The sequence below is a fragment of the Hemibagrus wyckioides genome, linkage group LG09 (genome assembly GCF_019097595.1).
Source record: "Hemibagrus wyckioides isolate EC202008001 linkage group LG09, SWU_Hwy_1.0, whole genome shotgun sequence".
Classification (NCBI taxonomy): domain Eukaryota; kingdom Metazoa; phylum Chordata; class Actinopteri; order Siluriformes; family Bagridae; genus Hemibagrus; species Hemibagrus wyckioides.
In genome coordinates this window covers 19,098,437-19,220,332 of record NC_080718.1, presented here as the reverse complement: position 1 = coordinate 19,220,332, position 121,896 = coordinate 19,098,437, and the positions used below count along the sequence as shown (strand labels likewise).

The 121,896-nt window shown below is 38.2% G+C and overlaps 12 protein-coding genes and 1 non-coding gene across 35 annotated transcripts in view; 6 read left to right on the top strand and 7 right to left on the bottom strand.

Moving 5' to 3' along the window:
- Positions 1–2,091: 2,091 nt before the first annotated feature.
- On the bottom strand, positions 2,092–8,797 carry LOC131359871 (choline transporter-like protein 4). Its single transcript, XM_058400045.1, has 21 exons — positions 8,767–8,797; positions 8,236–8,284; positions 7,951–8,024; positions 7,754–7,832; positions 6,921–7,020; positions 6,572–6,703; positions 6,408–6,468; positions 6,212–6,323; positions 5,806–5,918; positions 5,553–5,675; positions 5,305–5,407; positions 5,072–5,164; positions 4,819–4,921; positions 4,340–4,599; positions 4,167–4,261; positions 3,937–4,046; positions 3,516–3,589; positions 3,288–3,358; positions 3,095–3,189; positions 2,917–3,001; positions 2,092–2,778 (listed from the first exon to the last, which is right to left on the bottom strand). Exons 1-21 carry the CDS (start codon positions 8,795–8,797, stop codon positions 2,681–2,683), a joined length of 2,061 nt encoding a protein of 686 aa, XP_058256028.1. The 3' UTR covers positions 2,092–2,680.
- Positions 8,798–12,846: 4,049 nt separating this feature from the next.
- LOC131359515 (otoferlin) lies at positions 12,847–31,335 on the top strand. Of its 2 annotated transcripts, none has more exons than XM_058399446.1 (42): positions 12,847–12,988; positions 14,679–14,748; positions 14,940–15,057; positions 15,162–15,216; positions 15,459–15,590; positions 15,761–15,823; positions 15,913–15,997; positions 16,142–16,301; positions 16,392–16,578; positions 16,666–16,852; positions 16,952–17,175; positions 17,598–17,706; positions 17,798–17,975; positions 18,057–18,177; positions 18,265–18,365; positions 18,672–18,762; positions 18,871–18,987; positions 19,069–19,221; positions 19,346–19,535; positions 19,812–19,936; positions 20,029–20,163; positions 20,248–20,409; positions 20,508–20,627; positions 20,725–20,886; positions 21,259–21,421; positions 21,705–21,775; positions 21,890–21,919; positions 22,112–22,243; positions 22,371–22,440; positions 22,851–22,975; positions 23,135–23,269; positions 23,359–23,490; positions 23,580–23,707; positions 23,836–24,006; positions 24,158–24,318; positions 25,785–25,927; positions 26,084–26,172; positions 26,291–26,389; positions 26,483–26,724; positions 26,850–27,028; positions 27,168–27,268; positions 31,101–31,335. In XM_058399446.1, exons 2-42 carry the CDS (start codon positions 14,706–14,708, stop codon positions 31,279–31,281), a joined length of 5,370 nt encoding a protein of 1,789 aa, XP_058255429.1. In that variant the 5' UTR covers positions 12,847–12,988; positions 14,679–14,705; the 3' UTR covers positions 31,282–31,335. The 2 variants fall into 2 exon arrangements, with proteins under 2 accessions (XP_058255429.1, XP_058255427.1); XM_058399444.1 differs by lacking the exon at positions 31,101–31,335 and adding an exon at positions 28,354–29,455.
- Positions 31,336–32,305: 970 nt separating this feature from the next.
- Positions 32,306–32,395, bottom strand: trnay-gua (transfer RNA tyrosine (anticodon GUA)). Its single transcript is given in 2 exon segments — positions 32,306–32,341; positions 32,359–32,395. It is a non-coding gene; the product is annotated as a tRNA-Tyr (tRNA).
- Positions 32,396–34,946: 2,551 nt separating this feature from the next.
- LOC131358974 (uncharacterized) lies at positions 34,947–42,604 on the top strand. Of its 2 annotated transcripts, XR_009205715.1 has the most exons (3): positions 34,947–35,253; positions 35,642–40,986; positions 41,375–42,604. XR_009205715.1 is itself a non-coding variant. In XM_058398450.1 (2 exons), the coding sequence occupies exon 2, from the start codon at positions 35,856–35,858 to the stop codon at positions 37,323–37,325; it is 1,470 nt and encodes a 489-aa protein (XP_058254433.1). In that variant the 5' UTR covers positions 34,947–35,253; positions 35,642–35,855; the 3' UTR covers positions 37,326–41,368. The 2 variants fall into 2 exon arrangements, 1 of the variants encoding a protein (XP_058254433.1); XM_058398450.1 differs by lacking the exon at positions 41,375–42,604 and having other exon boundaries at positions 35,642–41,368.
- Positions 42,605–42,953: 349 nt separating this feature from the next.
- On the bottom strand, positions 42,954–58,089 carry LOC131359150 (sorting nexin-14-like). 6 transcript variants are annotated; one of them, XM_058398779.1, is made up of 31 exons: positions 57,809–58,089; positions 57,532–57,671; positions 57,068–57,188; positions 54,987–55,060; positions 54,821–54,899; positions 54,696–54,739; positions 54,537–54,624; positions 54,324–54,408; positions 53,331–53,487; positions 53,176–53,251; positions 53,049–53,093; positions 52,294–52,374; positions 52,025–52,139; positions 51,656–51,811; positions 51,390–51,514; positions 50,839–50,897; positions 50,111–50,137; positions 49,483–49,611; positions 48,742–48,874; positions 47,865–48,051; positions 47,655–47,738; positions 47,450–47,550; positions 47,253–47,364; positions 47,131–47,171; positions 46,916–47,035; positions 46,627–46,750; positions 46,277–46,441; positions 46,002–46,097; positions 43,679–43,770; positions 43,534–43,590; positions 42,954–43,449 (listed from the first exon to the last, which is right to left on the bottom strand). In XM_058398779.1, exons 2-31 carry the CDS (start codon positions 57,660–57,662, stop codon positions 43,411–43,413), a joined length of 2,943 nt encoding a protein of 980 aa, XP_058254762.1. In that variant the 5' UTR covers positions 57,663–57,671; positions 57,809–58,089; the 3' UTR covers positions 42,954–43,410. The 6 variants fall into 6 exon arrangements, with proteins under 6 accessions (XP_058254762.1, XP_058254761.1, XP_058254764.1 ...); XM_058398778.1 differs by having other exon boundaries at positions 42,955–43,449; positions 57,532–57,714; XM_058398781.1 differs by lacking the exon at positions 49,483–49,611 and having other exon boundaries at positions 42,955–43,449; positions 57,532–57,714.
- Positions 58,090–58,338: 249 nt separating this feature from the next.
- Positions 58,339–65,481, bottom strand: syncripl (synaptotagmin binding, cytoplasmic RNA interacting protein, like). Of its 9 annotated transcripts, none has more exons than XM_058398784.1 (13): positions 65,321–65,481; positions 63,809–63,967; positions 63,041–63,159; positions 62,452–62,559; positions 62,258–62,371; positions 61,896–62,072; positions 61,522–61,657; positions 61,170–61,375; positions 60,921–61,070; positions 60,717–60,838; positions 60,223–60,607; positions 60,073–60,099; positions 58,339–59,751 (listed from the first exon to the last, which is right to left on the bottom strand). In XM_058398784.1, exons 2-13 carry the CDS (start codon positions 63,954–63,956, stop codon positions 59,716–59,718), a joined length of 1,728 nt encoding a protein of 575 aa, XP_058254767.1. In that variant the 5' UTR covers positions 63,957–63,967; positions 65,321–65,481; the 3' UTR covers positions 58,339–59,715. The 9 variants fall into 9 exon arrangements, with proteins under 9 accessions (XP_058254767.1, XP_058254768.1, XP_058254769.1 ...); XM_058398785.1 differs by having other exon boundaries at positions 58,339–59,748; XM_058398786.1 differs by having other exon boundaries at positions 60,223–60,586.
- Positions 65,482–68,151: 2,670 nt separating this feature from the next.
- cga (glycoprotein hormones, alpha polypeptide) lies at positions 68,152–69,202 on the top strand. Its single transcript, XM_058399507.1, has 4 exons — positions 68,152–68,283; positions 68,384–68,487; positions 68,619–68,806; positions 68,903–69,202. Exons 2-4 carry the CDS (start codon positions 68,400–68,402, stop codon positions 68,975–68,977), a joined length of 351 nt encoding a protein of 116 aa, XP_058255490.1. The 5' UTR covers positions 68,152–68,283; positions 68,384–68,399; the 3' UTR covers positions 68,978–69,202.
- Positions 69,203–70,240: 1,038 nt separating this feature from the next.
- On the top strand, positions 70,241–82,227 carry znf292a (zinc finger protein 292a). Of its 3 annotated transcripts, none has more exons than XM_058398642.1 (8): positions 70,241–70,428; positions 73,155–73,309; positions 73,402–73,480; positions 73,793–73,928; positions 74,059–74,261; positions 74,575–74,711; positions 75,090–75,228; positions 75,321–82,227. In XM_058398642.1, the coding sequence occupies exons 1-8, from the start codon at positions 70,279–70,281 to the stop codon at positions 81,777–81,779; spliced, it is 7,458 nt and encodes a 2,485-aa protein (XP_058254625.1). In that variant the 5' UTR covers positions 70,241–70,278; the 3' UTR covers positions 81,780–82,227. The 3 variants fall into 3 exon arrangements, with proteins under 3 accessions (XP_058254625.1, XP_058254624.1, XP_058254626.1); XM_058398641.1 differs by having other exon boundaries at positions 73,793–73,934; XM_058398643.1 differs by lacking the exons at positions 70,241–70,428; positions 73,155–73,309; positions 73,402–73,480; ... (1 more) ...; positions 74,059–74,261; positions 74,575–74,711 and adding an exon at positions 74,738–74,943 and having other exon boundaries at positions 75,321–82,226.
- Positions 82,228–83,424: 1,197 nt separating this feature from the next.
- Positions 83,425–94,031, top strand: orc3 (origin recognition complex, subunit 3). Of its 2 annotated transcripts, none has more exons than XM_058398645.1 (20): positions 83,425–83,695; positions 84,425–84,479; positions 84,635–84,729; positions 84,860–85,004; positions 85,105–85,209; positions 85,320–85,474; positions 85,606–85,742; positions 86,866–87,025; positions 87,100–87,213; positions 87,309–87,442; positions 88,611–88,674; positions 88,866–88,982; positions 89,090–89,169; positions 89,543–89,676; positions 90,066–90,154; positions 90,247–90,344; positions 90,955–91,096; positions 91,179–91,295; positions 91,379–91,458; positions 92,350–94,031. In XM_058398645.1, the coding sequence occupies exons 1-20, from the start codon at positions 83,672–83,674 to the stop codon at positions 92,453–92,455; spliced, it is 2,151 nt and encodes a 716-aa protein (XP_058254628.1). In that variant the 5' UTR covers positions 83,425–83,671; the 3' UTR covers positions 92,456–94,031. The 2 variants fall into 2 exon arrangements, with proteins under 2 accessions (XP_058254628.1, XP_058254627.1); XM_058398644.1 differs by having other exon boundaries at positions 83,427–83,695; positions 84,632–84,729.
- Positions 94,032–94,039: 8 nt separating this feature from the next.
- Positions 94,040–98,226, bottom strand: LOC131359086 (akirin-2-like). The gene is made up of 5 exons (XM_058398646.1): positions 97,626–98,226; positions 97,272–97,415; positions 95,576–95,725; positions 94,930–95,001; positions 94,040–94,831 (listed from the first exon to the last, which is right to left on the bottom strand). Exons 1-5 carry the CDS (start codon positions 97,792–97,794, stop codon positions 94,821–94,823), a joined length of 546 nt encoding a protein of 181 aa, XP_058254629.1. The 5' UTR covers positions 97,795–98,226; the 3' UTR covers positions 94,040–94,820.
- Positions 98,227–101,151: 2,925 nt separating this feature from the next.
- Positions 101,152–114,462, bottom strand: ptpn21 (protein tyrosine phosphatase non-receptor type 21). 2 transcript variants are annotated; one of them, XM_058398914.1, is made up of 20 exons: positions 114,255–114,462; positions 112,893–113,185; positions 111,879–112,048; positions 111,645–111,742; positions 110,796–110,863; positions 110,644–110,714; positions 110,101–110,188; positions 109,866–109,954; positions 109,254–109,341; positions 108,886–108,965; positions 108,690–108,797; positions 108,181–108,241; positions 107,921–108,002; positions 106,367–107,826; positions 105,508–105,648; positions 105,086–105,304; positions 104,789–104,917; positions 104,451–104,685; positions 104,052–104,212; positions 101,152–103,884 (listed from the first exon to the last, which is right to left on the bottom strand). In XM_058398914.1, exons 2-20 carry the CDS (start codon positions 113,070–113,072, stop codon positions 103,756–103,758), a joined length of 3,657 nt encoding a protein of 1,218 aa, XP_058254897.1. In that variant the 5' UTR covers positions 113,073–113,185; positions 114,255–114,462; the 3' UTR covers positions 101,152–103,755. The 2 variants fall into 2 exon arrangements, with proteins under 2 accessions (XP_058254897.1, XP_058254898.1); XM_058398915.1 differs by lacking the exon at positions 108,690–108,797 and having other exon boundaries at positions 114,255–114,461.
- A 1,920-nt stretch (positions 114,463–116,382) lies between these two features.
- On the bottom strand, positions 116,383–120,725 carry spata7 (spermatogenesis associated 7). Of its 2 annotated transcripts, none has more exons than XM_058398917.1 (11): positions 120,499–120,725; positions 120,036–120,128; positions 119,877–119,924; positions 119,161–119,282; positions 118,612–119,063; positions 118,035–118,071; positions 117,831–117,937; positions 117,677–117,727; positions 117,361–117,438; positions 117,229–117,286; positions 116,383–116,971 (listed from the first exon to the last, which is right to left on the bottom strand). In XM_058398917.1, exons 1-11 carry the CDS (start codon positions 120,539–120,541, stop codon positions 116,462–116,464), a joined length of 1,599 nt encoding a protein of 532 aa, XP_058254900.1. In that variant the 5' UTR covers positions 120,542–120,725; the 3' UTR covers positions 116,383–116,461. The 2 variants fall into 2 exon arrangements, with proteins under 2 accessions (XP_058254900.1, XP_058254901.1); XM_058398918.1 differs by having other exon boundaries at positions 118,035–118,068.
- A 913-nt stretch (positions 120,726–121,638) lies between these two features.
- Positions 121,639–121,896, top strand: part of kcnk10b (potassium channel, subfamily K, member 10b) — a 10,153-nt gene continuing 9,895 nt past the window's right edge. Inside the window, exon 1 of one of the 3 annotated variants that reach the window (XM_058398638.1) lies at positions 121,639–121,799. In XM_058398638.1, the coding sequence (XP_058254621.1) occupies position 121,799 (1 nt within the window). In that variant the 5' untranslated portion in view covers positions 121,639–121,798. The other 2 variants (XM_058398637.1, XM_058398639.1) reach the window with 2 other exon arrangements.

Sequence of the window (121,896 nt, the reverse complement as noted above, 5' to 3'; positions counted from 1 at the left end):
TTGAAAACATTGCATGGGGAATCTATGCTTCATTACAGCACCAGCATGGACTTGGCCATTTCCTGATCAGTGCATGTGTCTGTCTCTGATCCTGCTGACCCTGTATCTGACTGACCTGAGCCTGTATTTGACCCTGTATCTGACTGACCTGAGCCTGTATTTGACCCTGTATCTGACTGACCTGAGCCTGTGGATGCAGTGATACAGGACTCTGGTTAAGAGTCTGGGTTAATACAGAGATAAGAGTAAACACAAAGTGAATTACATTACTTTAAAGCTATACATTTCATCACGATGAAACTGAACACATGAGCTTAGTGCTGCTAGCGAACTACTCTACTGTTTGAGCAACAGTAACGCTATGCTATGATGCTAAAGATTGTACAATGATACACTTGTCCAATTCATTAAAATACTCTTTAGCATAATACCAGGAGGTTTGACACGATACTACAATAGACACACATATAAGAAACTTTAAACGTATTAATTAAACCATCTCACTTGCTTAAGACAGGTTCAAACACTAACCGGCAGAGTCGCGCGTCAGTGACGTCACTTTACTGATTGGCTAGAGATGGGCAGTAGGTTGAGAAGCAGTGATAAAACTCTGCGTAAAACTCTACGTGTGATTTTTGGAATAACAAACACTAGCATGCTGGAAAGAACAAACTAGCATCCTTGTGATTCACGTGTTTTATTTACTTCACGAGCACGATATTTTCTTTTACGAGTACGATTTTTTTATTTTACGAGTACGATACTTTTTACGACTACGATTTTTTATTTTACGAGTACGATCATTTTTTACGAGTACGATACTTATGGCACGGATTTGACGCCATAAATTATGATCAAAAGATATTCAAGCGTATTTGTGGTAATCAATGTAGTTCTCGGTAGCCGGATACCGTTATTCATTTTTCCCCGCACCTGTATTTCAGCAAACCCCGCCTCCCGCCGCATTGGAATGACCAATAGGAGCGCTTTCTCCTCCTCCTCCTTATCGTCATCTTCTTCTTCTCCTGCTTCTTCTTATCAAATATTGTCCGTCTAAATATGGTATAACGTGCAATACATTAAACTTTATTTACCCACTGTAATTGTTAGAATTTTTTATTATTATTATTATTATTATTATTATTATTATTATTATTATTATTATTTTTATTATACATTCTCCTGTGGGAGACTATGGCTGCCCATAAAAGCCTTTGGTGGGATTTTAGGAAATATGAAATGGATTTATGTTATATGCCATGTCACAAAGTCTAAGATTAATGATCTTAATAAAAAAAATTGTAAACAAATAAAAGACTGGTGACATGGAGGGGGTCAGTATCTGCTTGAAACACTGATATCCCACTAGGCTTAGTACTCATTACTTGGTGAAGTTATATCCTCACATGAGTTCTCATACCAGGGCTATGTGGATGACACTGTGCTTGTCTCCTTCAGACAGCAATTTTCCTTGCACGTTGCTAATTTGGCACGGTCATTATCCACACAGGCCACTCAAACAATATGTAGACTTTTTTTTATGTTTAGTAAGATGCAGCATTTCCTTAGCTTTATCTTCAAGTATGGTTTGTATTAAACACTATCATGTCCCCTCCTTTTCTAGTCACTACAGTAGACAAATGTAACATTTTTCATCCATTTCATTTAGTCTTTCATTGTTTTCACACATTTTTATGTTTATTGATTTAGTTATTTTAAGATCCATATTGTACTTTGACATGTTTTTAAATTTTCTTCCTCCAGTAGCTGTAAGTGATATCAGGATGGAGAGGGTAGAGTCAAGTCACCTTACCATCAGTTAGATTTACAATACACAAGTGAAGGTAGCCAGGAGCTACTCATGTTATATTATTAGTAACATCCATTTACATAGCTTATTGTCATAAACCAAACCAGCTGCATGAGCTAATTTTGTGCGAAATTTTAAAAAACAGAACTTTAATCAGACAGTCAATAAATCACATGTACCCATGCTTTAAAGTGGACTTATGATGATGATGATGCTTTAAGCAATCACAACCTGTTGGTTATCAAACATCTTTATTTAAAAGAACTCTAACAACCTCTGAATCAAACAACATTCACATACACTACCAGTCAAAAGTTTGGACACACCTTCTAATTCCATGGTCTTTCCTGATGTTTATTTCTTTCTACATTGTAAAACAATGCTGAAGGCGGCTGAAACACACAATAATCTTGTTTGAACAGTTGATATTGAGATATGTCTGCTACTGATGCTCTGTAAAGCCGTCATAATTGCTCTAATCTGAGGTGCTGTTAATTGGTGATTTCTGAGGCTGGTAACTCTAAATGAACTTCTCCTCTGCAGCAGAGGTAAGTTTTGGTCTTGCTTTACTGGGATGGCCTTCATGTGAGCCAGTTTCATCATGGTGCTTGATGGGTTTTGCAAATGCACTTAACAATACTGTTCTTGCGGGAACTATTCCAGAGCACCTGACCTTCGTGTCTTAAAATAACAACTGTTTTTTGTTGTCATTACATATGGATTACTTAAGTCCATGTGTGTTATTTCATAGTTTTGAAATCTCCAGTATTGTTCTAGAATGTAGAAAATAAACCCCTAAACAAAGAACACTGAATTAAAAGGGTGTGTCCAAACGTTTGACTAGTAGTGTACATATTCGAATGTTTTTTTTTAAACATCAAATTCTTTTTGCTTTTGAAGGATCTCCATCATGCTCCTTGACATGTAGGGTCTCTGTAGAGTCCCATCATGGCGCTCCAGATCATCCACTAAAGAGAGAACAAACACATAAATTGTAAATAGGATTTTCTAGCCTTTTGCTGTTAGACTGAATCAAACACATTAACTGACAAATATGTGTGTATTCAACGCTCATATGAAGTATGTGTCTTCTACGTGCTACTTACTGACACACAGGGTGAACGTGTCCACACCCATGCTGTACACACTGAAGCAGCCGAGAGCAATGAAGTACGATCCAACCATCAGGACCTTTAACAAACAGAAAAAAGTTTGTACAACTGTAAAATCGAACCTTTATTCTATTATATTTAAACATTTCTTGGTGGTTGTGGTAGAACCTACAAGAATAGGCAGCCAGAAAATGTTTAGCAATTCAGCCTGGAAGATGTCTGCTGACACTCTGATTTCTCCAGAGAAGAAGCAGAAAGACAAAACACCTTAAAGGACAAAGGAACAAAAACTTAGTCTCTTGATCATTTCCAGCACAGGATTGTATTTGTAATATGATGTTGTAATGTGACATTGTGTTTCAAACCTATTGCTCCAACCACCAGTATTCTTGCGAAGAACAGCAGCAAGTCTGTAACTCGGTCCACCACCAGTACTCTGTGAATAACAATGTGTTAAATGCTATGAAAACAAATCAAGTACATGAAAGTCATTGGTCAAAAATGAATTCAAGCTCTGATTTTGCACACAATGCACACACAAACACACAAACACGGTAAATCAAATGAAACATGAAGGATTTGTGACAGCTTACCGGTCCTTATTCCTTCCCCAGAGCATGCAAGCATTCCTAGCCGATATGAAGAAGTTGTCCCCGTAGACCGCAATCTGTACACACATAAATACATATGATTAGTCAAGTTGTACACTTGTTAGTTGCCAAAGCATAATAAGAATTAATAATGTAACATATAGCTATATAAGATTGTCACAAATGCTGGAGGTAACATTAAGGTGACAGAAGAGGTATTGAGTGATCATTGGGGATGTGTGATATGTGATGTGCTGGGGCTGATGGGTAATGTCATTTAGAATTGATTCTGGCCACAACCATGTCAAAGGCATGTTCACCTACTGTATACATCATTTAAATTCATGGTAGTTGTCTGAATTAAACAATAAATTTGCTACAGTGAAATACTTAGTAACTACATTTTTGTGAATTAATTACAGACCATTATGTATGTGTTCCTGTTGAAGTATTTGATGACGGTATCCAAGGCGGAGAAGCATGATCTCAGGATGATAATCAGAGGACAACAGCACCAACTGCATCTCTGTCCACCTGGGAGAACCACAGAGCATTAATTATTAGTGTCATAAATCAGCAACATTAAATACACATACACTAAGAATAAAGTGGGATAAAGTAGTAGGGTGAAGAGGATTGTAAATATTTTTTTACCTTTTGTGACATTCTTAAGATACTGCAGCACAATCCGGATGCCCTGGAACATATTAACAAAGACAGCACCAAACGCCAAGGAGCCAGTATGGTACCTTCAGAAAGCAAAGTTACAGGGATTAGTACAGGATGTGAGCAAATTAGAAATGAGACCAGAGAGGAATGTACCATACCGTAATGTCTGGAACAATGCTCTGCAGAGAGTAGAACGCCTAATGGTCTGTGGTTTACTCAAAGACCAGTAGTAGGTACTGAAGGTTCTGGCAAGTGTGCACTGGCTCAATGCGATGATAAAATGAAGACACCAGAAACATGCCAGGAAATTATAAATCTGAAAGTATTTGGCATATCTCTGGAGAAACCCGCCTTCCTCATCATATTGAGCAAAGACACAGCGCACAGGACAGTTGGGGTAGTCCGAAGCCTTGAAAGACTAAACAGAAAAATAAAACGAGAGGGGAAAAAAGAGGAAGACAAAAAAGGGTGCACAATGTGAGCAGGAAATCCAAATTAATCACTAGTACAACTTAGCACCTATAACTGTACTGTGAATCTCATACTGTTATGCTTGAAATGGCATTTTACTTTTTCTGTGTATGAACCTATTCATTTGACTGGTGTGTGTGTGTGTGTGTGTGTGTGTGTCACTGACCTCTGGGACACATGGTTGGTTGCCTGTGATGACAGCACATTCTGGATTTGATGAATTCAGTGCAACTTTATAGTACACTGGCAGTCCAGAAGTAGCCAGATTTCTAAGGTAAAATAGTCAAGGGCACAGCTCTCATAGATTAGTGATGCAAACATATTTTGGGGTATTTTTATAGTTTTAATTGTATTACTTATTCACTGTTCAGTACTGAATTACAGGAGGTGCAGGAATGAAGTGTGGGCAGAAAGGATACATGCTAGTCACTGCGCAGAAGCTCGCACAGAGTGTGACCAACAGAAATGTGACCAAAGGAAACACCATCACAGAGAACATGGCACCCATTGCCCTGCACACAACACAAAGCACAAAAGTCAACAACAGCCTAAAGCCATATCTTAAACACAAAAAATACTTCTTGATTGATTAGTTAAATGCCAATAACAGAATAGTTGGTTTGTATTATTTTCTGTGCTGAAAAGTACTTACTTGCTACACTGCCTCATCATTGCCAAAGCTTTCAAAAATCCTTTTCTTAAACATGAAACAAACAGCACCAACAGGATGAACTCCAGCAGGGACACAATCACCACTGTAACATATACATCAGATCAAACATTATTTTCAATGCAGTAAAGGCAGAATTTGTTTCTAATTTGAATTAAGTGTCATTAACTGTTGCATGTTTGACTCCATGTAACTTTACAGTTTGGGATAAAGAAGCAGGAAGTACTCACAGAAAGCCAGCCAGATCTCCTTCACTTGAAGGATGTCTGACATCTTGGACTGAAGGCTGAGCTCACTCAGTGTGTGCTGTGAGTTTATGATTGCCTGATAACCCTGGTAGCACTGGTAAATGCCTAAGACAGAGAGCGCAGACACTTTAGTCACTCAGTTATTGATTCTCTCACATGCAGGACTTGCAAGCATGTGAGTAAATCAGCATTAGCACTATGCCAGAATCAGTGTTTAGGAAAATCAGAAACCTACCATATGCTCCCACTGATAGGACACCGACGAGAAGCACCACGACCACCAATGACACGCAGAATCGCATCAGCAGAATAAGCACCATACTTACCACCAAAGTGATCACCAAACCTCTGAGATAGACAGAGAAATTTATACATTTTTAAAATTTATAAAATGTTTTACATTTTTAAATTATTTTTTAATGCATGAGATCATTGCCACTGATATGAAATTTGCTTACATTAATATCCAATACCATGTAAAGGCAAGGTCTTCAATGATCCTGACTTTCATGGATTTCGCATTAAATCCTGAACGGAGAGCGCTGCAAACGCAAGTCATTTATATCAATCAGTACAAGATATTTATTTAAAAAAAAAAAAGCAACAGATATCATGTGTGTGTGTGTGTGTGTCCGTATTACCTTGTAGCATCCATTATGTTCTTCAGTGTTTTTTCATCCAAAGTTAATCCAGGGACACTGAAATCTGATGGAATGTCCTTTGGGTCAAAATTTGGCAAACATTTTCCCTGAACTAGAGAAAGAGAGAAATCATTAAAGAACAAAACACACAAAGGGTGAGTGATCATCATCTGTTTGGCATGTATATGGTCCATACCTTGTTTGGTTGGCATATAATATGCTGGGCACAGATCTTTGTTTAGGATCTCTTGCACTGTCTGTGGAAGAAATTGTATTAAAATCTGCAGCAGAACAATTTCATGCAGAATATTACTAAGAATTAAATACAGAGATTTATAAAGAGCTAACTGTCCAGCTTACAAGTGTGGTCTGAGCAAGGTCCAAACTGGGGTCACACAACTCCTGTTGGAAGAATTCTTTAGGTTTTGCCCCTGCAATGAATGCCTCAGGGGGCAAAAACCAAAATGCTGAGGGGCACTTCTTAACGCACACCTACACACACAGAGAGCAAAAGAAATGGTTACAGACCCTATAAAGGAATAATTATAGTGGTTATATATTCCAATATCTACAGCAACTTCACAGCATCACAGGACATAAGAAAGATTCAAACTGCACAACCTTGTGATAAACGCTAGTTTGCATACATATAGCATATTAAACCTTTGTCGTGATCTAGGTAAAAATATGTGAAAGTGTGTAAACGTACTTGAGTCGTTGGACATTGAAGGCCCTTGAATGTTGCAGCTGTTACATTGGCTGCAGAGGCACACTTCAGCACATCAAAATAAAATACGTTGGGTTTGTCACTGAGAAGGAAGAGATACAGAAATACAAATGAGGCTTAGCACCCACACATAAATCTGATTATCATGTTTTAATTATTTTGTGTTTAAATTGTTTTGTTTTAATAGGAAATACACCAATTGTTCACTTTATTAGGAACATCGGTACACCTCTTTTTTCACACATAACAGTCTCTAGAGTTTACATAGAATGATGTGAAAAGCAAAAATAACTTCTGCTGTTGTAGCTTATCCACCTCAATGTCTGCTGTGTGTTCTGAGATGCTTTTCTGATCGCCAAATTTATAAAGAATACTTATTTGAGTCACTATAGTTTCAAACCAGTCTGGTCATTCTCCTCTGATCTCTCTTATCAGAAAGGCGTTTCACCCACAAATCTTCCACTCACAAAAAGTTTTTTTTTTATTTTTCACACCATTCCAAGTATCCTCTAGAAACAGTCGTTTGAGAAATTCCCAGGAGATAATCAGTTTCTGAAACACTCAAACCAGTCAATTTGGCACTAAAAAGCATGCCATGGTTAAAATCACAGAGAACACACTTCTTCCCCATTCTGCTATTTGATGTGAACATTAAGTGAAACTCTTGACCTCTATCTGCATGATTTTATGCATTGGGCCGTTGCTACATGATTGGCTGATTAGAGATTTGCATGAATGTGCAGGTGTGGAGGTGTTCCTAAATAAAAGTATAGCTGTAAATATCTACAGGTTACTCGTGTATCCCAGAGACTTACACGTTGGGTCCAATTCCGCAGAATCCTCCAGCAGAGTTCTGCTGATAGATAATATATTGGGGGTTTCCATAAAGCCAAGCTGTAGAACAAAATTAGTCAAGATAAAAGATTACAAATCATGAACAGTTTAATACACATAAAGCATTTCAGGCTCTGTGTTGATAGAAAGCAATAGTAAATTCATTATTTCATCTTACCAGCTCCCCCGAGAATAACATATCCAACCATTGCAGCAAAGAAAATAATGCAGCACAAGACATCAGTACATGCCCTAAAAGAAAAAAAAAATGCATTAGTGTTCACAACTCCATCTGTTCATGAGGCAAAGTTACAGTTACCGATTATTAAAATTATTATTATTATTGTCTTAATTTAACATTTTTTTACAGGTCCTGACATCAGCGAAAAGCATGATGTGGTTTGATGATTGAATTTTGTTCTCTAAAGTAAACAGTATGTAAAATGGTGAGTTCAGGCTTTACCTTTTTTTAACAGGGCCACTGAATGTCGGATCATATGGGGCAGGTTCCCCTGAAAGAGAAAAATTCAATGATTTATTTAACAGCGTTTCACATTGTGAGACAGTTGAATTATCATGAGCTACTGGGACAGTTCCCTGCCAGACCAGCAGGTGGCAGGCGTTTCACTATAGTCTGCTTGATGTTATTTTTCCCTCGTGTGCTTCATATTGTTCCCATTTCCCGTTCCCCATTTCCCCTAATGTGCTACCTGTTATATATCAGCCATTTTGTGACTGTCTTCGCTGTTATCTATTCCAGGTATCTATGTGATGATCATGTTTTCGTTACCCGTGTTCTATTTGTTTATGTTCAAGTTTGTTGTCGCGTTATAGTTTTGTTTTATGTTCATAAAGCAGTGCCTGGTTTTTCTCCTGCCTATGGGTCTGACTACCGAGCAGATCCTGGTTCAAGCCCCGCTTCAGGCGGCGTCTCCGGACCGTTACATAGATTTTTCTTTCAGGCTCAAAAAATAAATAAATAATCAACACTTACCGTACTCGTTATCTTTCTCTTTTCTGTACATCGTCATTTTTTTATATATATATCTCCTCAGTATTTGAAAACTGAAACTGAAAGAAAAAGATGTGTAAGACTTATGTCTTAACATAAATCACTTACAACGTTTTAATGCAGAATAATCAATATAAATAACGTGAAATAACGTTTCAGTGTCTAATAATAATAATAATAATAATAGCAACAATAACAACAATAATCCTAATAGTCCTGACCTACCAGTAAATGCTCTTCAGTAAGTCACTATCGCACTGTCAAGTATCGCACTGTCAAGTATCGCACTATGGCAACGGAATTAGAATCGGAATTAGAATCAGAATCATACATCACACGTCACACGTCACAGGTTTTGTGTGTGTGTGTGTGTGTGTGTGTGTGCGCGCGCGTGCGTGCGTGTGTGTGTGTGTGTGTGTTAACCTTACATTAAATATAAACAGAGCAAATGATAAAAATGGTACTCAGGAGGCATATACAATACACTTAATATTAGGACACCTGACCATCATATATGTTTTGAAACATCCTATACCACATTTAGTTTCTCTCTTATAACCTTTAGAAAAACGCTGTGGTCACTGAGTATTTAGGGAGTAAACCACCTTCATCTGTTGCATTCACACACACACACACAAAACCTGTGACAGATCCCTAGGCAAATCTAAACTCATGAATCTCTGCAATGCTTTTCATTCACTGACAGTGCACCTGTACATGCACAAGCTTACCATAAGGCCCAGGGCCGGAGTGGGACCCATTTTCATCCCGGGAGACTAAGGCTTAAGACCAGTCCACCCCCTCAACTCATCATGGCAATAATGCTGTTAATTTGTTATTAATACATAACTGGTACCAATAGTACACCAGTGGATACATTGTGCAATATGTCCAGTGTGTCAGAAAGGTATGGTTTATGTCTGCTTTGTGTTATCTTAAATAAATGCTCAGTGTAAATAACCAAAAGGCTAGAGCAGTTTGTATTATTATAAGACGTGTGACTGGTTAATATAGGAGATTGATCTACTCCTAAAAACACAGAACCATTATTGGTCAAAATTCTACTTTTATGATATAGCTACAGATTATTAAAATGATTTCTATTGTCTTAATTTAACAATTTTATAAAGGTCTGTGTCTGACATGGATTGATCATTGAATTTTGTTTTCTAAAGTAAACAGTATGTAAAATGGTGAGTTCAGGCTTTTCCTTTTATAAATAGGGCCACTGAATGTCCGGTCATATGGGGCAGGTTCCCATGAAAGAGAAAGCAGTAAGAGCAGTATGGCTTCAGTATTATAAGATTTTAATCTATAAACTATAACCAAGTTTCAAATTATGAGATTGAATTGTCAGGAGCTACTGGGATAGTTCCCTGTCAGACCAGCAGGTGGCAGGCGTTTCACTATAGTCTACTTTATAAAGCATAATGCTCAGTGTACATAACCAAAAGGCTAGAGCAATTTGTATTTTTATATGGGGTGTCACTGTTTAATATTGAGATTGATCTACTTGAACCTTACCCACAATTGGTCTTATTCCATCAAAAGGAATAAAGACACTATCCTTCTGTTCCCAATTGAGATGTAACCTCTTGTTGAGATTTTGAATGAAGTTTATACTTTTTTGAATATCTGTTTCCGTTTTATGAGATATTAAAAAGTTTTATTTATCAGTTTTAGATTATACTTTTTTAAAGACTGAGTTATGGGCACCAATATTGGAAACAATACTCATTCTTTTTTTTTTACTGTTAACTGATGCAAACAATGTTGATGCTGTAAATTTTGTATCTAGATCATAGTGGTATGCATTATTTAAAGCAAGTTACTGAAAGCTGAATACCAAAATACTGTAGAAGACAGCAACCAAAAATACATTTACCTCATATACATTTGCATTTAGCTCATTTGGCTGATACTTTTAATTGAGACAGAATACAACTGGAATGATGGACTTTCTGCTGGTCAGCAGACCATGCAGAAACTCCCAGTACTGAGGTGCCATATTGCATTACAGTCAGATGAAACAGCCAAAGAGACACTGGAGCACAAAGAGAGCAGGATTACGTGTCTACAGCCAAGAAAAGGGCTTTTGACAGTGCCCTGATAAGATTGCAAAGGCGGTATCAAGTCATGCTCTGCTTCACCCTGGATGACACTGCAAAAGGTGCCATTCTGTAGAATTGTTGTTCATGCAGTCATCATTTAACCCCTTACTAAGGGTAGGACTGACGAAAACCAAATATGTTTGGCAAGTTTCAAATTCAGCATGCAGATGATGATACTTTATCTAATTTGTCATACCACATTAATGATTGGTCCACATAAAGTATGAGAGCTGTACCATATTCTGGATATGTCATGAACACACACATACATGACGCCTGAAATACAAATTAGTAGAGAATCTGCTGAGAAGATTTTTTACATAAATAATGTCCAGAGTACAAATGTAACATGAGAAATATAGGGAGATTAGCTAAAGAATCTCTCCTGGCCATAAATACACAAAGTAAGAGACTGGAGGTTTTAACTTTGCTTGGCTGGCAACAGCAAAGAGTTGCAAAAAGAGTGACCCTCATTAGGCAGTACAGGGGACTACAGTAGAGTGCTTCTGTCCATGCATTGCTCGCAATCTGGTAATTAAAGGCAGGATCTCTCAGCTAGGTTGTCGATGTTGTGTCAGCAGGAGTATCAGGCGTACAAACCTAGCTCTAACTAGAAACTAGATTCATCACCAAAGAAACCAAATGAACATAGAAAAAGGAAACCTCAGCTTTTCGAATAAAGTTAAACATGATCTAGAGACAGTTTTGTTACTCCGTAATTCAGTGTAGAAGCTTTAAAATGATCTTGTATTCATGTTGAGTTTGATTTTAGATGTGTTTACTCATATAAGTCATTGTAAAGGACATGTCAAATAAGCTCCAAATAACCTTAGCACCTTTTACTATGTTCTTCATTTTAATGCATTATTGTCTCCCAGTTAATGTGACTATTACGCTGGTCTAATGAAGATAAAACATGCAGCAATGATGAGCGTTCATTAAAAATTAAAGGCAACACTTAATTGGATACAGGCAACATTAGACCACAGCATCTACTTTACAAATAGTATGGTTTATTCATGAGACATGCAGTAGCTAGATTTAAAAAAATAATAATAATAATTTGCATTGAATACTATTTTCTAAAAGTGAATCAAATCCAGAGGAGCTATGAATAATTCACATACATTTGTACAGCATTTTAAACATGAGGAGCTCAATGTGAAGACTGTCAGCCCTTTATTCTTAACCTTCAGCCATGAAAGAGGATTTCTTTCAAAATATTTTGGGAGATGGCATGCAGTCCATGTTTTCAATTATGACATTAGTCTACCAAAGAGCTGAATAGAAGCTAATAATCTTGCATTGCTGAGTAACACGACACCAATTTGGGTGGACAAAGGTCCCAAATCCCAACTGGAACAATGCATGCTGAATAATTAAAGTAGGAGACAGTTTGCCTTTGTTCTGAAAAAAAGAAAATGTGAACACTGTTTTCCATTACAATAAACCAACCATTTATTGTTGTGCAGATGTATTTCACCTGATAGACACATTTTAAAGAGTTTAGGTTTTAACTAACACAAAGTTTGGCTAGCTGCTGGATTATTTTGTCCACAAAAATAGTACAGTGAATGCAAAAACCGGTCTATTATAGTTTTGTAACATGTAGCTCATTTTTACATATCTGATTTGAGACAATAAGCAGGTCATGGTATATGATAAAAGCTGAACTTCATTGAAAACGTCCATTTAAATTCATTTTAAATTTTACACTTACAATTAGAATGAACTGAAACTGTAAATAGTAAAATGTGTTTGAAATTTTGTTCTGTGTTATGTTACATTTTTTAGCATACCTAGTCATTGGTAACCCAGAGTGATGACTCTCAATAGGAGCTAGTTCTAGTTACTAGTGTCTCAGGTTCAGCTCTCATACACTATTAATTGGTGTATCACATCTCTCTTGCCCAACTCCAGCCTTGAACCAAACCAAACTCTTTTGGCTTACTTTGCTTTTGGGGCCTTTCTGTTTCTGTCAAGTGATTGTCGGTTTTGACTATGTAAAACAACTTGTTTGGAGCCACATTAAACACTGGAGTTTCTTCTGCATGCAGAAGCTCTGAAGAACTGAAGATCTGGTCTATTTTATGGTATGTAAACTTTTAAAAACTGTACTATTTTTTTGCATAAAGCTCTGCAAGTCATATCACACTGTTTACCTTTGTTCTAATCCTAATCTCTTGCCAAGTCTGTATGTACCAGAGTCTTTAAAGTGGGACATTACACAGACAGGGCAGGTTGTCGTTGCAACATCGTAAAATAGTTACATGTGAAATCAACATATCTCTGTTTAGCCCTGTATTTATATATATATATATATATATATATATATATATATATATATATATATATATATATATATATATATATATATATATATACATATGTAATTCATATTAAACCATCTTTATTTTTTTAACCAGCTTTTGAGATTATATCACAGTCTCTCAAAGTTTACCATTGAATTTGACCTTTATATGTGTAAATTAGAAGTGCTAACAGATTGCTCTGTATTTATAATCCTGAGGAAAGACATAATCACCTTTGTTTATGTAGATACAGAACAACTACAAATGAACTTTTATGACAATTGGCAGTTATATTAGATAGCTGTGTCTGGGATTTGTTTTCCATTAAAATTGCAAAATGCTTCTGCCAAAGTTTACATAAAAGTTTCTTTGTTTGTTTGTTTTTTCCATTTTAATTGCTTTGCTTGGTCTACCTCATTTTTAGTTACTGACTGATTGATGTAATTGTAATTGATGCCATTTAGCTATAGTCATTTGATGTAGACCAATGTACTATTAATTAATGTAATAATCTATATTATTACAATGTCAGGCTTTGAAATGCATCCCCACCTTGCTGATGGAATTAGGTCATCCATTTTAAATATTAATACCCTCCTTGAGGCCAAATTATCACAAGATAACCTTACTAGGTTTGCTGTGCAACAATACCTGAGATGGCTGGGTGGAAAACTAAGTGTAAATTAAATATGGAATAAAAAGCTAAAGTACAGTTCGTGCTCTACACATGTATTGATTAATGTTAATGTGTAAACAAGTGAGGACATTGTAAAATGTATTTTTTTTACATATTCAGGTAAATAACATAGTAACCAATTACAAGATTGTGTGCACATTTCATGCACTGTTTTAGAAACTAAACTCTTAGATCCTTAAAAGTTAGAGAAACCTTTTTAAGGGTTCTTTAAGGGTTCTTTGGGTAGTTAATGGTTCTTAGCTTTTGAAAATGATCTTCCTCCCAGGAAATCCAGTCTAAAAGGATCTTTTTTATTGTTCTACACAGAACAATAAAACTTACAGTAAGACCTAAAAGATCTGCTAACTTTATTCAAATGCATTCATATGTATGTTCAAAGGGCAACATGATTACTAACATCACCAGGGTCCTGGGTTTGACCATAACCTTGGATTACTGTCTGTGCTGAGTTCTCTTCATGTTAACATGAGTTTTCTACAGGTTTTTGGTTTCCTTTTACTGTCCATAAATACACAGTTGTATTGTTTATTGTAGATAGGATGAAGGTGTGTGAATGGCCTGTGAGGGATTGGTGTCTCATCTGCCATGAATTCTTTTGCCTTGTGCCCAGTGTTTCTGAACCCATGACAGTCCTAACCAGGATAATGTGGTTACTGAAGATGAATAAATAAAATAAATGATCTTCATTGTACATTGTGTACTTTATCATAGTATATTGACAATAAGGAGTAATTAATGGTGCAACTTTCACATTTCTCCTTTTCTGGCTTACAGAAGTGAAAAATAACATATTTCTCAAACATGAAGCGTGGAAAGTCCCGTGGCTCTAAGGATGATGGGAAAGGTAGGAGCTATATTGTTCCATTTAAATTCATTCCATCAGTCATTATAGATTTCTTCTTTTGTCTTGTTTTACTTCACATTACAAATGCCAGTGTAACCTTGCAAGTAAACCAAATGCAGTAAACTAAAAATATTAATGTTAAAAAAAAGGGATTATTACTATAACTCTTCACTGTCTGCTGGTATTCTCAGATGAGCCAGCCATCCTGGAGACAGAAGACCTGGACAGAAGGTTTGGCAGAGGACCAGACCCTGACACCATTTCACTGGCCTCTGTCACTGCTGTAACAACTAATGTATCTAACAAAAGGTGAGGATGCATCTAAACACAAAATGTTATACATTTCATGGTGAAGTGTACGCACTTGATGGTGTAAGCATATATTATATTTTACATTTTTTATTTTACTTCAGATCAAAACCTGATATCAAAATTGAACCAAGCTGTGGAAGACTGATGGATTTCCAAGTATGTTAAATAACAAACATATCTATCAATATTTCTGTTCCCAATTACATCATTTAATTTTACAATTAAATTATTTAATTATTTAATTACAAAATAAATGTGTAAACAAATGTCAACGGAAGTTGAACTTTACTACATCTTCTGAATTATTTTAAAATTGAACTGTAGGACTCCCTGAATCCTAAATCCTTAATCCTTACAATCATGTATGGAAGTTTCACCTTTACAATAATGCACCTTAGGTCAGCATTACAGTTATTGAGGCGCGACAGCTAGTGGGCTTGAACATGGATCCAGTGGTCTGTGTTGAAATTGGTGATGAGAAAAAGTACACTTCAATGAAGGAGTCAACTAACTGCCCTTACTACAATGAGGTAATGTTCTACATACCATACAGCATTTAAGGGTATATATATATATATATATATATATATATATATATATATATATATATATATATATATATATACATATATATTAATATACTGAATATGTGTATATTTCGATATTTTTGCAAAATTTTTGCAATTCTCACATTTTTTAGTACTTCGTCTTCGAGTTCCATGTTCCTCCTGATGTCATGTTTGACAAAATCCTGAGGGTGTCAGTAAGTTCTCTTTTACTCAAGAAAGTGTTTAACCTTTTTTCACACATAGAAATATAGCCTTTCTTCACCATGACATAAATTTTTTATAGGTTATCCACTCTAAAAATCTTCTGCGTAGTGGAACAGTGGTTGGTGCCTTCAAGATGGATGTGGGGACGGTTTATTCACAGCCTGGTAACAAGCAAATGCCTCTTCTCTTCTGCCTACATTGAATATTTTAGTCTACAGTGAGAGTAAAAGCATTTCTTATAGTGTACTTCTGCAGCTGAACAATCTTTGCAAGAGAACAAAGTTAATAAAAAGCTTCCTCTCTCACAGACCACCAGTTCTACCACAAATGGGCCATTTTATGTGATCCGGATGACATCACTGCAGGGTGTAAAGGCTATGTTAAATGTGATATTGCTGTGGTTACAAAAGGTGACAACATCAAAACTCCACACAAGGCCAATGAAACTGACGAGGATGACATTGAGGGGTACAAGAAAAATCTACATTGTTATACAAAAACTGCCTACATTAGTGAAAAACAAACTGACATTTAACTTATATGTAATCCATTCTGTAGAAATCTTCTGTTGCCAGAAGGTGTTCCGGCTGACCGTCAGTGGGCTCGATTCTATGTAAAAATCTACAGAGCTGAAGGTTTACCTAAGATGAACACCAGCATTATGGCAAATGTGAAAAAGGCATTTATCGGTGAGAATAAAGACCTAGTGGACCCATATGTTCAGGTGCAGTTTGCTGGTCAAAGGGTGAGTTTTTTTTATCTAGTTAACACTCATTTGTCTACACTTACAAGTATGACATTTTAAATATGGCCTCTCTTTTGTGATGTGTAGGGGAAAACCGCTATCCAGAAAAGCTGCTATGAACCAATCTGGAATGAGCAGATCATATTTACAGAACAGTTTCCACCACTGTGTAAACGCATGAAGGTTCAAATCCGTGATGCAGACAAAGTGAATGATGTGGCTATTGGAACACATTTCATTGACCTACGAAAAATCTCAAATGATGGAGATAAAGGTGAATATTACAGGTCATGTTTTGTTGCTATATTCTGATATTGTGTTCTTTTATTTAATGGGTTCAAATTTATGGGATCATCCTTTGATTTCTTACCAGGCTTTCTCCCAACTCTGGGGCCGGCCTGGGTGAACATGTATGGTTCACCGCGGAGCTACACCCTCATGGATGAGTATCAGGATCTGAATGAGGGACTGGGAGAGGGAGTTTCATTTCGGGCCCGTCTGCTGATCAGCATGGCTGTGGAGATTCTGGACACGTCCTCTCCAGAGATAATGTGCTCTCCTGAGGTCCAATTGGAAGGAATACCCAACATTTCAGAGGTAACTGATTCAAAGATTGGAAAGAACATTACTGGGCATTTCTTTTGTTAATTAGTATTGTACATTATTCATTTAGAACATCTTTGTTACTAAGACAATATCCACCATAGTAGGATAGAGACACTTTGCTTGCCTTGCTTAACTCATTGAAAATGTGCTTTTCAGAAAATTGCTAGTAAAATTTGCTTAATTTTATTAAAACATTTGTTTCCAAATGGTATTGTAAATGTAATTCTGTTCAAAGCCTACATATGAATGTATTTTTTCATAAGGTTGGGTATGGCATATTCAAATTGTATCTAGTTAAGTGTGTACTTTTATTATGTGCTCAGTTTTATAATAGTATAGAATGAATATTGGAAGTTTAAAAATACCAAAAGACCAGGTATATTTATGTGTTTCGTCTGTGTCCCTAAATCTAGAATGCCACTGGAAAAATCGATGAATTTTTCTTGTTTGGAGCATTTCTAGAAGCAACAATGGTTGACAGAAAGATTGGTGACAAGCCCATTAACTTTGAAGTTACAATAGGTAAAGGAAAAAACACCATTTGCCATCTTATATTTATGCAAAACTAATGATAAAATGTCCTAAAGTTAATACACTGTCTACTTTATACTAGGAAATTATGGCAGTGATGTCGATACGCCAACCAAACCAAGGTCAAAGAGGTCAAAGAAAGGAGATGGTGATGAAGAGTCTGAACTCATCCAAGCCTCCAGTGATGAAGAGGTGGCTGACGATGGAGAACTGGCATCAGTGTCCACCACTCCACCAATGAAACCAGTCATCACTGACAGGTATGTGAACATCTCTATCGAAGTACATCACACTACACTGACTGTTATTGTTTCTATTCATTCTCTGCATTCATTCCACAGGAACTACTTTCACCTTCCATATTTTGAGAGAAAGCCCTGTATTTATATTAAGAGCTGGTGGCAAGACCAGAGAAGAAGATTATACAATGCCAACATAATAGACCACATTGCAGATAAGTTGGTAGGTCATATGAATGACATTTTTAAATATTGTATCACTATTCATGATTAGAGGTCTAAAACTGATTCTGTTATTATTACCTAAAAGGAAGAAGGACTGAATGATGTTCAGGAGATCATTAAAACGGAGAAGGCTTTTCCTGAGCGCAGGCTCAGAGGAGTTCTAGAAGAACTGAGTAATAGCTGCAGGTTTGAAAAAAATCTCCTCACACAAACACTCTAGGGCTGGATTTCCCAAATCTGGTCCCGGATGGCTGGAGTAGAAAACAGTCTGGATATTTCCCTCCACAAAGAACTGATTTAATGCAATATTTAAATATCAGGCTTAGAATGTATATTAGAGCACCGAAATCAGCTAATTGTACCAGCCATCCCTGACCACTATTTGGTACCCCTGATTTAACAGAACATACAGAATACTCAAAACATAATTTTCTCATCATTACATGGTGTTAAATTGAGAAACTAAAATAACTTTTAAAATAACTCTTTTAGCAAATTTCTTGAACTGGCAAACAAGGACCAAAACCAGACAGGGATCACAAAGTTGGACCGAGAAAGGCTGAAATTATGCATGTGGGAGCTGGTATGTTACTCAAAGGACCCACAAAATGTCAAATATGGTTAATATTTAATTTTTGTATGTTGTGATTTTTTAGTTTTTCTTTACTAAACTGTTGAATTATATCTTTAGGAAACTATGGCACAACAAGCAAAGGCAATGCGATCTCAAGTGAAAAAGAAAACTGTCAAGGATAAAGTCAAATTGGCACAAAACTTTCTCCAGAAACTGAGATTCTTGTCTGATGAGGTAATACAGACAAATTATGAATGTTATTTGATAGTCTTTAAGAGGAAAACAATACAATATATTAAATCATTTTTATTCCAGCCTCAACACAGTGTTCCAGATGTTTACATATGGATGGTCAGCAATGGAAAACGCATTGCATATGCTAGAGTACCCTCCAAAGACCTCCTTTTCTCTAATGTGGAGGAAGAGGTTGGGAAAGACTGTGCAAAAGTCAAGACCATTTTTTTCAAGGTGAGATTAAATTCAGTAAACAATTAATTTCTCGCCTACTAAAGAACTCAGACTTTGAATAAACCATTCTATAGCCCACTATTATAAATATTTATATCTAATAATTCCCTGTCAATTTCTCTAGCTCCCAGGTAAAAAGGGCTTTGGACCAGCAGGCTGGACTGTCCAAGCAAAGACTGAAATTTACCTTTGGCTGGGTTTGAACAAGCAGCGCAAAGACTTCCTGAATGGACTACCAAATGGATTTGAGGAGAACAAGGCTGTTAAAGGCCCAGGAATGCACTCATCACCACCAATCAGCTTGATCTACACCAGTAAACAGAATTTATTTGGTTAACAATATAGATTAAAGTTTAATCAAATGTAACTTTGTGTGTAACTGATATATTCTGAATATATCTTGGCACACAATGTCCTGGGCTGACTCTGGCCTTTGGCTGACTGTGTGATACTATTTGTTTCTGACCTCTTCTTATGACCATGATATACTTTGCTTTGAAATTCCTGTTCTGTTTTGATAAACATGTGCCGAACACAGACACTCGCTGACAATTTCTTCTTCTCTAACTGTTTGAAATTGTTTCTAACAGTGAAGCAAATCTTCCAGCTGAGAGTACACATGTACCAGGCAAGGAGCCTGTTTGCTGCAGATAGCACAGGTCTTTCAGACCCCTTTGCCAGAGTCTTTTTTTCAACACACAGCCAGGTCACAGAGGTAAGACTCTCCTCTTTATAATAACACATTTTTATCTTCAACTTAAATAAGTAATCTATAGAAATTCTATCATGTGAACGATCTTCTCTCAGATTGTGAATGAGACCCTCTGCCCCACATGGGATCAACTTCTAGTATTTGACAATGTTGAATTATATGGTGAGGCTAGTGAGCTGAGGGATGACCCTCCAATTATCGTCATTGAGATCTATGACCAAGACAGTATGGTAAGCAAGGATATGCTTTAGCATTCTGTTAGCATGCTCAAGATCAAGTCAGTGCTGACAAGGTACATTTTGATACATTTGTAGGGTAAAGCTGATTTCATGGGGAGGATATTTGCAAAGCCAATAACTAAGATGTCAGATGAGCATTACGGGCCACCAAGATTCCCTCCTCAGCTAGAGTACTACCAGGTGTACCGTGGAAATTGCACTGCTGGTGAACTTCTTGCAGCTTTTGAACTACTGCAGGTGATAAGACTGTATTGCTATATTGATTTACCTGACAGATTCATAAGATTCTATTACAATACAAATAAAGGTAATTAAAATTTCAACAAATATTTTAGATTGGACCAGGTGGAAAGGCTGATCTCCCGCCCATAGATGGACCCACAGATATGGACCGTGGTCCAATTCTGCCTGTTCCCATTGGCATCAGGCCAGTCCTGAGCAAATACCGTATTGAGGTAACAAGCTCTTTTCTACATGCAAGCAAACGTGATGCTATAAAAACATTATAGTTCAAAGTCAACACACTAATAATACAAATTCTTTTTTCTGCAGATTTTATTCTGGGGCCTGAGGGACCTGAAGAGAGTAAATCTTGCCCAAGTTGACAGACCACGGGTAGACATAGAATGTGCTGGAAAGGGGATACAGTCAGCTCTCATCCCTAACTACAACAAAAATCCCAATTTTAGCACGCTGGTCAAATGGTTTGAAGTGGTAGGTTTCAACTGTCATTCCAAACTGGATCAAACTTTATTAGTTAAAATTTGACTAGTTAAAGGATTTGCTTACATGAGAAGGTACTCCAATCCTGGGGGCTAGACTCCTAAAAAACATTGATGGGTGCTTATTCCCAATGCACCTATCCAACCCATTAGTTCAAGTGTGTAGGATGAAGTGTTTTAGAGGAAGTTGCAGAGCAATGTCTCCAGCACTAGATTTGAGAACCCCTCTCTGTTTCATTCCAATTCATGAAATAACATTTAATATTACCAGAAAAATAACATTAATATGACCATAATAATCCCATAACCAGAAAAATAAGAATATAATTTAGTACTATTTAGTTTATCATTTATTTATTACTAGGACCTGCCAGAGAATGAGCTTCTTCATCCTCCTCTGAATATTCGAGTTGTGGACTGCAGAGCTTTTGGCCGTTATACATTGGTTGGCTCCCACGCAGTCACCACACTGCGCAAATTTATCTACAGACCGCCAGACAAGAGTGTCAACAATTGGTCTGCTATGGGTGGGTATACGATCAACGTTTAATTAAAACTGTATTGTTATTGTCGATTCCTTGACTAAGGAATGAAGGAAAAAAGCCAAGACTATGACATTTGTTCTAGACATAAAAATAATCTCATTATATTAGATGGAAAGCTGGTAAGAAACATTTTCACCTTAATGCCAAGAAATGGCAAAAGATCAACAATTAGCATTCTGTATCACTGAGTATGTTAGAATGCTTGAAAATGCCATATAGATCAAAATAAATACATATATATATATATAATGTTTTTGGCCTGCAGAGGAAATTGTGATCCACACTGAACCTGAACCTGCTGTGAAGAAGATGGAGACAATGGTCAAACTCGACTCAGTATGTACCCCATACATGCATTTCTGCTTGTAATTTCTCCCAAACATGTCTTTTCTGAAAGCAGGAGGATTTTACCTTGCAAAAAATGCAATCAGTTTTGTTTTACCCTAACAGGCATCCGATGCAGTTGTTAAGGTTGATATGGTAAGTATGTATCACTTTATATGTGGTTGGTTTCAGGCCTTGATCAGACAACATGCTTTTCCATAGTGTTCTATAAAGACATCTAGACACTGAAAGAACCTTGAACTTGATTTAAAAGGAAAACTTGGAACTCATATTAATGATATTGCCTTCTTCTAAAATGGAAAGTAAATCGTTTCCTCTTAAATATAGCCTGATGATGACAAGGATGGAAAGGGAAAAAAGAAGAGGAAGAAAGGGGAAGAGCCTGAGGAAGAGCAACTAGATGAGAGTATGTTGGATTGGTGGTCCAAATACTTTGCATCTATTGAAACCCTCATGGAAGTAAGAGACAAATTTAATACTCTCATAAACAAATGATAGATCTACCTAGGATCTTTACTGTCTTGATAAATTGACATGAATTTATGGTTATAATGTTAATATAAGTAACATGTTTCATACTGTGAAGATCCTAAGAGCACAAGAGGCTGAAAAGGCAGAAGCAGAGGACAGAGAGGACATGGATGCAGATGGGGCAGGTAAAGACAGCAATGTGCCTCCTGGCACAGATAGCAAAAAAAATAAACCTGTTCAACACTGAAACCTACAGAGACGTGCGTGCGAAACTATGAAACTTCATCTGCTGTTATGATCCTATATGAATTAGCATGAACAGCTAAAATGTTGTTTCTTTATTATTTTAACGTTAATTTTAACATCAAATGCACTTTAATTTAAATATAAAACAGGCTTGGCATATAAACTTATAGATCACTGGTTTTACCAGTACTACAAATACAATGTCCAGTTTAGCCTTTTATTGTCAGACATTTGGAATCATGTGCTTGCTAGTAAATTGTTGAGGAAAAATGCTATAGTATTGCATTAAGAATTCATATCTTAAGTGACGTGTCCTCTGGTCTCCTTTCCCTTGCTCATGCATAAACAGATATCAAAACTGAATCGAATGTTAAAGGAAATAAGAAGAAAAAAGGAAAAGCCAAAGATAAGAACAAAGCCGCACCAGGGGAGGGCTCACCTGACAAGAAAAAGCCTAAAATTGAGGAAATGAAGGTAAATGTTGTCATTAGCTTTTATCGTTTAGGTTTGCTTTTTGTTTCTTTTGTTTTTCTTTATAGTAGCAAAATTATTTCCTTGAGAGTTATGAGTAATTTGCTCTCACGGTTATCATGAATAATTGTGGACTGTATATTTGTTTGTTCTTTCCAACAGGTGTTCAACAGAGAGTTAGAGGGTGAATTTGATAGCTTTGAAGACTGGCTGCACACTTTTAACCTTTATCGAGGAAAGAGTGGCGATGATGATGAAACTGTAATGGATGAGGACAGACTTGTTGGCAAATTCAAGGTAAATTCAATCAAACAAATAACAGGAAATTCATTTCTATTAGATCTATGTGTCAGGTGTTTTTTTTTTGTTTTGTATTATTTTTGCAGGGCTCTTTGTGTATGTACAAAGTGTCAGATGAGTTGTACAGAGAAATGGGGATTGATTCCAACATGAGCACTTTTCAGAACATTCCAAACAATGACCCAGTCAATGTTTTAGTTCGGGTCTATGTCATAAGGGTATGTACAGCCAGATATAAGAGTACATATGTATATTAATATATGTCTTATGTTTGTGTAAAGTCCTAACTAAACAAAATTTTTCACAGGCTACTGATCTACACCCTGCAGATATAAATGGGAAAGCAGATCCATACATTGCAATTAAGCTAGGAAAGTCAGAGGTTAAAGACAAAGAAAACTACATCTCTAAACAACTTAATCCTGTCTTTGGAAAGTATGTCTAGTAATGAAGTTAATGTTGATAGAGAATAACCAAACTTCTTTTTTTTTAAAGTGATTTTTATATGTATTTCTGTATTTATGCTAGAATATGCTGTTAACAAAAATCCCTTATCCTTCTAGATCATTTGACATTGAGGCTACATTCCCAATGGATTCCACTCTCACTGTGTCCATCTATGACTGGGATTTGGTTGGCACTGATGACTTGATTGGGGAGACAAAAATTGATTTGGAGAACCGCTATTACAGCAAGCACAGGGCTACATGTGGAATCTCTTCAAGCTATGCAATGTATGTGCTTTTCTGCCAGGAAATATCTGTACAAATGACTTTGCACCCTAGTCTAACATTGTGCATATAATAGGGATAATATTTAGTCGATCATCCAACAAAACTCTACAGTTTTTTGTCTTTATTAATTTTATCCATTTGTGTTTGGCAGCCATGGCTACAATGTTTGGAGAGACCCAATGAAGCCAACACATATTCTAGCAAAACTTTGCAAGGATGGCAAATTAGATTCCCCCCAGTATGGCCCTGGAGGAAGAGTGAAGGTGGCAAACAGAGTTTATACAGGCCCAACTGAAATTGAGGATGAAAATGGTATTCACTCATACAGCTATCTTACCATTTCTTCACCTTACCTCATATACATGTCAGTTCTAATGTACACATTATATAGCTGTGTATCATATTTTGACTACAGTCAGAGGTACAAGTATTTTCCCTCCAACTCTCAACAAGAGTAGCTTGTTGTCTAGCTTCCTTTAAACACAAGGCTTTCCTCCCAAAAATTGTATGCTTCAAAGCATTGCCCTAGAACAAAGTCACCACAGACTCTCATCTCAGTGGCTGAGGGTTATTGTGGTGCCACAAGGGCACAGAGGGTGTGTTGAGCCCTGGTTTTCGATTAGGATATATCAACCAACTGGAACTGAGGGCAGTCTTTGCCAAGCATTGGTCCAGTAAAAGCTACACTTTGGAAGTCAGATGCGTCAATCACCAGGAAAACACAAACACACTGATGGATGGCTCAGCTTTGTACAGAAATTCCTCACTGTAAGACATTTCAAGATGGTTAAACTTAGTAATGAAAGTTCTACTACTACCCTAAAAACTTCAGTAAACACAAAGATATCCCTTGTTTCAACTCACAAGTAGTCAGGACACTGGATCACTTTAAGTTTCATTTTTGAAAAAAATATTGATAAATTAATCAATTAACTTATCAGTAAAATTGTAGTTAAAGAGAATTTTCGGAGAATGGTTAGCTCAATGACAGGAGCTCAAGACAGCACATACACCCAGGAAGGTTGTATCTGCAACCAGAAGTGGTGTCTTAGATATAGGAACAGTGAATGTGACAGCCATTACAAAGCACTACAGCTTCATACCTTGCATCTCACTCAGGCTCAAACATAGTACAACATTTCTGAATTCCAGTGAGTCCTATGGGTTTTTTTTTTTTTGACAAATGCTATCCAGGTGATAATCACAGCCACTGACAGGTAGGGAGATAAAACAGGGCTAGTTACATACATAACTGTGTTTCTATAAACAGGAGTTAACCCTTGAGAGTATCTTGTCGTTTGGGAACCACTGCTGATCCTGCAGAAGCTTGTTGAAATGGTTCTGGGGAAGACGCGACTTTGTGACTTTCTTGGCAGCTTTGCAGTATTCATAGAACATTGTATAACAAGTGTTCTATCTAATTCTGTGTGAACAGTGAACAAATTACCAAAGAATAAATGCATTGCCACAACATTGAATTTGGGATCTTATATTTAGCGATCCAGAAATTACAAGTTGGCAACACATTAACCATATCACTAGTCTTAAATGTAACCAGGTTCAGTCAAGCAGAAGTAATACTTATTTCAACACAAAAGTTGAAAATAAGAACAGATGCTGAAATTTACAAAGTTTGCTCTGCATCCAGTAGCAACGCCCACTTATCAAATTGTGAAATTATGAACTCACAAACCAAGTGTCTTCTTACATTGTAATTGTGTATTTAGGTGACATGAAAACACTCTTTAATGTTGCATAATGAGGATGATTTCTGACAGGGCTCAAGAAGCAGACAGATGAGCACCTTGCTCTAGCAGTTCTTAATCATTGGGAGGACATTCCACGAGTGGGATGCAAACTTGTACCTGAGCATGTAGAAACAAGGCCTCTTCTGAACCCTGATAAACCCGGGATTGAGCAGGTCAGTGGCATAAATCTAATTCAGTGATAATTAATGCCTGAAATTCTAGAACAATGATTCTGTAAATGAATTGCATCAGAGCACTTGGTTGACTTAACCTTATACTTAAGGTTAAGTCTTTCTCCACTATTCTATTTGACTTATTTTCTTGTGTAGGGGAGAATCGAAATGTGGGTGGACTTGTTTCCAAAAGACATGCCTGCACCTGGACCTGCTGTTGATATTTCCCCACGCAAACCAAAGAAGTAGGGTCCTTACATAAACATTAATTTAGGCTCCTGTAATCCATGTTTGAAAGTTATAAATGAATGTCAACTAATATGTGATTGAAGCATGATTTAGGCGTCATTTTCTTATTGGTAGGTTTGAACTAAGGGTAATCGTTTGGAATACAGATGAGGTTGTCCTGGAAGACGATGATATATTCACAGGAGAAAAGTCCAGTGATATTTTTGTGAGAGGGTAAAATGGCTTTGTTTTCAATTATGATCACCATTTAACATGAGCATTTTTGCTGGTTATGTCCATGTGAAGTTCAACTTTTGCGCTTCTCAGATGGCTTAAAGGTCAACAAGAAGACAAGCAAGACACAGATGTCCATTACCACTCACTAACAGGGGAAGGAAACTTCAACTGGCGCTTCATTTACCCCTTTGACTACTTAATGGCTGAAGAGAAAATTGTCATCTCAAAGAAGGAATCCATGTTTTCCTGGGACGAGACTGAGTACAAGATCCCTGCCCGTCTAAATCTGCAAGTTTGGGATGCAGATCACTTTTCTGCAGATGACTTCCTGGGTGAGATATTTAATTGTTTTGCTTATTCACTTTCTGACTAAAACAAGCACATTTAAAGACTCAAGGTTTTCATCATAACTGAATGACAGTTACGTATTTACATGAGTATTTCGGTTCCCATTCAGGTGCAATTGAGCTAGACTTGAACAGATTTCCTCGTGGTGCAAAAACTGCAAAACAGTGTACTCTTGACATGGTTCTTAATGAACAAGATATGCCAATGGTCAACATCTTCAAGCAGAAAAGGATCAAGGGCTGGTGGCCGTTTATAGCCAGGGATGAAAATGATGAGATGGAAATCACGGTACCTAAAGCCAAAACAATAATTCATAAACTATAATTAATAATCATAATAAATAATCACTCAAGAAGTGTAAAAGCACATACTTGATGGCATATTGTTTTCCTCATGAACACTCAGTGACACTTTATCAATCTTTTAGGGGAAAGTAGAGGCAGAGCTCCACCTTATGACAGGTGAAGAAGCTGAAAAAAGTCCCGTTGGTGAAGGACGGAATGAACCAGAGCCTCTAGAGAAACCCAAGTAAGAGCTGATAAAACTGTCACAAATGCATATTTCTGTATCTTTTTCTCTGATTATAGTGAAAAGATTATAGTGAAAGATTTCAATATGTGTTTTTCATGTACAGACGATTTATAAATGTATAAAGGTTTTGATTGTTATAGGAAATATCAAGCCAGTGAATAACATCTCTTAGTGCATCTCAAATGCTTTTTACATTACAAAAAAAAATATTAAAACAATAACAGCATTTTAACTACAAAAACGTCACTGTTCAATGACAGAGAACATTTTCTGAGGTTATGCACAATATATGAAGCCTTATAAAACATTAAGACACAGATGCTGCCTGGATAAAGGCAATGTATACAGGACCTAAAATGTAGGAGGCTGAAGATCTTGTTTTTTTCCACTGATAATCATTTGTGATAAAAAAAAAAAGGCATATAAATGCACAGAAACAATGTTCACAGACACAGACAGTCACATTCCCCTACAAAATATAAAGTATTCGTTTAAAAATAATACATAAAAATAGAAAATGTAATCTTTTTAACACGGGAAACGGATACAAGCAACTTCAGAGACACTGAGTCCGGATTTGTATCAACCTCCTTTATATGGTAAGTAGTGCTTTAAAAATAATGGTTATAGTGCAATACTATAACCATAGTATGAAACTTGATATTTTGCTGATTTTCTGTCCCACAGAAAATAATACGCCATAAATGCTTTGTATATTTTCTGTTACTTTAGTGCAAATGAAAAATCCATTACTAATTTGACAATACCTGCTATCATCAAATATTGCAGTAATCAATTTTATTAGACTTTAAATACATGTAGGTGAGGTTTCTTTTTTTTTTGCACAAATTCCATGCTGTACTATCAAATATTTTTTAAAAATAAATAAATAAATAATGCAAATGCAAATGAATGCAAATAGAGAAAATGACCATACCAAATAGGACCTATATTGCTAAACAGCTGTTGCCATTATACTGCAGAATTTTACTAAAACTTTAGTTTTTACACTGCGTTTCTTTTCTTAAGAATGTTTCTTAAGAGTCCTGAACATTTGCTGACTAATCTTTTTTGTTCTACAGCCGCCCTGACACAACATTCCTGTGGTTCATCAGTCCACTCAAAGCAATCCGATATCTCATCTGCAACAACTACAAATGGCTGATCATCAAAATAGTGGTGGCTTTACTGGTGTTAGCAATGCTGGGCTTATTCCTGTACAGCATGCCTGGGTATATGGTGAAAAAGCTCCTTGGTGCCTAAATGGCAGTTCTGTTATTCAAAACAACTTATTTTACTCGTGCATCATCCTAGATGCAGTAAACTTCCGTCTTTTTGAGTAGTAGTGAAGAGATAAAGAACTCTCTTTAAACACAAAGGTGTTTGCATATTGTTTGATCGAATTTCCACACTTCAGTAATAATTCTCAATAATTCAGTAACAAAATCCTCATGCGATTTAAAACATTTATTACATTTCTGTGATTGCTTTCAAGAGGTTTTCTGTGCTTTAACATTCTTTTGCTAATGTAATGGCATAATTCTTTTATATGTATGTGTATTTGGAGAATTGGTGTCCCCAAGACATGAATCTTTAGTGCAATGTTAGTAAATGTTTTTTGGCAAATGTCTGCAGTGACTATATGTTAAAAGATTTAAGATACAGAGGAAGATTTTAAAGCGACTCACAGAAGGACTTTAAAAGGCTGGTTCCAACCGTTCAGTCTACGCTAACATCATTAATAAAACTTGTTGAGATTTAAAATACATATAATATATTTAAAATGTTAAGGCACATACTATTTAAACTCAACCATATTTTTCCATATTTAATGTGTTTCAATGCTCAAAATTTGGGGCTGTATAGAAAGTGGGTGCAACATACAGGACAGGACTTTAATTAAAATATAAACAAATATAGCTTGTTTTATCATATAATTCGAATATATAATATAAATCGCATCTTAAAACAGTTGCAATAAATCATAGGTTTGCATTATTGCCTAGGCTTTATAGAAGAAATCAAAAATGAGAAGAATTCATGCTTTGTTTTTGCTGGAAACAAACAATTTCAGGTCATCAGTATGACTGCAAGCTATATTGTCTTTGTGGAAAAATAATATATTTCTTAGCTATCGCTGGTTTGCACCACTTGGGTTGATGTTACATGAGGTTTTGTAATGACTCCACATTAGCACTCTATCTTGATTGTTTATAGTTCAATGCAATTTGTATTTCCTCATGTGTAAGGTAATATATCTATGCTTTGTGTGACAAACATAAATAAATAAACTCTACCCATGTAGTTTTTTCTGGACCTTTTCTTTCAAGACCAAACATCTGTCTTCCAGAAATTAGCTCTTATTTTGTATGTTTTCCTTCTACAATGTGAAAATAAGCCACATGTTAACATTTACAGTCTCATCTGCAATCATAGACAGATTTTTGAATCTAGCCAGGCCAGGTCAAGCTTTGCATGTGCTATAAATGGTATGCCCTACAACGTAATGTAATATTAGTTCATATTCTGTGCCTGAACACAGATTAGACATGGAATACTATAACAATGCATAATTCACAACAATGCACAAAACCTGATGATTAGCTTTACTTGCAAACTACCTGCACTGTGTACAAAATGTCAAAGTATCCAAGTGCACTTAACCTGTGTACATAAATGGGACAGGCCCTTAGTAGTCATGTAGTCAAAAATTTCACTCATAGGTTCAATGAAGTATCTATCTATCTATCTATCTATCTATCTATCTATCTATCTATCTATCTATCTATCTATCTGTCTATCTATCTATCTATCTATCTATTTGTCTATTTGTGTGTTGAAAGGAGTCTGGTGTACGTATTGGGCATCACAACTGATGTCAAATACCCTGACATGCATATTTGTGTTATATAAAACACCCACTTACTATGAATAGCCAACATTTTCATCTGAATTTAAACCAACCTATACTCTATTCCAGACCTTCTGGTTATACCTAGGCTGCAAAAGTAGCCATGCCTCAGCTGTGGGCTCAGAATAGGCTATACTGCTTCAGAAGATCAGCAAGATGGGCCATTACTAAACTACTTTGAACTTTAGAAATCATTTAAATAACATTAAAACAGATAGGACTTTGCAGTCAATGCAGAAAATTACAGGCAGACAATTTTGTTTGAGTAAGTCTGGGGTAACATACTCTGACTTGATTTTAGCTGATAACACTGCAGACTGCAGCATGCTGCTACAGACCAATCTAGAGATCCAATATTACAGAAAACTCTCTGCATCATGTAGTGTTTATATACATTTTTATGTTTCCTGAATGCACACTGTTCCACAGAAATGTCCCATGTAACCAAAATAGGCTGAGTTTCAGCTACAACAGGTGGTTACAGTTCCAAATACTGGTGTTTCTATTTTAATAGATTTTTGAAGAAGGTCAGATTCTGCTAAATCTGGTGGAATAAATTAACAGAATTGTGTATCATTAGGGCAGAAGACAAGACTGTGTCTGTGAATATGTTCCACACTAAGACTGTGTACCAGTTACTGCTATTTAAGTATATATTACAAGGAAATGTTTCTGAACAAACTTTGAGTTGGCTTTTCAGAACATATTAACATGCCACTCTTTACATTAAGAAGAGAAGATGTTTATAGCCTGACCATTTGGCTTTTTGTTTGCTATCAGTTTGTAGAGCAGGTATGTGGTTTGGGTCAAAAGATTTCTTGCTAACATGATCGCTGTTTGTTTATTAAATGAGTAGCACTTTAACTCTAACTAATATAACTCTAATATAACACTTATGCTACTCCTTTGTCTCAACAGCCGTCCAGACACTACATTCCTCTGGTTCATTACCCCACTGAAAGCAATCCGCTATTTTATCTGCAATCAGTACAAGTGGCTTGTGATCAAAATTATCCTGGCTCTGCTCCTGCTTGCCATTGTGGCCCTCTTCCTCTACAGTATGCCTGGTTACATGGCCAAGAAACTTCTTGGAGTCTAAGTAAGGAAAATTACAGGTTTTATATCTCATCTCTAAAATCCACCTAGTGAAATGCTGTGCTGAAAATAAGTATTTTGATTTAGTTTTGGGAAAAAAATATATTATATATAAATGTTGCAGTCAATATGTTTTGTGTTTTCTCTATGATTTAAAGTTTGACAATAAAACTTTGCCCTGTCTACATTTATTTTGAGCTGATTCATTTAATTTAGGCACTGGTTGCTAGATTTAACTAATGCATATTACTTAGTTTCCAAAAATGGATGAAACTTCAACTGGTACCTAAACTTTATAGTCAAAAGTAAATGATTATGAAATTTAGCAAGTGTTAACTGCCTTGGTGTATACCCTCACTTAGTCCACTCATGTCAGTTTGCTATTTATGATATCTGTACAAGTAGCTTGCTAAGACATCAAATAACACAACATACCAGACATAATGCGAAAAATACTGCAACATACCATACATACTGCACTCTCCCCACCGAGGGTGCTACAACAGTTTACAGCAGACCAAGACATGTTTTTGCTACTGAATTGCCACAAGATTTAGCTGCACAGGGCTCAGTATTCATAAAGCTTGACTGACATGTATAAACCAGTCCATCATTTCATCACGCCTTCCTGTGTATCACCAAATAACTCATATAAGACTTATTTTAGCATAAGAAAGGACGATGTGAGATAACATTTGATTTTTGAATATTTCAACAATTTGATTTGAGGGAAAGAAAGGTTGACACCAGTGTCACTGAATAACATAGGAATGGGTTGGGTTGAAAACTGTACTGCAGCCAAACACTAGAGGGCGTCAGAAACATGTGGCTTTACAGGAACCACCCATACAGCCCATGTACAGTTCAAACGTTTAAAAACGCGGCTGGTGTTTAGTATCCTTTAGTACTAAAAAGTAAATTGATGTAATTTTTGTTTTGATACAACACAAAAGCTTCATTTCCACCATATCTTTTATGAGACAGAGGTCATTAAAAAGCGCCATGTGCTGCACCTGATCAAAAAGGGTTCCTTCGAGCCGGATTCGAACCAGCGACCTAAGGATCTCTATGAGTAAATCCGCTACAGTCCTCCGCTCTACCAACTGAGCTATCGAAGGCCACGAGCGCCATGTTTCTACGGAATGTAGTTATACCTACAGTCATTTTGCTTTGACGAGGCTCTATGAAAGTGTTGAGTTTGTTAAAAAAAAACCTTTACGATTGTATGAAACAGAGGACACAGTGACATCTAGTGGCCTCCACGAGTTATTACTGAATTTATAAACTGATTATAAATTGATTCGGTTTTTAAAAATCAGGATACAGGACAAGATACCAGTGCTCTAGAAAATCTTTAATAAAAGTTATTGATTGAACTTTTACCGTTTGGGTTATCTGTGCAGTATGCATTTACCACAGAAAGGAAAAATGTCCCCCAACATTCATTCAAAGTTCTCCTAACAGAGCCGGTTCATCAGTACCGACATAGCACTAGAAAGGAGGTAAAAAGGAGAGAAAGAGTGCTAAGAGTGATTTATAAGTATCTCTACTGTTATTATTATTATTACTATTATTAATTCAGAAAAACGAGGTTATAAGCTATATTTGCGCAAAATGGAAGCCCCCTTGCCAGCAATATTGAGTTTGAGTGGGTTCGAGTCCCACCTCGGACAAAGAATAAACCTTTTTAATTCAATATTGAAGTAACAACTGTTAGACCGCAGAAACGTTTCTGCTCTTAAAATCAGCAAAATGTTCACTCCTGTGTTGTTCGAGAATGATATTCTTGATTTAATTCAATGCAAGATAAGGAGTTTCTCTATGTATGTAATGTTATGAATACTGTAATTTCTACAAAATATACTTTGTTGATGTTATTGCATTTTTATTCTGTATATGTATTGTTTTTCATTTGAGTTATTAGAAATCCAAGTTAATTTTACACATTATTACTCATTATTACCGGCACTGAGAGTTAACTGGTCAGTGGCTGGGTTAGCGCCCTGCCCGAGAATCGAACCTGCACCCCGGCATGCATCAGCACAATACAAAGTATAAGACCATAAAGTATGATTAGTCGAAGAACACAATTGAATATTAAACAGGAAATTACAATACTTCAACAGTTATATAAAAAAGGACTGAAATTTATCAATAAGCAATATTATCTTAGGCCGCTGCTCTTCTATAAACAAGGAGAGAAATAGCAGCAGCTGCAACTTAAAGTGAGTTTTAAATTTATAAATATCTGACTCCAATACATCTAATTAATTATCTGACTTCAAAAGATAATAAGCTTCTAGTCAGTGTCAGGAGGGTAATGATACTTACAAAACACAAATACTTTTGTGTTTTGTAAGTAACTTTTATCTTCCTCTGAAACAGAGGGATAAACTTTAACTTTAACACCACTTTAACACTTTAACACCACTTTTGGAATGCCTAGAGGATGTAAAAGCTTGGATGGCAGTAAATTTTCTGAGTCTTAATGAGACTAAAACTGAAGTGCTGGTATTTGGACCTAGTGGAGCCTGTGTTGACCCTTTCCCTGAGACGTGTTCCCTTAAATTTTATGTAAAACCAACTGCTAGAAACCTGGGTGTTTTGTTGGACAGTGATTTTAAACTGGATAAGCAAATTAACTCTGTTGTCAAAGTTAGCTTTTTTCAACTCAGGCTCTTGTCCAAGGTCAAGCCGATTTTAACAAAAAAAGATCTTGAAAAGGTTATACACACTTTTATTTCAAGTCGGCTTGATTATTCTAATGCCCTCTATGTTGGTGTTGGCCAGGCCTCGATTGCAAGGTTGCAACTGGTCCAAAATGCTGCTGCACGTTTTTTAACGGGAACACGTAAACGGGAACACATAACTCCTGTCTTAGCATCCTTACACTGGCTCCCTGTACAGTTCAGGGTCAAATTTAAAGTATTGTTAATGGCCTCCAAAGCCCAGAATAATTTAGCACCTCAATACATTTCTGACCTTTTAAAGCCATATAGTCCAGCATGGTCTCTCAGGTCTGGTGAGCAGCTTTTACTTACATTACCTAAATCTAGGGTGAAGAGACGGGGCGATCGTGCCTTTTCAGTAGCAGCCCCTAAACTTTGGAATGAGTTGCCCCTGAACATCAGGCAGGCCCCGACTCTTCCTATTTTTAAATCTCACCTTAAGACCTTTTTATACACATTGGCATTTAATACTGAGTGATGAGGTATTCTTCTCCCTGTTTTTATTATTTTATTATTATTGTCTGTTTTTATTGTCTGTTTCTATGTCTGCAGCTACACTATATTGCCAAAAGTATTCGCTCACCTGCCTTGACTCGCATATGAACTTAAATGAAATCCCATTCCTAATCCACAGGGTTCAATATGACGTCGGTCCACCCTTTGCAGCTATAACAGCTTCAACTCTTCTGGGAAGGCTGTCCACAAGGTTTAGGAGTGTGTTTATGGGAATTTTTGACCATTCTTCCAGAAGCACATTTGTGAGGTCACACACTGATGTTGGACGAGAAGGCCTGGCTCTCAGTCTCCGCTCTAATTCATCCCAAAGGTGTTCTATCTGGACTCTGTGCAGGCCAGTCAAGTTCCTCCACACCAGACTCTGTCATCCATGTCTTTATGGACCTTGCTTTGTGCACTGGTGCACTGTTACGTGCCACGACACGTATTTCGGTTATTATGATGGCTTTGTTTACAGCGTAACCGATTGGGAGGAACGTGATGCAGTTGGCCGCATGCCATATACCTGCCGCTGACGGGAGGAGCCGAGTCGCGCTATCGCCGCCCCGGAAGATTAACCGGAAGAAGAGTCGGGCTATAAAAGCGAGACACTGACACCGCATCGGGCGCGGTTTGTTTCTGCTTGTGTGTGCAATCGCGTGGTTTGTTTGTCTATCTAAGTACTTGGTGTATTGAGGTGTATGTACAGCTGTGTGTGTTTGTGTAGTGTTGTGCTGACGGGGCTCGGACAGGTAAGAAAGAGCGCGCTCATACACTGTGTAACACGTAGGACGTCACACTGTCTAGACACCTTAGGAAAGGGGCGGGGCCACCCCCTGTATTTAAGTTTGTAAGGGAAGCGCAGTATAGGCAGGTTTTTGGTTTCACTTTTGTTTGTAGTCCAGGATGTATTAAAAATAAAGCAGCGTTAGGGAAGTATCATTTTGTTTTACTTGGTTTTCTTTTCTTCAGCACCGCCGTTGTCCAGCCCCGTGTTTGGCTTGTTTGTGAAATTTGTAAATATTGTAAATACGTGTTTTCTGTTGTACAGCACAGTAAACTGATTAAGCACTACAGGTTGTGTCGCGAAACCTTGTTTTTTTTTCATTCAGCCAATTTACACTGTGTGTCATTGTTTAGACCCGGTTGGACTCTTTCACCCACTATCAGCTTGATAAACCACCGGTTGCTGACCCTGAGTCTCCCCTAGGCCTACTTCGGGGTCGTAACAATTGGGGGCTCGTCCGGGATATCCTTATTTTTTTGTCTATCCCGTGTATTTGGTGGTTGTCGTGCTTGGTGTGTGGTTAGGTTATCTGGGTAACGTGGACTTGTAGTTGCTACCGCTTTAAACATGGCTACATTTGATCTGCAGGCCTTCGTGAGTGCTCCCTCTCTTGAGTGTTTGGATAATTGTAGAAAGGACAATTTGTTAGAAATTGCAGCCCATTTTGAACTTCCTGTGCCAAGACAACTCGTAAAGAAAGAGATTAAAAGGCTTATATTGGAAAAATTGGTGGAGTTGCATCTGTTAGGTCCTTCAGTTGACCCTGAAGTTGTTGTTGGCTTAAGTACTCCTGTTGAGGCTGTTGAACGGGAGTCTACATTGCACCTCCCCAAGACTAAGGCAACTTTACCTAGGTTCGAACCATTTTCTCCACAGACCTCTGGGTCCCGAGAGGGTGCCCGTGTAAAGGTGCGCGTAAGGCGCATGGAACTGGAAAAGGAGGAGCGTGCGGAGCAAAGGAGGGCTGAATATGAATTAAAGCTTGCGATCCGTCGTATGGAGCTGGATTTGGAGAGGGAAATTCGGTTCAGGGAATTAGATCTGAGGGTAAAGGCGTTTACTCCCATGTCTTCTACCCAGCCGAGTCTGCCTTCTCTCTCCATTCCTAAGCCTGAGCCTCCAGCTCCCCCTCCAGTTGTACCCGTTCCAGAAGGGGTTGTGGATTCGAGCCCTTCTTTTGCCATTACAAAACACATTGCACTCATGCCGCCTTTTAGAGAGACTGAAATTGACACATACTTTAGTGTGTTTGAGAGAATTGCTAATTCTCTAAAGTGGCCAAAAGAGTTGTGGACATTATTACTCCAATGTAAGCTGGTTGGAAAAGCTCAGGAGGTCTGTTCTTCACTGTCTGTACCCGATAGTATGGATTATGACACGGTAAAAGCTGCAATTCTTCGAGCATATGAGCTTGTACCTGAAGCTTATCGTCAGAGGTTTCAGAACTTCAGAAAGACACAGACACAAACTTATGTGGAGTTTGCTAGGGAGAAAGCTTTCCTTTTTGATAAGTGGACTGCAGCAAGTAAGGTTAACAGTCAGGAGACAATGAGGGAACTAATGCTTCTAGAGGATTTTAAAAATTGTCTGCCTGAACGAGTTTCAGTTTATTTGAATGAGTGCAAGGTTAACACTCTGTCCCAAGCTGCTATGTTGGCTGATGAATTTATCCTAACACACAAAACATTGTTCTTATCTAAACCTAAGCAACCAATTCCAGGTGAACAGAAGCCAAAACCAGAACAGCCAGGACCAGTGAGTTCCCCTGGTCGCAACAGGACAAGATCATTAAATGTTGATTGTTTTTATTGTCACAGGCCTGGTCATGTGGCTGCTGATTGTTTTGCCTTGAAACGAAAGCAGGAGAGACAGGAAAAGAGTTCTGGTCTTGATGTCAAACAACCAAAAGGTGTGGGGTTTGTGAAAACCATTTCTCAACAGTCTGTGGTAAGTGCAGATGAATGCTACAAACCATTTCTTTCTCGTGGTAGTGTGTCTATTTTAGAAGGTAAGGAACAAGAGATTGTAATTCTGTGACACTGGAGCAGCTCAGTCTTTTATTCGTGAAGGCTTACTTGCCCTATCAGAACACACATTTACTGGATCTTATGCTCTTTGCCAGGGCTTAGAGATGGGGTATGTTTGTGTTCCCTTGCATTATGTGTCTTTGAAATCTGGTGTTGTGACTGGTACTGTTAAAGTTGGAGTTCGGCCGGTTTTACCAGTTACTGGTGTAGATTTTATTCTAGGTAATGACCTAGCTGGTGGGAAAGTTGTTCCAGTAGTGGAAGTGTCTGAGGTTTGTGCTGATTGCCAATCTGATGATCTGGCAGAGAAACTTCCAGAGGTTTTTTCTTCATGTGTGGTAACACGGTCCCAAGCAAAATATTCTGGTGATGTTTTGGATCTTTCTGACTCATTTTTCACACAAGAAAACTCTGGGGAATTAGTTCAGCCAGATGTTAAAACCCAGCTGCTTACAGGCCCCTTGTCTAGTAAGTGTTACTAGAAATGAATTAATTTCGGAACAACATTGTGATGAAAGTTTACACTCCTTCTTTACTGCGATACCTGACATTAATGATGTGGACAAGAAACAAGTGGCTTTCTTTCTAGATGAAGGTTTGTTGATGCGCAAGTGGACTTCTAGAGTAGATGAAACTAAAGATGCTGGTTTTCAGATTGTGGTTCCTTTAAAGTATCGACACTTGGTTTTGAGTGTAGCCCATGATCATCCCTGGTCTGGACATTTGGGGGTTACCAAGACATACAACCGAGTGTTGAAACATTTTTTCTGGCCACGGCTACACCAAGACGTAGTTAAGTATTGACATGTCTCACATAAAGCACAGAAGGTAGGAAAACCAAACCAGGTGATTCCTCCTGCTCCCTTGCACCCTATTCCTGTGATGGGAGAACCTTTTGAAAAGGTGTTGGTTGACTGTGTAGGTCCTTTGCCCAAAACAAAAGCAGGAAATCAGTTTTTACTCACTATTATGTGTACTGCTACAAGATTTCCAGAGGCAATTCCACTACGCCGAATTACAGCACAGACTGTAGTTAAAGCACTTACAAAGTTCTTTACTACATTTGGCCTTCTAAGGGTAGTGCAGACAGACAGAGGAACTAACTTTACGTCCACTTTGTTTTCACAGATCATTCAAATGCTAGGGGTACAACATCAAATGTCAAGTCCGTACCATCCAGAGTCACAAGGCGCATTAGCACGATTTCATCAGTCCTTAAAATCTATGTTGAGGAAGTTTTGCATGGACAGTGGAAAAGACTGGGACGAGGGTGTGCCATTGGTTTTGTTTGCTGCTCGAGAGGCAGTTCAGGAATCTTTGGGGTTCAGTCCAGCGGAACTAGTTTTTGGACATTCTGTAAGAGACCCATTGAAGGTATTAAAAGAGATATTCATGTCTAATAAAGTAGAGCCACGCAAGAATGTTTTGGATTATACCAGTGCTTTTCGTGAACGGTGGCACAGAGCTTGTCAGCTAGCAAAGAAAATGCTAGATAAGTCGCAGGCTAAGATGAAGCGGTGTTTTGACCAAAGATCAGTGTCCCATGAATTTTAAAACGAGTGACAAAGTGCTGGTTCTTTTACCCATTCTTGGGTCTGCACTGTCTTCAAAGTTTCTAGGGCCGTATATAATCAAGGAGAAGTTAAGTCAAACTGATTATGTCATTGATACGCCAGACACGTAAGAGTCGAGTGTGTCATATAAATATGTTGAAGCCATTTCTAGATCGGGAAATGCCTGTGGAGGGTCTTCCGGTTCCTGAACTTGTGCAAGGTGGACAGAAAGCTGCTGTAGCAGTAGTGTCTATTGCTGCGTCTTGAGAGTCTGATGAGCACTTAGTTAAGCAGTCTTCAACCCAGTTGGGGGCTAGACTCATGAACTCCCAGATTTTAAAAACTCTTGAGTCTTATAGTCTCTCGCTGGTTGCTCATTTACCTGACCTTCAGCGTAGAGATATTGTGGCTTTAATTAAGGAGTTTCCCTCCATATTTATTGACGTGCCCACACAGACATCTGTCTTACAACATGACATTAAAGTGATAAAGGATACACCATTAAAACAACATCCTTATCGTCTCAATTCCACCAAACGTGAAATCTTGCGTAAGGAAGTGGAATACTTGTTGGAACATGGTTTAGCAGTCCCTAGCTGTAGTCCGTGGAGCTCACCATGTGTGTTGGTGCCAAAACCTGACGGTACTTTTAGACTCTGTACAGACTATAGAAAACTCAATGCCATAACTGTGACTGATTCATTTCCTCTGCCGCGAATTGACGACTGCATTGATACGGTAGGTAAGGCCAGTTTGTTACAAAGTTGGCTCTTCTTAAAGGATACTGGCAGGTCCCACTAACCCCAAGGGCTTCCGAGCTGTCTGCGTTTGTGATGCCAGATGCTTTTTTACAGTATACAGTGATGCCTTTTGGGTTGAAAAACTCACCTGCTACGTTCCAAAGACTTGTTAATACAGTTCTTGCTGGTGTACCAAATTGCATAGCCTATTTGGATGATTTGGTCATACATTCTTGTGATTGGCAAAGTCATGTGAAGTCTCTTCGAACTGTGTTTACCAAGTTAAAAGAGGCTAATTTGACACTAAACTTGGCAAAATGTGAATTTGCACAAGCTACTGTGGTTTATCTTGGGATGAGGGTTGGTCATGGAATTGTTTGTCCACTGGAAGCTAAAATTAAGGCCATTATTGATTTTTCTGTGCCCACAACCCGACGTGAATTGCGTAGATTTTTAGGAATGGTTGGCTATTATTGTGGGTTTTGCAAAAACTTTTCTTCTGTTGCAGAACCTCTAACTTCATTGCTGAGCCCTGCTGCTACCTTCAGGTGGTCTCATGATTGTCAACTTGCTTTTAATAATGTGAAAGCTTTGTTGTGTTCTGCTCCGGTTCTAGCTGCCCCTGACTTTGCTAAACCTTTTAAGTTGGAAATTGATGCGAGTGGTGTGGGGATCGGCGCAGTATTACTTCAGGAAGGTAAAAATGAAGTAAATCATCCAGTCTGCTACTACTCACGTAAGTTAAATAAACATCAGGTAAAATATTCTACTATTGAGAGAGAAGCACTGGCGTTACTTCTGGCTCTGCAGCACTTTGAGGTGTACGTAGGCTCAAGCCTATGGCCTGTAGTTGTGTACACAGATCATAATCCCCTTGTGTTTTTATCTAGGATGTACAACCACAATCAACGGCTAATGAGGTGGTTTCTGGTTATACAAGAATAAAATTTGGAGATGAGACACAAAAAGGGTGTTGAAAATAAAATACCTGATGCTCTTTCTAGAGTGTAAAATATCCTAGTAGGATAATTTTTTTTTTTTTGAGGAAGGGCGTGTTACGTGCCACGACACGTATTTTGGTTATTATGATGGCTTTGTTTACAGCGTAACCGATTGGGAGGAACGTGATGCAGTTGGCCGCATGCCATATACCTGCCGCTGACGGGAGGAGCCGAGTCGCGCTATCGCCGCCCCGGAAGATTAACCGGAAGAAGAGTCAGGCTATAAAAGCGAGACACTGACACCGCATCGGGCGCGGTTTGTTTCTGCTTGTGTGTGCAATCGCGTGGTTTGTTTGTCTATCTAAGTACTTGGTGTATTGAGGTGTATGTACAGCTGTGTGTGTTTGTGTAGTGTTGTGCTGACGGGGCTCGGACAGGTAAGAAAGAGCGCGCTCATACACTGTGTAACACGTAGGACGTCACACTGTCTAGACACCTTAGGAAAGGGGCGGGGCCACCCCCTGTATTTAAGTTTGTAAGGGAAGCGCAGTATAGGCAGGTTTTTGGTTTCACTTTTGTTTGTAGTCCAGGATGTATTAAAAATAAAGCAGCGTTAGGGAAGTATCATTTTGTTTTACTTGGTTTTCTTTTCTTCAGCACCGCCGTTGTCCAGCCCCGTGTTTGGCTTATTTGTGAAATTTGTAAATATTGTAAATACGTGTTTTCTGTTGTACAGCACAGTAAACTGATTAAGCACTACAGGTTGTGTCGCGAAACCTTGTTTTTTTTTCATTCAGCCAGTTTACATTGTGTGTCATTGTTTAGACCCGGTTGGACTCTTTCACCCACTATCAGCTTGATAAACCACCGGTTGCTGACCCTGAGTCTCCCCTAGGCCTACTTCGGTTTCTTAACATGCACAGTCATGTTGGAAGAGGAAGGGGCCAGCTCCAAACTGTTCCCACAAAGTTGGGAGCATGGAATTGTCCAAAATGTCTTGGTATGCTGAAGCATTCAGAGTTCCTTTCACTGGAACTAAGGGGCCAAGCCCAGCTCCTGAAAAACAACCCCACACCATAATCCCCCCCTCCACCAAACTTTACACTTGGCACAATGCAGTCAGACAAGTACCGTTCTCCTGACAACCGCCAAACCCAGACTCGTCCATCAGACTGCCAGATGGAGAAGCGCGATTCGTCACTCCAGAGAACGCGTCTCCACTGCTCTAGAGTCCAGTGGCGGCGTGCTTTACACCACTGCATCCGATGCTTTGCATTGCACTTGGTGATGTATGGCTTGGATGCAGCTGCTCGGCCATGGAAACCCATTCCATGAAGCTCTCTGCGCACTGTTCTTGAGCTAATCTGAAGGCCATAAGAAGTTTGGAGGTCTGTAGCGATTGACTGCAGAAAGTTGAATGAATGCAATACACAAATGTTTCTGACCACTGCACGCGCACCTTTTGCAGTCCCTCGCGTGTCTCGTGTTCAAATGATTTCAACTTTTCCAAGCAGCTCATCAATGTCAGAAGATTGGACCAATCAGAAGGCTCCAGAGGCATCATGGCACATCCTGAGAGCTTGGCGTTCAGTACTGCGCTTTTTAAACTATTCCCAAACACAGAGTCTTGTATTTGTAGACACAAACATGCCTTCTGTGTGAATGTGTTATTCTGTGTGAATGCTTTATCTGCAGGCTTACAGTGTCCGGTGTTTTATTGTGTAAAGAGTGCTGCGTTACTCCTCATTCACAATGTAGATGATAAACAGCGCTAATAGTTGTAGTGCAAGTGTTAAGTACTGTCAAAGTAAAACAGTTTGATCAAAATAAACAAACAATATTTCTTTTTAATCAGTATTTGTTACCAATTAAAAATAATGCAATGCAAAATTTCTGGAAGACTGAATGGATCATAACTCGGTAGTCTAGTAGTTCTGCCTCTTTAAGAAACACAAACAGTTTGTGGTGTAAGTTTTAAAAGGTCAAAAGTTTCCTGCTTAAAAGCTAAAAAAAACATTGTGGCAGTGTAAAGGTTTCGTTTTACGTTCATATTTGTAAAACCCAATGTGTAAATTTTAAATAAAAATAAAAAGGTATTTTAAAATGTGGTGTTTTTATCCGATTCATCGATTAAAAAAAAAATCACCAAAAAATGTTAGTTACAGCCTACCAAGTGTTGATTTTAAAAATGACAATAAAAATAGAAATATGAACATATGCAAAAGATTTTTTCAAGTGTTATAACACTAATTCAGTTATATGGAAGCAGTGAAAGACAGGAAATAGACATCCAGCTTTGAGGTGTACAGGACTGGTGGAGAACAATGGATAGGGCGAGAGTGGACGTGTGTGTGTGTGTACATTTTGGAAAATTCAGACAGGTGAGTTATATAAAATATTTTATTCTGGTGCATGCAAACACACCCCTGCATCATAAAACTGAGTGTTATGTCAATATGGACAATAGTACTCACTACCTACATGTCTAGTCCATAGTTTTTTATTTACTGACAGTTTGATTAGGCAACATGAAATTTCTTCCTTATTTGGGGTCTAATAAATACACAATTAAGAATGTGTTTAATATTTGTTGTAATGTAGTGCATTGCAACATATCCAGTATTTTAGAAATGTCAGTCATATGTTGTAAATTTTGAAAAAGAAAAAAAAAAGACCATTTATCATTTCCTGTTTTAATGGCCACAGTGTAAATCATCCTTTATGTAATGCATTATAAGGCAGTTCAGTACAACCATTCCATATAGCCTATAGCTTTATACAGTTGTTTCAGAAATTCACTACTGTACATGGTTCTTTTGATTCTTAGGTAGGATGTTGCACACGAAGAGATCTTCTATTTTCTACATCCATGGAGCCATTACAGAAGTTTCTCTCTGTACCTAAATTTCAGCAAAATAGGAATATTACTATTTCTGTTGTGCTTGTACTTTAAATAACATTTACATGCTTTTAATATAACTTACTTTGTTCAATTCAGGGAAAAGCTCCAGAATTACTACATCAAGCAGGATGTATGTCAGCTGCAAGGAGATGTAAAAAAAAAGTCCTGAATTATTATAATTTGTATGGCAGACTTCACAATAGAGGCAAATATGTATTACAACTTACCTGCTTGTTAAGAATTGGCTGCTGAAGTCCATCAAAGAGAAGCTTTATCCCTTCATATTTTGCTTCCTCTCCGATACATTTTCCAAGCAAATCTAACGGCAAAGCACCAATTTCACTTTATGTAATAAAGTTATCAAATACGAGAAATAATGGGGCTTATTCATGCAAACTGGGTAGACGTTTGAGCTTAATTCATTATGCTCTCAAATGAGTGGTAATTTGAGTGCAATTGACAAATCTGCTTCAATGGCAAGCTCCTGGCCTCTACTCCTGTATTTACATATCAGACCCTGATGACACACATGATTTACACTCATATACAAGTCATTTTCCTAATCAAAAGGTTCACGGGTGATTATCTGGGTTATTTTCCATCATTATTATAATCATCATGCTATTTACACTAATTTTAATCATTATTAATATAAAATTTGATGATTTAACTATAAAATTCAGCATTGTATGGTTGTAAAAATACACACAAATTTACAGAGTGACCAGATGTAATTTTGTTGGGAAAGATATACCAAAGATTAAACTAATGATTAATAAATCTGTCAGTGGTGTTTGCATAAATTTTACACTCTTTCACAACCTCATAAAAAGGCACTTCATACTGTATATTCATCAGCATTAAAGGTGCTACTAATTAATAATCAATCATAATAGTGAAGATATTTGGAACAATCAACTATCACAGGGTGTAAATACACTACTCACAAAAAGTTTGGGTGAAATTTATGGAAGATGTAAAAAGTTCACCCTACAGTGATGATATATCATGAAAGTAAGGCATTTAAGTAGAAGCATGCAATGGTGATTTCCTCATCTCAAACAATTTATTGAAACAAAAGCCAACAACAGTGGTGGGTATACCACAACAAAAAATGTCAATGTCTCAATAATTTGTCATGTGCCCTTGACCATCAATTACACCTTGACAGCGATGTCTCATGCTGTTCACGAGTCAACTTATTGTCTGCTGAGGCATGGCATTCCACTCTTCTTGAAGGGCGGCCCTCAGGTCATTGAGGATCTGGGGTGCAGGGTTACGACCCTCTACACTGCGACTCAGCTGATCCCATAGATTTCTATAGGATTCAGGTCTGAAGAAAGTGCAGGCCACTCCATTTGAGGTACCCCAGCCTCCAGCAGTCGTTCCCTAATGATGAGACCTCGATGAGCTGGAGCATTGTCGTCCATGAAGATGAACAATGACTGGATTAATGATGTTATTCAGGTAGTATTGGCTTGTCACTGTACCATTCACAAGATGTAGGGCAGTTCTGTATTGAGTAGACACACCTGCCCAGACTGTAACACCACCACCACCACCACCAAAGGCTCGTCTGGTGACAACAGTGGCTGATGCATAGCGCTCTCCTTGACGTCTCCAACACTGTTGGCGGCCATCATTTCTGCTCAACGTGAGTTGACATTCATCAGAGAACAGCAATGAGGCCCACTGGTCCCTTGTCCAGCGTAAATGCTCCCTGGCCTGATGGTGTGGTCAGGTACCCTTGCAGGTCGTCTACCACGCAGACTATGCTGATATAAACGGTTTCAAATGGTCTGATGTGACACTTGGGTGCCTCTCACCTCCCTTAAATGTGCCTAGAGTTGAGTGGCATTCATCATCCGGTTCCGCAGGGCACTGTTCACAATGAAGCGGTCATCAACGTGGGATGTGGCCAAAGGACGTCCACTTCTATGCCTTTCTATGACTCTTCCAGTCTCTCTGTCACAACCTGCTGATGACACTCTGTGACACTCTAAGCTCAGTGGCCACTTCCCTTTGAGAACATCCTGTTTGAAGCCTCGCAATGGTGAGGTACTGTTGATCAATAGTGTCGTCTTGGTTTCATGATGTCAAAATGTGAACAGCATGATGAAGAGCACTGTTTAAATACCAATTCTAATTGAACCAGAAAATGTATTGGTCGATTCATGGATCAAACACCAGTTGTGAATTTTGCCGTTAAGCACCTTGTTAGAGAACAGCAAGTTATGCAAAAAGTACTGAAACACTGAACAGTTGGACATGTGCATTCAAAACTGTAGAGAAGGTCAAATTAAGTTCACCTGTAAAGGTTATAGTACATTTTAGGTGCATCCTGAAATTTCACCCGAAAGCCGAATATCCTTAACTTTTTGTGAGTAGTGTGTGTATATATATATATATATATATATATATATATATATATATATATATATATATATATATATATATATATATATAACTATAACTATAACTATAACTATATATATATATATATACTATATATTACTGTGATTTTAACATTTTAAAAAGCAGCTTCTTAACCTGGAATGTAGTTCTTCATTTCATTAAATGTTTTCCAGGCTCTTTTTTGCTTGTCTTCTAAAGAGCGTGGTTCACTGTTCTCACAGAATACAGCATCTTTGGAAAAGTACAGAGTGTCAAACAATAATAATATTAAAATATACATTGTAAGTGGCTAGACATTTAAAAAAAATAAAAAAATCAACATCATGTTAAATTAATGACAAAATCGAAAGGTATGAATTTTTGATATTTTATAGCAGATGACAGCACTTTTTGTGTATAGTACTTGTTACCTCTAAGCAGAGTGATAAGGGAAACCACACGATGTTCCTGAAACACCTGGTCTAGTTTGTTCTGTAAGTAGTAGTCAGTGTATGCCTCCAGTGTGTTTTTAAACAGGATGCGCCCACCCATTAAGAGATGATGTAACCAATCAGGTATATGAAATACCACTCGTCCTGCCAAAATTGTGGAACCAAAATTAGCTTAAGTTGTAGTAACATAAAAAGGCTTCTTAATTGTACATGCAATTGTTCAGCATTCTAAATGCTAAATATATAGTGTAATTTGAACTACTATGGACCAATATAATAATGACAAATAAGTAGGGTTCAGGATGTGGGTATTTTATTTACACACTTACCTAGAAACATTAAGTAGTCATAAATTCCTTCTACAGTGATCATCTCCATAAAGTAATTCTGGTTGTGCCTCTTCTCTGTGACCTCAGAGCGATTTGCATTGTTTTTGAATAGTTCATTGAAAAGCTAAAGAATACCAAAGGAGTATTCAAAGTTTAAGATACCACTGAGATTCAGACACTATTCTAACAGACACAAAGCACATATCAAACTACAGTTTGATATCTGATGTAAAGTAACAACTAAAAAATTAACTTTAATTAAAATTAATTTCAAACTGAAAAAGCTTGCCTTTTTGTCGTTTTCCGATGTGGGGCTGAGGATCGTGAGTTCTGGCCGGCTGGGTTTAGGCTTCGGTGACTCGCATGAATTGAAGAAAGCCTGTATAAATGGTTCTAGGTGCTGGCCTTTCTGCAGAAAAGTAAATAAACTAAGTAAGTCCTTGGAATTATTTGAAAGCTGTATCATCTAATAGACTAGTAACATCTAATACAAAAAGAACTAACCTCTTTGATTAGTTTGCTAGGTACAGATTTAATTATCTTCCCTGTAAGATGAAAATATGAATACAATGTTAACAAAGAGTCTATTCATTCTAGTCATAACTACAATTATGCACACTAAGTACCAAGATTGACATCAGGTAACATCTTGTCATGAAACTGTGACTCCACACTGTGAGGGGAGAGGAAGTCAGCCAGCAGTTGGCTATTGCTCAGCTCAGGGTGTTGCAGGAGGTTCTATATAAACACACACGCACATGTCAGTTATTACATACAAGACATGTTGCTCAAACTGAAATAATAATTTCTCCATCATTAATACCTGTAAGTATTCCTGAAATTCCTCACGCTTTGATGTTAGAAATTCATAGTTTTTAGGTCCAATTATCCGCTTGGATGGAAGCTGTGCATCAGGGAATGAGCCTGTTTAACACATATATTTGTAAAATCGTGATTGAGAGATAAATCAACAACTGGAAGTATCAAAATAAATTTCACCTACTGCCTATAAATCAAACTGTACATACCATGAAACTCTGTAAGTTTTGACTCAAGCACGTAAAATTCCACATATCTTCGGTAAACAGACCAATGTTCTGTCTCGTGACCAACTGAAAAGCAAATAAAGTATATATTGTAGGACATATCAGTGTAACACAGAACAACCAGTGTCTCTTTAATTGGATAACAGTTAAACAGTTTTAAATGGTTTGTGACTGAAGCATTGCAGGCTTTACCTGCTCTCCTGTCATTTCTCTCCACATCTATACAATACACAGGAATCCTCTCCTTCTTCACCTCATCATCAAAAAAGTCCACATATGGGATAGTGATGCTCCAGGCTGTCAGGTTACGAGGTGTACTTGGAGTACTGATAGCTTCCACGGGCAAGTCATCCTCCATAACCATGATGGCCTCCTCCACCTAAGATCAAATATTGGGGATAGAGAATAATCATTAGAAACCATTTCAGCATGCATTACATTAAGATTCATACAGTATATGATAGGGATAGCATCAATTACACAAGCCGTAATAAGCAGTAATATTAACTATGCTGTTTTTAATGGTTATATCATATACATCTGGGATAAAATTCACAGCAAAACTAGAATGTAACTATATAACACTATTACAGTATGCACAGGGAAATTAATTTCTAATATGAGGTCCATGTATGATGTTTTAGGATAACACCCCAAATTATTTAACATGCCCAAAATTGTTTTATTTTTTATTTTTACTAGATGTTCAGCATAGTCTACATTTATTTAAGGTCAGCCCGGTGAAAAACATCCTATTTTTAAACTTGTCCACTACATGAGTTAAGGATGAGCTAGAGCTTGACAACAGTAACTCCATTTGGCAAACACTCTGAGCTAACAGAATGAGAAAGAGTGCCAAACCCATTTTGAGATTCAAATGTCAGAGGTGGTGCAGCTAGGAAGCAAAGGCAAATAATCAAACAGTTACTGTAAATTACAAAAAGTAAATTAGGCTGTTTCCATAAGCCAAAAATAGTGCCTGAACACTCCATCACAGTTCCATAGACATACAGTATGGTATACCTAACATATCTTTTCTTAGGCAAAAATTAAAGCAGAGCTCACTAACCAAATCATCCTCTCCCTCTGCTAGTCCATAAGAGGGCAGCATGGCCCCTTCCATGGTGGTACTCTTGAAAACCCCCTTAATCTTATTGCCGATGCGGCTGATGCCAAATGATTCTCCTCGCTTTGATGTGTTCCTAAACAGAATACATATCCACACAATCACAAAAACATACCCGAAGCCCTTGGTAAAGTTGTTTAAGACAGGAACAGCATGTGCAATTGTCATGCATTTCTAAGAGGAAATAACTCAAACTTCAAATAAACACTGCCTCATTTGAGGCAGACAATTTGAGGCAGACAAAAATTAACTAAATTCAAGCAACTTCATTCTGCTCACACCATCCATCAGTTGCAACAGCACTATGAGAGCATATACAATATATGTTTCCACATGTATTTAACACTGACAAGTGCCTGCACATTCACATACACACCCGCACACACACACAGACGCTTATTTGTGTCTTAAACATGAAATGTTAGCATTCGTGTGTAGTGAAGTCCCTCACTTAAACAAAAGTCCCTGTAAAGGATCAGCATGTTATTCCAAAACCAGTTCAGATTTCTGATGGAGAACTATATTACACTGGGTTATATCTACATCTAGATAAATTTACAGTTACAATACAGATACCTTTCAACATACTGAGATTCCCCACACACAAACACATGGGGAAGGGGTTATCAAAAAAAAAAATCCATGCAAACAGGGCTGCAGGACTTGCAATGGATCCTGACTTACTTAAGCGCTACGGTGCGCCAGGCATTAGAGCCAGATGGGTGGGTAAGAATGGATGAAACATTGGGGGAGACAGATGCTGATGAGCTGGATGGAGACTCTAGGTTCATGGTATAGTCCCACTCAGAAAAGCTAAAGCCCATGGATAAAATGGAGGGTCAAAGGATGGACACAGATACACAGTTTAGTCCGTGGTATGAGAGAGACAAACAGAATCTGCTAAGGTGCTCAAGCTAAATGTGTAATTTGTTGCAAAAGAACATGTTCTTAAGAAATTGCATATAGCAGTTAGGTAACAAGCTCCACTGTCTGTCTCCTATATTGTCTCAAGGCATGTAATTACCAGATTCTGTGTGACAGGTCTACAGAGTAGACATCACACAATTTTAATATACATAAGCAATGTAGCTTCTGCATAAAATGGTCTCAATTTAGAAAAAAAAACATCTAAATTAAAGAACTCTGAGTTTTTATATGCGAGTCACACAAATCCACAGCAGTGTTGTAGCTTTCACAAAGACAGCCGATAAAGTAAGCAGTTTTTCCCTGCATTCCAGCATGTATATCACATGCAGCATTATGTGGAGAATGGAGAGCTACAGGTTGAGCATGAAGCCGACAGCATACTCACCGGATGTCATCCAAACTCACGCTATTTCTGAAATAATGGGCAAAGGAATTACAACTGTCCTCTGCAAACGCTAAACCTCATGATAAAAGCACCAAAAAACACATATGGATATAAAGAAAAGAAAGAAAAAAACATTCAGAGTACACATATGCTAAATAAATGAGCAAAACATCTTATAAACCATAAAATACGATGACTGAGTAAAGTGAGTAAATATAATATAAAATGTTCCATTTTATAAAAACAAGTATTTAATAAGCACACAGATTCTGGTGGATGCTAAGAGGCTTCTCTTTGGTAGAAATAAATAGCAAACTCTCCATCATTTCTCTGTGTGTTTTCTATGACAAAGCAATCCTGACTTTTCTACACAAATGAATATTTGTGGCCAAGGCCAAAAGCTGAATTACCATTGCAAAAAATCAATATACATTTTTAAGAATTCAAATCAATATTCCCTTGGCCCTAAAAGTTTTTTTTTTATCTAAACTGTCCATTAAGCAACATGCTGTGGCTAGTGTAGTGTCTATTTTGGCATAGAATTTGATAGATTTGTTAGATTACCACTTTGAGCAAGCAAACACACAATACTCAGGAAGAACATTATGAATTTTTTTTTGCTCGGGTCTATCATTATTCATTTGGTTAAATACCAAATGTTTTCTGTTTCTAACTTTTCTGGCCCTATTTTCAACTACTACCTATTCTACAGATTGGTGACCACCCACCTGCCAAGTCGGGAGCTCCTGGTTGGGGATTCTGCGCCCCTCAACAGCTGTCTAAAATACTGAAATACAATATAAGTGTAAGTTCTCCATTCAGACTTGCTAAGCAAATCAGTAATGTGGAAACTGATTTTATAGGCTATCTATCAAATCTTTCATACTACCTGATATACATTTATACATCTATAGTATAGCACTATACTCTATACTATATTTTTACATTTTTCCTTTTCTACCAGTATAGTTGTAAATTCTGGTTTATGTAACATTCTGTTTTTATTTTATGGGTGATTGTAATAAGCATTTCACTCCATGGTAGTGTGTGTGGCTTTGAATTTGAAATTGGAGTTTATAGAGCAAGGGTGCCCACTACCAGTCACATAGAATGCTGGTTCCCCTAACTGAAAACTGAAAACACTAAACTGTGCTCCATAGCTGGATTAGAGCACCCCTGTTAGGGAGGTAGGCTCAGTGTTAAATGTTACGCTCAGTAGAGTAGTCATGTGTAAGTAATTGATGCCACTAGGGTCTAGTGTGCATAGAAGTGGCATTACCTCATCACTATGGCAGAACATGGGAGTAAAAACATTCTCCAATAAGGAAAGAACATGTTCATAGGCCTCAAACAGACAGCGCATAGTCTGCAGTTTTACAACATCCGAATAGGCACCCTCTGCAACTGTAGGGGGTAGAGAAGCAATAATGCATATGATGAAAACAAGCCTATGTATTGCCATTTATGCACATTTATCTATATTCATTTATCTATATTTATATATGTTACACTCAGTTAAAGAACTGAATGTACAGGATAACTTACTATTTCTGATCTCCTCAACAATGAAAGGGTCAAAACGAATTTTGTCAACGCTTTCATCAAGGCAGTATGTCTCATATATCTTTTTCACCTCCTCGTGTAGCATCAGTTTTTCAGCATCAGAAAGTTCTGGGCGAAGTATTTTATCATTAAACTCTTCTGAAATATGGAGAAAAAATACTGAGATTAAACACATTTTAACTGCTTGAAATAAACATTTGGTTGAAGCAACCAAGTAGTCCTAGTATCGTTGAGGGATTGGCCTCTCAAGCTCACTGCTTAGCTGCCCTAGGGACATCCAGGCCCCAAGACTAAGAGACGGACACAATACACTTCTTTACGTTTTCTGAGGGCTGAGTTTGTAAACCTTACCAACAGTGAGGCAGAACTGCAGCACATGAACTGCTCCTTCTTGCTTAAGGAAGTTCATGAAGCGAAACAGCAGGTCCTGCTGCTCTCGGATCTCCTTAAGTTCTAGCTTTAACACCTGATTTGAAGATTAATACAACAAACACATGCTATTTTTCCACTTCAGAAACTCTGCACATTATACATTATGTATGTGTTCGGATGAATGTTTTGAGTCAATGTAGCGATGAATCAATGCATCAAAGAATCAGGTATGAACAGAAAAGACTTACTGAAGACTTCTTATTGCGTATGTCTGCATACTTCTGCAGGAATGGGACAAGTGCAGAAGCCGGTTCAGTGGCAGCTTCAGGCTACAATAAAATATCCAACAGGAAAAGTGGATTACTAAATACAATTTTTTAATAATGCATCTAATTTTTACTAAACTCTCAAGGATTAAAAGTTTCTTTACTATTTTAATCACTGGGTAGGCATCCTGACACTACTTCTACTCCCTCTATCCTGAGTCTTTAAGCTTCTTCTCCATTTGTTCTGTGATCCATCACCTTCATGTCCTACAAGCCCCTGCTCTCTCTACACAGACTGACTACTATCAATAGTAGTCAGTTATCATTACTGACAATATAAAGATAATGAGTGACTGGTATCCTTACCCCTAGATATTAATTTGCATTTTATACAAAATAGAATGGTTGAGGTCACTCGTAAATTTATTTCATGTTACATCTTCCTATAGATTTCCTTTGTCACTGGGCCTCTGTATTGGAAATTAAAGCATTGGTTTAAAAAAGACTTTTGTTTGAGGTTGTTTTATCTTTGTAAATTAATCTGTGCAACTGTTTTGTAAAACACAGTAAATTTACTTTAAATTATTCTTGTGCATGTGAAATTTGTATTAAATTAAGTTCTTATTATTTGCTATACTGCTTCATTGCTGTATGTCCTTTTTATAACATCTGGTTCAAAAGAAATCTTTCATCATTCAAGACCACTAACAGCAACAGAACAACTAATTAAAACATACCGGAGAGTTGTCAATGAAAATATGTAGCAAGTGGTTCACAGTATCCTAAAAGAGAAAAAGGAAAGAATATTTTTTACAGAAAAAAATGCCCATCTTTTAAACAGGTTTCTTTCCAACTAAAACTCACAGGATCAGCCAAGTAATCCATGGAGGGAAGGAATACAGAGCCAGCAAGAACCTCTCTTATCAGAAGAGTAAGAGATCTGGAAAATACACAGGCATGCAACAGAAGAGGGAAAAGCAGAGAAATGTTGCTAACACGCATAATGACAGCTTCATTACCTGCAGTCAGTAGATTTTGGAGGCAAAATATATGGAAATAGCATCTCAGTGAGCTTGCGTAGGTACAGCAGCTCATCCCTCCTGCTGCGCAAGGCCACATGCAGATCAGGACCATACTCTTCTAAAGCAGCCTGCTGTAGATGCTCTGAGTTCTTAACTAAAGCATAAAGAAAACAGAGATAGAGTTAACTCCAAAGTTTATAGGTGTGCTCTCTAGTTCAGTAGTCAGGTAATTTATCAGAGAATCAGCCATTTTAAGGGCTCTCTCAATGACAAAATCCTTCCATATCATTGCACTGGAACTTTTGCTCACAGAAAATAACAGTTTATATTTTTCCAAAGGCTATCAGCTTGAAAAATTGGCATACAAACTTTTATCTACAGATGTAAGCAGAATGTTATCATTGTTGTACCTCTCTTACTACTTATTACTTTTGTTAGTGATTGTAAATGTATTTGACATTCTCTTTATGGTTTGTTTGAGTCTAACGACTTTTAAGTGTGTAATGATTTGAAAAAAAATCTCTAGCTAGCCCTCAGTCCTACTTGAAGTATCATGAGAGAAATGTGTGATTAAAAAGAAACGTGATTAACAAAGCTTGGGTATTTACAGTGACTGATGAAATGTCACAGGAAATTGAGTTATCAGTGTTTCCAATGTATAGTGAGTCAGAGTCTTTACCAGACCTGAACTCTCACACACAATATACTGATTCACAACCTTGGGAGCTGATTGAGACACACCCAAGTAAAACAGGAAAGTTTCTTAAAACAACATACCTGTTTCATATGTTTAAAAATAGAGCCAGTCACTGCAACGTACTGACTATGTGTTTGCTTATAAATATTTCTGGGTTGATGTGAGTGTAAGTATGGTTTTATAATCACTTAAAGATTGAGCTAGCAGGTTTTTGGCTAAAACATCCTGTTGATGCAATCTTCACTATTGCCCCCTTTTGAAGCCCTAACAAATAAGTGTGCATGATGAAATACCTTTTTGTCTTGCTATGGCAATTATTTCAATGTGTTTCATGGCAACTTTAAGTAGTTTTAGTGTTATGAGAGATGGAATATCAACCTGTCAAGAAAAAAAGAGAATTTCCCATTAGCAATGCAAAAAGCATGCATTTGATAAGAGAATAACTATCAATAGCGAAATCCTACAGTACATAAAGAAAAACTTAAAACGATGAAATTGTACATTACTCTCTGTGTCCTGCGGACCAGCACGGCAGCTACAAAGCGCAAGGTCACTCTGAGATCATCCACAAATGCCTCATCATCTGTAATATCCCTATCAACAAAGATTCATTTTAATTGCCATGTCTTAATATACAAAGACCTGAATAGACGTAATAAACATACCTGTACCATGGGTACACAAAGTTTTCAAGGACAAGCTCAAGAATCTGAGGACAGAAGATTCTCGATTAGCCATTGAAACCTCCAAAGAAAGTCTTAAGAATCTTAAACAGACTTGATTCTCAAACCTCTGAAAGAGACGCGTCCACCTTGGAGTGCACTTTAAGATCTAGCCATGGCCGATAGTTTTCAAGAAGCAATGTTGGTCTATCAGGAAAACAATACAAATTAATCATTCAAGCAATTTATTCTGTTAGGTTTACATGACAATGAAACATTAGCAGTTACATTTACCTGTGTTTTGTGCATTTGATTTTCCCACAGACAGCACAGCTGTGAGCAGAAGGAAACAGCTCTTGGTGCTCTGGCTATTAACACAGAACAAAAGTTGACTGAAATACTGAAAGGTGTCTAGCAAAGTAATGTTGTACAGAAAGGGGAATTATATATTCAGTATTAGACTCCCTTTTCATATGTCTTCAAATTCAGACACATAACGTCTTTTGACTTTGTATTTATAAAAATGAGGAATGTAACAAAATACGTTCATTGTATAGAAAAAATACTGCATCCTAAATGAATATGAATACAAATACAAAGAACAAATGTTATTGGGAGGTTGTTTGTTTTAAATAGACAGCTTGCCAAAAATCAACAGACAAGGTGTGTGCAATGGGATCCCATAAGATGGAACAAAAAATGTTTTTACTTTCTTTTGAAGCTATAAATATCTGAAAATTTTGGAAAGGGACTTGAAACTAGCCTAACCTGTTAAGGAGGTATTTCTTTATCTCCTGGGAAACAAGTTAACAGTGGTGCAAATGTCTGGTTTTCAGTATATCTCTGCAATTATACACTATACCTAGCAACCTGACTCACATAAACAAATTCATTAACATGGATATAAATAGAGGTGCTATTCTTTTCCCTTTTCTTTTCTAATGATTTGCTCCAGTAGCCTGACCTAAACACTGCTTTAATGATCTCCAAACTAAACCCATATTTTTACTATATTTATATACTTACAAAATTAATATGCTTTCATATCTGTTGGAACAGCTGTGTCTTATAGCACAAACAGACCACACATTGTGCACAGGGAAGCATTGATTGTTCTCATTTATTGAAAGAAAATTATCAGCAGACGTTTCTGATATATCTGGAATCTATCTAAAATTGAAGAAAATCTAACCAGATATTATTTGATGGCCACTGTTGCCAATTGTAAACTTGATTTAGGAAAGACTGTAGCTTTGAAACATAGTCACATGTTCTCCAAATTGCTATTTATAACAGCAATGTGTGAATGAAAAGTGACTTCTTTTCAAGCAGCCTGTTGTTTCAGAGTTCCAGCAAATAGTGGAGGGGATAAAATAACTGTTGGTGTGGACCACAAACACTTCTTAAAATGTTCTCATGCAAACTGCACCTGATGCCGTTATGAAAGATGTTGCCATTATTTGCAATCATGGTTTTGGTGAACTGCTCAGGGACATTATTAAACACCTGAATTGCGAAAAGGAAAGGACCAAAACTGAATAATAATAATAATAATAATGCAAAAACAAATTAGTCCCTAGCATACACTATATTGACAAAAGTTTTGGGACACCCCTCTAAATCACTGAGCTCAGGTCTTGTTTTTCAGGGGTTGGGCTTGGCCCCTTAGGTCCAGTGAAAGGAACTCTTAATGCTGCGGGACAGGCCAAAACTGTGACGTCTGTCTTTACATGCACATGAATTTAATATGGAGTTGCCCCCCCCCCCTTTACAGCTATAACAGCTTCAACTATTCTGGGAAGGCTTTCTGCAAGGTTTAGGAGTGTGTTTATGGGAATTTTTGACCATTTCTCTAGCTAGCACATTTGTGAGGTCAGGCACTGATGTTGGAAAATTCATCCCAAAGGTGTTCTATCGGGTTGAGGTCAGGACTCCACACAAAACTCACTCATCCATGTCTTTATGGACCTTGCTTTGTATGCTGGTGCACAGTCATGTTGGAACAGGAAGGGGTCATCCCCAAACTGTTCCCACAAAATTGGGAGCATGAAATTGTCCAAAATGTCTTGGTATGCTGAAGCATTCAGAGTTCCTTTCACTGGAAAACAACACCTCAATTCACTGATTTAAAGGGGTGTCCTAAAATTTTCGGCAATATAGTGTAGCTGCTGCAGTGTTGTACCTAGAAAGTACAGCTTTGCCTTTTATTATTATTATTATATGATTATTAATACCTTTTTTTTCTTTTTCAAATTTGTAAATACAAAGTCATAATACGATATGTGTAAATTTTAAGTGGGTTTTTTTAAACCGTACATTAAATAAAAATTGAATACTAGTGAATAATGGATAAATTACTTTTAAAAACAGTATACCTTTTTCCTAGGTTTAATTGTCATAAGGATGTTGGGAAGAAGTGTTTCAGGCCCCAAGGAGCAATAAAAGGTAACCACTCCCGCTAAGAATGACCAAAAAATGACAATAATGTGAAGATATCTGAAACACAAACAGGACACGTGTCAGTGCTGTGCGCCATATACTGCATATGGGTAGCATATTGTACTTTTCCATGCACCTTTTGTGTGCATATTTTACCTGAAAATAAGGATGTGGTGTGCCTTTAATTATAGTGTAAAGCATTCAATGTACATAAGCGGTCCTTAAGGACCATGGGACACGCCTTCCATTATTCTTATGCATACTATATTTTTCCAGATAGAAAAATACATCTCAAGATGTACTTCTTCATAATAAAATTCAAGCAACATTTAGTTTATTTCTGGGTGTTAGGATAGCACTGATTTGAATGGCGTATAACACATTTATTAAGAGCTATTACCTATTCAGTACGACAGTAGACAGAAGCAGGAGTACGAGCAGAAAGCAGAAGACGGGATACTGGCGGCCCAGCTCTCTGCACAGCTCCAGCCTCCGCCTCACCTTCCACACATACACTCCGAGTAGCGACATTTCTCAGAGCTGTACGGGCGAAAATCAAGGTAAAAGAGCCTTGCGTTCCTTTCTGGAGTTGGTCCCAATGGTAAAAAGAAAATAACAAAAAATGATGACAGCTGCAGCTGTGCTCACCAACCTAAAACCACCATCATTGTACTTACCATAAAAAGGCAATTCTAACACTACATAACAGCATTAGCTAATTGTTTGTTTTGACAGACGGACAGCGCCGCTACATCACTTTCCACTACACAAGCCCTCGGAAATAACGAGCGTGTGAAGCGCATTCGCAGGTTTATGACGCGTTACTCATCACCGTGCATCGCTTCTTCCTTCATATCAATTGTTCGACTTGCTTTCGCCTGAAATGCGCTTCATAACGGTTCCACACGTTGTTCAGTTGGGGTTTGGCCCCCAACTTGCGTCATATCCGGGCAGAGGCGCGCCTGTGAACACGTGTTCTTCCACTGGAGCAGTTTGGCACTGAAGCACATGGTGTGACTCCTTCGTTTCAAGGAATGGCGACGTGAATTCGGAAACCATATGAAATGCTTCATTGTTTCTGAATTACACTGCAACTGAAACATCGTGACTATCCAGAATTAAATACAAAACTATCACATTTCTAAAAAAAAAAAAAGAAAGATATTAACATCTAAGGCTATTGCAGTAAACAATTTTAGGCCACAGATAGAAATCCAAAACTTTATTACAAAAATAAGTTACACTCACCTCATTTTACAGTATAAAACAATTTATTTGCGGGAATGCAAAAACGTTGTTGGCCACCAACAATAGTTTAAAACTGCTAACATGTCAAAAGGTTGATACAGTTTCATCAAGAGGGAGTTAACTGTGTACAAAACCGGTTGAATGGTTCAGTCAACTGTTTGCTATATAATGGAATATAAACCAAAGCTGCAGCATCCCTTTTTCCACTGAATGATCCCATCCCTTCCCATCGAACACAGGTCAGATACGCAAATTGAACAAGAGAGCCTAGATTTTCTTCCGTCTGGTCCTGGGTGGAAATGCGATCATTCATTCAAAATGGTGAATGATTCAATAAAACAAAAGGCAAGATGATACATGATCTAAAGAGGACTGTCGTTTTCTAAAAACATATTTCAACTGTTAGAAAAAGGGACACTGCAGGGCTTACCAAAAGCAGTTGACACCTTTATGATGTTCAAGACTTTACAAAAGTAACATTTTATTCCAAAACTATCATACAATCATACAACCAGTAACTACATAGTCTGAAGAAGCAAGGAAGCTAATTCAGTTCAAAATACGATAAAAGCAGGGCTTGTTCAGGCTCATCATATGAGATTATTTTGCATGCCCAGTTTGACTGTTTGCAGTGTCAGAGCAGCAGCAAAATGATTATATTACATTAAGTACATCTTTTGAGCAGCTGCTCTAATGCATATTTCATAGAAAACAAGCCCTGCTTTCATCAATATAAGTTTCCCTATTTACAGTACAGGCAGGGTAGTTCAATCCTCTGTACTGAGGTAGTTAACCAACCCTTTAAAGACAAGTTCTGAAAAGAACCACTTTCCTGGAATGCCTGACTTATCCATGCAAGGTGGTTACACCAAAAACCTGCAGATGTCATGTCCTTTTCATCCAAATAATTAATTTAGATAAACATGGATATTCCGACAATAAAATTGCAATTAGCACAAAAATATACATTATCATCAAGCTCCACTGAGCCACTTCAAACTCAGAGACTTTAAAAGTGCAAAAACAAACAAAAAAATATCAATGTTTAGTATTCTTTAGGAAGTCTGAACCATAATTTTTTTCAAACTGGCATACTTTGTAATATTTGGAGCATGTTTCAGGGGGAGTAGGATATGACAATTTAAATGCATGATTTATATGACTACTACAAGTCCAAAGGTACAAGCGAACAGAATTTCCACTGGTTTTCAAGGGTGGCAGTATGGGAGATCTGCTTCTGTAAGGCTGTAACATCATTGGGGCATTGCTTCAACCTTACCATCATCTTCACTGGCAGCTTATGGTGTAACCCCAAGTAGCAAGTCAGTCTTCACTGTCACTGGTCAGGACCAGCCTCGACCCCCTTTCCCTGCTAAGAAAAATAAAACGGATTTAACTAGAAATGTCAAGCAAAAGTGACCAACAAAAAAAGAAAGAAAAAAAAAAGGCATGTGAGACAAATCTATAAAAGCAATGCATGTGTGAGGCAGTTTTGCAATCAAGTATCTTTTATATGCTGGTGAAAGTTTTCAAACCAACTTGTGCAAAAATATTTAGAAATAAAGTACTAAAACACTGCAACAAAAAAAAAGAAAAGAAAAGAAAATTGCCTTTGCAAAAACACCTAAAACAATATTGTTGCTTAGCTCTGCATACTCATAGCAGTTTTACAGAAATAGAGAAGCATGCAAACCTTTGGTCCATTTCTTCCACAAGGTGCCTTTTATGTGTTAGCAATTTGAAAGAAAAAAAATAATATACAATAAAAGATCAGTATTAATGAATGGCAATAGGTTATTGAAAGGCCTTGCTTGTCCTGACTCTCTCACTCATGCTCACGTACCACACGGCCTCTTTGTTGAGCTCCCCCTCTGGAGCCACGTGCCCCTCTGCTGGATCCTGGGCCTCCACGCTGGGAGAAACCACCTCTTCCTCGAGTTGCAGTAGCACCTCGGCCCCGGGACAGAGTGGATCCACGGGCTCCTCGACCCCCTCGTCCTCTACCTTGAACTTGAAAGTCTTCATAGCCGTAGTACGGATCTTCATAGCCACCTCGATAATTGTGATAGTCATAGCCATAGTATTCATAATAGTCATCATAGCCGTAGTAGTCGTGGGGATAAGAGAAGCCTCCCCTGTTTCCTCGTCCTCTTCCTCTTGTGGGAGGCGGCATATGTGGTGGGCCATAATAATAATAATCATCATACCTGGAGGAGGCCCAGAAATGCCTTGTTGAAAACACAAGTAATGGAATTTAAGCAACACACACACAATATAGATTACCAACTAAGCACTATACAATATTACTTACATTGCAATACAGCTTAATAAACTTACATTTGAGTTTTAGCTGCTTGCCTCTGTGCCTTCCTCTCTTTCCTCTTCTGATCGGGTGGTTTTGCAAAGACTATTTCAATTTGTTCTCCTTCCAAATCTTTCTCATTCATTTCAGTTAAAGCCTGTTAAAAATATGCATTTAAACAAATCAGCTATTTTCCACAAACACTACAAGTGTGATAATTAAAGAAAACTAAGAAATACCTTAACAGCACCATCTCTGTCCTCAAAGTGAATAAAGGCATAATCCTTAAGCTTCTTCACTCTCTCGAGCTTGCCAAACTGGCTGAATGTCTTTTCTAAGAGCTCTTCTGATACAGTGCTTGCGAGGTTTCTTACAAACAACACCTTAACCTAAAAGGGACAGGACAAAAATGTATTTTTCCCCCACCATAAGAAATTCCACAAAAAGAGTAAGAAAAGTTGCCTTTAGCACATATTCTGCTCATTTACCTTTGCCATAACCTCTGGGTCAGGGTCTTCAATGGGATCAGCCCATTCCACAGTTACCACATTTCCCCACACCTTCACCTTGCCACTCATCAACCTGCGCCGTGCTTGTGCTGCCGTTTTGTGATCCTCATACTCCAAAAAGCAGAAGCCTCTATTTTTCTTCTTGTCATCTGGCTGATGATATAAAATTACATCGTTCAGCCCCTCTGAAAGGAAAAAAAGGGGATTAAATATGGATCCAGGTTTCATTCACATTCTACATATACTGAATGCTCAATATGGACAACTAACCCTTGGGCAACAGACAGAACCTTAAGCTAGAAGGTTAACAGCTTTGCATTTTTTTACCGACCTGTGACTTTAGAGAATTCCTCCACTATCTGCTCCTTGGTTTTGCTCTTGGGGATGGATCCAACAAACAGTCTATTATTGGCCACAGAGATACAAACACCAATGTGTTTGCCAGGGCGGATCTCGCTGTTGTTACACTGAAAAAGATATAGACTGTCAGTTTTTTGGATGGGTAAAAATATCTGATGGGTAACCGATAGCATCCTTGATGTGTTTCACAGCAAGGAATACAAACTCAGCCTTCAGAAAGTGAGTCAACTGGGTTTTGGAAATGTACTTTATAATCTATACTGCTTTGTACGCTTAACTTTGGATCAAGTTTCGTTGGACGATAATATTGGCTAATACTGGTATCAGGGACGCTGATTCCCTTACCTGTTTAACAGCCTCCTGAGCAGCCTCTTTAGTGCAAAAAGTGACAAAGGCATAGCCTCTGTTCAGGCCACTAAGGGGATCCATCATCAGACGCAGGTCCCATATGGGCCCAGCTTTTTCAAACAGGGGGACCAGCTCATCTTCAAAGAGATCTCGTGGAATTTTTCCTACAAATATCTAAGGAAAAGAATGAACACTATTTATGCAAGTATAAAACTTATTTACTTTTTTTTATTATTAGTAATTCAGTAAAAAAATTTCCTCAATTTGAATGAATCTGTAGCAGTTACATCTTAAAATTATTTGACAATGAATTTCTCTCCAGAACCTTACAAGACTTGTCTGGATGTAACTGAACTTACCTCTGTCCCGACTGTGGGTTGTGCACCTGAGTGGGTTGACTCAGGAGGAGGGCCGCCATATTTCCTCTGACCTGTTGTTACATCAAGCGTGTAACCGGTCCTCTCAAGCAAAGCCTGGAAAATTAGAAAGATGAACATGCATGTCTGCCATACAAAAAGGGATTTAAAAAATTATCAAGTAAAACAAAACTTACTTTGATTTTTGCCTCATCTGGTCCTTTATTAGAATCTGACACTTTGGTCCCCTGCTTCTCCCTTTGCCTGTATGTCTTCATAACTCCACAGAGAAAGGCACTTTTGTTCTATGGACAAAGTAAAAAGAGGAAGAAAATCTATAGTGGCGTATGCACATTCTGAATAATTTCCGGCTACTTTTCTGTTAAAACAAAACCCAACACTTTGACCATGTGTGTAAGTAAAGTGTTAACCAGAACACAAACTGGCCTAGCTCCATAGTGGCTGACTGACCTAGCTTCATAAACTATAACAAGCACCCCTGCTACTACGGTTTTTCCAGGGCTGATTGCAGTCATTCTGCACAGCAGACAAATATAAAGCTTTGTGCTTTTTATCTCTGACTCTAATCAACAAATCACTCCATAATTCAGCAACCCTTTACCTAGGCTTTGCATCCCTCACTATATGTTCTGATAAAATAAACAATGAAATATTTAACTTGAAACAGATTTCTTTCGCTCATTTTGAAAACCACATAAGTGTGAAACAGGCAGACAGTATTACTTTTAATAACATTAATGTCTGGGCTTTTCAATACCAACCTACCTGAACATGTGAGAGGTCACTGTCTTTAAATTGGAGGAGGACTTGCAGAGCACCTTCTTCGTTAAATTCCTTTAGAGCTTCAATTGCCCGATCATCAAGATCACTGTGAGAAACCAGACCTGAGCAAGAGACGCAAACAAAAGAATAATGCAATAAAGATTAACTGTTGGGTCTTTTTTTTTAGTTCACTCCGCACTGTGCTATTCAAATATTGCTGGTGTCACAGCACAAATATACAGGACTATCACAACAGATGTCATGGTGTAATTTGAAACCGCCATCCAGAAACCCTCTGCATATCAAGCTTGCTCACAGTGATTTATGAGGACCCGTCACCTGTCTTAACCACTGCCAGCTGCTCCATTGTTCCTGCATATGTCCATCTGGCAACACACTTGCCCTGACACTGTATGAGGAGACCTCCTCAGGACTGCTTAATACTCAGCTTTAAGGGTCTACACATGAAATTTTCTGAAACTGCCACCCAGGATACTCTGTTTCCTTCAAACTGCTAAGGGAGGCACAGAGAAAAATAAAAAAAAATAATAATAATAAAAAAAAATCACTGGCCAATTTTATTTTAGGCAAAAAAATGTATTTATTTATTTTTATTATTAAGCACCTTATGACTGCAGTACCCATTTTGGAAGGAAACCACAAAAAGTTGCTTTGGTTTTCCAATTCCCACATTATTATCTAAAAAGCACATGCAGCTGGATTGAAACCTGAAAATGGGTGCGAATATGCTGAAAGTTCAAGGGGCCTTACCTGCTATGTAAATTTCATCTAGTTTGACAGCAACTTTTCTAGGTAACCCAGCGTCTAATAATGTCTGGAAGTGTTCTGAATGGGTAACTGCAGCCGAAGTCTCCATTGGTTCTTCAGTACCGTTTCCATTTATATGCTCTGTGGCCATGTCTCCGTTATCTGCGCAGATGCAATGAGCCAAATTAATTCAAACTGGGCAGAGGTCAAGGAACCTGTTGCCTGACCCTGTGTTTATGTTCTCTTATGTCCTCTACACAAAGTGCACAGCACTAATAGAGGGACAATATAACTGGGCCCCAATTTTACTGCTTAAACACATCAACAGGCACATCAACCCTAAAACCACTTTTAATGGACACTTTCCACACCCACTTTTGAGTTTTGCGAAATATTAATTTGCGAAGTGGTCACTTCTCAATTAACAGAAACCGCATGCAAATGTATGTACACAAACATATCTAACTCGATCTAAACTTGAACTCCCAGCCTAGGTGTGCTTTTCCACGTGTTCTTTCGGAAGCTAATTTGCGCTCATCTAAGGCTACCTAGCAAGCATGTGACCAAGCAGATCACAATTTGGCAAATCCACTACTTAGGTCAAACATGAGCTCGCCAGTTTATATACAAATCCGCTGAAGACTTGACATCTCAACGCCCAGTAATAGTGAGCATTTGCAGCCGTGTCGTTTCGGTTAACATTTGCCTTAATAACAATAGATCAGTGGATTTAACTTAATATCGCTTATCTGACATACAGGAAAAGTTACCTGGGGACTACTCGTGGTCTGAATGAAGATCGCTTTGTTTCATTGTACCCGATGAGTTTATGCAGCTTCAAATGAGGCGGTCAAACTGCAATGTGGCGCGCTAATGACGGGAGCAGATTTAGCTAACCAGTAAGCTACCGCGCTAGCTAGCTACCCCATTTAGGCCAGGACACAAGAGCAACGTGGACACCTACAACTCCCTATAGCTACCATGCGTTATTTGACAGCTAGCGTGAAGCACGCTGTCAAACGACTCGTATCTCAACTGACACAGACCTGGTTTATAATCAGCAACCACAATAACGTGCATTGTTCACAGCGATTAAGAGAAACTCTTTGATAACTTTGCCTGCTTGTTGTTAGCCAGCTTGCTATGAGGCTAAGTGAATAGCTAGCTAGCTGGATAACTTGGCCGGGAAATAACGTCTATCCTTTTTGTTTATGTTAACGATCACTTTCAAAGCATAAATATTTCTCCCAAGGTCAACAAAACGAGTCACGTGTAACTAGAAGAATTATACAAAATGGTTAAACGTCGAACCGAGGCCTGTTAGAGTTAAGCTAGCTATATTAGCCAGATGTAAGTCAACGTGCCAACGTGCCGCCACACATGGGAGTCCATTTTCAAAAAGCCGGTCTGAGACGTCCCGACCAGTTTCTAGCTACTTTTGTTTGAAAACAAAAGAACATCAGATCACATTTTATGCCATACATTTCTCTGCCAAGCTTAAGACGTTTGTCGTACCTGTAGATTAATAATTGTTGGGTGTGGATGACTCCGGAGGGAAAACGGGAGAAAATGAAAAAAGTGACCAAAACCCCTGCCGTTGGTCCGGCGCCGCTCTTGCACTTAGCTAGGACGATGCAAAATGGCGGCTAGCATCACGCCGCGAGATTTTTTCTAAAGCACGGGGTTTCTCACGCACCCATTCAGGGGATCGCTCATGGCGCGTTTGTAAGGCCACTGGTGCCCATATACGCTAAATAAGCATTCTGTAGGAAAACAAAACCCTAACCAGCAGAGAGCAGCATTGTGTCTCAGGATTTGAGGATCAAGCTTTTTACAGATTGGCTCATGATGTTCCTAGGCACTGCACAGTTTAATTTTCTCCTTGTTCTCACACAAAGGTTATGAGCTATCAGCTCCGGTCTGCCCATACATTCCTGCTACATGCTGTTTTCTTTACTCTAAACAAGCCTGGTCAACTGTTTCATTATTTAATGATTATTTAACATGTAATAATGATAATAATAATGTAATAATTGATTGGATGGTGTTTTGAAAGGGGAAAACCTTTGGCGGGCAAAAATCAGTAGAGAAATAAATCCTAATTGTCTAGTACATAGTCGTAATTATGAAACATGAATACTATATTGCCAAAAGTTTTGGGACACCCCTCCAAATCATTGAATTCGGGGGTTGGTCTTATCCTCTTAGTTCTAGTGAAAGGAACTCTTAATGCTAGCCAAGCCTTCTTGTCCAATATCAGTGCCTGACCTCACAAATGTGCTTCTAAAGGAATGGTCAAAATTTCCCATAAACACACTCCTAAACCTTGTGGAAAGCCTTCCCAGAAAACTTGAATCTGTTTTAGCTGCACAGGGTGGGCTAACTACATATTAAATTCATGTGAATGTGAAGACAGACGTTCCAGTTTTGACCTGACCTGCAGTCTCCGCTCTAATTCGCCCCAAAGGTGTTCTGTCGGGTTGAGGTGCAGGCCAGTCAAGTTCCTCCACACCAAACTCGCTCATCCATGTCTTTATGGACCTTGCTTTGTGCACTGGTCTGCAGTCATGTTGTAACAGGAAGGGGTCATCCCCAAACTGTTCCCACAAAGTTGGTAGCATGAAATTGTCCAAAATGTCTTGGTATGCTGAAGCATTAAGAGATCCTTTCACTGGAACTAATGGCCAAGCCCAACCCCTGAAAAACACCACCTGAATTCAATGATTTGGAGGGGTGTCCCAAAACTATTGGCAATATAGTGTATAATGTTTAATTTCTGTAATTAAAAGGAAAAAAAACAGCATTCTGGTGTATTGGTACAGATCAGATGCAGACCTGAAGCATTATTTTTGCTCAATACAGCCATCATGTGGACAAAATTGGTAATAACTTTTGTGCATGAACAGACTGTTCTGTGCATTCTGACTTCTTACAGGCTCATCTTTTTCAGCAGAAAGTCCTTAGAAAGATAGTCTTTCATCTTTATCTGGCTTCCAAACCAAGATCCATTCCAGGTGTGATGTTTACCTACAAAGTTTGTCTAGATCGCATGTAGTAAAATGTACTTTTTGTATTGTCTTCCACATTGTGTTTTACTGATATTCCTTGATATTTCAGCCTGCTCTCAATATATACTTTTCATCCACTTTAATAGGAAACATGTATACCTGCTATTCATGAAATTAGCAAATCAGACTGCAGTGCATACATGTGCAATGAAACTGAAGAATGGAAAAGGATAAGGTGATCTCAGATTCTTGTTCTTGGCTGATAGGAGTAGGATATGATGTGGTCTGCCAATCTCCCATAATGTTTGTTCAGAGATCCGCCATTTCTGAAATTCAAACCAGCTTGTCGGCCACCAACAACAGTGCTGTTGTTAGTCACCGAGCTTACAATTTCTGCATGTTTAATGTGAACATTACATAAAGCTCCTGACCTGTACCTGTACGATTTATGTGCATTGCTTTGCTGCCAAAAGAGTGATTAGATATTTCCATGAATAAGCAGCTGTACAGATTGTCCTACTAAAGTGACCAGTGAGTGTATGTGTTTATGGATGGAGTATTAATAGAAATCCACTTAACTAAAGTGAATTCACAATTATATTTTTTTGTAGTTACCTAACAAAAGTATAATTTTTGTAGTTACATAAATTGTAGTTACATAAAATGTATAATTTTTGTAGTTACATAAATCGTTTAACCCTAGATACAGTGTTCCATCTGCCACACAATGTATTAGGTTACATTTATCTGAGGTCAGATTCTGGTTTCCAACACAACCAAGGATAAATGGATTAGCAAACGGAAAGATCAAAAGATAGTAGCGCAAGCAAATTTTTATATTTGATTTGAAATACTGTGAACTGAATAGTTGCATAGAAGTGGAATATCCAAGGGAAAAGAAACTTGAAAAATAAATGATGGCTACTGTATCTTCTGCAACATTTCGTACTGAAAACCACTTGAACTGTTCTTATTCAGCAGCAGAAAAAATGGCTGTTAAAATCTAACATTTGTAGTTTTCTAGATACATTATCACTAATAGGTCTAGTAAAAATGTATAATGAGCTCATAGTATAACATTATTTTATTAGCATGTGTGGTTAAAGAATGACCACATATAATGTCACAGACAACAGGAGCACGCAGTATGATAGTGTGGAGCAGATCAGGAAAAATAGCTGCTTGCATACACTGCTGCATTTTACAAGATTATTTAAAAATGTTTATTACAATCCACACCTGTATTATCAAACCCAAACATTGTTTACAAAAGTGCATACTCAGTTTTTCCTTTCATTCATTTAATGGACTATAAGGTCACTTAAAGGCCAGTGAGTCATGCCAAGAATTAACTCTTTTGGAGTTTTAATCAGTAGGTGTGGTTAGGAGAGACTATAAAAAGGGATGAGGTGTGTTTAGGTGAGGTGTGACAGATACATTGGTGACGTTTTACTGTGAAGAAGAACAAAGGTAGTATTTCAAATTATTAACATTCATTAGAATTTTATAATGATAAATAGCTAATTGTGTCTGTGAACGTAGATTGTAATGTGTATATTTTGTTTTTCAGACTGTCCATTGCTAGGATGATTCTTATTCTCAAATATACTGGAGCAACAATCTTTCTACTGTCTGTTCTAATTGAAATTGGACAGCTTTATCCAAACAATGACTGTAAGTTTATTCCTTTAATTTGCAGCACCATTACAAAAATAATAGAAGAGCAAATGGAGATACAATATTAATGATGAACTAAAATCCATTTTTTTATGATCCTACTGTTTCTGCTCATTGTCCAAAAAAAGTTGGCTGTGAGGAGTGCAAACTCAAGGAGAACAATATTTTCTCAAAACCTGGCGCTCCTGTGTATCAGTGCATGGGATGCTGCTTTTCCAGAGCTTACCCGACTCCTTTGAGGTCCAAGAAAACTATGCTGGTCCCAAAGAATATCACATCTGAAGCCACATGCTGTGTTGCTAAAGAAGTTAAACGGGTAAGATAATTAAAATCAGAATACTATACTTGATACCAACACTTGTAATAAAATATTGCAGGTTTCTCTGATATTCTTCTTTTTCTGGTCCCACAGGTTATTGTTAATGATGTAAAGCTAGTGAATCACACAGACTGCCACTGCAGCACTTGCTACTATCATAAATTTTAAAAAAAAAAACATGACTTTGAAACAAGCATATTTCACTAGTATGTTCAAGAAATCTCTTGAATGCAAGTTACACAACACCTTTGCCCATGTGTATGCTAAATACTCTAGGCTTAATGTTTGTTATTAAGCTGTAATTGCTCATCTTATTATTTTAGAAATCTGTTTAATTGTAATTGTGTTTAAGTGTCAAATGTGCCTTTAAAATAAAAGCATATTCTGCAACTATGTAAGAATGTGTGTATTTATGTATGTCTCTATCTATCTATCTATCTATCTATCTATCTATCTATCTATCTATCTATCTATCTATCTATCTGTTTGTCTGTCTCACTAGATATATTACCATCTAGCAAGCAGGTTATTTCTTATTTATTTTAACTAACAAACTAAGTAGCAAAAAATATACTAAAAAGAAATCTGCCACTCATATCGACTCAGGTGGCTTAGCATGTGGTTTGCACATTTGCCTTGGACCTCCAAGGACGAGGGTTTTATTCCTGTCTCTACCGTGTGTGCATGGAGTTTGCTTATTCTCCCTGTTCTAAAGACATGTGATTTAAGCTGATTGATGTAACTAAATTGTCCATAGTATGTGAATGGCTGTGAGTGTGTGTCTGTGCTTGTGCCATGCGATGGGTTGGCACCCCATACAGGATGTCCACTGCCTTATGCTTTGAGTCTCCAGGGATAGGCTCCCAATGACCCTGGGTAGGATAAGTGGCAGAGAAAATTTATGAATGCCTTTTAACTTCATACATATGAAAGAAGGGACCTAACAAAGTAGAATTTTAAGGCATTCAGGACACGAAATTGACCAAATCGGTCTACTGTGTAGATTTTAAGATTACAGTCTTAGTGCAATGTTCTGTGTTTAACCCCCCTGGTTCAATCAGGCTAACACTGATGGGCCATTGAAAAAGGCTCTTTGTTTGTTCAAGGAGTGTTTTATAATGACTGACCTTGCACACTGACCACAACTTCCTAACAAAACTTGATAAAGAACGTGAAGAAATATGTGAAGAAAATAATTTCGCTATACCAGCATAGGCTGTACATGATAAAAGACTTCTTTCTCTTGTCAGCTAACACTTTGCATGCTGTATGGATTTACTGACTTTTCATACTACAGCCAACAGAAAAACCTATTTCCAAACATATTCATTCACTAGATCTGTCACACCTAAAAGCAGTACACGCGCTCACGTTAAAAAAAAAAAGGCGTCGAGCACGCAGTGCGCGCGCGCGGCACGGACCGCGAGAGCAGGGCCTAACGGGCGCGCGCAGCCGTGATTGTTGTGAAGATGGCGGAGGAGGAGGCTGAGAAAGAATACAACAGAAGAGAAGAAACCGTGGCCCTGAGAAAACGGTTCCAGGAATTAACCACGGTGTTACGAGACAGCGCAGACTCGGCGTTAGACGCCTCCGCTAGCTTCTGCCACGGATTTTGCCAGGTTTGGGTTTTCCTGTGATTTTGCCAGCTCGGTTTGAGGCAGATTGGTGGTGGAGTTGCACGTCTCCATCATCGCAGAGAACGGGTTAGCTTGGATGGCTAATTCCGTTAGCGCTGTCCTGCAGACTATCGGTCCGTTGACCGGCTAAGGGAAAATGCCTAGGCTGTTGAATACACTAGAGCGTGCTTCTTTAATAAAATCTAGCAAATAGCGCACGTATTCAAAGTGGTTGGTTTATTAGTTGTCTAGACTCGCACATTGCTGTATTTCTGTTGCAAAAGTAGCAGGTATGTTGTAGTCTGCCAAATTCCCCCCTCCCTCCGCCCCCCCTTGATAGCTGCTCGGCTAAGTGGCTAGCTGGCTAGCTTTTTGTGGCACCTTAACGCTTAATTGCATTGATAATAAGGGAGGGTCTCGACCTAAAATACGGTCATCCATACAAACATCTGTATTGCGACAGCAGTTCGAAACGATCCGATGTTATTTGCCCCAACAATGATTAGAATTTACAATCGAATGATGAAATCAGTTCATAAATGCTACTTCTGCAGTTTCAAGACCTGCCACTGAGCCCGTGCATGAAATTAATGGCAAACGTTGTAGTTGCATGTTTTTCCCCCTGCATTTTGCTCGATTTGATGTGCCTTTTTCCTAGACGTAATTGGGCATAAACAGATAGAAATGCTGCCTCTGTTAAGGGATGCAACGAGCAGTTTGTTTAAAATTAAGATGGCAGGAGCTAACTAGCTGATCAATGCTGACTTGCAGTGAAGACAAATTTTATTGGAATTGGGTCGAGCTGGTCAGAGATTTGGGGCTGGGCAACATGGAGGCACAGAACTAGTGTTAGAAGCCAGCAAATAAATACAAACTCGTATATCCTTGAGTGAGCTTAAAAGATATTACTGGAATTTATGAAATATACACAAACAGGCAGGGGCACTATGAAAAATCCACGGTATGATAATTTGACAACCCCGTATAACCCAAGAGCCCCACCCCAGCCCTGTAAAAATGTGAAAATAAATAAATAATTGAATAAACTGTGCAGGCTTAGTAGTCCCATGTGTGTTGACCTAAACCTCTCTGATGATCATTGTCAATTACGTACTATATCCATGATGATATCTGTGGAATGTTTCTTTTGTTTTTTTTCCTTCCAACATTAAGTAGCTATCTTTTGTGGATTTTTATGAATTTCAGGATTTTTACTAACATTAGATACCTGGCTTTATTTCAGGATGAACTTTTAACTAATAGCTGACTATCTAGCTAGTAAACATAGTGGGATCTGTGGAATCATACTACCTTAAGATAACCTTTCTTTCTTTTTTTTCTTTTTTTCTTTTTTTACTTAAAAAAATAAAAATTATAAATTTGTGCTTTTGCCCAATCCAAAATTCTCGGTTTTCTTTTTCAATTCACATGAAACTTGTTTCCAAATACTTTCATCTGTGAGTGATCAGGTAACACTGTAATTAACAGTAGGAAAACCAGACATATATATATATATTTTCTCCTGCATTATAGCCCACCATTTTGAACTTTGGCTTTTAGTAAATAGGTCTAGGTATCTGCTAGTTTATCTGGCTAAAAAAAAGTTAACTGATCTGTTTAACCCCCTACATGAAAACATATATGTTTGGATTCATGGTTGTTGAGGTTGGTGATCTTAAGTGCCACAGGTTTCACATATGAAATAAAATTTCCACAAAATTCTATGAACAAATACAAAATTAAATAAAGAAAAAAAACTATGAATGCTTTAACATCATTTTCTGCATTTTGCTTACATCACATCTTCAAACCAGATGGATGACACTGTAATGACAATTAAATTGCAACTCCGTTCAGTTGGGGTAATGCTCAGGCTTCACTATTGCAGTGCAATCGTACAATTTTTTTCCTGAAAAAGGAGCTTTACAGCACTTTTGAAATTCTTGCAACATTTAAACGACATGCACAACTAAAACTACAATTTTTGTAATGTCACCAGAAAGTAACAGGTTACCTTTATTTCAGGTTTTCTCATCAATCACATCATTTTAATGTCATACAGCATAGTCTGTAAGTGATTGGTCAGTGAGCCACTTTTACTTTTTGTACTCCAGCTCACTGGCTTTTGAGCTAAGGTGAAGATTTAGAATATCATTTGTAATTTGTTGAGTGAATCTACTAGGAACATGTTTTTATACATGGATGTAAAGACGGAAGTGACAGGGTTTTTTTTTTTCCGAATTATATAGGAATTTTTCATTTCAGCATGCTTTATTGTGTTCACATTCCTATGCTATCAAATGACTGGGTAATGTGTGCAAAGAATCTTTTTCCTGTACATGTTCTCAGATCTAAATCCATTAGGGTTATATGTAGCTGTTACATCATTTACAAAGCACATGGCACATCTGCCTTTTTAAGTTAATTTCAGTTCATCTGTTTTGTTTGTTATGATGCCCAGCAGACACAACAGAGCAAATACTTCCAAACAAAGTGATTAAATTGGTGTCTGTTCCCCTTTTATGAAACAAACTGAAGCAGAATTTTGGCGATTTCAGTGGAGTGTTTATCTTTAAAACATTTTCATTAACCATGAAAAAAGGAATATTACACAAATGACCAGCAAATCTTTCCAGCAAAATGACTGATACTGTACCAGATTGTGACAAACTGAAGATTTTATTTATAGGATGCAGCAATACAGTACATTTATTCCACTCTGTTAACAGATACTTGTGGAACATGGGGGCCAATGGAAGTCAGAGGAAGATCCACTGCCTTTGCTGGAGATGTATACAGTGGCTATACTATGCTTTGCAGAGGCCACCCCACTTCTTTTTCCCGAATGTGAACATGTCACGGTTGTCCTTGAGAAGTTAGCTTTGTGAGTAGAAGTAACCTAAATATGATAAGTGTATTACTGTACATGACTTTAGTCCATTCATTCGGTTAATTTGAAATTTTAATATATTTTAGGACTTGTCTGGATTTTCTGCTCTCACTTTCGGTGAAAGTACCAGATGCCCTATGGGAAGAATTTCAGTCTTCTGTCAAGGTTAGACAATATTTATTTATGTCACTTGAAATGTACATTTTGGAGCAGTTGTCTATCTGAGGCAATCCATGTCAGTACTCTGAAGAAACGGATGTTAGATTCAGAACTAAAGCATTAATCTGAATTTTAAGGAATTTATTAATGCGGGTAAAAATGTTATAAACTAACATAATCTGTGCTTTAGCCAAAGTTGGTAGAATTTGTTGTGGAAGTGATAAACAATTTTCCTTAGTTACACTTGCAAAATCTTGTTATATGGCAAGAATTTACTAACAGATGCAAATGTTCTCACGTTTATCATCATTCTCCCAGGTGGCACATGGTATCCTTCAGGGCAATGGAAATTTGCAGCTTAGTACACTGATGGCTGTAGCTAATGAAAGTGGGGTTTGGACCAACACCACTCTGTGTCACATTCTATCAAACAACATACCTGATGTTGAAAAAGGTAAAGGTGTGTGCTCTTGTTGTAATGACTTTGTGGGTCAGTAAGAAGAATGAATGGTTCGGTCAGCATTTAAGAGTTATTTTACATGTTCACCTGATGTTTTTGTACTTTGCGATTTGTTCGTTCACAGTTCATGAGCTCCTAGCTAAGGAAGGACCTACACTGCTTGATATGCGTATAAAGCATCTTATCAAACAGAAATGTGTGGAAAAAGCAGCGGTTCTTGCAAAAACATGTGCAGAGTTTCCTGAATTTGGTGGAAAGAAGAATTTCAAGCAGATTTACCTTGTATGTCTGTGTGAGACAATGTCACAACAAGAACTCATGCAAGAGGCAAGTGTTTATGAACTGTTGTCTGCTATGAACTTTTATATATATATTTTTTTTAGCTGGGGAACAAAGTTAGTAATTGTTTTCCTTATTCCAGACTAAGGCTGAACTTTAAGTTTTGTATAGATCATGTGTATATGATATAGACATAGACCATTGGGCCATTTTTGTCCTTAAATTGAAGTAATATTTTTATATAATCATGTGAAGGAAGATATAGTGAAATATGAATTAGTTTTTGTTGTTGTCGCCACAATTCTGCATTTCCAAAGTGCGATTTTTAAGCCGAGAAACGTTTTCCAAATGTCTGTTTCAGATAAAGGAGATTGACTGCAAAGATGCTTTGGATATGATTTGTAACTTAGAATCTGAAGAAAATGAAAAAGGTGCCCTGAGCCTTTGCACTGCTTTTTTCAAGCGCCAACTTCTCCAAGGGGATGTGTATTGTGCTTGGTATGACCCTTTTTAAGTTTTAATAAAAGTATTGTGCCTGTGGGTGGCATGCTTTACACAACCATTCTGTGTGTGAAGTATATTTATGGGTCTTTCTATTCCTACACCCTATTCTTAGCAGTGTGAAGATATTCAGTAGTTGAATCATTCAAATTTATTTAGATTTTATGTTTTACAAATAATATTTGAGGTCAAGTTTAAGAAGATGTCGATGTCACAAAGATCTTGAAAGGTACATTTTATTGCTTACCTGATTGGATACTATTTAGTGATATATTGTGATTAACATGCATACTTTTTTTGTGTGTTTTTTGACCATTCCTTTGCCTGTATTTCACAAAGCCAAGTTGAGTTCAACAATTTTAATTAAATTTGCAGGGAACTGACCCTGTTTTGGAGTAAGCTCCTGATACGTCTTGAATCAGCACAGGCCTTTTTGGATCAATGCCGTCTATTAGCACAACTCTCTGGCAGTGTTTACCATATTCTTCTACTCATCAAAGTTATCCAAGCAGAGGTAAGGTTTCATTTTAAGCACACTGAATCAGGAATATTCACATGGTTGTAATAACAAATCAAAGTAAGGTTATACATATGTCTCTTTTTAAGGTTCAGAATGAAGGACTTCCAGTGTGCATTGAAATGTGCATTCAAGCTCTGAAAATAGGATTGAGTGACAATGAAGACTGCAACACAACCATCTGCAAAACTATCTCCTGCTTGTTGCCCTTAGACTTGGAAGTGAAGCGGGCATGCCAGTTAACTGAGTTTCTTGTTAAACCCACTGTGGATTCCTACTATGCGGTTGAAACGCTCTTCAACGAACCTGACCAGAAACTTGAGGAGGAAAGTCTCCCGATTCCGAATTCACTACGCTGTGATTTGTTACTGGCCTTGAAGACACAGTGGCCTTTTGACCCTGAATTCTGGGACTGGAAAACTCTGAAGCGCCATTGCCTTGCTCTGATGGGGGAGGAAGCATCTATTGTGTCTTCCATTGACAAATTAAATGACAGTGAGGAAAATGAAGGGCTGCTAGATGCTGATGAGAATGATTTCAAACATCTGGAATTCTCCCTTAGTCCAACAAGTGAGTCTAGTGGCCTTGAAGCTGAGAGAAAGAAAAAAAGGGAAATGAAAAAGCTGAGGGAAAAGGGATTTGTGTCTGCAAGATTTCGCAACTGGCAAGCTTATATGCAGTATTGTGTATTGTGCGATAAGGAGTTCCTTGGGCACAGGATAGTGAAGCATGCACTGAAGCATGTCCAAGATGGTATTTTCCGTTGTCCAATATGTACCAAGACATTTGAGACAAGAGCAGTTCTTGAGCCTCATGTAGCATCACACGTGAAACAGTCGTGCAAAGAGCGGCTTGCTGCTATGAATGCGAAAGACAAAAAATTGAGTTCTCCCGAACCGCTGTTGATTAATAGTAAACCAGAATACAGCAAGTCGCCTGTAAAGGTTGACCAGACTGTGTGCACTACCGTTGTAGGACCTTCAAACACTAATTCTAGCACTGCTGGAAACGTTAAACCTAAAATATCCTCTCCAAAACGAGGGAACCCTGTACGTGATGTTGAAAACACTGAAGATTGCTCTTGTCCTGTTACAAGCTGTCAGAAAGTATTCAAGTACTTCAGAAATTTGGTTGCACATGTTAAGGCTCACAAAAATGAAGAGGAGGCTACACATTTTCTTGAAGTACAAAGCCAGAAAGCAATTTGCCAGTATTGCCGTCGACAGTTCGTTAATATGACTCATTTAAATGATCACTTACAAATGCATTGTGGTGAGAAACCGTACTTCTGCATTCAGCTGGGATGCAAATGCAGCTTTAGCTCACATGCCGAACTTCTCATGCACAGAAAGGTGCATTCAGAATTCCAGGCACAGTGTATGTTTCCAAACTGTGGGAGAGTATTCAGTGAAGCTTACTTACTCTATGATCATGAAGCACAGCACTACATCACGTTCACTTGCAAAAGTGACAATTGTGGCAAGATATTTTACTCTCTGTCTCAACTGAATTTACATCAGAAAGAGCACTCGAAGCCAGAGTTCGCTGAAGTTGAGGGTGTAAGGCTAGAAAGTGAGACAGAAACCCAGGAATCTTTAAACATAGAACAGACGTCAAACCAAGTCGCTGATGTTCTGCAAGATTCTAGTCTACAGAACACAAAACAGTCTGTTGACAACATGTTAAACTCTACTCATGGTGGTGTAGAGGAGCCTGATCACTCTTTATCTTACACAAGTGAATCATCAGTCACACATGACCAGTCACCAGCTAGGGGCCCTTCTGTTGCACAGACTAATGAGGCAACTAAGACACCAAACACAGCTTGCGTGATGCAGTCTGGCGTTGAGTCTGCAAACCAGATTAATCTTCGGTCATGTTATGTGAAAGTGATGCCCATTCCAATCAAGTATGATGATTCTGTTTTCTTAAATGCTCTTAAGAGCTCCGATGCTACGTCTCAGTCAATTTTGAATGATAAGAAGCTATTTTGCTTTACTTGTAAACAGCTCACAACTGTTCAAAAGACACCTGATTTACAAAATGGAACTTCGGCTAATGCGTATGTACAGCCGTTGTCACAAAATAATGTGGAAAATGGAGTAGATAATCTTACTCACATCTGTCCATTTGAGACTTGCACACGAAAATATAGCACTTCAAAAAGTTTGTCAAGACACGTTAAAAACGTGCATATTGAAGCCTTTGAAGAGTGGAAACTGTCGAGGAAGTACAAGAGGATTGCGGAAATTGCTGCAAGAAAATCTGACCATGCACACTCAAATTTTCAGACTTCCAAAAAAAGGATAAAGTCTTCTGCTAAAGCAATACCCCATCAGTATCCAAAAGTCCAGCAGATTAAGCCAGACTCTACAGCTGCAAATCCCATTCCAAGTCTTTCTGGTCCTATAGATTCACAAACCTTTGGTGCCAAATTTTGCCCTCAATTTGAAGGTGCTCAGAATGAAACTCCACTAACCGAGACTCCGATAATGCAGTCACAGATGGCGCAGTCATGGACTCCAACTTCCTTTGATGGCTACAATTCTGATTACTCTCTCCAGAATCACTTCCCGCCAATGATCATGCCTGATGGCTTACAGCAGACTTATCCATTATACCTGTCACACACTGATCTACTTTCAGAAAGAGACATGGATTATGCTCCTTCCTTATCTGATGACAGTAACACATTATCAACAGGAAACATGCATTCGCACTCAAGTGTAATGAATGAAGCTTCTAAATATGTTTCAAGCTCTTTGAGGGTTTTGCACGCTCTTAATGGCGATCAGACATGTGAGATAACACAAATGCCACCAAGTGAAGAACTCGGATACATGCCGATCAGACAAAACCAAAACAGTGGTGTTCCAGCCGATGTTAGTGATCTGCATTCTGTGTCAGAACAGAATTTCAATCCATATTTTCCATCTTATCAGTCAGAGACGTGTACCCCTGCAGTACAGACCCTGTTAAAGCCAGAAAAAGAATACACAGTTAGTGATGCTAATCCACTGTTCTCGTCAGATGTTAAAAATCAAAACCATTTTGCATTGCCTATTTGCAAAGAAGAACCTGAATGTTTTTCTGTTTCAAATCCCAGTTCTACAGCAATGGAAAATGAACAGAATAATGATTTACTCTCACAAGAAATGTCACCAGTGACAAGTGAAGACATTTCTTGTGGCGACAATAGTGTTACGAGTCCTGGCGAAATCATGAAAACGAAGAAGATCAGACCGTCAAAGAGGACTAAGTGGCCTGCCATAATAAAAGACGGAAAAGTTATTTGCTGCAGGTGCTACAGGGAGTTTAGCAGCACCAAGTCTCTTGGAGGACACTTATCTAAGCGCTCTCAGTGCAAACCATTAGATGAAGTTGATCTAACTGCTGATTTGCCTACATCATTTCTTGATTTTCTGAACGATCCAGATATTTCAACCATCCCAATATCTCTTCAGAGAAACGACATGCTTGGCCAAGATCCTCAATCACTTATACAGCAGTCGGAATCAGATGTCCTTAACAGTAGCAGCTTTACAGAAATCCATAGCCCAAATTACAGTCTTCAGAATGGCCATCTGTCATCTGGAGAGACATCTGAAAGTCCTTTTATATCCCCTCCTAATCAGAGTGGCAGTTCATCTACTGCGCCATCTTTGAAAATTCTCGATTTGCCAGAAACCGTTACCGAAAGTAACTCGAAAGCTGAAATGTCTTCTACATCTCCCGTTGAAGATGGCAACATTTTAGAAATTGAACGGGCATTACAACGCTTAGATTTAGTAGATGGACTCACCCAAGACACCTTAAAAGTTAGAACACCTGCCTTGCAAAATCTTATGACGGTCACCGAAACAACAACTAAGAGCTGTAATAAAATGAAAAGTCAGGTGGAAACTCATGATCTGAAGAATAATCTCAAACCATTTAAATGTACTGAACATGGCTGTGTCTATGGTGCAATGACAAAGGAAGCTTTATTTAAACATCTTGTCCGTGTACACGAATTCACTGAGGACAAAGTAAATGAACTGAAGAGAAACCCAGACAGATTATCACCATACATTTGTCACTTGTGCTCAAAGACATTTACTAGAACCACAGGCCTTAAAATCCACTATAAAAATGTACATCATTTGTCAAGGGAGGAAATATCTAAATTAAAAATTGGCAGACAAAGCAGAAAGACAAAAGCATCTAACCCTGCATCAAAAGATGCAACAAAGGACTTTGCCATGTCTCCGACAAAAAGTGCTCCTGTGCAGTGTGCTACAACTGTAGCTACTGGCATGGCAAGTACTCATATAAAGAGTGAACCAGGAGATATTGCAGGAAAAATGCAATGTCTTAATCAAGTTGACCTAATAAGCAGTGTTATTATTCCAGCTCCTGATATGTTACAGCAAAATCCCTGTCCTGTTTTAATATCAGAAAAGGATTTAAAACCACCTCAAGTTTCATGTCACACTGCAGATAACCCGAGTGTGCAGAGTTCAACAGCAGGTGTTAGTCAAGAACCAGCAGCTGGAAACTCTGTTCCTCTTGACAAACATTGTGTTTTGGAGCAAGCTGCAAATGCCTCATCCACACATGTTGGAGAAAGTGTAGCAGAAGACATGGACAAGTCAAAAAAGTTAAAGCCTAAGGAGAGGTTTGAACCCATTAAAAAAGAGAAACCACACAAGAAGCTTGTGGCCAAAGTTGAATCTGTTGATGCAAATGATGAAGTTAGTTTGTACAGGCCATACCGATGTGTGCATGAAGGATGTGTAGCAGCTTTTTCTATACAGCAAAATCTCATCTTGCATTACAAGGCAATGCATCAGTCAGAGTTTTTAGATGAAGCAAATGAAAACCTCACTGGTGATCATGGTGATGGGTCTGCTCGTGTCCATGAATTCAAATGTCAAGTTAAAGAATGTTCAAAGGTCGTCTCTAAAGTTACAAGCTTACTCAAACATTATCTTTTGCTCCACAGATGCACCATAGAAAAAGCTAGTGCTTTGCTGTCTGGTATTGAAGTAGGGAAATTTCAATGTGACCAGTCAAAATGTTCTGCATATTTCACATGTCATCTGAAATACATTGATCACATTAAGAATGACCACAAAGCAATAAGAGTTTCTGCAGATGGAGACTTTGAAAGTGTCGACCTCACGTTCAGGTGTGAATATGAGGGTTGTGACCGGGTCTATACCACAAAGTCTAACCTTCTACGACATTTCATGAAAAAACATCAAACGACTTTTGAAACCATTAAACAGAAACAAAAAAAATGTGACGCAGAAACCGAATCGGCAAAAACACTTGCCGCAAAGCCTAATGACGGAAAGGAGAATATTTCAAGTAACAAGATTAAACTGAAAAAGAAAAGTTTAAAGAAAAAGGAGGAAAAAGCCCGTAACCACTGGACAAGCTTTGGAAAGCCCTCTTTGAAATCAATGGATGAGGCATCTGCCATGTGCACTGGGCAATTTCTTCTACAATACCCATGTATGATTAAGGGCTGTGACTCGGTCTCCAGTACAGAGCGGAACGTAGTTAAGCATTACACCACTCATGGTCTCACAGAACGCTACATCGAGAATCAGAGGAGTCATTTCATTTTCTGTAAGAAGACCTCAAGATTACGGAACAAGGAAGGAGGTAAATCAGATGACATTTCATCAGACACCACTGAACTTGGAAAGGCTGATTTGTATGAAAATACTGATCCTGCTGAAAAAGCTGATCGTCAGCAACAGGTGGATCTCTTGGAAGCAGTTGATTTCACCCAAAATACTGATTCCTCACAAAGGGCAGATCATCAGCAAAATGCTGACCCCACACGAAAGACTGATCCTCAGCAAAATGCTGAACCCTCACAAAAGACTGATCCTCAGCAAAATACTGAACCTCAGCAGAAGGCTGATCCTTCTAACTCCATGCTTATCTCTCAGGATCTAGAGCCTGAAAATGGAACACCTCCTAAAACTGAACAACTGGCTTTTGTGAACTGTACATCCGAACTAATACCAGTAAAGCGCAAAAGGGGGCGGCCGCGAAAGTCAGAACAGACACTAAAAATCCATCCAGAACGGAAACAAAGTCTTAGACACACCACTACAGATAACGACCTTGTACCAAAAGTTTCCGAATCGACATCAAATCCTGCTGCCCATCACCAGGAGCAGACAGAGAGTGGAGTTGCACAAAAGCTTTTTAGTCCTTTAGGATTTAAGGCATCAATACTTAAGTTATTTGAAGAGCCTCCACCTACAAATACTTTCAAGCGGAAATCATCTGAAAGTGATTGGACTGACAAGCCGTTAAAGCGAAAACAAAAGAATCTAAATGCTAATAGTATCTATAATAATGCTATGTTCCTGAAGAAAGGTGAGGACCAAAATATGGTTCATTTCAGAAATCCTCTCAAGCTAGAGTCTGTCAATAATGTTAAGATTGTTATGGATGGAAGTTTTTCCAATGGTGCTGATCTTTTGCTGAAACAACTTCAGGACATGCGGCCTACGGTCATCCTGAAAAAGTGGCTGTGCAGTTGATGACTGGCTTTGAGACTGATGTCTCTGTCTCTTTTCAGAGCTTTGCACTCAGGATTAGATAACGTTACATGCTGCAGACAGGTACATCAGCTAACAGGTTGTCTGAGGTTTTTCAAGTGTTTCATTTGATTTGGGAAGACTGAAAAAGACAGATTCTTATACAAAATATTGATTTTACATTTTGAGATACCATTATGTACATTAGGGTTTAAATGTTATGTAGAAACATATTTGTATTTATGAAGTCAGTTCTCTTTTAAAGCTTAGCATTTGCTAAATGTAATATTTTACACACATGCTGAAAAAATGTTTTGATATATCCCTATGGGATCTGTTTCTTTTTTAAGTATATATTTATTTTTTACTTCACTGTAGTGTATAGTAATGTATATGTCTTCCACACAATATTCAATAAAAGTAACCTGAATGCTTTCTGTAAACAACAGTTGATTTATTTATTTAGTTATTAAAGATGCATCACCACGGATACATTTTTATTGCATTGGTACTCTTTTGCTGCAAGGCCACTTCAAATATATGTTGAAGCTTTTATATATTCCCTTGGTGGATGTAGTTTGCATATACTCAAGTTAAATTTTCCCCACATTGTTTTTGAACAAAGAAAGCCATAATAATAAGTAAACAAATAGAAGCACATACACTCCTCCTTTCAGTATGTTAGTAACCATATGGTGGCCATTGTGTCATCACATTGCATCATTACACATGTTTATTCATTTATGTTAGCCAATCCATTTACAAGACATGTTTTGGGAAACTCGTGGACAAAGGGAGAACATGAGAAGCTCTAGACAGATACAATATGTTGCCAACGGTTTTGGGACATCCCTTCAAATAATTTAATTCAGGGGTCGTACTTGGCCGCTTAGTTCCAGTGAAAGGAACTTTTAATGCTTCAGCATACCAAGACCTTTTGGACAATTTCATGCTCCTAACTTTGTGAGAACAGTTCGGGGATGGCCCCCATGTTATAGCTGCAAAAGGCAGGCCAACTCCATTTTAAATTCATGTGCATGTAAAGGCAGACATCCCAAATCATGATTTGGAGGGGTGTCCCAAAACTTTTGGCAATATAGTGTATTAACCCAAACCCAAAGGATTGAAGTGGGGCCTGGAGCTGTAAGACGTCAGTGCTAAAAACTGCACCAGCATCAGAAAACAATATAATTTTGGGTTCTCACAAAAGCAACCTATGTCTGAAAGTCTTTCATGATTAGAATTCATTTTTTTAGTACACAAATATGTGGTCACACTTCATATAATTTGTTGAAAGACGAGGAAAAACCTACAGTATACGTAAAAACAAAATGCATCAGATCTGACATGGCAGCTGAAGTGTGATGTAAATGCAAATAAATCTTAAAAGGCCTCTGCATATTTTAAGGAGAAAACAGCTTCATAATGTCAAGATTAAGAGCTGTTGTTTATAATGTTGGTCTTGGTCAATTGGGACTTGAAAAGCAACAATTGTTGATATGACCTTGACAGCTGAATGAACTGCTGCATATCGTTTCTAAAGGCCAGAACTGTTCAAGAGGCTGAATATCCCCTCAGCCAATGAAAAAGAGGAATATCCCATCTAAAGCACACAGCCAATCACAAGCCTGTATTCCACCCCTATGACTTCATACCGCCTGTAATGAAGCCTTACCGCCTTCAAAAAGCAGAAACCCATCGGCACGTCTGGCTTTTCTAGATATATTCGCATAAAAACTACATATATTTTCATAAAAAGCTATGCGCATTTCTGGCCATTCATCATCCACAGGCGTCCTCTTTTTATGTCCCACGTCATAGCAATTACGTCAGAAGCGCGGGAAAAATAACAGGAAGTGGTGTCGTGTTCTCTTGGCTCATGAGGCTGATAAACCATGGCTACTTCATCAGTATCAAAGGTAAAGTTTTATTTCTGTGCGCCTCGATAGTTTTGAAATACTACACGAATAGTGGTTTAGTTAACAGTAACTTAGTCATATCACGGCTGCAGACAAGGTCGTGGTCTTCAAAACACTGAAGGCAAAAATAAAGAGCTTTTAATTCGTCTTTCCACCTTAAATGACTACCGAGGCTGTATAGCTCCTGTAGAGGGAAAAGGTTCATTTTTAAATCCATGAAATACTGTGAAACTGCATTGTTAATTTGTAGTACTTGTCAGTGTATTTTAGGTACTTGTCACTAGCACTAAATCGGAAATAATATTTGTCTTATACAATATTCACCTTTAATGTTATCATGTTGTTTAAAAGTATTTAAGGTGGAACGGCGAATTCACTAGAACAATCAGCTTCTTTTTAATGCCATTTTGTTTACAAACCATACTGGTGAAACTGATACCGCACGCAATAATGCCATGAACAAGCTTAAGATGACTGAGAACCCTTTACTTTTTACTTTGCCCTTTACCCTAATACATTTGCAGTCATTTATATCTAATGTGTCTGCATGTCAAGGCAATGTTACCTATTACTTAAATAGATGTATTTTACTTGGACATGAGCTGGTGGTCAGCACCTGTGTCTTTATCTTCATTCAGTGTCAAGAGGACATAGTCCTAGTTACTACTTTTTGTAATCACACAGAAATATAAGCTCTTGATCCTGATCTTTCATTTCCTACATGGTTAGGGTTGCTTTGTCTTCAAGCCAGGTTCTAAGAAGAGAAAGCGTATTGCAGATGCAGGTAAGTAGAACACCAAGCGTTTATTTCTATACATTAACCATGTGGGGACATTTGTCCCCCAAAGCTGTCCCTTGCAGTATTTTTACTGGTTTGTCAAATTTTTACTGGCAGAACTTTTTACTTTTTTTTGTCATTTTTATGACTGCGATCAGAAGACTACTTTGTTGACGGAAATGCTGATTGTGCATATGGCAAAGAACGTTTTATTACTTGTCAGAGACTTTGGGAGAAGATTAAAACAGACACAGAGGTTTGTGGCTTTTTTTTTTTTTTTTTTAAAGTACGATCTTGCTGTAATTAAGGCGGGGAAACGTCTTTGCTTTCCTTTTGATAGTGATCTTTTAATTCCAAGTTAAAGTGACTTGTTCTCTCTTAAACAGTTATTGCAGGATGACCTGAATAAGAAAATATTGGATAGTCTCTTAGAATTCATCAAAAAATGTAGTTTAAGCTTCCAGTCCAGAGCTGATGATTGGGCATCTCTAATGAGAGAAAATGAAATACCTACAGCTGCCCTGGTGCTTGGTATGTTCATAATTTATATTCATTATTTCAAATATATCATATGCTCTATAGATTATAATAATTAACACTTGTTAATTATCTGCTAACATGTTTCCATTAGGTGTGAACGTACCAGATCATGATGTGACATTTCAGAGCCTATCTGACCTCTTACAGGAGTCTATAACCCCCTTTGCTGTTTCTGTACAGGCCCAAGAGTGTGCAGGTGTGCTGTTTTCCCTGTTGTGAAATAATGCCAATAATGTCTCTTTTTATATCAAATTTAATAAAGTTAGGATTAGGTGCTGAAATGCCTTTTGTCTTGTGTTCACACAGCTCTGAAGAATCTGATGCAGAGAGTATTAGAAAGACTGATGGGTGCTGGGGTGTCAGTGGAGGATGAAGAAGATGACACTAGTATGTCTTTACCAAAAAAGAGGGTATCCTGCTCAATGAGTGCGCTTTGTCAGTGGTATAAGACAGTAACAAAGGTAAGGCAATGTTTCAAATAGTTTGTCTGGAGATCTGCTGTGTCCACCGAATATTTTTAAATAAATAAAGCCATAAATTATTTGGCAACTGGGCATATTGAACTCCTTGTGCTTGTGGCTGCTTCTTGTAGAAACAGAGTGTGAAGTCCCCAGGGAAGAAATGCAGTTCAGTGAACGTCTTCTCAGAGAATCCACCAATTTTGGTGATTTTCAAAGACTTTGAAGCTTTTAATCCACGTGTTCTTCAGGACTTTATACTTATCTGCAGGTAAATGTATTTGTTAATTCTTGTGCTATTTGTTACTTGGGCTTTGTTTTATTTTGATATACTAGAAATGTATATAAATGTTTTTTTAAACCATGTGGACACCCAATCAGTAGGTGAGGCTCTGTACAAAATATTGGTAAACACTATCAGAGCACCAGATATCTACATTTGAATGTTGAATATACGCTTAATTAGTTACAGGTACATTATCTGTAGTTGTTATGTAGGCTAAGGAGTGCATATTGTTATGTTGTTGATATGTTTATGTAGGTTACATAAATAACTGAGTTTGTACCAGTATATAGTTAGTATAGTAGTTTTTTTCCCCACTGGATAAAAAACTCTAGACATGAAGAACGTAATACAGATGTCACCAATGTCATTTTTGTTGCTCTGCGATTTATAAAGAATGTATTTTGACAACAAAGATAACATGCTGCCCCTATATAGTAGAACTATTTTTGTATTATTATGCAGTAAATAACAATGCAACTTTATTATAAGATTAGGTGTTACAGTTTATTTTCAGATAGTTAGTTTTAGTGTTTTTTGTTTATTGGTTGAACATAATAGTACAAGTGGCAGGTATACTCTAGATAATGATTTGAAATGTTTGACATTTTTATAAATTCCAGTTCATTTTTCCTGGTATTACCCAACTAATCTTTAGAGCTGTTTCCGTTAGCAGTGAAGTTAAACAATATACACCACATTATATGCCTTGGTTCCTGTTTTAGAACACAGGAGATGCCCAGAGGTCTGTAAATGTCACTATGGCTTTCAGAAACTGACTGTTTTCCCAGTGTTGAAATGTGTATAGACTAGAGATGCAAGGCACTTTACAAGCACAGAGTGACTCCTACTTTCAGCGTTGTAGAATACCTTGCCCTCTATCAGAACTTTATAAATGCCGCTGTGGCATTTCTCTTCCTAGAAAGATTTAGAAGATGAATCCATTTCTAACGTCCTGTCAGATCCCATACCAGTGACATTTACACAGTCTATGGCAGTCTGGCAAATCTAGACTTTCATGATCTGATTACTTTTATGTAATATTAAATGCAAAATGATGTCTTGCATTTCATCAGATAATTGATATTAAAAAATGACTTTTTTTGAACAGTCGCTACATCCAGGAGCTTCCACTGATCTTCATCTTTGGCATCGCCACCTCACCCAGCACCATTCAGCACATGTTACCACACTCTGTGTCGTCTCTGCTGTGCATTGAACTTTTTCAATCACTCTCCTGTACCCAGCACCTTGCAACTGTTATTGACAAGGTATTCATTTCTGACAGTTTTCAATGTATTTGTTTATTATGATTGATTCTTATTAGAATTATTTTGTTTTGCAGCTGATTCTGACCTCACAGTATCCATTCAAGCTCAGTGGGAAGGTTCTACAGGTGCTGGTGAGCATCTTTCTGTACCATGATTTCTCAGTCCGCAACTTTGTTAAAGGCCTGCAGGTGAGCAGATGCAACAGCACGATTGTATATTGCTTTCTGATTTCTGTACATATGGTGAATAGTCATCTTGAGAAAGTATGCTTATTTTTGTACAGTTGGCCCTGTTGGAGCACTACCACTCACAGCCTCTCAGTGTGCTCTGCTGTGAGAAAGAGGAGTTTCTGGCCTATGCACAGAAGTTGAGCCACCATGATGTGGAGATGGTCCGCCAGCTGCCCTCGTTCATGAGGTGACCCATTTATTATAGCCCCTGGAAAGCTGCAACAAAATAGTAGTACCACGCATAAAATGTTCACTGTCAGTTGAGTTACTCACTGTAACTGACAGGATACCATATGTTATCTGTGGCTAATCTAGTTGTTTGTCTGTATAAAGTCTCACTTTACTGCTGAAAGAAACAAAGCTACTTGCTTAGCTTCTCATTTCCCATTTCTCAGAGAAGTAAAACATTTGTCCTTGTTCTCAGAGATGAAGGGTCACCTCTGTGCTAGCCTAGTTTGCCTGGTGAGAGTCAGGTGCTCAGCAGAAAGTGGAATTTCACATGAACTAGCAACCTAGAATAACTTTGGCAGATCGGGTGTGTGTTCTCAGCAAGCTAGAGTGTGAGAATTTGGGGGAGGCATTGTTAAAGAGGGGCATATGGCTGATGTGACCCCATATATCACCACACTTCATCTACACTGTATTGCCAAAAGTTTTGGGACATCTGCCTTTACATGCATATGGATTTGACCTGCCCTTTGCAGCTATAACAGCTTCAACTCTTCTGTTTAGAAATGTGTTTATGGGAATTTTTGACCATTCCTCTAGAAGTGCATTTGTGAGGTCAGGCACTGATGATGGACGAGAAGGTGTGGTCTCCGCTCTAACACCTCTCAAAGGTGTTCTATCGGGTTGAGGTCAGGACTCTGTGCAGGCCAGTCAAATTCCTCCACACCAAACTCGCCCATCCATGTCTTTATGGACCTTGCTTTCTGCACTGGTGCACAGTCATGTTGGAACAGGAAGGGGTCATCCCCAAACTGTTCCCACAATGTTGGGAGCATGAAATTGTCCAAAATGTCTTGGTATGCTGAAAGATTAAGTGTTCCTTTCACTGGAACTAAGGGGCCAAGCCCAACTCCTGAAAAACAACACCTGAATTCAATAATTTGGAGAGGTGTCCCGAAAATTTTTGCAATATAAGTGTACCTTACTATCTTTCCTGGGAGCTGAAGCAGCATGGGTGTCAATCGTTGCTTTTACCCACCTTAGTAAAAAACCTGTGTACCCATAAATGAGCTTGTATGGTTTGGTGCAGACATCCTAGTAGCTTGTTTGCTAGAAGAAAGCATTCCAGTTCTGCTACTAAATTTCCTAAATGTAGAATTTTATCTGACTCTCAAATTTCATTTCAGATATGTAGAGGCACAAGATGCACAGGAACAGGTCCAGCTTCTCACTAGTGATGAACATGTTAAGGTAAGCTTTTCCTGTTACTCCTTACAGAATCAGCAGTGTATCCATTTACTTTAGATCTTAATCATTACTGTTGTAAATGTGCCCATTACATATATGTACATTTTAAAATAAATAATTTCATCGTTTTTATTCTTGTTCTTTAAATTTAGTTAAAGTAAAGTAATAAGTAAGCATGATTTGTGTTTTTGTAGGTGGTGTGTCGGAGGTTACTGAAGGATCTGAGAAAATACCATAAAAATTACTATCCCATCCTCCGCTGTCTGCACACACTGACATCTTCTCTGCCAAAGTATCCTCTGGGGAAGCAAGTAAGATCATGAAGAATATTTAATACGTACTTGTGAATTTGTTTTAGGAAATGTTACTTCTCATGTGGTAGAAATACTGAACATTTATTATACGCTTGCTCGTTTAGATACGAGAACTGCATATATCCTGCCTTGAGAAGAATATATGGGAGACGAATGAATATGAATCTGCTATGCAGCTTCTGAGGTAACAGATTATATCATGTGTTTGAGGAATTTATCTAGCAATGAAATTCTGTTTCAGAAGATAAGTGGTCAAGCAGTTTTTTGTAATGAACAAAAATACAACCATTTCTAAGCAATGAGTCAAACGATGCCAGAAAACAGGTTTTTGTCTGTAGACAAGTAGAGATTTTTGTGCCTACTCTATGTATCCCTCTGTTACTGTCATTTCAATCAGTCAATGTTAAAATGAAAATGGTGGTTGGAGCATGTAGTGCGTTTTCAGTTTGAATTCCATAGACACTGCATTTAATGTGTTTAGCATTACAGGACATATTTAGTGTGATTGTCGCATCAAATCACATGAATCTAATTAATCAATTTTCACACCATTATAGGTTGCTTGCAAAAGATGAGCTTGTAGCAACACTGAAAAAGTGTGTGGACATTCTTAAATCTGGGAAGACAAAGAAAATGCGAAGTGCATTGCAGCAGCTGGAGGACTACGTTGTCAAATTTGAGCAGTTGGGCAGTAGGTTTTTACACAATGTGGCTACACTCTGACTCAGATGTAACTACCAAGTAGGTGCACAGTTTCTGAGTCCACAGCTTCTATGTTGCTACACATAAGTATACCCCATTACCTCATCCATTAGTAGAAATAGACAACCATGAGACTACCACTGATTCTCAGTGTCACTGGTGTATCAGGTACTGCAGTGTTGTTGGGAATTTTAAACTGTATACTGGCCACACTTGGAAACACCTTTCAATGTTCACTTTATAGATGCTAGACACTCTGTTTTTCTGTAACACAAAATGCTAATTTGTAACCCTTTAACCCATTATCAGTGGTCAGTAACTTCACGATATTCCACTGAGATTTGGTTTTGAATAAAGTCCCGTTGTACTCTCTGTTAGACGTGTCTGTAGAAGATCTTAATGAAGAGGAAGTTACTTCACCAGGAAAGGATCTCCAAAAGAAAACTGATCTCTTCCAACTTCAAAAAGTAAGGGTTTCTCTGGCTTGCTTGGGATTTCCTGGAACAGTATAATACTACTACTTCTTGCTGGATATTTGGTAATATGTTTTTCCTTCTAGACTCTCTTAGAGATGAAAGGCAGTAGAAGATCGAAGAAAATGAGTCCGTTTGAGCTGCTGAGGAACGAGACACTAGGTGTTATCGATGGTCTTGTGAGGTTAGTTACACTTTTTTTGGCATTTAAAAGAATAGCTTTTGTAAGAAAATATGTCTATTATAGAATGAATGCATATATGATGAAATAGCATTTTTTCTGCCAGTTAAATACATAGAATTCATGTATTTCATATCTGACCACTAAACAATGTCTAAGCATTTTTTTTTTACTGTGAAACTGTGATTTAGTTTAAATAACAATAGAAGGCTATTACCATCTGTAAAGACTTAAATCACTATGAGAACGTGTGTCACTATCTCCTTGCTGTTAAGCAGTATGTATAGCTCTGTAATTTTATAATTGATGTAATATAACAATACAGGCCATTTCTTTTCTAGTTGTGACAGAAATATTATGAATGAAATCAAAAGTGCAGTGGCTTTACTTGGCTGAAACTAAGCAATAATAATTGAATGTTAAGCATCACTACAATGTATACCTATGAGGATATGTCGAGTAGTTTTAAAGAGGGACCACAAATATTACATAAAATTCCTGAAGATTGATTTAATATGATCTAATATTGAATAGAATGGATAAAATATATTATCCAAAAAAATATTATAATATTATACAAAAAATATTATCCCCCCCCTTTCTCCCCTCCCAGGAGCCACTTGACACCACCAGAGTTGCAGCCACTACATGAAGTATGCTACTACAGCTCTTCTGGGATACTTCGGCGCCACCTCAATGCAGCTCCACGTACCTCCATCCAGACTGCCCTCAGCCACCCTTTCTACTACCTGCAGGTAATTAGCCTCTAATTTCTTTTTAGGTCTGCTGATATGCTCCACAGAATACAGTTGATATGTGGTGGTGTCATTTTTGCAGAATGTAAGCCTGAAAACAGATGCAGGAACAGTGTCCAACGCGGCTCCAGATATCTGTATTGCCTACAAGCTCCATCTGGAGTGTGGGAGGCTCATCAACTTGTATGACTGGTTGGAGGTGAGCCCATCAAGACACAATATTTTGGATAGTATTAAATATTTGGATATTGAGTTTTCCATGGTGAAAAATGTGTGTTTCAGGCATATGCTACAGTAGCCTCCGCTGCAGAGGGCAAGGACCCTGACTCTGAAGAGTATGGCAAAGTTGATGAACTCAAGCAGTATCCTTTATTTACGAATGAGCTACTTAAATATTTGGTTTAGGGTTTGGTTGCAAGCTAATGAGATTTGGTCAAACCATGTGATTGCATACTATGGACTGGAATTTTAATACATTATTGATGCTCTGAAGTGAAATGAAAATACTGTAATTATACATCAAAATCTCTTATGATAAAAAAAATTCCCATACAGTCAAATTCTACAATTCGTATTGAATTAAATTATTTATTATAGTATTAAATTAGCATCAGTGTACAACTGATTGAACAGTTTTATAAATTAATAAAACCATAACTGTGGACCATAATTCAGTTGGCAGATTAAATGAAAATAAAAGTTCCACTTTTCCCAGAATTCTACTACAAAGCAAAATAGACATGGGGCCATAAACTCGCTTACAGGCTAACTGTGTCTTTCCAAAAGAACAAGTGTTAATGCCCATCTGATCACAACTTTACATTTTTTTCATCTAGTCCAGCCCCTTTGACATTAGACCACAGTTGTCCATCCTTATCCAGAATAGGCTTGATTCCCTTGGTGTGCAAGGCTTGGGTACAAGGTTTCATTCCATTCAAGCAGGAGCCATACCTGATTCCACCTGTTTAATCAGTTTCTTTTGGCTAATCAGCTGGGACTTATGCTTGAATAAATGAAAACTTGCACCCATTCTGGCCAATTTTTGGTACAATTGGACAGCCCTGCATTAATCCTGCATAATATTGCCCGTTAATAAAATGTTTGATTCCCCTGTCTTTGGTTTTGTTTCCATTTGATGCAAATATGTCATGGCTTATGGTGTATTTAATTAATGCTGTCCCAGTGATATAACCAGCTTGTAATGCTACTGTGCAATGTTTGTGATGATTAGTAGTTTGTCCTTAACTAAACAGTGCCCGTTTCATCCAAGCGGTGTCTGAGCTGGAGTTCCTGGGATTTGTGAAATCAACAAAGCAGAAAACTGACCATGTGGCACGATTGACCTGGGGAGGTTGTTAATGGTGATCCATTTTGTTGATAATTGTGTATTTGAATAAAACTATTTTTGATATGTCTATTGTCTTTCATCTTTCATGTTTTAGAGAAAGATGATTATATTAAGTGACCATGACTGAAATGTTATTGCACCTGTATTAATTCATTCAATTTCAGTAACCCCTTTATCCTGGTCATATTGGATCTGAAGTCTGCCACAGGAAACATGGCTAATACACAGAAATAATGTAATGTAAAGTGAAATTTTTTCATAGCAGAACTGACTTGCAGAGATTGTGTGGTTATCAATGTGGGTTTCTAAAATTGTCTCCATTTCATGTTTGGGCTGAAATCTTTACATTACTGTCTCTACATATAGCCACATAACAGGGCTTGATAGGAAAAATAATTGGGTTTATTACTAGTTCTTTTTGATGCAATAATTAAACTAATTCACACAAAACCAGCTACGAAAAAGGTCTGTGTCTGCCTTTGTGAGGCTGAAAACACAGGACTTGTAGATGGATATGTTGTGATTCTTGATGATTAAAGAAAAGTACAATTCCTGACATCTGGCATTCCTATCAACTCCCTCATTGCTTGGTCATGAATTGCAGACACCAGTTTGGAGTTTGCATAATTATAGTTCCTATAAAATCATGCTTGATTAAAGTTTTTAGTGCCATTTGATCTTTGATCAGTAGATTACTGCATCAGATAAGTGGCATGGCAGTACAGCAGCGAGCAGAGCTCTAGGGTCCCTGCTTTGCTTGTGTTCAGGTTACACTCTGTGAGGAGTTTCATGTTTCACTCCAACCAACAGATCTGCTGGCTATGCTAAATTGACCCTAGCTCTAATTGAGTGTAAGAAGGTGTGTATGCATGAACTGGCATCTCATCTGGGGTGTATTCCCACCTCCTGTCTTGTGTTCTAAACATGGCTTCACTTTCTCCCTGACTAAAATATAGCAGATGAATATCAGACTAGACGACTGAATCTAATCTCACCTTGTGATAAATCTAGAACCAGACAAATTAGCTCTCAAATACGCTATTTTAAGAGCCTCACTAAAATATATATATATATCCAACACTCATAGCTGTGCCCCTCTGAAGACGTGTTTAACTAGTTTAACTCCAAAGTAGCTGCTTTTTAGTCATGTCTCTGCATCCCTGTGAGAGTTTGTACCATTTCACAGTACTATCAATCACACACTGATACTGATGTTTAGATACAGCTCCCATCTCTGTAAACATGTTTATTTAATCAAAAATAGCAGGACCTCTCATCACTGTGTATTGTATGTTGGTTTCTTTATCAGTTGTCAGGTAAACATTCCCATGAGGGACTAATTAGGAGAAAAATGATCAGATTTAACAACGAACCTATTCAGTTGGCCGTACTCAATCCGGCCAGTTCTATATATTTCATCTACAGAAGCTGATATGGTTCATTCTGGCTGAAATTGTTTTATTACTGTATTCAGAATAAATGTATATTCTCATGCACTTATGTGCACTGATAAGCAACAGATTTCTAGAGAATCAACATGGACAATCCACATGCTATTTAAAAGTGCACTACACAAAAGATTATGTACACACAAGTCTTTATTAATAAAATGCTTTAATGTACACCAGGGTGTCAATTTCGAGTCCTTCATACCAGATTCAACCCATGAAGTCTCTGGTAATGAGATAATGAGTTAAATCATGTGTCGTAACTGAGGTAAACTCTAAACACTGAACTCTGCGACCCTCCACGACTGAAGCATAACACGCCCGGTCTATACAAGTACAAAGGAAAGCAAACGAAACAAAAAGCTCTAACTGATTGATGTAATACATCATGGGCTCAATGTATAGTACAGAACAGCTTTATCGAGTCCCAGTCAAACTTCCACAATGATGTGAATTTTACTCTTCTGGATGCACTTGGTTTGGCTAGTGAAAACATGTTCTATCAAGCTTTTTATAGGAAGGATAAACTGTAAGCTGTGCAGCACTCTGGGAATACTTGCAAAGAGGTATTCAACATTTTGGACTTCCATTCATACTAACGTCTATGCACATGTGAAATGACCAGAAAATAAAGCATTGCAGTATCTGTATGGATACATTGTGGAATGCAAGAAAAGGCTTATGATACAGATTATAAGTAGGCCACTGGTAGAATAAAACAGACATAAAAGGTCCGTATACATTTACGAGAGGAAGCACCCAGGTTCACAAGGAACAATAATATGTACTGACAAATTCTAAAGACAGCCGCTGTCAGCATGAGTGACACTGGAGCAGTTTTCCTTTAAAACCAGGTCTGTGGTGGAATCAGCGGACGTTCAGCTCAGTAAACTGCAGCATACCGCATCTTGGCATTGCGCTGGTGATCTCAAGATACATCTTGAATTAAAGAAGAAAGAGAAAGCATGTCGATCTTAAGTAATACCGAAAGAGATTTATGTGAACGTGTGTGGGGATTATTTAGGTAAGATACTTACAGCTAGCAGGCTGTTCCTCAAATCGCCGCATTAACTGATCATGTGTGAACTTCACAAAGGTGTCGTATTGTTCTGCATCAGAAATAAATCAATCCATGATCAACAATATTACTCTATAGTATACAGATAAAATTCAATAAAATACACCCCACTGTTCCATAATATCAGTAGATGAGTAACTTAAGATTTTCCTTAATTTGATTACAAGTGAATCCTAATTACAACAAAAACCCCTGTTCTTCCTAATGGAGTGTAGTTCTAGTTACAGTTCACTGAATACTGTTTAACATATCTAAAAATGTTTAGAATTATAGAATTTAAATTCTATACACATTCGACAAAGCTGTTTTGACTGAAGTCCAGGACATGCTGATCCCAAATCTGTTTTTTAAATCAATCCAACTGCATTTTCAAAAAAGAATGTGCTTACAAACAATATCTGACAATGTTGCATGACCAACAAAATACTGGATCAATATGAGTTCAGTGAAGAGAGTCTAGACTCTGGCTTTTACTATAGATCCTGTCAAATACTACATTCTATAGACTCAAAAACACTGTTATTAGCACACGTGTAGCACAAACTTTGGAACAATCCATCAGGCTCTGAAAAGCCGATCAATCCTTTCACAATCTCAAAACAAACCTGCCAACTTGGATGTCATGATCTCCTCATATTCTTCTCGGACTTTATCTTCACGTTCCTTCAAAAGGCGCTCACACAGCATGCCGACCTGCTTTAAAGTGAACAGCGGCTGTTCTCTCCGTGTGGGTGAAACAGCTCCAGAGGACGTCTCTGTAAAATAAGGTGTTCTGTAGTGAGTGTGGTTGCTGAAGTTAATCTGTTCTCATTACACTGGTGAATGAGGATTTAAAATATTTAGCCCAATTTCATTGCAACCCTTCAAGTTACAGTTGATTGCATCCTAGGTTCATATTCAGTGTTGCAAACTTGGTGACTTTCACTCAATTTGGTAATCAATCACTGATCACCGTTGTTTCCCCATGAACAATTACATTTATGGCATATGGCAGATGCTCTTATCCAGAGCGACAATGATCTATTTTTATACAACTGAGCAGTTGATGGTTAAGGGCCTTGCTCAGAAGTCCAGCAGTGGCAGCTTGGTGGACCTGGGATTTGAACTCACAACCTTCAGATCAACACCTTTACCACTAAGCTACCACATCCACAATTACTGATCACCGTTGTTTCCCCAATATCAATCACTGATTAGGTACCCCTGCCTTTCCCCCAATATGTGCTGGGATAGGCTCCAGCAAATCCCTGTGTCCCTAATTAGGAATAAAGCAGAAATAAACAATGGATGGATGGATGATCACCATTGTTTCTCCATTATCAATCACTGATCACCGTTGTTTCTCCATTATCAATCCCTGATCACCATTGTTTCTCCATTATCAATCCCTGATCACCGTTGTTTCTCCATTATCAATCCCTGATCACCGTTGTTTCTCCATTATCAATCCCTGATCACCATTGTTTCTCCATTATCAATCCCTGATCACCGTTGTTTCTCCATTATCAATCCCTGATCACCGTTGTTTCTCCATTATCAATCCCTGATCACCGTTGTTTCTCCATTATCAATCCCTGATCACCATTGTTTCATTTATCATAATTGTTTTCCTGCAATTAACCCTGATCACCGTTGTTTACAAATGACCAATCACTGATCAACATTACTTGTCTAGAAACAATCACTCATCACCATTGTCTCCTGGTGACCATTCACTGATAACTGTTGTTTCCTAATGACCACTTAGCACCATTTACACACATCTTTATTCTTCATTCTAAACTCTCTTCTTGGCTTTATTTACAAGAAACCAAAAGTAAGATACGCCTTCCAGAATAATTTTCTTTGGGTCCATTTCTCCACTATTTACCATCATTGTGTGTTCATCACAGAAATTATAGCATTGTGCAAATATAGAAATACTAGGTCTGACACTCAACTTTAAATGGTTAACGTGATCAAAGACAACATGTTTCTATAATAACCTTTCCTATCGAAGGTGTCTTCAGAACATTACTTCTTAATGTAACACGCTTTAATATAGAAAACGATCAAGAGGATTTCATGAATATGTAAATTAGTGCATGGCGCTATTTGGTCAGTCACTTGTAGTGACTTTCTGGACATTCCTTAACTACTTCTCCCCTGAAGAGAGTTACTACAGTGATAATATTACTCTCCCCCCCCACCCCACCAGACAGCACTGTTAGTACAAAGCAAAATATCAGAATATGTAGTGATAATGGGCATAACCCAGCTCACTGAGAGACATTTTAACACGGCAGCTGATGATCAACTCACCTTGAAAACTGGATCCAGTCAGAAGAGAGGCGTGAGACTGGGACATGAAAGATGAGCAAGCCTCAGGCTGATGAAAGCTTCCATCTAAATGCTTTCGCTTCTGCATGCGCTTGTATTCTTGCTTTATGTTATGAAGAATTTGTTCTGTTTAAGAAAGAAAAAGAGAGAGGGGGGAGGGGTTAATAAAACGCATGCAACACTAAATGATGCGTTTAAGCGTGCGCAATGCATTATACCAAAGGCCAGTTTATTCACTGACCATAACTAAATGGATCATTCCTAATAATAAAAACATATATCACTTTCTTAGTAATAAAGGTGTAAAAAGTGTAAAGCATGAACAGGAGAGCAGACCTGCTGTGAGTGTGACTGAGAGCTGGCTGAAAGGACTCGGCTCTTGACGCAGGTAATTTCTCGGGGCTGATGACTGCGAGACCGGGGCGCATCTTCTCCTTTTCGACGATCCGGGACTCAGTAAAGGGTCGAAATCCATCGTCCTCTTCAACGTAGCTCCACAAGCCATTGCTGATAGTCTTAGATACGTTTACACTACACCCCTCAAAAAAAAAAACCCGAACAGAATAAACCAATTTTCGGCTCGGCTCCTGGAAAAGCCGATCGAGCGTCTGCTTAGCAAATCTGTAGCTAGCTAGCTAACTTCCCGCTAGCGATGCTAGCTATTCAAAGGCCGTTCAATTGCTTTCCCTGGTTAGATTGTCGACGTTATTTAAACAAAATTCTCGGTTAAAAAAAATATATATATATCAAGCAAATGTCTAGAAATCTTGTTTTTCTTCCTTCTTCGATCTCTCTTGTGGTCATCGACTTCCGTTAGAAAGGAATATAGCGTTTTTTTTGTCTACAGCGCTCTTCCACCACATACACAGTTGAGGAAATTCTACTTCACTGCTTGTTTATCTTTCACCACCATTTTTTAGGCTAGATGTCGTTAATTATTGGTTCTTTTTTCTTCTTTGTCGCTTTCAGAAAAACTAAACATAAAGGTGTTTACTGACGCCTTGTGGTACATGTCATATCGACCCTCCATGATTCAAGATGGGGGTTTTCTTTGTGTGCAGGCGTTGAAGCTGTTCCAGTATCAGGACTGACACCGGTATCAGCAGTAGAGACTGGAGTAGTACAAACAGTTATAATGAAAAGCACCCTGGTTTTGCCTGTTGTGTTGTTTTCTGCTGGCAGGAGGAGATACTTCCTTTCTGAAGCATGCTACTTTTGCCAGAATGAAATATGAGGTGTGCTGGATGGGTATGGAATGTAGACTTGGGTTTTCTTAATGATGGTGGTGTTCAGGTCACTTAAGCAAACTGCTGATATGAGTGGTTGCAGATATTATCAGGTTCTGTGTAATTTGGCGGGGTTTATGGAAATCTATAATCAGTTTTTGGAGGTGGAGAAGGATGGGGTCAGTGTCTTCTATGCAAGTAATTACACCGATCAGGCATAACATTATGACCACTGACAGGCGAAGTCTCCTCATCATGGCACCTGTTAGTGGGTGGGATATATTAGGCAGCAAGTGTACATTGTGTCCTCAAAGTTGATGGGTTAGAAGCAGGAAAAATGGGCAAGCGTAAGGATTTGAGCGAGTTTGCCAAGGGCCAAATTGTGATGGCTAGACCACTGGATCAGAGCATCTCCAAAACTGCAGCTCTTGTGGGGTGTTCCAGGTCTGCAGAGGTCAGTATCTATCAAAAGTGGTCCAAGGAAAGAACAGTGGTGAACCGGTGACAGGGTCATGGGTAGCCAAGGCTCATTGATGCACGTGGGGAGCGAAGAAGTTAATCTGATAGAAAGGTGTCAGAATACACAGTGCATGACGGGTCAGGGCTGTTTTGGCAGCAAAAGGGGGACCAACACAATATTAGGCAGGTGGTCATAATGTTATGCCTGATCGGTGTACACATTAGCTATAAAGAAAATTGTTGATTGTCTAATTAACATTAATGACTTAATTACACCGTGAATAAAGACTAATAGAACGGTGTGAAATATGCCTGGGAAATATCTTCACACAATAAATACATGCATTGTGAACATGACAACAATTGAAATGTGAAAAATAAAATCAATTATGCCCTCTAGTGGCAGTCTGCAGTATAATGTTTAAACAATCGCAAAATGATCAACATTAATAAATGTTTCACCATATTTCTATTTGTACTTTCTTCACTTCTGTTGCTTCTGCCATATTCTCCTCCACGAATAGTTTTGTCGTGTCCAAACTTCTTGTCTTTCACAACAGTGAGTTTCACTGTGCTCCTGGGAACATCCACAAAAATAGAAATAGCTTCATACCTTTGCCCAGTTTTATGCCCTGACACAATTTGATCATGGAGCTAACAGCATTCCTTGGACTTCATTGCTTGAAATGAAGGACACACTCCTTTCTAAATCATGTCCAAAGAATGTATTTGCCACAGGTAAACTCCTGTCATGTTTTAGAGACACTGAAAGATACTCAAGGCAAAAAAGAGGCACCTGAGCTCCGAATACTTATTTAAATAGGATATTTCAGTATTTGCCCAGTTTGCTTTGTCATTATGTGTGTAGATCAAGTGTAGAAAAAAGAAGTCAATAAATAAATAAATAAATAAATGTGAATCAAGCAACTGTATTTGGAGTAACAACCCCTTGTTTGGACTCCAACCTTAACCCACAGTAGGTTTAAACAATAACCATAATCCCAGGATTAATCTAATTCAAGTCTAATCCTAACCCAAGTGTAATTTAAGACAAGACAAAAAAGTAACCCAATCCAACATAATCCAAATCACAGAAAAACAAAGAAATAATACACCTATAATCAATACCTTTAAAAGACAGGATATTGAAGTTAATAATTAAGTATAAATTTTTTTATTAATTATACATTTTGACACATTTGCTGTAAACTGTGTGTGAGAAGTATTACAAGAGCAAGAACATCTGACAAAATTGCAAGGTTTCACGGCAGAAAAAAAGAAAAAGTTAAAGACCTAGCTGCTTTGAGAACTGTTCTGCTAACTTTCTGTTAAACCTCTTGGTCACACATGTGGAACAATGTATTGAACCACTGCCATATCAAACTCATCCTCTAAACCGAGTAACGTGTTTCAAGCGTTGAAGTGATTCAACCTTTTGATAGATCAGGGGTATATAGAAATAGATTATAGATTTAACATTAATATCTTCAACAGGCTGACCCGTGTGGTCCGATCCAACAGACAAGCTACTGTTGCTCAAATCGCTGAAGTTGTTAATGCTGGTTCTGATAGAAAGATGTCAGAATACACAGTGCATGACGGGTCAGGGCTGTTTTGGCAGCAAAAGGGGATCAACACAATATTAGGCAGGTGGTCATAATGTTATGCCTGGTTGGTGTATAATCATGTCTGGTCTGATGTTCTGCCTCATACCTGTGTATTACATTGGGGTAAAATAAGGAAACAGCTGGTTAAGTAAGAAGTCAGATAGGGACACTAAAACTGGAGTAGGAGTCAGATATTAATGGCAAACAAAAACCCACTTTATTTAAAATATTTATTAGCTGCATGAAAGCTTTTCTCTGGACAAGTAATTTACATTATTTGATATGAACTGTAATGACTTACAGGATACATCCTCAACCCATGAGTCAAAATGGACAGATATTAGGACAAAGATATTGCCATTGCAAAGAAAACTAACATTGAATCAACAGTACAGCAATTTAAACAGTATGACATTTCTAAACATATATTAAAACAAAACTGCCCTAACAATAGCTGTCAGCGTTGTCTTTTGTTCATAAAATTTACTTCAATCTCTAACACTGTATTCTAGGAATACAAGTAGGAAAAGTAGGTACTGTAAATAATAACTCATAAATCCAGCTTAGAAGATTTTACATTCGGAAAAAAACAAAGCACAAATTTGTAGGCAATCTGGTCTTCTATTTCAATTCAGAGATTCTTAATATTTAAAACATGTCAGTAAGATGCTCTTCACCAAATCCAACAAGTATAGACTGCAGACAATAACAGGACAGTTTTGTAATATTCTCATTTTTCCTAAGAATTTTAGCAGAGCTGTGTATATTAGGTGTCGATGTGCAAAAGAGCAAGCCGCAAGTAATTCTATGATATAAATAGTAATGGTGTAGATAATGTCTCATAACTACTTTGAAACCCTTAAATCTATGGTAGGGATGATGAAACCAAACCAATCCTGATCACATAAATTCAAGTCTATAATAAATGGACAAAGCCACCTTTAAACATAATAGATATGCAAAACAAAGGGTACAGAATTTCAGCATTTAGGGTATGCTCATTTAGCTCTCTGATAAATGAAAAATTATCTGCCATTTTAGGGGGGAAAAAAGCAGAGTAAATGAGACTGTAAACACACGACACATTCAAAGAGTAGCCTATTTGTATTCAAATACATATCTGTTGTAATGATTAAAAATAGCAAAAATAGTTGTCAAAATTGCTGGGATACCCTCAAGTTTTTTGGAGCTTTAGCACCATTTCTGCTGCTGAAATACTACATACAAGCCTCACAAGCCCTCATCTCAATAATAAACAAACCATTTGACTGAGGTAATATGTTGAGTCAAAAACGATCTCACTGCAGTGCTGATGATATATAATATATATATCATTCAGATTCATCAAAATGTTGCAAAATCACTGCATCATCAAAATCATTGCACTGCAAAATCATTGCAATCACTGTTAAGTCAACATATTTTTTCCCCCCTATTCCTAAGTAAGAAAAAACCTTCAATTTATCTTGATGTTATTTGTGGAAAAACTACGGATTTCAACAGAAATAGGAATTCCCATTACCTTCACCCAATTGCTACCCCTAATCTAAATCCAACTCTCCCTGTGACTTAATACAGGCTTGACAATATGAAAGGTTTCAATTTTGCAATAATTGTTTGGCACAACTCCGAGTCAAATGTATTCTGGAGCCAGACGGACACCAAACTGTTTTAGACTAATGATGACTAATTTAACTTGCATGCACTTGTGATCCAAAGCCAATCCAATTTCATGCACGAGATGCTGTATGCAGTAGCACTCGCATTTTAAACAATGTGTGAAAACAGCAGAAATGTGATGGTTTTGGAGTCTCGCTTCTGATGTTCTTTTCAGTGAAGCTTGTTGAGGCTTGTAATTCCTGATTCAACAGATTCAGGCAAGTCCTTGTCTTGACTCAAATTGTAGACAAAGTTATGATTTGTGCTTTAACCACTTATCGGTTTTGTGGTGAAATGTAGGTAATAGACGAGAAGGCTGCGATCACTTGCCTCACTTGCTGATCTCCAAACTTGGCAAGAACGGTAAAAGCTTCCACTGTATGTACACACATGGGTTAAACTAACATGGCAAATGACCTCAATTTCACTATTCTGTGTCTTCTATCAGAGCTTAAAATGTACATGGTTTAAAAACATCTGTAACATACTAAGCTAGATAAATGCAGCTTCTTTGGTACATTATCATTTGTTGTTTGGATAAGGAACTAGGATATAAACAACAAACAAAAACAAAAGCTTTGTTAATCTTCATACAACCCAAAAATCATGTCTGACACCTCTTTGGTTATTAGTTTTAAAATCCTATAATAGTTGCATTAAAAACCGAGACTTGGGTTTAATAAATCCTTACTGACACACATGGGAGAGGAAACATTATAAATTATTTTATAATACTTGCGTATACAATCAGCATATATACACATATAAACATTTCCACTTGTCTTTGGTTGAAACCTTACCTATGAATCACATAACAGCTATGCAATGTGTGTAATGCATAAGCAAAACACAATACTTCATTACATGTGAAGCACTGCATACATAAAAGCAAACCTCAAGTGAGAGTGCAGAGCCATATAGCTTTAGTTATTATCCTTCATTTTGAGTACATATTTAAATGTTAAGATTTTTAAGATGACGAATATAGCCATCCTACAATACACAAAAGATTCCTTCATTTTTCACCCTTAAACTTGCACACTTTAAACACTGGGACCATAATTTTCATTTCAACTCAGTAAACCTTCAACTATCCACCAAGATAGGCATTAAGAAAAAAGAAAACATAAAAAAAAAAAGCAATCAATATTGTTATACATTTAACAATAAAGATGCAGCATTAGTGTCACTTGCTCAATGTAGTAAAATAAAAGTGCTGAGATTCATTAGTAGCAATAGTATAGTTTAAAACTCCACAGTGAAATATCTGAATAATACTGATTAATGAGAATGTATATGCTGGTTTGCAGCATCCTTCATACCTGCCCTAGCTCCGTCACTAATACTCAGAGAAAGTGCTCATGGAGTGGAAGTAAGGTGACTGCAGTCCATCTCAGTCTCCCTTCAGCACACTGCCCTTTCACACTCTGCAAAATCCTGAGAGACCTAATGATCTGTTCCAGTTATAACAAAAACATTGTCCAGGCGTGTGGCAGCATAGCCAACAATGTGAGCTTATATAAGTCTGGAGTTTTTAAGAAACTGTATTAGAACTTTGTAAATGAAGGTGTATTGGGGAACTGTGTGCACCATCATCATGCGTTGCTGTCGCAGCAGTCTCAGAACAGTAGGGACGTCCAGCATCTACAACGACAGGGGTTAACGGGTTACACATCCAGCTCGATCTTCCTTTGCATTACCATCATCTTTATTTAAAAGCAATAGTAAGCATTAGAAGTCAACTACAGGTTAAACATAGACATAAGGACCTTTCCTACACTCCTGCCAGAATAAACAATGTGTGCATATACCTCATTATGTTCCAGACAGGCGACCATGATCTCAGAGAGAATGACCACACCGCTGCGCCCCACCCCTGCACTACAGTGTACAAGCACGGGCGGGTTTGTGTTCTTTGGATCGCTGGTGCTGTTGGTATGCCGCCTCACAGACTGAATCTCCTCCAAATATGCTGGGACAGAGATTGAACGAAGTTTACTGAACCAGTTACACCCTAGTCAAATTTCATTAAGGACAGAAACAAACCCTGTTCTCGACCTACTTTTAGACAATTACACTGTTAAGCTATTTACTTAGAATGCACCTAGATCTAGGTTTTTTTTAAGTGTGTATGCACTAAAAACACACACAAAAACACACAGAATCTTGTGACATTTGTGGTTTAGCCATTTTAGACTTATTTAACTTACCCAGAAATCCTTTAAAATCTTCAGGGCAGCTGTGGTCTGGCCAATCTGTGTATTGCAAGTGCCAGACAGTTCGCTCCTGGCCTGTCAGTAGGTGTTTAATCTTTAGGCCTGTCGTAGCATAGCAACCTGAATCTGTACGAAAACGTGTGGTGATCTTAAAGCGGCCATATGTAACAGTGTTGTGGCGGGAGCCTAGACGGGGCCAGTAACGGAAGCTCTTTTCTCGTCCTCCCTCCTAAAAAGCGTGACATCAAAATGTAAAAAAAAAGTAAATCAGAAGAACCTTTTCAAGAAAGACGTGTACTTTACTTGACTACACACATGTCAAAAATACATACCTCTTCAGCAGTAACCATTGCAATAATAGCAACCCCTTGTTCCCAAACCATCTGCCAGAAGTCTTGACATGTGTTAGGGAGGGGACCCTGAGCTGCAATATAATTCCACTCCTCTCCTCCTATTGTAAGCTGGTACAGACACAACACAGGATTAACAAGTAGTACCTACAAGATTACCTAAGAGCTGCCACACCTTAAAAGCTCAATTATGAGAAAGACAATTACAAGAATCCACGGCAGCTCTCACAGTTCTTGCTATAAGATTTGGACTTTCTATATAGCTTGTGAAACACCTACTTTGATATGTGAGGCATTGATATATCCTGTATTGTTCTCTTTAGTGGGCACAAGCTCCACCCGTGTGTCATCGTAAGGCAGCACATCCTGAAAGCGGTTTCGCTCTGCGTTCTCTGGAAGCTGCGCAATACTGCACTCACTGCTGGGCCATTTCTTTGGTATTTGCTCATATTCTGTAAACACCAGGCCCTGCTCCAAGTGTTGCTCCAGTAGCTTACACTAAAATAACACATTTATACAAAAATATGAACATGACTGAAATGTTAGAATGATTTTTTTTTTTTTTTTTTTACAAAAAGGAAAGTAAAATACATTGTTTAGTATTTTAGTGTCAAAAAACTACATTAATTACAGAAACAATCTTTTCACAGACAATCACAGAATGTGTGGGCTTTAAATTCAAAACTTTTCTGCTTTCCTACCCTGTCATCATTAGAAGCTTTCCCATGCTCGTCTTTGGCCTCATCGGGTACTGGCATTCGGGCAAGTGTCAAGCCATTGAGAGTCGCCAGCTTCAGCGGACCCGTCTTCTTTATCTCTGAACGGACGCTTTTCTTCATGCCCTGTTGTGTGGATGGTGGTATCTACAGTGAGATTCAGAAAGCCTACTACAGAGACAGTACTACGTACAGACTCTCCTAGGAGTTTCAGGAATGCAGCCAGCCGTGTTTGCTTACCTGCTCTACTACATTCTTCACATGTACAAAGTATACTAAACATCCCCTCCTATAACCAGAAATATCCTGATACTTTCTATTCAAGCTAATTAAAAAAAACCCCACAAAGGGATGTGTTGTTCCACATTTAAAGGCTGTCAAGCCACATATACAACACATAAATATACACAAAACTCTAGTGGTTAGTGTAAAAAGGACAAAAACATTTTCTCGTGTTCACATATTATTGTATGAGAAGACATTAACTACAATATCACATTAAATATGTACACATGAAAATATTTTTAGTCTGAATGCAGGCTATGGAAGAATAGTACCCAAAACTTTGTACTGTTTGCTACATGTCAAAAGAGAAGTTAGTGATAGTGAAGATAAGAAGCTTGTAAGTCCTGTCAAAGTGTAAAAAGTAGCCACTGGTAGTTCAACATATTAGTGTTTAAAAGAAAGTTCATTCTAGCTGACCTCAGTTTACTCTGTTCTGATTTACTAGACTTATTCTGATGTTCTTTATGTTCTATTAGCAGATTAGGCTGTAAATGGAGTTAGCATGGTACAACTTCAACTTAAAATATATATATAATAAATACAAGTTAACTTGACTTACAGGAGGGGGAAGGCCATCAATGTTTCTTCGTGCAGAAGGCACATCAGAGACTGGTCTTTTTTTAATCATTTCTCTTTTAGGTTTCCATCGACTTTGGTTGCTCAGATCCCCCTCTGAAACTGAAGGCATGATGGCATCTGTCTCACTAAATGGGTACAGAGATCCTGTCTCATCCTGCTCCCGGATACGAGGCTGAGGTTGAAATCCCAGAGGGTTTGGGATAACCTGATCCAGACTGGAGCTGAAAGGATAGGCAGGCAGAGGTGTCTCCATTAGAGGGATGTCCAGAACATTGATATGTTCCTTGGAAGCTGCTATTGCATCCTGAGACTGGGGGGTGTGTCGGCCGCTGTCATCCTCAAACTCCTCTTCCTCTCCACTACTGTGGACCAGCATGGTTGCATCAGATAGGGATTTTTTGTGCCCATAATGCACATCCTCTTTTAGAACCATGTCCTCAGCCTCAGTTCTCTCCTGGAAGACGTCAAGCTCAGAGGTAGAAGCAGAAGCAGGGAGAGCAATAGGTGGAGTGAGCTTGGACGACATCTCGGAGGCAGAAACGGAAACGGTCCTCTCCTTCAACCTCATGGTTTCCAGACCATACGTCAGGCCAGCAAGCTCAATAGAGTTCCGCTTGTGTGGGTAAGGACGTCGTGTCACGGTGGGGATGAGTGGCTCACTCATTTCTTGTAGTGAGTGTGCCACAGGCAGGCTATCTTCCTGAAAAGTCTGCACTGAGTGGTGTACACGGCGTGTGATAAGGTCAGGGCTGCTGCTGCTCGCATGAAGGTGACGTGACAGGTCTGGTGTGCTGTTGGCCGGCCGCGGGCGGCTGTAAGGGTAAGGTGGAGGTGGTCGATACACCTGAGCCCCCATGATGTTGGGTGCCGGGTAAGCATGGGCCTGCGCCAGCTGCACGTCAGTGAGCTCAGGCACGCTGACAGCACCCACCACCGGCCTCCTCTCGCCTGGGTATGGGTATGGCGATGGGCTGTGAAAGCTGTAGTGGAGGTGATACTGAGCTGCTGTTCCTCTGTGCTCACGAATCTCAGGCTGGCTGTACACAAGTGGATCAGGTCGGCTATAGGCATAAGAGTTGCCAATGTTGAGGTTCCTCATAGAGTGGCTGTGACGCTCAGGCATGGCTACCATGGCACTGTGGTTTTTTTGGCGCATGACGCTTTCGTAGTCGGGTGTGGCACGATAAGAGGGTGGGATCAGGACACTGTGACGTTGAGAGGGCACATAGTCAGGCCGTGTGACGTCACTGCCAGTGATGCTTGGATTTGAGGACATTGGTGATGGCTGCATATAGTGTTGTGGGTTGGTGAGGGAGCTGGTGCTGTGGGCGCTGTACACACTGCCATTTCGGATTCTTCCGTTATACTCATGTGGTGAACGGTCTAGACTGGTCTGAGAGTGGTAGTAGTAACCGTTGTGATTGTTCATGTAAAGATTGTCTGTGAGGATGAGAAAGTGGTCATCAGGAGTACAGGTATAAAACAATCATCATATACATATGGCTGATAAGATGTTAGAAGGTTTTGTTTTTACCTTGAGAGGATTTGTAAGGCTCCCGGTAATGGCTACTGTAGTGCAACTGAGGTGGTGGCATCATGTATGTCTGAGGTTTGGGCTTCAGCAAGAAAAAAAGGCACCACTGTTCAGATTATGAGCTCACCATATGTTCCAAGAGAAATCACGTGGATATAGCCATAACAGCCATTCTATTTCCATAGAAAGATCCAGAAAGGCAAATGACATGGCAACCATAAAAAGCTGTCCAAATAGAAAATTATTTAAGTTATGCCTACCATTGAAATTCTTGTGGAGGAGCGCCGTCTAACTGGGTTCACTGGCGCTGGTTCAGCTTGGCTGTCAAAACAGATGAAACAGATTGAAACAAACCAGACTACAGTCCATCAATTCTATTGCATCTCTGGCAGTTGAGGGAACTGGAGCATATTCCAGAACCCTTTTCGAAATACATTACATCATGCACCATGAAACCCTGACACAGACTAAAGTTACATAAAAGAGCTTCCTTTCAAAAGATAAAACTAAAAGAGTGGGCCTCAACCTGGAAATGCAATTGTAAATAATCATACAATGTATAGAGGAGCAGACATGGTGCAAAAATTTCAAGATTTAAAGGTAAAATAATTCTGTTCTCATGTTTTTGGAACTGTATTAGAACATGCAGCAGGTGTGTCCAGATTCACACAGGACAAACAGTGGGAATGCAATATTTAGATTTTTTGGGAAGGGGAGAGGGGGTCTTTGAGCAGAAAGAGTAGGTGACAGCTGAAACAGTCTTGCTCACCCCTTGTTAGAAGGCAGAGAGGGACGAGAGAGCATTGGAAAGCGTGGAAATGATAGAGTGAGAATGGACTTCTGGGAGCTTTCAGAAGGTGGAGCTTCAGATTCCTCTCTGGAGACAGGAAAGTGATAAGGATGAAGCAGGAGTAGGACACATACACAACATCTGCCTAAAGGGATAGCCTGAACCACACACTTACAGAGTACTTTTGTTGATCTTGTAGAACCTGTGTCGAGCCAGACACATTCTGCAGACATATTTGGAAGTCTCCATGTCTTCCTGAATAAGACAGAACATTTACAAAAACAGTCAAGAATCAAAAGCATCCATGACCATACCCTATTGTATTCAGATAAAAACAGTGGCCTATGTGTTTTAAATACCTGTTACACCAAGCATTTATTGTGCATGCAAGAATTTTGTGTGTGGAGGCACACCTATCTATTAATATACACACGCATGAGTACATAGCTTAAACCACAGTACTGTCAGCTATTCTGAGTAAAGAAAAGTATCTTGAATGCCTGGGATAATGAGTAGAAGCACAATTCACTTCACCAAACTTACAGTCTGAAACTGAATGGTGTCTTCTTTGTTGGCCAGCTCCAGGGCAAAAAAAGACTTGTTGTGAGTCATGTTGTTAATGTCATTCCATCTAAATTGGGAAAAGAAGAATTTAGCCATGCATTAAATGAATGCACCCTTAAGCCTTAGGAACATACACATGCAAATTATGATCAATAGGAAGCAAACAGCTGACCATCACACCCGTCTGTAGGCCTTCCCTAATTTGTTGCCACAATATGTGGAAGCACAATTGTCTAAAAGTCTTTGTTTGTGGTACTATTACGATTTCCCTTCAGCTGAACTAACGGCCCGAGCCTTAACTTGAGTGTATATTTGGGATGATTTGGGATGCTGACTAGCATGCAGGCCATTATACATCTCACATCAGGGCCTAACCTAACTAATACTCTTGTGGCTGAATGGGCACAAATGCCCACAGCCACACACCAAATTCTAGTGGAACTAAATCCATAATGGAATGTTCAGCATGCATACACGGGTATGATAGTCAAGTGTCCACATGGTATACAGGCACAAATGTATCGAGTATATGATGACTCCTTTTTCCACATAAATAATATCCAATTTGGAATCCACCTCACAAACACGCACCGAAATAGAAGTGATGCTCGCCCATTTTTGTGCTTAACAAAAATCCCATCCAGACAGGATCCAATGAGTATATCTGCACCCTGGCTGTCCTGTGTAAATGCAAAATGGTAAAAAACAAACAAACAAACAAACAAAACAGCTCTTGGTAACCGAAGTAATGAGGCACTTATAGGTACAGTATACCTGCCAGTAATGGTGTCAGAGGATTATGATTATTTGCATGGCAGTGGTTTACCTTTGCTTGAAAACTTTCTTGACCATAGCCCTCCATCTTCTCAACTTCTTGCATGTACAACAATTCAGCTTCTTGTACTGGCATACCTCTATCAGTGCAGGTGGAGTGACAAACATGATCATCAGCAAACTGTTGCTTGTCTAACCACATTATATTTCAAATTGACTTCTTTTCATTAAAGTCACTAAAAAAAACATTAAAATTCCACATCTATACACAGTTAAAATGCACCAGATCTACTGCATAATGAGTTAACCTTGGATTTTTAAAAAAAATCCAAACAGTTTTTTTTTCCCCAAAGACCTTGAAGAATATCAGTGGGTTCACATTTTATCCGCTCGTCTATAAATCAAAGTCTTAAAATGCAGCAGATGTTTCTGTGTAGTCATTTACCAAGCCAGAGAAAGGTACAATAAAGCGCAGCTTTACAGACACTTTCAAGATATACTCAAGGTCCAATGTCTTATGTTTTCTTATAACAAATATAAAATAATGCAAATAAAATATCTGAAACAGTTAGGGTTGTTATGATGATGTTCTCACCGGTAGCTTTGATAAAGCAGGGCAACTTTTTGAGTGGCTTCTTCAACAACCCTCTCATCTTGAATCCATTCCTATATAGTGAAAGAAATGTAAAAGGGATTCAGTGTATATCTGACCAATAAATAACATCAACATGAAAAGTAAAAACTCACCATAGGGAAAAGAACAAATTTTTGAAGAAATTCCTGTGAGTCATAGCGGTTGAAGTCTCCAAAGTCAGCTAGAAGCAGAAAAATATGAATAGTTTAACATTCAGGTTCAATTTAAAAAGAGACACACCAAAATTAAGCTGGTTTATTACACAAAATACATATAATACATATTAAAAAGACAACTAGCTCTTCTGCAAACCTTCTGTAGTACTTTGCAAAATGGACATCTTTAAGAAAAAATGCCATTTGACATGCAACAAAACTATTTTTGCCTTTGTAATCATAGCAGTCCATCAGTAACAGCAAGTCCAGGCATCCTGTTAGAAATGTACACAAGCTATGCTGACAATCTAAAGTATTAGAATAGCTACAAGGTTCCACGCAGAGCATTGCTCATACACAAAAATAACTTGTGTTAAACACTTGATCATACTGACCCAAATCAAACTAAAGACTTTGACTGTGCAATTATTAGCCAGTGTACAACAGCGTAAGTTTGGCATTCTTTCTCTGTGTGAGATGCACATGGGGAAGCAGTTTAGATCTGGCTGCAACTGTTAGTGATGTCAGTTCCACTGCTATGTTAACTCCAGGCCAGTAACTTGTGCTGCCAGATATATCTTTGCCAGAAGAGTTTGAGATTCTTCCACTTGGCAAAAACTGAGGCCAGAAATCTTAAGCCTACAAGCTCAGCTAGCTTAGTCCGGTATTGCAGTTTGAGTAACTTAATTATAAGTGGAGGACAAAGTTAATATACATTTTATGAAATGACATATCTAAATATGTATTTTTAATAAAATTAACAAGTCATGTGAAAGCATAATCCTGAAAACCATACTGTTGGGGTACCTTGTACTGCCAGGCCAGCTAAGCGGATGGCTTGTTCAATTGAACATGGAATCCTGCCCTCCAAAACATCTTTCTTCAGCTGGAGGTAATACTGGTATCTATTGGAGAGCATTTGAATATTATAACAAGAAACATCATTACATTTTGTTTTTTTCCATCATCTTAAGAGCCATAATGATTAGCTGCGTCACCATGCCTAACATACATTCGGGACAAATCAAGCATCTTAGTCACCTAGTTATCTCTTGTTGTAGCTGGGAAACTGTTGGCACATAGAATATGACTCCAAAGTAAACAGTGGGTTCCTGTCCATACTTGTCCAGCTGTTTCTTCAGAGGCTTTTCTAAATCAATCCATCGCTGCTGGTTTTGTTTGTTGAAGTACCAGAGACTGAAATACATTATCTGCAGAATGATCAGAATGTTAGCAAACTGTACAGGGTAAGGGAGCATACTGTTTTTTTTTTGTTTTTAAAAAGGAATGGCAAAGAAAATAAGTACAACTGAGACCAACCTCCACACAACTAGCCTTCACAACAACTCAGAAAAACATTTATGACAATAATTAATAAACCATAACAATTCATGAACTTGCTCCAATAGGGAACACCTGCCGTATGCCTGTTCATAGTCTCTCTGCGATCACTGAAGAATCCCAGCCATGACTATGTGGTTGGCATGTTGTTCAGCCACAGATCCACACATCCTTTACTCAAACCCCCAGCTGGATTCTCAAGGACACAACGCCACAGAAGGTGCTGTACAGTTTAGTGTTTATGAGATGTAACATTTCAAGGCAACTATATGCACGAATTTCAAAAACACAAACTTTGCACGTGGGTGTGTTTTGGTCAAACAAAACCCTCTGACCCAGAGATTCACTTGTGTACTACACAGTGAGTGAAAATTGAACGGTCATAGAAGAAATTTATTGTGTAAGAACTTTATTAGGTATGAAATCACCAAACTAAGGGAAAAGGTTTCGGCCTTTAACACTGACATATTGGTGCCTATACAGTTCACATCAACTAAATACCCCTAAATTAAGGTGCAGTGAATGAAATGCAGTGATTTCAGAGAAAATAAGGATTGCCTAGACTGTATTATGGCAGTAAAACATGCATTAGTGTGGGAAGACAATAATGGATATATGAATTTCAATATTGATTGAGCGCTCTAAAAAAAAAAAAAACCAAAAAAAAAAAACCCCACACATCAAAATCTTACATCAGCTGAAAACAATACAAACCTCTCGTAACTCGAGTCTCTGAGCAACTGCTTCCAAACATTCCTGGCCTGTGCTCTCCACAGAAAGTGTAAACTCAACAAATTCACCATTAAGCAGCTGTATGCGTGTGACGAGGCAGCTCTTGCTGGAGACAGTATATCTTCGTGTCCTCTTAAGCTTTAATCCAAACGGTAAGGGCATGTTTCACCAGTCACATAGACCTTTCACAGGCCTTTCCACAGCTTCACTTTAAAATTAAGCCATGGGTAAACAACAAAATGTGTTCTGACTCCAGGAGGCAGTTACATGGATCCCTGGGGGGAAAAAAAAGACGACAACAGATTAGGAAGCATTCTTAGGGATTACTTGTCATTTATCCTCACAAGAACCTTAACTTATTTCAGATCTATTCTCACTATGCCATTATTTCACATTTCTAAAATTGTTTCAGTGTGTTCCGGATGAGAGCAAAGTCAGATGGCAGCAAATTATTGGAATTACACAACTCACTCTTAATACAGGTGAAAAAAAGCTCATCATTAGAGTTTATAAAGCATTTACTGATATTTTAGAAATATGCCATTAACAACAAAACAGAGGGATATTAAAATCTAGACTTTTAAGCAGCAGCACCTGTAGCAATCTGAACAATAACAATCTATGGTGAATCATTGAGCATCAGTAGCTCTATATTGCTGTACAAAGTCTGACATACTGCTGTGATTTATTTATTTATTTATTTTTTACAGCTGGAACAACACAAAAACCCCGAAAGCTAAACGAAACTCGATACACAATGCAATGGTTAGGTGTTAACCAATTACGCGTTCAGAAACAATGTCAGTCTGACAGCGCGTGTGATGAAGAAATGAGGTATGAGATATGATGAATGAGCTACTTTATCTAATAAAAGCTCCCTCCCAAATTCCAAACTCAACAACATTAAAAGTACCTGCCGAGCCCTAAAAACAAACTTGCACGGTCTGTACATATAATACTTATCGCAATATCTGCGATAGAGAACGATTTCCCCTAAGCAAAATAAACCCCAGTGTATTTATCAACAGGTTGTTAGCTAAAGCTGACGGCATGGCTGCAGCAACAAGTGGCCGCAGAGCGCAGGAACAATTCCTGGCCATTAAAACTCGGGAAGTAAAGTCTCTGTTTGCTCTGAAGTACTTTTTGCACATCATAATATTGCGATAATAAAGAGGCGGACACTAGAAAGTTCGAAACAAACAACAACTCGTATACAGGGTTCATTTCGGTCCTGAGTTCGAGCTAACATAATAGCATAATGGCTAGTTAAAGTAAAGCTACTGCGTGCAAGTGTTTGTGTTAAGGTTTAGCCAGAGCTAGCTTGTTTGTAACTCCGTTACTTACCTCGTGAATAATCTGCCTGTGAGGACCATTTAATTTACAGAAGTCGTTCCTGCAGATGACGCGCGCTTGGCATTAAGACTTGCAAACTGAGTACATTTTTCCTGGAGTTTGTGGTGAATCACGCACATTAGTCTCACGGGTCACACTGAAAGCTGCTCCCATACTTCACTTCCGGCTCAAAAACACACACACACACACACACACACACACACACACACACACACACACACACACACACACACACACACACACACACACACACACACACGGAAGATCCGTTCATGTACCCATCCGCGGGACTATTTTCCCAGTTTCAGGCTAACAATTTACCATGATACTTGGTCGATCCGTAACTATTGTACACGTGTAGCACTCACCTACGTATAAACTTGAATATAAAAGACAGGCGTTACATGATTTAATGGCAGGACGACCAATTAAGGCGATAACACAGCGCTATGATACACAGAGGAATGAGGTGTGTTACGTCAGACAGCTGGAAAGCCCTGCAGCGGGAATGTCAGGAATGAGGCAGCTGCCTCCCACTTATCTAAACCAGTTACATTACTACACAGCTAAACAACATGTAAAATGTCATTTACGGCTTTTTAACATTTCTTTATGGCTGTTCTCCTTGTGTTAATGATTTAAGGTCAGTGAATCAATATACTAACCACTTCTGACCATTCTGTAATAATCAGCTGTTGCGTGGTGCGTCACTTCATATAGGGCGACAACTTCGTATTGTTATTGCTCTGCAAATTCTAATTAAAATTAAACCATGACTACGATATTAAATGAGCATACATAAGATTCAAGGCATTTTGTTCCGGATCTGGCAATTTACTTCAAAATTCACTCTGATATCTTCTTGCTTCGCACATGACGTCATCGACTCGGACTCACCAACATTCACTTAAGCAGCAGTCTTTCACCTGATTTATAGTTGATCCAAGTTTTTCCTGATCAAGTACGAGCGTTCAAATGTTGGAGAACTCACACACTGGCTCTAATGGTTGTGGAAAATCAGGCTGGGAATCGAGTTAGTGCTGCGTTTCCTTGTTAGAAGAAATGATTTAATCAGCGACGGTAAATTTGCTTCAGTTGTCATGGTGGCTTTAGTGGTCAGCACGTGTGCCAGGGATCATAATTCCATGTAAGTCAAGCTATAAATGTCGTTCTCAAGAATAAAAATAGAAATCAATTCAGTCTGAGACGTTTTTAGATTTGGGTGAATCCACGCAATTACTTTACAATATAAACTGCATTGCCAAAAGTTGTTTTTAGGTGTTGTTTTTCAAGGGTTGGGCTTGGCCTCTTAGTTCCAGTGAAAGGAACTCTTAATGCTTCAGCATACCAAGACATTTTGGACAATTTCATGCTTCCAAATTTGTGGGAACAGCTCCTTCCTGTTCCAACATGACAAAGCAAGATTCATAAAGACATGGATGAGCGAGTTTGGTGTGTGGGCAAGTTTGGTGTGGAGGGACTTGCACAGAGTTTTGACCTCAATCTGATAGAACACCTTTGGGATAAATTAGAGTGGAGACTACGAGCCAGATCTTCTCGTCCAAAATCAGTGCCTGACCTCACAAATGCACTTCTAGAGGAATGGCAAAAACATTCCCATAAACACACTCCTAAACCTTGTGGAAAGCCTTCCCAGAAGAGTTGAAGCTGTTATAGCTGTAAAGGGTGGACCAACTCCATATTAAATTCATGTGAATGTAAAGACAGACTTCCCAGTTTTGGCCTGGCTTGCAGTCTCCACTCCAATTCATCCCAAAGCTGTTCTATCGGGTTGAGGTCAGGACTCTGTGCAGGCCAGTCAAATTACAAGTAACAATTGATCAACATTTCTTGATCATCATTTCATTGACAGTAAGTTGATATACATCGAAAATGTCACTATCCAAATGCTTAAGATCTGCACTATAATGTTCACTGTAACCTAATTACTGTATTTATGAAGCAGCTGTAAACTGGACAAGTGATGTTTTGTGCTGCAAAATAAGCCGTTTCTCATGGTTGTTACTTCAGCTGCAATGGGATTTTATTTTCTAACAGTTTTTTATTCTGACTTACCTAAATTCTACAATAATCAAAAGTTTCACCTGAAACCAGAAAATAAACACTAAGCAATATGCCTTTATTGTGAATACTTGCCTTTAGATAGTCAACTGAACACTTAAACTGAATACAGTATGTCAAAACTCATCATCACTAAGTTTCACAAATGACTCTTGTTCAATGACCTCTTGTGAGCTGTGGATATCAGACACATTTAGGGACTCTGCCATGTTTCTGCTAAGTTCATCAAGGACATCATCTGCACAGCTCTGATGACTGTCTCCTGCATTGAGCTGATGGTTTTCTAAATCCAAAGATATTGCATTTTCTTTTTTATGATCTTGTTCCAGGTCCATTAGGTCCTTTTTATCTTCTTGTCTAACTGATTTACCATTCTCTGAAATGCTGCCATTTACTGGTGTGGTATCTAATGTAGGAATGACATCAGGTTCCCATGTGTCCTTTAAAGATGTAAAAGAGAGAAAGCTGTTTTCATCCACTGTAAAATTTCCCCACTTTTGCTGAAGACTTGAGTCCTTGTGACTGTGTAATAAAGAACTTTCCTTGTTTTCAAGAACGGTGACAGAAGAAAAAGGGGGGGTTTGCAAATCATTCTGCAGTGCTTCCAGAAGATGGCGCATTTTGTCCTGGAGATTAAATGTTTTGGGTTAGTTTTATTAGAATTACAATCTACTAGCTGAAATGTGTAGTACCACTATTACATTAAATTTAATAAGTTTAATTAGCTCTGTTCATATTTTGTGCTTTTTTCATTAAAGAAAAAAGCACAAAATATGAACAGAGCTAATTAAACTGATTATACTCTATATTTTGACTAAGGTCTAGTAATGGTAAAGTACTGTCAGTCATGCTCAAGAAACAAAGTGTTATAAATAATACTCACTTCAGCTAACCGATGTTTATTCATGTCAATGTGACGCTCAAACACCCGCTGCAGTACTCTGTAAGAAAATACCATTGTTCGTAACTGGGAAAAGCTCTTTGTAAACAAAAAGATCAGAAAACTGAAACCAACCTGTCAGAATAGATGCCCCGTAGTATAATCTCATTTGTGACATCAGTAATAAACTCCAGGTACATTAATTCTTCCTCTCTAAAGAAAAGCACAAGGGGCAAACCTTTTCTTCTTGTAAATAATAAAAAAACATAACATTCTGCTTTCAACATTGTAAATGCAAGATATGATTGATTACAAACTCACAATATTAATACCTAAATGATGTAAATTGCTGGTATTAGTTGAACAACATTATTAACCTACAAGCAGCACAAATCTAAATTTAAGAACATTAACACCTTATGTCTGAAGACAAACGTGAGATTCTGCTTACTCTGCTGATACTTTTCTCATAATTGGGGACCTCATTCCATCTGGTGATACTCTGCAAAGCAAATGACAGTATTTTTATATGTCTTGTGAACATACTAGCCCACAGTGCTTAATAAAACACTATGCATCAAGTATGTAAATTATGTGCTTCTTACCTTGAGGAGCTAAGAAAAAAATCCCTGGCTGTGAATTTATTTTCAGTGTCATAATGTCCAAATACATTTGGTTCTTCATCAGACCACTCATGGTTAACACTGTATGGCTGTAAAAAAAAAAAAAAGGGCAATATTTAGCCACTAATAATAAGGTCTTATAAATATCTGTCTGTCTCTCTGTTTATATCTCGTTAGCAAATGTACCTGGGGTGAATCCTGTGCTGTTGAAGATCTTTGCCTGCTGCAGAGAGAACAGACATGGTTACATCAAGCACTAGCGTCAATTACTCAATTTTTTGTAAAAGGAGTGTGAATCATCATACAATATATCAGAAACATTGATCTATGTTTTTAAGACTGACTGGATCTAAGTAAGAGTTTTCTCTCCTGCTTGTGTGAGTACAACAAATAGAAAAGTCACCGCATGGTGACCGTGACCACATGTGAGGAGCCTATGAAAGGTCCCAGCTACATCACGCTCATCAACACACTATGTGATGGTGCAGATAAATATATATTAAGATTAGAAAAAAATCAAAAGAATTATATTTGGAATGTATTTACTTAATTTCTGAGAATGGGAATTATGACACATTCTACATCATATTTGGGAAGTGATGACTTTAGGAAGAAAAGGAACTCTATCTCTATCTTTATCACTATCCTTGGCAGTTCAGAAAAACACAAACCTGTACAGGGTACACTATGTGCATGATATTATGAGTATGTTTTCAAAAAAACTGAATAACAGCAAAAGCAACAAACATCTGAAATATTGTACCTTCTGTGATGATTCTCTAGTTGATTATATTTAGACTGTGTATTTTCTTCAGCTCCTTTCCTACTTGCAGGAGTGTAATACCGATAGGTTGAGAGAGTTGACTTGGAATCTGTTTTCAGAGTTCTGGGTGTGAAAGGCTTTTCTTGTGTGAAGCAGTGGGCATGTTTATGAAGAATATCACCACTGTAGGTTTTCTGTGTAGGGTCTTGAAAATTTTTAAACTTCTCCTGACTTGAAGATGTGGCACAAGAAAGAGTAAAGTGGTGCCTTTGAGATTTTGGGCTTCTGTAACTTAATTCTGAAGATGGCCTGCAATTCTGAGACTGTGCAGCCATTTGGGATGGATACACAATTTGCTTACAATGGAATGAAGTACTGAACCTGGGGGAGGACATGACAGAGTCACCGGTGTTAAAACAGGCACTCTCAGCACCTCGAGCAGAGGGTCTGGCCTGCAAAGGAAAAAGAATGTCCTTTAATTCTACACTCAATATTTGCACAAAATAGAATATATAAACTCACAATGGAAACCTGTGGACATCATCTTACATTTCTGGATGAGCAAGAGGTAATATTATCCAACCTGAGGCTCCTCTGTGAAAGGGACCTTGCTGATTGTGTCCTCACAGAGCCATCTTTTTTTATCTGTTCACGGCGCTTTTGGTCAATATCTGTGCGCATAGAGTGAAGATAATCATGAATTGTACGTATATACACCAACCAGGCATAACATTATGACCACCTGCCTGGTCCCCCTTTTGCTGCCAAAACAGCCCTGATTGTTCATGCACTGTGTATTCTGACACATTTCTATCAGAACCAGCATTAACTTCTTCAGTAATTTGAACATCTGTTAGCTTGGACCACACAGGCCAACCTTCGCTCCCCACATGCATCAATGAGCCTTGGCCGCCTACGACCCTGCCACCGGTTCACCAATGTTTATTCATTGGACCACTTTTTATAGATACTGACCACTGCAGACTGGGAACACCACACAAGAGCTGCAGTTTTGGAGATGCTCTGATCCAGTCTTCAAACTCGCTCAAATCCTTATGCTTGACCATTTTTCCTGCTTCTAACACATCAACTTTGAGGACAAAATGTTCACTTGCTGCCTAATATATCCCACCCACTAACATGTGCCATAATGAGGAGATAATCAGTGCTATTCACTTCACCTGGAAGTGCTCATAATGTTATGCCTGAGCAGTGTATACTAAGGTATAATGCCTTAGTAAAGGTAAGTTAGGCCTTATACTTACATCTTACATTACAAAGCATACTTTTGGGTACTGAACAGTCCACTGCAGCTGAATATGGGGAAACAAAAGATTACACACAGTGTTTACATGCGTCTTTGTGTTAATTGTATTCATGGTATTATGCATTAGAATACTGATGATATATACTCTATGACTTACCTTTTGCTGAGTACAGCTTTTTGTAATGAGAGATCATGTGATCTTCAATAATGCGTTGATTAATCATCTTGCCAGTCGAGCCAGGGCAGAGTGCTGGAAAGGCACCAAAGAGTTTGGGTCAGCACACTTAATATATACCTTATATATATAATATATTCCTTAAACTAACTCTACGGACGTGACGATAATTGTATAACTTGTTGAGCCATACTGGAGAGCTAATTAATCCCATTAACGAACACAGACATGGAGAGGAAACCAAACAAATTATAGAAAAAGGAGACAATGCAAATGTAATCTTTTAATTGTTTTACCTGACATAATAGTAGCTAGACCTGAGCATTAATAAAGCAATATACATAATATACAAAACGGTCAGCAGAACACGATTTCATTAGTAGAAAATAAATGCATTCTGTGTAAATGCAGCTAGCTCATTTGCTAGTACACCAGTGAATATTACCTCGCTTTCCATCCATGACTGGAAACACAGCCAAGTATCCCATGCTCAGAATAAAAGAGAACGATCGCTGTAAACAGCTACTTCTACAAACCTATACATTACAGTGTTTTCAACAAAAACATCTATAAATTCTCATGACTACCTAAAGGCAGACATAAAAGCAGCACATATTTCGAACTAGCTAGCTAAGTTAGCAACCCGCTACAAAGCTTCTTGGTCGCCATGATGGTTGCTAAGAGTGCGTCATTACGTATTACAGAGGCACGTAGCGGTCTCGCGCTCATGAATAAAACACGAGTGGGCCCACAAAGAAGGCGTGAAAATAACAGAAACCACCCAAAAAAAATCTCGTGAAAAAGAAAAGAAAAACCCGAATAATTAGACAGATTCATCTTTCCACTTTGCATTTTCAGTGCACATTTTATTTCAAATCTTCTCCTGAAATCCTTTAAATGGAAACATTTCAGTTTATTTGTAGCTAAGGCAGTAATCTGTGCAGGGGTGTCCAGGCAATTGTCTGTCTGAATATTTTATGTGCAGAATGGCTTATGGTCATTAAATCTTTCTGCACTGTGTTATCATTATTAATAGATGCTGTGCCTTAAGAGGGGCAAAGCACAATTTCATGTATTATTGAGTGGGAAAAAGGGTCACTAGGTGGTTCCTAGACCCAGCAAGGGAAAAAACATACATGCACTTTAATTCTTAACTTTTTAACATTTTACTTATTCACTTACTCATTCACTTTTAGAAAGAAAGAAAGAAAGAAAGCAAGAAAGTCCACTTAATGTTTAATATAAATGACATTAATTACATTAATATAATATAAATGTGTTATTACATGCATTACAGCTTAGTCTTTTCAGTGAAGAAGCATAATAAAAATATAACCTAATTTGGTCCAAAATTATCCTGTCTGGCTACTGGACAAAAAAATTTTGTATTCTTATTGAGATGTATTAGACATTCTTATATGCAATGTCATGCACACTACACGCTACAGTACCTGTTATAGTATAGTGTTATAGTACAGTATACTATATCGAATAGGTGGAGTACTATACTGAAATAGGATTCGCTTCAGTTCACTGAATGAAAATTGTTGTAGTTTGAGCCAATGTCTAGACAGGGTACATGAAGTGTCTAGCTACTGTGGTTGTGTACTATTTTGACATGCTATTTAGTACGCTAGTATGGGCTTTTGGGCGCAGCTGATGTCTCAACCCCCCACGTGTCTCCGGGAATAGACGCTCCTTCGGACTGGGAAATTGTCCACGCCGGTAGCATCCAACCAGAAACCAGTAAGTAAAAAGTGTTTGAAGCGCACACTGTGTCCGTTTTTCTGTATGTAACTCTATTCTGTTTTATATATTACACATCACGAGCTATTACATCGAT

What these genes read in the sequence shown, in the direction of transcription:
- syncripl (XM_058398784.1), bottom strand. Translation starts at nt 63,956, where the DNA reads ATGGCCACAGAGCATATAAATGGAAACGGTACTGAAGAACCAATGGAG. An exon ending in ACAGAGATGGTGCTGTTAAG is followed by an intron (nt 60,839 to 60,920) that starts GTATTTCTTAGT and finishes TATTTTTAACAG; the next exon opens with GCTTTAACTGAAATGAATGA. An exon ending in CAAGCAGCTAAAACTCAAAT is followed by an intron (nt 60,608 to 60,716) that starts GTAAGTTTATTA and finishes GTTTTCAACAAG; the next exon opens with GCATTTCTGGGCCTCCTCCA.
- znf292a (XM_058398641.1), top strand. Translation starts at nt 70,279, where the DNA reads ATGGCGGAGGAGGAGGCTGAGAAAGAATACAACAGAAGAGAAGAAACC. An exon ending in TCTGCCACGGATTTTGCCAG is followed by an intron (nt 70,429 to 73,154) that starts GTTTGGGTTTTC and finishes CTCTGTTAACAG; the next exon opens with ATACTTGTGGAACATGGGGG. An exon ending in GGGGATGTGTATTGTGCTTG is followed by an intron (nt 74,712 to 75,089) that starts GTATGACCCTTT and finishes TTAAATTTGCAG; the next exon opens with GGAACTGACCCTGTTTTGGA.
- ptpn21 (XM_058398914.1), bottom strand. Translation starts at nt 113,072, where the DNA reads ATGCCCTTACCGTTTGGATTAAAGCTTAAGAGGACACGAAGATATACT. An exon ending in AGAGACTCGAGTTACGAGAG is followed by an intron (nt 112,049 to 112,892) that starts GTTTGTATTGTT and finishes ATCATTCTGCAG; the next exon opens with ATAATGTATTTCAGTCTCTG. An exon ending in TTGATGGCCTTCCCCCTCCT is followed by an intron (nt 105,649 to 106,366) that starts GTAAGTCAAGTT and finishes TCCACACAACAG; the next exon opens with GGCATGAAGAAAAGCGTCCG.
- cga (XM_058399507.1), top strand. Translation starts at nt 68,400, where the DNA reads ATGATTCTTATTCTCAAATATACTGGAGCAACAATCTTTCTACTGTCT. An exon ending in GCTTTATCCAAACAATGACT is followed by an intron (nt 68,488 to 68,618) that starts GTAAGTTTATTC and finishes GTCCAAAAAAAG; the next exon opens with TTGGCTGTGAGGAGTGCAAA. An exon ending in TTGCTAAAGAAGTTAAACGG is followed by an intron (nt 68,807 to 68,902) that starts GTAAGATAATTA and finishes CTGGTCCCACAG; the next exon opens with GTTATTGTTAATGATGTAAA.
- LOC131358974 (XM_058398450.1), top strand. Translation starts at nt 35,856, where the DNA reads ATGGCTACATTTGATCTGCAGGCCTTCGTGAGTGCTCCCTCTCTTGAG.
- LOC131359150 (XM_058398779.1), bottom strand. Translation starts at nt 57,662, where the DNA reads ATGTCGCTACTCGGAGTGTATGTGTGGAAGGTGAGGCGGAGGCTGGAG. An exon ending in TGTTGAGGAGATCAGAAATA is followed by an intron (nt 51,515 to 51,655) that starts GTAAGTTATCCT and finishes TACCCCCTACAG; the next exon opens with TTGCAGAGGGTGCCTATTCG. An exon ending in GTGAGTTTGGATGACATCCG is followed by an intron (nt 49,612 to 50,110) that starts GTGAGTATGCTG and finishes CATGGGCTTTAG; the next exon opens with CTTTTCTGAGTGGGACTATA.
- LOC131359515 (XM_058399446.1), top strand. Translation starts at nt 14,706, where the DNA reads ATGAAGCGTGGAAAGTCCCGTGGCTCTAAGGATGATGGGAAAG. An exon ending in CTCAAATGATGGAGATAAAG is followed by an intron (nt 16,853 to 16,951) that starts GTGAATATTACA and finishes ATTTCTTACCAG; the next exon opens with GCTTTCTCCCAACTCTGGGG. An exon ending in CTTAATCCTGTCTTTGGAAA is followed by an intron (nt 23,708 to 23,835) that starts GTATGTCTAGTA and finishes TTATCCTTCTAG; the next exon opens with ATCATTTGACATTGAGGCTA.
- spata7 (XM_058398917.1), bottom strand. Translation starts at nt 120,541, where the DNA reads ATGGGATACTTGGCTGTGTTTCCAGTCATGGATGGAAAGCGAG. An exon ending in AGTCATGGATGGAAAGCGAG is followed by an intron (nt 120,129 to 120,498) that starts GTAATATTCACT and finishes GTGCCTTTCCAG; the next exon opens with CACTCTGCCCTGGCTCGACT. An exon ending in CGGGGCATCTATTCTGACAG is followed by an intron (nt 117,287 to 117,360) that starts GTTGGTTTCAGT and finishes ATTTTCTTACAG; the next exon opens with AGTACTGCAGCGGGTGTTTG.
- LOC131359871 (XM_058400045.1), bottom strand. Translation starts at nt 8,797, where the DNA reads ATGTACAGAAAAGAGAAAGATAACGAGTACG. An exon ending in AACATAATGGATGCTACAAG is followed by an intron (nt 5,919 to 6,211) that starts GTAATACGGACA and finishes TGTCTATCTCAG; the next exon opens with AGGTTTGGTGATCACTTTGG. An exon ending in GGAGATCTGGCTGGCTTTCT is followed by an intron (nt 5,408 to 5,552) that starts GTGAGTACTTCC and finishes TATATGTTACAG; the next exon opens with TGGTGATTGTGTCCCTGCTG.
- LOC131359086 (XM_058398646.1), bottom strand. Translation starts at nt 97,794, where the DNA reads ATGGCTTGTGGAGCTACGTTGAAGAGGACGATGGATTTCGACCCTTTA. An exon ending in CTCAGTCACACTCACAGCAG is followed by an intron (nt 97,416 to 97,625) that starts GTCTGCTCTCCT and finishes TTTCTTAAACAG; the next exon opens with AACAAATTCTTCATAACATA. An exon ending in CATGACATCCAAGTTGGCAG is followed by an intron (nt 95,002 to 95,575) that starts GTTTGTTTTGAG and finishes TTTCTGATGCAG; the next exon opens with AACAATACGACACCTTTGTG.
- orc3 (XM_058398644.1), top strand. Translation starts at nt 83,672, where the DNA reads ATGGCTACTTCATCAGTATCAAAG. An exon ending in AAAGCGTATTGCAGATGCAG is followed by an intron (nt 84,480 to 84,631) that starts GTAAGTAGAACA and finishes GACTGCGATCAG; the next exon opens with AAGACTACTTTGTTGACGGA. An exon ending in ACCCTTTCTACTACCTGCAG is followed by an intron (nt 91,097 to 91,178) that starts GTAATTAGCCTC and finishes TCATTTTTGCAG; the next exon opens with AATGTAAGCCTGAAAACAGA.